The sequence below is a fragment of the Lethenteron reissneri genome, chromosome 60, assembly GCF_015708825.2.
Source record: "Lethenteron reissneri isolate LAM-NWPU_2019-01 chromosome 60, ASM1570882v1, whole genome shotgun sequence".
NCBI classification, from domain to species: Eukaryota; Metazoa; Chordata; class Hyperoartia; order Petromyzontiformes; family Petromyzontidae; genus Lethenteron; species Lethenteron reissneri.
The window spans coordinates 4,033,187-4,165,200 of record NC_083838.1 but is presented as its reverse complement, the minus strand read 5'-3'; the positions used below and the strand labels follow the sequence as shown (position 1 = coordinate 4,165,200).

At 47.7% G+C, this 132,014-nt stretch overlaps 6 protein-coding genes and 1 pseudogene across 7 annotated transcripts; 4 read left to right on the top strand and 3 right to left on the bottom strand.

The window, feature by feature from the left end:
* Nucleotides 1-2,036: 2,036 nt before the first annotated feature.
* Nucleotides 2,037-3,158, bottom strand: LOC133357849 (protein S100-A1-like; annotated as a pseudogene).
* Nucleotides 3,159-10,946: 7,788 nt separating this feature from the next.
* On the bottom strand, nt 10,947-12,083 carry LOC133358027 (protein S100-A1-like). Its single transcript, XM_061576301.1, has 2 exons — nt 11,946-12,083; nt 10,947-11,132 (listed from the first exon to the last, which is right to left on the bottom strand). The coding sequence occupies exons 1-2, from the start codon at nt 12,081-12,083 to the stop codon at nt 10,947-10,949; spliced, it is 324 nt and encodes a 107-aa protein (XP_061432285.1).
* A 4,598-nt stretch (nt 12,084-16,681) lies between these two features.
* On the top strand, nt 16,682-17,656 carry LOC133358025 (protein S100-A1-like). The gene is made up of 2 exons (XM_061576299.1): nt 16,682-16,822; nt 17,471-17,656. The coding sequence occupies exons 1-2, from the start codon at nt 16,682-16,684 to the stop codon at nt 17,654-17,656; spliced, it is 327 nt and encodes a 108-aa protein (XP_061432283.1).
* Nucleotides 17,657-21,988: 4,332 nt separating this feature from the next.
* Nucleotides 21,989-23,203, top strand: LOC133358022 (protein S100-A1-like). The gene is made up of 2 exons (XM_061576297.1): nt 21,989-22,159; nt 23,018-23,203. Exons 1-2 carry the CDS (start codon nt 22,019-22,021, stop codon nt 23,201-23,203), a joined length of 327 nt encoding a protein of 108 aa, XP_061432281.1. The 5' UTR covers nt 21,989-22,018.
* A 4,706-nt stretch (nt 23,204-27,909) lies between these two features.
* Nucleotides 27,910-78,768, bottom strand: LOC133357897 (cadherin-1-like). The gene is made up of 15 exons (XM_061576067.1): nt 78,469-78,768; nt 67,104-67,206; nt 53,011-53,222; nt 49,994-50,104; nt 47,963-48,109; nt 44,764-44,908; nt 43,311-43,474; nt 40,486-40,620; nt 38,648-38,833; nt 36,939-37,204; nt 35,668-35,813; nt 34,406-34,660; nt 31,097-31,345; nt 29,051-29,163; nt 27,910-28,448 (listed from the first exon to the last, which is right to left on the bottom strand). The coding sequence occupies exons 1-15, from the start codon at nt 78,553-78,555 to the stop codon at nt 28,374-28,376; spliced, it is 2,394 nt and encodes a 797-aa protein (XP_061432051.1). The 5' UTR covers nt 78,556-78,768; the 3' UTR covers nt 27,910-28,373.
* A 14,381-nt stretch (nt 78,769-93,149) lies between these two features.
* On the top strand, nt 93,150-102,353 carry LOC133357960 (inositol 1,4,5-trisphosphate receptor-interacting protein-like). 2 transcript variants are annotated; one of them, XM_061576181.1, is made up of 4 exons: nt 93,150-93,273; nt 94,858-94,908; nt 97,277-97,393; nt 99,892-102,353. In XM_061576181.1, exon 4 carries the CDS (start codon nt 99,907-99,909, stop codon nt 101,077-101,079), a length of 1,173 nt encoding a protein of 390 aa, XP_061432165.1. In that variant the 5' UTR covers nt 93,150-93,273; nt 94,858-94,908; nt 97,277-97,393; nt 99,892-99,906; the 3' UTR covers nt 101,080-102,353. The 2 variants fall into 2 exon arrangements, with proteins under 2 accessions (XP_061432165.1, XP_061432166.1); XM_061576182.1 differs by having other exon boundaries at nt 93,238-93,334.
* A 6,592-nt stretch (nt 102,354-108,945) lies between these two features.
* Nucleotides 108,946-123,680, top strand: LOC133357950 (glucoside xylosyltransferase 1-like). The gene is made up of 8 exons (XM_061576156.1): nt 108,946-109,495; nt 111,362-111,596; nt 113,682-113,868; nt 116,629-116,760; nt 117,434-117,685; nt 119,048-119,171; nt 121,081-121,253; nt 122,519-123,680. The coding sequence occupies exons 2-8, from the start codon at nt 111,382-111,384 to the stop codon at nt 122,678-122,680; spliced, it is 1,245 nt and encodes a 414-aa protein (XP_061432140.1). The 5' UTR covers nt 108,946-109,495; nt 111,362-111,381; the 3' UTR covers nt 122,681-123,680.
* Nucleotides 123,681-132,014: the final 8,334 nt, after the last annotated feature.

The following is a 132,014-nucleotide window of genomic DNA, read 5'->3' as shown; positions in this document are numbered from 1 at the left end:
AAGTAGAACGTGTTGTCTATAATAATTTAAAGTTGTGCATTTTGATGTGACGTCACATTTCTCAACCCCCCCCCTCGTCACACATCGTCACAAATGTCTGACCCCCCCCCCCAAGTGCGTGACGTCATTTATGGACGGCCCCAAAGCACGCGTCTCCCATTCGGCACTGGGATGCCGTCACAGGCGGCAAGACTCGTGTTGCCCCCGCGTGGCTGAGAAAAGAGCCCGGATTAATATTTAGCTTGGCAAAAGATTTTATATCACGAGTTAATAAAGCCTGCCTTTGCTAGGAAAAGTTTTCAATAAATATAATAATGAACCTGATGATGGACGCTTGTGATGCGATCGAAACGTCGTGTTTCTTTTATAAAAAAAAAATATATCTACGTGACTTTACTCAAAGAACCAGAGTATAATAATTCACCTCAAATGATTTTTTTTACAATTTTTATCTACGATCAGACACTAACTACTCAAAAATTAATTAACTTAATACTCCGAGGGAAGGCTAATATTTTTTACGTTTTATTTATGAATCAGATTTGAACAGCATAAAACGCGTTTTTTTCGTTCAAAACCTCTTGAATCTGAAATACCTCAAAAGCAATTAAAGATTGGACAATGGTTCTCCCTTCATTTTATTTGCTGTTTAACGCTCTATGAAACAAGAAAACCCCACAATATATTTTGAAGTTTCTTATGACACGCACAAACATGTTTTAGGGCACTTCACATCGAGATTTTGGGGCCTTAAAATTAAAAATCTCGAATTTTCAGATGTTTCCTAGTGTCTTAAAACTACCCATGTACCAAACTTCAACTTTCAACCATGTCTGGAAGTACCCGAGAGGTTTTTGAGACGCAGATTGTCTTTGTACGGGTTGGTTTTATAGTTCTTAAATATTATCAGTATACATTAGTTTTATTCGGAATAAAGTCTCAAACTCAATTGTATTTGCAAGTATAATTATTTAATTGAACCGTCACGAGTAAATTCTACTCATCGATGCATTTCTTGGCCCAACCGCAATTTCAACAGGGTGAGCAGCTCTCGAGATAACTTTCAAGTGTTAGAATTACCTTTAGTTCATGGTTTCCTTCAGTGTAATTGTTTGTTCCCCCAACTACGTTTAATTAGTTGTTTTTTAGGCCTTGTATTACAATTGGAAAGTCGTGTTATGTACAGTTTCAGTAGGCGTTACACATGAAACCATCACTCAATCAAAACATTTAAGTCAAGGTGAAGTTCAGTCATGTGGGATGAAAGGAATTCGGTATGAACGAAGCGGACTTAAACCCTTCCGTCACATTCCCACAATAACGGAAGACAAGGACATGCACCAACATCTCAGAGGTCATCTATAAACACATTCACGTGTCCAACCATTCCCTGAATTTCATACTTGGCATGTTCGAGGGAAACATGCAAACACCGTGCTTTCTGGGGTCTTGGGCAAAATTTCGAAAACTCTGCTAATATGCACAACTCGTTATTTTATTATTCAAATGAACGTGCAGAAACCCTGAAAAAAATAGTAAACAAAAATGTGCAACCAATCTCATTTCTACCCCCCCCTCCCATTTCAGACTCTGAACGGCCCCAAATTTGGCTGGAAACCAGCCCTCAAGACACCTTCCACAGCACACGTTGGTTGCAGTTATGCGAGTCGTGGGAACTGAGCTTTTACGATTATAGTAATGTTGAGGTTGTAAACACAGATAACCATCTTGGTCATATTTAGATACGTGCTGTTGCTATTGCGCATATCTTGTTAAAGCAATCACGTATAAAGTTGAGTGCACCCTAGCTTACGTCGAACAGATCTAGTTAATTTGATTTATCCTTCCAGTTATGAAAAACACAACTAGGTTAACGGATTCCTGATCGCCAGACTTATCCTGGTAGCCGCCCATCGTGGACATTGCTACAGACAGCACACGAGTAACCACTGCAGAACTTTTTATAACCAGAGTACCAAGTCACAAGCACGCCACGTTGATGCGATCAAATGTTTATTTCATAGTATCCGTATCATTCAAACAGCCGCGTTACTCTTGAATGCGGTCAGCGCGTGGATCCTGCCATTCCGCTCGTGGTGCGCTCGGAAGTTGGGGTGGCAGCAGAATTTTAAGGCCGCGATGGTGATCACGAACTCGAGGCGACTTCTCCATCTTTGTCATCGCCAAGGTCCCTCAGGATGCGGCTCACCACGAACCCATCCACGGGATTCTGAAATGGAATCACAACAGCAAGAATTAGACAAGCCTGGAACTGGACCGACTGCAGAACGGGTGAAATCTCTAGCAATCAAGTGAGACACGGTTTAATTACATGCTAATGCAGGCAAGTCTAGCATGTTGATTAACAAAGCCAACCACAACAATATGTACTGCAGTCTCAGAATTAAACAGGATCCATTCGAGCCTTTAAGACGACATTAATCCCTTACTGGTATTCGCCCCGGATTAGGCCCCATCAGAAACCATCTCTACAAGGCCGAAACGCCACTTGGCACAATTATGGCTAGCGCCTCAAATGCGATTTTAGAAACCAGCGAAACGTCGTACTCTACAAGTACATGTTGCCAGCTTTTCACACCAGTGTGCTAAAGCAGCAACCGATCGGCACGCTTTACATAACCACCCACACCAATTTGGCCGTGTCGAGTTTAACGGGCATTTATATACTGGTAGGAACGAAGTGAACCAGCCGACAATAGATTATATCGCCCCCTACTGCAAACACGTGGCAGGACCCTTCAAAAACCTTCAGACTCAGTGGGGCTTTCCTGGCTAAACAAGTGTAATAATACATTATGTTTATATTCTTTGGTTATTCGTTCCTACCAGCCCACCCCGCAGGGACCTGTTATTTGCGCGGTCCAATCCAGAAACCTTTATTATGCAGAACACGGACGTTAAAAAAATACAAACTAAAAAAATAAAACCGGAGACTCAAAATGGGATCATGAGCATGGGGACTGGTCCAGACGAATATCAAAAAAGCCACGTCTCACCTGGATGAGACTCTTGCCCTTATCCCCCTTCAGGAAGCTCCTGAACTTTCCCTTCTTCAGACAATCTTTGACAGCGTTGTCGTGGGCGAGCTCATGGAAGATGGACAGGAGCTTCAGGGTGGCTGCATGCAGGTCGCACATCTTGGCAGAGGAGATGCACGGTCGAGTCAGTACGCAAGAGAAATCTGCGAGGACACGACAAACAACAATACGGTCTTCAAATCATGCACACGGCACCTCACCTCTACACACCATGTTATGAATGGCAAAACGACCGAACACCACCACGTAGCACCCCCAGTTTTGTGCCAAACACAATTTCATAATTAAAGGTTTTTGGGTTAGATCGCGTTATTTATAAATGTGTCGTAACCCTCCACCACCCGACACAGCCAAACAGTAAAAAGTGCCACGTTTACAAAGGACAAAAAACAGTTCACTACTTATCCCACCGGTGTTTTGAGCGAATCAACATCATTTAAAATTTGAGTACAACAAACACAATTTGTTGGGTCTAAACCTCAGCCAGTGCTGCGCTCTGCTCTCATCGAACCCAGGTAAACCCCACGCGTCGCACAGAGAGCCCCACAGCACGAGGCGTCTTCCCCAACACAGCGGCGGCACAGAGACCTGAAAGCGACGTCTGCAACTTGAACAACGACTGCTGCTGCCCCCGTCGCAGCTTTTATGAAGCGTGTCCAGTGACGTCACCACTCACACGTGCTCGCTCTCATTGTGCGATTGAGTGATTATCTCTTTGATTGGTCCCGTTCATCCAGTTTCCCGGCTAATTTACAAGGGAAGTCTGAGCACTGCGGCAACAACATCCGCAGGCAATTCACTGGGAGGCGCGTGCCAAGCGGCCCCAGCATTGTCATCAAGCGGGCGCTTGGTGGAGCGAGTGGAGGGTTTGCACGGGGACGAACTAATTGAAATCTACATGGTCACATCGCAGCCGACACCACAACCCCCTGCTGTGATAATTGTACGTAAATGAGATGCCCGCGTTTTCACTTCAGGATTTGACTGATCTATATATTAATAAAATCGTGCATGTCTGTCTGTCTGTGTGTGGATTTCGGACCATACGCACTTTCATTGGACGGCGGTTGCCCCTGGCAACGGCTAGCGACGCCTTCGCCGGCTTTCATTGGACCTGGCAACGGCTAGCGACGCCTTCGCCAAGGGCTGCAGTTTCATTGGACGGCGGTTGCCCCTGCCAACGGCTAGCCACGCCTTCACCACTTTCATAGGCTCCGTAAATAATTAAATAATAGCCATTACACAGTATTGTTGGAGCGCTGAGGGGGGGGGAAGGCACGCCACCCGTACCCTGCCTTTGCCGGCTGGACAATTTTGGCGAGGCCGCAGGCTCTGCACGCTACTAGGCCTCGACACCCACCACGCCACTCTGAGGTAAATTCATCAAAGTTTTTCCTACTATTCACTCCACCCCACCACAATGTGTGCAATTTATATTACTTTTAAACCCAACGCGCCAACATCGATTACTTAAATGTTCACTGTACAAATAGTCATTAAGCTGGGTCAGCGTACTGCCAGTCTATCATGTAGACTGTAGCCTGCTTATTAAACTCGGTGAGCGTACTGCCACTCTATCATGTACACTCTAGCCTGCTTATGAAGCTGAGTGCGTGTACTGCCAGTCTATAATGTGGACTGTAGCCTGGTTATTATAATCGATTCTTTATATGTTCTTTGTACAAATAGTCATTAAGCTGGTTGAGCGACCCCAGTTCCATTCCAACTCACGCCCACCACCGCTGACGATTATTTGAAACGGACCTGGGCCTCCCCTAGGTCGACTCAGCCTCAAACGCGTAACTGCTGTCGTGTGTGAACATCGTCACTGGGGAGACAAAGGCGGCTGGCCATCGTGGATCCAAGTCCCGGGCGAAGCCGGGTCATGTGTATGTGTGTATGTGTTTATGTGTATGTCTGTGTGTCTCTATGTGGTGTGTGTATGTGTTTGTGTGGTATGTATGTCGGTTTTTTTGTATGTCTTTATGTGTATGTCTGCGTGTCTGTCTGTATTGTATGTGTGTATGTACGTGTGTGTATGTGTTTCTGTGTATGTATGCGTGTGTACGTATGTGTGTTATGTGTGTGTCTGTGTGTCTGCATGTATGTATGTGTGTGTGTATTGTGTATGTGTTTGTGTGGTTGTTTGTGTGTATGTATGTGTGTGTTTGTGTGTGTGTGTTTGTCTCTGTGTATGTATGTGTGTATGTGTTTGTGTGTATGTCTGTGTGTGTATATAAATCCTTGAAAGATCTGGGCAAAGTCCCATCAGTGAGCTCCTCCGGCAGGCAAGGCTGCGTTGCTGGGTCATGTAGCCGCATGCCCAGCCACCGCATGCCTAAACAGCTTTTGTTCGGCCGGATCGAGGGGGCTAGACGGGCGCGGCACGGGCTGGAGAAGAGATGGAGTGATGTGGTACAGGAGGACGTGGAGCTGAGTGGACTTGCCGATGACTGGTACCAGCGGTGTCAAGATCGGCCTCAGTGGAGGAGGCTCGTGAAGGACGCTACTGGGCAGTTGGAGGCAGTCGCCCTCCAACAACAACGGAGGGCGGAGGAGCGACGCTCACAACAACGAGCGGAGCGCCGGGTGGCTAAAGCACAGCAAGTTGGCACAGTAGGGGGCACAGGTGGTGCATCAGCCAGTCATCTCGGTCATCTCGGTCAGTCGACCCGTGGCACCTGCTGGGTCTGCCCGTGACCTCCTGCCAGCGGGCGTTCGACACTTCACGTGGCCTCAAGGTGCACTTGGCCTGGCACAAGCATCGTGGTGACGTCACCGCCACTTAGTGGCGAATGGCGGTTGTTGTTGTTGTATATATGTGGGTTTTTAATGTGTTTATGTCTATGTCTGTGTGTCTGTGTGTGTATGTGTATGTGTGTGTGTATTGTGTATGTGTATGTGGTGTGTGTATGTGTGTGTATGTGTTTGTGTGTTTACGCTCGCATTACACAAATGTGTTGCAGGTCTAAGGCGTTCCTCGCGCAGCATTGCCGCTTTATTATTGCAGTCGTTTACTGCCGTGCGCACCCTGAAAAGTCGTGTGTGTCTGCAGCAAGCGCGTGTATGTGTACCTATGGACGCGCGCGCGTGTGTTGTGTAGGGGGAACGGTAGTGTAGTGCTTAGCGTGCTGTCTGTGTCTGTGTGTGTGTCTGTGTGTGTGTCTGTGTGTGGTGTGTGGGGAGCTGTAGTGTAGTGCTTAGCGTGCTGTTGTGTCTGTCTGTGTGTGTCTGCGTGTGTCTGTGTGTGTGGCTGTGTGTGTGTCTGTGCGTGTGTGGTGTGTGAGGAGCGGTGGGTGTAGTGCTTAACGCTACGCTGCGCTACCAACCCGGCGAACCGAGTTCGATTCCCGCTCACGGCCACCACCGGTGACGATTATTTGAACCTCCCCTAGGTCGACTCAGCCTCAAACGAGTAACTGGTGTGGCGTATTAACATCGGCACTGGGGAGACAAAGGCGGCCGGGCGTGGTGGATCCAAGTCCCGGGCGAAGCCGGGTCATGTGTATGTTTGTATATGTTTGTGTATGTCTGTGTGTCTGTATGCATGTGTGTATGTATGTGTGTGTATGTGTTTGTGTGTGTGTGTGTGTATGTATGTGGGTTTTTTTGTATGTGTTTATGTGTATGTCTGCGTGTCTGTATGTATGTGTGTATGTACGTCTGTGGATGTGTATGTATGTGTGTGTCTATGTATTGTGTGTATGTGTTTCTGTGTATGTATCTGTGTGTATGTATGTGTGTTATGTGTCTGTCTGTGTGTCTGCATGTATGTGTGTGTGCATTGTCTATGTTTTTGTGTATATGTATGTGTGTGTGTATGTGTTTGTGTGTATTTGTGTGTATGTATGTGTGTGTATGTGTTTGTATGTGTTTGTGTTTGTGTGTTTACGCTCGCATTACACAAATGTGTTGCAGGTCTAAGGCGTTCCTCGCGCAGCATTGCCGCTTTCTTTTTTCAGTCGTTTACTGCCGTACGCACCCTGACAGTCGTGTGTGTCTGCAGCAAGCGCGTGTATGTGTACCTATGGACGCGCGCGCGTGTGTTGTGTAGGGGGAACGGTAGTGTAGTGCTTAGCGTGCTGTCTGTGTCTGTGTGTCTGTGTGTGTGCGTGTGTGGTGTGTGGGGAGCGGTAGTGTAGTGGTTAGCGTGCTGTCTGTGTGTCTGTGTGTGTGTGTCTGTCTGTGTGTGTCTGCGTGTGTCTGTGTGTGTGTCTATGTGTGTGTCTGTGCGTGTGTGGTGTGTGAGGAGCGGTGGGTGTAGTGGTTAACGCTACGCTGCGCTACAAACCCGGCGAACCGAGTTCCATTCCCGCTCACGGCCACCACCGGTGACGATTATTTGAACCTCCCCTAGGTCGACTCAGCCTCAAACGAGTAACTGGTGTGGCGTATTAACATCGCCACTGGGGAGGACAAAGGCGGCCGTGCGTGAGTGGTGAGGGAGGGAGAGTGGTGAGGGAGGGAGAGTGGTGAGGGAGGGAGAGTGGTGAGGGAGGGACTCAGCCGCAAACGAGTAACTGGTGTGGCGTATTAACATCGCCACTGGGGAGACAAAGGCGGCCGGCCGTGGTGGATACAAGTCCCGGGCGAAGCCGGGTAGTACAGCTAGTATAGACATATACTGGTAGGAACCTCCTGGTTACACCAGCCCACAGGAGATTATTGCGTCCGTCCGTCCGTCGTGCAGGGAGGGGGCTGGGTGGGGAGGGGAGGGTGGGGAGGGGCTGGGTGGGGAGGGGCTGGGTGGGGAGAGGAGGGTGGGGAGAGGCTGTGGGGGAGGGTGGGGAGGGGCTGGGTGGGGAGGGTGGGGAGGGTGGGGAGGGGCTGGGTGGGGAGGGTGGGGAGGGTGGGGAGGGGCTGGGTGGGGAGGTGGGGAGGGTGGGGCTGGGTGGGGCGGGTGTGGGGCTGGGTGGGGCTGGGTGGGGAGGGTGGGGCTGGGTGGGGGGTGGGCTGGGTGGAGGGTTGGGAGGGGTGGGGCTGGGTGGGGAGGATGGGGGCTGGGTGGGGAGGGTGGGCTGGGTGGGGGAGGGTGGGGCTGGGTGGGGGGGGTGGAGGGGTGGGGCTGGGTGGGGAGGGGCTGGTCACCCCGTGGTGCCCTTATAAAACTCAACGTTTAACCTACTCACGCCGGCTTGTGCCCACCCTCACAGTCAACCATATTTGCGGAATACACCACGCCGCCGTTGACCCTGGCCATTGACCGAGCAACCCAACGTTCCTACCAGCTCCCTCCGCAGGAATGTGTTTGATGACAATGCGGACTGCGTCAAAGTGCGTTCAAACGATGAGAACAACGCGCCCCTTTTAGAACTACAAACGACCATAATTGAGGGCAGCGTGATCGTGATTGGTGGAGTTAGGGGCCGTCCATAAATGACGTCACAAAAAGTCAGACCCCCCCTCAATTATGACGTCACAAAGCTCTGCCCCCCCCCCCAAATCAAAGATGCTTCAAATCGCTTTAAACTATTGTCATTGTAGTGCGTATTTAATATGGCGCTGCACTCTGATGTTGGAGGAGAAAACATTTATTAAAAAGTCTATTTAATCAAGTAGAACGTGTTGTCTATAATAATTTAAAGTTGTGCATTTTGATGTGACGTCACATTTCTCAACCCCCTCCCCCTCGTCACACATCGTCACAAATGTCTGCCCCCCCCCCCCCCCAAGTGCGTGACGTCATTTATGGACGGCCCCAAAGCACGCGTCTCCCATTCGGCACTGGGATGCCGTCACAGGCGGCAAGACTCGTGTTGCCCCCGCGTGGCTGAGAAAGAGCCCGGATTAATATTTAGCTTGGCAAAAGATTTTATATCACGAGTTAATAAAGCCTGCCTTTGCTAGGAAAAGTTTTCAATAAATATAATAATGAACCTGATGATGGACGCTTGTGATGCGATCGAAACGTCGTTTCTTTTATAAAAAAAAAATATATATATCTACGTGACTTTACTCAAAGAACCAGAGTATAATAATTCACCTCAAATGATTTTTTTTACAATTTTTATCTACGATCAGACACTAACTACTCAAAAATTAATTAACTTAATACTCCGAGGGAAAGCTAATATTTTTTTACGTTTTATTTATTAATCAGATTTGAACAGCATAAGACGCGTTTTTTTCGTTCAAAACCTCTTGAATCTGAAATACCTCAAAAGCAATTAAAGATTGGACAATGGTTCTCCCTTCATTTTATTTGCTGTTTAACGCTCTATGAAACAAACCCCACAATATTATATTTTGAAGTTTCTGTATGACACGCACAAACATGTTTTAGGGCACTTCACATCGAGATTTTGGGGCCTTAAAATGAAAAATCTCGAATTTTCAGATGTTTCCTAGTGTCTTAAAACTACCCATGTACCAAACTTCAACTTTCAACCATGTCTGGAAGTACCCGAGAGGTTTTTGAGACGCAGATTGTCTTTGTATAAGTTGGTTTTATAGTTCTTAAATATTATCAGTATACATTAGTTTTATTCGGAATAAAGTACTTGCCCCCCCCCCCCCCTCTCCAACCATTATATAAACGGAGTGGTAGCTCCTGCAATCTCTCATCTACTTGATACAGCTGTCGTGACTGTGACGGTTCCACCTGAAGACGGAAGCTTGTGTTGCCTCCGAAACGTCGTGATTTTTATTTTATTTTACTTTTATTAATTTTAATGTTTTACCTACGTGACTTTACCGAAAAAACCTAAGAATATGAATCATTGCAGTCACGAAAGCTTCAAATCTAGAATCGGAAAAAAGTCTCAAACTCAATTGTATTTGCAAGTATAATAATAATTTAATTGAACCGTCACGAGTAAATTCTACTCATTGATGCATTGCTTGGCCCAACCGCAATTTCAACAGGGTGAGCAGCTCTCGAGCGAACTTTCAAGCGTTAGAATTACCTTTAGTTTATAGTTTCCTTCAGTGTAATTTTTTCAAATACATCTAATTAGTTGAGTTTTAGGCCTTGTATTACAATTGGAAAGTCGTGTTATGTACACCGTTTCAGTAGACGTTACACATGAAACCATCGCTCAATAATCAAAACATTTAAATCAAGGTGAAGTTCAGTCCTGTGGGATGAAAGGAATTCTGTATGAACGAAGCGGACTTAAACCCTTTCGTCACATTCCCACAATAACGGAAGACAAGGACATGCACCAACATCTCAGAGGTCATCTATAAAACACATTCATACGTGTCCAACTATTCCCTGGATTTCACACTTGGCATGTTCGGGGGAAACATGCAGAACACCAGGCTTTCTGGGGTCTTGGCCGAAATTTTGAAAAGTCTGCTAATACGCACAACGCGTTCATTTATTATTATTCAAATGAATGTGCAGAAGCCCTGAAAAAACATTGTTACCAAAAAATGTGCAACAAATCTCATTTCTACCCCCCCCCCCCTCCCATTTCAGACTCGGAACGGCCCAAATTTGGCTGTATACCAGCCCTCAAGCCACCTTCCACAGCACACGCTGGTTGCAGTTGATGCGAGTCGTGGGAACTGAGCTTTTACGATTATAGTAATGTTTGGAGGCTGTAAAAACAGATAACCATCTTGGTCATATTTAGATACGCGCAATAGCAACAGCACGTATCTTGTTAAAGCAATCGCGTATAAATTTGAGTGCACCCTAGCTTACGTCGAAAAAAATCTGGTTAATTTTATTAATCCTTCCAGTTATGAAAACACAACCAGGTAAACAGATTCCTGATCGCCAGACTTATCATGGTAGCCGCCCATCGTGGATATTGCAAAAGACAGCACACGAGTAACCACTGCAGAACTTTCTATAACCAGAGTACCAAGTCACAAGCACGCCACGTTGATGCGATCAAATGTTTATTTCACAGTATCCGTATCATTCAAACAGCCGCGTTACTCCTTGAATGCGGTCAGCGCGTGGGTCCTGCCATTCCGCTCGTGGTGCGCTCGGAAGTTGGGGTGGCAGCAGAATTTCAAGGCCGCGATCGTGATCACAAACTCGTGGAAGCCGACTTGCCCATTTTTGTCATCGCCAAGGTCCCTCAGGATGCGGCTCACCACGAACCCATCAACGGGATTCTGAAATGGAATCACATAGCAAGAGTTCGACAAGCCTGGAACTGGACCGACTGCAGAACGGGTGAAATCTCTAGCCATCAAGTGAGACACGGTTTAATTACACGCCAATGCAGGCAATTCTATCATGTTGATTAACAAAGCCAACCACAACAATATGTACTGCAGTCTAAGAATTAAACAGGATCCATTCGAGCCTTGAAGACATTAATCCTCTACCTGGTACTCTCCCCGGATGAGGTCCAGGTCAGAAACCATCTCTACAAGGCCGAAACGCCACTTGGCACAATTATGGCTAGCGCCTCAAATGCGATTTTAGAAACCAGCGAAACGTCGTACTCTACAAGTACATGTTGCCAGCTCTTCACACCGGTGTGCTAAAGCAGCAACCGATCTGCACGCTTTACAAAACCACCCTCACCAATCTGGCCGTGTCGAGTTTAACGGGTATTTATACTGGTAGGAACGAAGTGAACCAGCCTACAATAGATTATATCGTCCGTCCGATGTCCGATTAGGTGTAGCAACATCGCCCCCTACTGCAAACACTTGGCAGGACCCTACAAAAACCTTTCGGCTGTGGGGCTTTCCTGGCTAAACAAGTGTAATAATAATAATACATTATGTTTATATTCTTTGGTTATTCGTTCCTACCAGCCCACCCCGCAGGGACCTGTTACTTGCGCGGTCCAATCCAGAAACCTTTATTATGCAGAACGTTAAAAAATTAAAAGCTCAAAAAACAAAACCGGAGACTCAAAATGGGATCATGAGCATGGGGACTGGTCCAGACGAATATCAAAAGCCACGTCTCACCTGGATAAGACTCTTGCCCTTATCCCCCTTCAGGAAGCTCCTGAACTTCTCCTTCAGACAATCTTTGACAGCGTTGTCGTGGGCGAGTTCATTGAAGATGGACAGGAGCTTCAGGGTGGCTGCATGGAGGTCGCTCATCTTGGCAGGAGACGCACGGTCGAGTCGGTACGCAAGAGAAATCTAAGAGGAAAAGACCGATTTCAGCCCCATGAAAAAGCACACGCCACATCATTTTACGCATCACGATGTGAATAACTAGAAAATGACCTTAAGTCTGGCAACATCACGTAGCGCAAAGCTTCGTTCGAGCCAATTTGTCTCGTCGGGCCTCACCCCCAGACACGGGCAAAAGCCACCCCCAGACACGGGCAAAAGCCACCCCAGACACGGGCAAAAGCCACCCCCAGACACGGGCAAAAGCCACCCCCAGACACGGGCAAAAGCCACCCCCAGACACGGGCAAAAGCCACCCCCAGACACGGGCAAAAGCCACCCCCAGACACGGGCAAAAGCCACCCCCAGACACGGGCAAAAGCCACCCCCAGACACGGGCAAAAGCCACCCCCAGACACGGGCAAAAGCCACCCCCAGACACGGGCCAAAGCCACCCCCAGACACGGGCAAAAGCCACCCCCAGACCACGGGCAAAAGCCACCCCCCAGACACGGGCAAAAGCCACCCCCAGACACGGGCAAAAAGCCACCCCCAGACACGGGCAAAAGCCACCCCCAGACACGGCAAAAGCCACCCCCAGACACGGGCAAAAGCCACCCCCAGACACGGGCAAAAGCCACCCCAGACACGGCAAAGCCACCCCCAGACACGGGCAAAAGCCACCCCCAGACACGGGCAAAAGCCACCCCCAGACACGGGCAAAAGCCACCCCCAGACACGGGCAAAAGCCACCCCCAGACACGGGCAAAAGCCACCCCCAGACACGGGCAAAAGCCACCCCCAGACACGGGCAAAAGCCACCCCCAGACACGGGCAAAAGCCACCCCCAGACACGGGCAAAAGCCACCCCAGACACGGGCAAAAGCCACCCCCAGACACGGGCAAAAGCCACCCCCAGACACGGGCAAAAGCCACCCCCAGACACGGGCAAAAGCCACCCCCAGACACGGGCAAAAGCCAACCCCCAGACACGGGCAAAAGCCACCCCCAGACACGGGCAAAAGCCACCCCAGACACGGGCAAAAGCCACCCCCAGACACGGGCAAAAGCCACCCCCAGACACGGGCAAAAGCCACCCCAGACACGGGCAAAAGCCACCCCCAGACACGGGCAAAGCCACCCCCAGACCGGCAAAAGCCACCCCCAGACACGGGCAAAAGCCACCCCCAGACACGGGCAAAAGCCACCCCCAGACACGGGCAAAAGCCACCCCCAGACACGGGCAAAAGCCACCCCCAGACACGGGCAAAAGCCACGCGTTGCAGCGATCCGCATTACGCAAGGAACTTCACCCAACAGCGCAGCGGTAACAAGCCCTACAGAGACCTGAACGTGACGTCTGCAGCTCTGTCAACAACGACTGCTGCCCCCGTCGCGGCTTTTATGAAGCGCAGCCAGTGACGTCACCACTCACACGTGCTCGCTCTCATTGTGCGATCGAGTGACGAGTTCATTTGATTTGGTCCCGTCTAGCCAGTTTCCCGGCTGATTTACATACAAGGGAAGTCCGTGATTCGTGAGCATAGCGGCAACAACAACATCAGTAGATACTGAACTGTGAGGCGCGTGCCTCGCGGCCCCAACATTGTCATCAGACAGATGCTTCGTGGAGGAGTTTGCACGGAGACGATTTCATTGAAATCTACATCGTCACTCGCAGCCGACACCAGAACCCCATGCTGTGATTATTGTCCGTAAATGAGATGCCCGCGTTATCACTTCAGGATTTGACTGATATTTCCCCATGTACGTGGGTCTGCCGTTGTATCATGGTTTTCTCACTGGATGTCTAATGCAGAGGCCTTCTGTTTGACCTCCTCCGTCTTGTGTTGCCTCCGAAACGTCGTGATTTTTATTAAATTTTTATTTTACTTTTATTAATTTTAATTTTTTACCTACGTGACTTTACCGAAAAAACCTAAGAATATGAATCCTTGCAGTCACGAAAGCTGCAAATCTAGAGTTCTCCTGTCGCTCCTGTGTGGCTGAGAATGAGGAGATGTCCCGGATTGCTCGTTGCTTGGCAAGAGGTTTTTTTATAACGCATTTGACTGCAAGTATTGTGGTTAATGTAAGCATGATTCCTTGCAAAAGGTGTCAGTTTTGTTGCCGGAAAAACCCTATTAGTATGTTTTGGTACTGGCAAGAGAGGTCCCATGATGTGGCTGCTCACCCCGAGCTCTCATTACTCTGGTAGTGCATTGTCTTTGAACTGTGTGCGCCTTTTGGCGTCATCTGGTCGAACACCATATGAGACTAGGCTCTAGGGAGAGCTTTCTCTGGTGTGGACCAATCAGTTTCAAAGACAATGCATACATTATCAGAGTATTGTTTTTTGTTTCCATTTGACTGCAAGTATTGTGGTTAATGTAAGCATGATTCCTTGCAAAAGGTGTCAGTTTTGTTGCCAGAAAAGAGGGGAAAAACCCTATTAGTAACATCATTGGTGTTTAATATTGTTCTTAAATATAATCGGGCTATATTATGGGCATTGTGTTTGACGCAATCCACATTGTCTTAAATTATAAGTTTTAATAATCTCAGTTCATATTCCCTGGTCTGACATGCAGAAGGTGTAAGGTAAAGATGCAGCCTTGTAACCACCTGGTCAAGCCACCGCTTGCAAAACAAATCTGATCAAATACTTGATGGTGTGTCTCGTTACAATGCTGAGTGGGCATTCATTCATCAAACTCTGCGGCTATGGCTGCAGAGTTTGGTAGTACATGTTGCTTATGTCGTTTATTGTGAAAATTCGGTCACAGTTCCTATGATCACTGTTTCATTGCTTTTATGGCTTTATTTTGGTGATTTTCGAAAAGTTTCTTGGTTTGGCCATGTCTGTTTGTTGTAGTACGGAGTTAGACTATTGGCCTTAATCTAAGTTGTCTTGTGGTTGTTGTTGTTGTTTGACTTGCATCCCACTGGGATTTTTGCACACAGTGTTGGTGTACGGTGCTTTTTCTGCTATATTTTGCTGTCTTTTCTTGGATTTTCTGTTTGCACTTAGTCACTTTAAGATGTTTTCTTGTTCATGTTTTTGTTTTTTGTTTGTTGCGGTTGCACCCGATTCAAGAGCCGAATGGCTCACAGGGCTATACCTAATACATGAACTTGAACTTGGGAGATCAAACCGAAGACCTCTGCAGCATTACACATCCAGTGAGCAAACCATGACACCACGGCAGACCCACGTGCATTCTTCGGTCTCAATCAAATTCTGAAGTGAAAACGCGGGCATCTCATTTAATTGTCATTTTAGTCACTGCAGAGGCCGTGGTCTTGGCTGCGAGTGACGACGAAGATTGATTTAAGCTGAATTCGTCCCGTGCAAACTCATCCACTCCTCTCTCCATCAAGCGCCTGCTTGATGACAATGGCGGCGCCGCGTGGCACGCGCCTCCAAGTTAATTATCTGTTGACGTTGCTGCTGCCGCTGCCGCTGTGCTCACGCATCACGAACTTTCCTGGTAAATTAACTGGGAAACTGGCTAGACGGGACCAAATCAAATAAACTCATCACGCGTTCGCGCAATGAGAGCGAGCAGGTGTGAGTGGTGACGTCACTGGACGCATCTTCATAAAAGCCGCGACGGGGGGCAGCAGCAGTCGTTGTTCAAGTTGCAGACGTCGCTTTCAGGTCTCTGCGCCGCCGCTGTGTTGGGGAAGACGCCTCGTGGTGTGGGGATCTCTGTGCGACGCGTGGGTTTTACTTGGGTCCGAAGAGAGCAGTGCGCAGCGCTGGCTGAGTGTTTAGACACAACAAATTGTGTTTGGAACGAAGCTGGGTGGTGCTACGTGATGATGTTCGGTCTTCTTCTTGGTTCTTTCGGTAAAGTCACGTAGAATGGAAATAATAAAAATAAAACCTAACAAAATAATTCTTTCGACGTTTCGGCCACAACGCAAGCAGCCGTCCTCGGGTGGAGAGCAGGTCTGTCGCGTAGAGAGTCTGAAATGTTATTTCAGACTGTCTTCTCGACATTTCAGACTCTTCTCGACAGACCTGCTCTCCACCTGAGGACGGCTGCTTGCCTTGTGGCCGAAACGTCGTGAGAATTATTTAATTAGGTTTATTTGTATTTTATTATTTCAATTCTACGTGACTTTACCGAAAGAACCAAGAAGATGAATCCCTGCAGTCGCGAAAGCTTTAAATCGAGATGTTCGGGTCATTTTTGCGGTTCGTCACATTGTGGTGTGTAGAGTGAGGTGCCGTGTGCGTGATTTGAAGACTGCGACATGGGGAACTGCCCTTGTTATTGAAACTACAGACGTCGCCTTCAGGTCTCTGCGTGCGGCTACCGCTGCCGTGTTGGGGAAGATGCTTTGTGTAGCGGGGATCTCTACAACGCGAGGGTTTTATCTGGGTTCGGCGAGAGCAGTGCGCTGGCTGAGGGTCAGGCCAGACGGGACAAATTGGTGGTTTTGTGGTTCAGCGCAGTGGTGCGTGAGGTGTCGTGTTTCATTATCTTCACGAGTGTGAAGTCCGTCTCGCTGTCTGTCGTGTCCTCACAGATTCCTCTTGCGTACCGACTCGACCGTGCATCTCCTCTGCCAAGATGAGCGACCTCCATGCAGCCACCCTGAAGCTCCTGTCCATCTTCAATGAACTCGCCCACGACAACGCTGTCAAAGATTGTCTGAAGAATGAAACGTTCAGGCGCTTCCTGAAGGGGGATAAGGGCAAGAGTCTGATCCAGGTGAGACCGTGGATTTTGATATTCGCATGGACAAGTCCCTCGGTTAATCGGCGCATCTTCGGTTTCATCTTTTTCAGCTTTTTTCGAATCTCCGTTCTGCATAAAGCTGTTTTTGATTCACTAAATGTGTATCGTTTCAATCTTACACGGCCAATTGGTAATGTTTGTGTCGTAACCAAAAACGTGCCAATTACTACAGCCCGCGTTATGGAGAGCAAACTCAAAACATTCACAAATTAGTTTTTTGCTGTCGCTTGCAATCGGCTTCATCAGGTGCTGGCCATAATTGTAAGTCTGCCTGGTTAAGGTCTGAGAGGGCTAAGCGTGGTGGCATCACTGTGAATCAGGTGGCTTAATGTAATCTAAGTTGCAATGCACCATGTTTAACGAGACTGCAGTAGCCACTTTTTATGGCTTTGCTTGGTCCGTTTAATCAACACGCAGAAGAATATGCACATGTTTATCTGAGAATATGCAATATATTGGCTGCGCACCGTTGATCAACTTTCAAATGAAATGACCTGCATTTGAAACTAAACGGTATGTGCGATTCGATTTTTGCTGTAGATTTCGCCCATGTTCTGCATCTTTTCTAGTCTGTCACTAGGTCAAATCTTTTCTCCTAACTCTTGTTGTTGTTCTACTCAGAATCCCGTGGATGGGTTCGTGGTGAGCCGCATCCTGAGGGACCTTGGCGATGACAAAGATGGGCAAGTCGACTTCCTCGAGTTCGTGATCACGATCGCGGCCTTGAAATTCTGCTGCCACCCAAACTTCCGAGCGCACCACGAGCGGAATGGCCGGACCCACGCGCTGACCGCATTCAAAGAGTAACGCGGCTGTTTGAATGATACGGATACTGTGAAATAAACATTTGATCGCATCAACGTGGCGTGCTTGTGACTTGGTACTTTGGTTAAGAAAGTACTGCAGTGGTTACTCGTGTGCTGTCTTTTGCAATGTCCACGATGGCCGGCTACCATGATAGGTCTGGCGATCAGGAATCCGTTTCCCTGGTTTTCATAACTGGAAGATTAATCAAATTAACCAAATCTATTCGACGTAGGATAGGGTGCACTATTAATTGTATAGGTGATTGCGCAGAGATCTTGTTAAAGCAATCTCCACAGCACGCATCTAAATATGACCAAGATGGTTATCTGTTTTTACAACCTCCAAACATTACTAATCGTAAAAGCTTCGTTCCCATGACTGGCATCATAACCGCAACCAACGTGTGCTCTGGAAGGTGGCTGGAGGACTGGTTTCCAGCCAAATTTGGGCCGTTCCGAGTCTGAAATGGGAGGGGTAGAAATGAGATTTGTTGCACATCTTTTTCAGGGTTTCAGCACGTTCATTTTAATAATTAAGAAAGAGTTGTGCATAGTAGCAGACTTTTCACAATTCTGCGCATGGCGCCAGAAAGCCTGGTGGTTGTGTGTTTCCCCCGAACATGCCAAGTATGAAATCCAGGGAAGTTGGACACGTGTGAATGTGTTTATAGATGACCTCAGATGATGGTGCATGTCCTTGTCTTCCGTTATTGTGGGAATGTGACGAAAGGGTTTAAGTCCGCTTCGTTCATACCGAATTCCTTTCATCCCACAAGCCTGAACTTCACCTTGATTTAAATGTTTTGATTATTGAGCGATGATTTCATGTGTAACGCCTACTGAAACGGTGTACATAACACGACGTCTCGATTGTAATGCAAGGCCTAAAATCAACTAATTAAATGTAGTTAAAAATTACAATGAAGGAAACTAACTAATGGTAATTCTAACACTGGAAAGTTCTCCCGAGGGCTGCTCTCACCCTGTTGAAATAGCGGTAGGGCCAAGGAATGCATCAAGTAGAATTTACTCGTGACGGTTCAATTGAAATAAGTACAATAGATGTGCTGTGCAAGCAATATTACATTATTGTACTTGTAAATACAATTGAGTTTGGTTAGACTCTATTCCGAATGAATCCAATGTATAGTGATACTATTTATGAAATACAAAACACCAATCTATATAAAGACCTTTATCTGTGTCTCAAACTCTAGGGTATTTCCCGACATGGTAGAAAGCTGAATCTTGGTACGTATAGGTAGCTTTGAAGACAATAGGAAACATCTGAAAATCCGAGATTTCATTTTAAGGCCCCCAAATCGCAATTGAAATGCCCTAAAACATGTTTGTGTGTGTCGTACGGAAACTTAAAAATATAATGGTGGGTTTTTTTTGTTTCGGCGCGCTAAACGGCAAATAAAATAACAGGGAGAACCATTGTCCAATCTTTGATTGTTTTGAGATTTCAGATTCAAGCGGTTTTGACCGAAAAAAATACACATTTTATGATGTTCAAATCTGATTAATGAAAAAAACGTAAACGATTTGAGCTTTCCCTCAGTATTAAGTTCATTCATTTTTGAGTAGTTACTGCCTGATCGGAGATAAAAATTCTCAAAAAATAATTTTAGGTTAATTATTATAGTCTGGTTCTTTGGGTAAAAGTCACGTAGATGGAAAACAAAATAAGAGAGACACGACGTTTCGATCGCAACACAAGCGTCCGTCATCAGGTTCATTATATTTATTGAAAACTTTTCCCTAGCGAGGGCAGGCTTTGAGCCAGTGATATAAAATCTTTTGCCAAGCTAAATATTAATCGGGGCTCTGTTCTTTTCTCAGCCACGCGGGGGCAACACGAGTCTTGCCGCCTGTGACGGCAACCCAGCGTCTAAGGGGCCGTCCATAAATGACGTCACGCACCTAGCAGCGGGGGTGGGGGGAGGGGTTGAGAAATGTGACGTCACATCAAAATGCGTAACTTTAAATAAATACAGACAACACGTTCTACTTGATTAAATATACTTTTTTCATAAATGTTTTCTCCGACAACATCAGAGTGCAGCGCAACATTAAATACGCACTACAATGACAATCGTTTAAAGCGATTTGAAGGTTGTTTTATATTTTTTTTGGGGGGGGGGGCAGAGCTTTGTGACGTCATATTTGAGGGGTGGTGTCTGACTTTTTGTGACGCCGTGTGACGAAGAGAGGGGGGGGGGGGGTCAAAATCGTCCAAAATCGCGTGACGTCATTTATGGACGGCCCTAACTCCACCAATCACGATCACGCTGCCCTCAATTATGGTCGTTCATAGTTCTAATAGGGGCACGTTGTTCTCATCGTTGAACACAGTTTGACGCAGTCCACATTATCATCAATTATCCGTTACGATAATCTCAGTTCATTTCACCTGCTCCGATACACAGGAGGTGGCAACATGTTGGTCAAGCGACTGCTGTCAAAACATCCTGGTGGTGTCCCTATACTCTTTGGTTCTTTCGGTAAAGTCACGTAGGTAGAAAAAAGATATTATACAAAATATAATAAAAAAGATTTTTCATCTACGTGACTTTACTGAAATAACCAAAGAGTATGGATTCCTGCAGTCACGATAGCTTCAAATCGAGATTGTGGTGGACCTCTTTAAAATGCTGGGTGGGCATTGGTTCATCTGACGCTCAGGGAACTCAACCCGAAGACCTCTGCATGACACATCCAGTGAGCAAACCTTGACACCACGGCAGATCCACATATATAACACATTCCTGCGGAGGGAGCTGGTAGGAACGTTGGGTTGCTCGGTCAATGGCCTGCAGGGTCAACGGCGGCGTGGTGTATTCCGCAAATATGCCCGACTGTGAGGGCGGGCACAAGCCGGCGTGAGTAGGTTAAATGTTGAGTTTTATAAGGGCACCACGGGGTGACCAGCCCCTCCCCACCCTCCCCACCCTCCCCACCCTCCCCACCCTCCCCACCCAGCCCCTCCCCACCCTCCCCACCCAGCCCCTCCCCACCCTCCCCACCCTCCCCACCCAGCCCCTCCCCACCTTCCCCTCCCCACCCAGCCCCTCCTCACCCTCCCCACCCAGCCCCACCCTCCCCTCCCGACCCAGCCCCTCCCTCGCCTCCCCACCCAGCCCCTCCCCGCACGACGGACGGACGCAACAATCTCCTGTGGGCTGGTGTAACCAGGAGGTTCCTACCAGTATATATGTACATATCAGTGAAATCCTGAAGTGAAAACGCGGGCATCTCATTTACGTACAATTATCACAGCAGGGGGTTGTGGTGTCGGCTGCGAGTGACCATGTAGATTTCAATTAATTCGTTCCCGTGCAAACTCCTCCACTCCCTCCATCAAGCGCCCGCTTGATGACAATGCTGGGGCCGCTTGGCACGCGCCTCCCAGTGAATTACCTGTGGATGTTGTTGCCGCAGTGCTCAGACTTCCCTTGTAAATTAGCCGGGAAACTGGATGAACGGGACCAATCAAAGAGATAATCACTCGATCGCACAATGAGAGCGAGCACGTGTGAGTGGTGACGTTACTGGACACGCTTCATAAAAGCCGCGACGGGGGCAGCAGCAGTCGTTGTTCAAGTTGCAGACGTCGCTTGCAGGTGTCTGTGCCGCCGCTGTGTTGGGGAAGACGCCTCGTGCTGTGGGGATCTCTGTGCGACGCGAGGGGTTTACCTGGGCTCGATGAGAGCAGAGCGCAGCGCTGGCTGAGGTTTAGACCCAACAAATTGTGTTTGTCGTACGCAAATTTTAAATTATGTTGATTTGCTCAACACCGGTGGGCTAGAGTAGTGAACTGTTTGTCCTTTGTAAACGTGGTACGTTTTAAATCCTTTATATTAAGTTCGCTTGCTTGCTTAGGACCGTGCTAATCTTTCGGTCGTTTTTTTTAACCCACTTCCCGTGATACAATCGAGCTGACATTTTTCACACCGACTCGTTGTGCGTGACAATGTTCGTGAAAAACATTTTCCAAAATTTTACCATAGGTGGCGGCCATCTCAAGCCAGAGGACGAGAGGACTCTAGCCGCCACGCATATAAAGGATTTATAGTGAAAAACTTTGTTTTTACTGGTTATACTTATTACTGTTTAGCTGTCGGGTGGTGGAGGGGTATAACACATTTATAAATAACGCGATCTAACCCAAAAACCTTTGTTATGAAAGTGTTTGGAACAAAGCTGGGGTGCCACGATGTTCCGTCGTTTTGCGATTCGTCACATTGTGGTGTGTAAAGTGAGGTGCCGTGTGCGTGATTTTGAAGACCGTCTCGTTGTTTGCCGTGTCCTCGCAGATTCCTCTTGCGTACCGACTCGACCGTGCATCTCCTCTGCCAAGATGAGCGACCTCCATGCAGCCACCCTGAAGCTCCTGTCCATCTTCACCGAGCTCGCCCACGACAACGCTGTCAAAGATTGTCTGAAGAAGGAAAAGTTCAGGAGCTTCCTGAAGGGGGATAAGGGCAAGAGTCTGATCCAGGTGAGACGCAAATCTCATTTTCACATAGACGAGTCCATCCATTTATCATCCCATTTTTATTTATTTGATCGTACCTTTCTAATCTACCCTTTCTGACATGTACGCATACAGTCCACTGCTCCAAATGAGGGTCTTTCTCACACTTTTTGGTTTACACAAATGTTGCCGTTATTGGCAGTGCGAGGTTTAACCTGGACGCATGCAAGGTGGGTTAAAAGCGTGTCGTAGAACCGTGGACTTCCTGCTCTAGTCATCTCCCTATGGCCTATAACGCCGGCTGTCCATGCGGTCGCCTGTCCCAGCTGATCCCATGCCTTGTTTCAAAGGTCGAGCACATTATCATCTCGACACATTTAGTTAACACTGCTTTTGGAGGAAAGTTGTGTCCAAGCATACTCGTGGCACATACTTATTATCTTTGCACACTACATCGATGTGTATCAAATGTTCATAGCCTCCGGTTTCGGCAGACATGTGGTGCAACTTCGGACCGTTTTCAGTAATGTTTGAGTTTCGTGCTAAATTTTCATCCCCTCCTGGCCAAATAGTGCATCTTCCACACATAAAGATAATCCTGTCCTACTCTGTAGCTTTTGGCAATTTTAAATTGTGCCAAATCCAGTCTTTTAATCTCGCGTGCACTTTTTTTTATCCGCCATTTGCCTGAAGCATGCGTGTGTGGATGGTGCGAGGTGCATTGCGATACGTTTCTATACGCTGGGCTGCTCTGCGTGTGCAACCGTTGTGATCCTCCCTAGCACCAGTTTTACTTACTAAATATTTTGCCGATGTTCTGCAGTCCGTCGCCTAGATCCAGGTGAACTCCTCGTTCCCTCTTGCTGTTGTGCTTCCATTCAGAATCCCGTGGATGGGTTCGTGGTGAGCCGCATCCTGCGGGACCTTGGCGATGACAAAGATGGTCAAGTCGACTTCCTCGAGTTCGTGATCACCATCGCGGCCTTGAAATTCTGCTGCCACCCAAACTTCCGAGCGCACCACGAGCGGAATGGCAGGACCCACGCGCTGACCGCATTCAAAGTGTAACGTGGCTGTTTGAATGATACGGATCTTCTGAAATAAATCTCGTCGTTGCATAAACGTGCCGTGTTGGACTTTGTGCTCTGTATGGAAACTACCAGTGGTTTCGCTGAGCTATGTTAGCAATGGGGTTGATTTAGTCTAACATGTAGCTCGCGTGATTTATAAGTGTCGTAACCCTCTACCACCCGACACGGCCAAACGGTAAAAAATGTGTCGCGTTTACATAAGACAAATGGTTCACTACTTTAGTCCACCGGTGTGAGTAAATCAACATAATTTACAATGTTTAAGTACGACGTTTCGCTGGTAATTACATCCAGCAGAATCGGGACAATTTGCCAGAATGGTGAGGCCCTCCCACGTGCTCACGATCGTAAATGGAGCAGCCCGGTGACGTCCTCTTTTAACTCGATCTGGTGCAGAGATTTGAGGGGTTGATCAACTCGGGTTCCACCAATGCGTAGTCCCATAGCTTTGCGGATTTATTCCAAGCAGTTGTGTTGGAGGCAGTCTCGTTAAGAAAGTGCCAGGAGCGTTTCGCCTCTTAAAATTAATCGTCTTTCAAGGCAAAATGAGAACTTGAGCCCCGGGGAGTAAGGGTTTGATACGAGCAACGGGTGAAGCCGAGGGATCTTTACAAGGTTTACAATGTATTTTGGCAAGAAAAGTCTGAAAATATACTACCAACACATTGTTCTGCGGAGGGAGCTGGTAGGAACGTTGGGTTGCTCGGTCAATGGCCAGGGTCAACGGCGGCGTGGTGTATTCCGCAAATATGGCCGACTGAGGGTGGGCACAAGCCGGCGTGAGTAGGTTAAACGTTGAGTTTTATAAGGGCAGCACGGGGTGACCAGCCCCTCCCCTTTCCACCCAGCCCCTCCCCTTTCCACCCAGCCCCTCCCCTTTCCACCCAGCCCGTCCCCTTTCCACCCAGCCCCACCCCTCCCATTTTTTGATGCACGACGGACGGACACAATAATCCCCTGTGGGCTGGTGGAACCAGGTGGTTCCTACCAGTATAAGTTGTCTCCATTGTGTGTTTATCACAGAACGGGTGAGATGACATTCAACATTTACAATCTCATCGGCAACTATCACGGAGAGGCACGCGTTCGCAGGCTCAGACTTGTTCGGCAATCTTGCTATGGGAGGGATATCCTGTCATGGACAGCAATTTGCATTATTGTAGCATGATTGTATCACAACCATAGGCAACACAACGCATGAAAATACCAGCATAATATACACGCAAAATGGTGTATTATGAGGTAGACAGAAAAAGATCGCAAGGATCCCCAGCAAGCCTGACGAGTTAAGATAACACCACTCCTTTGTTTGGCATGATGTTTAATGTTTCATTCCGTGTGCTCGGAGTTTATTAAGGATCTCAAACTCAGTTTCTGAAGAACCTAGCAGGTGGAGCGAACAACACATGACCCTATCGCCATTGTTTGCAGAGGTTCGTGGTGCAAATTCAGCAAGTTGTCTTGGTTTTTAATGTGGGTGCATTAACTATATAACAAAAAATATGATTGTCCAAATGCGCCTTATTTATTACCCGGAAATTACTCAATTTAATAACGCCTAGCATGTTTTGAACATATTGTAATTCAATCAAACACATTTTAAAACGCCAGCAAGCCATGGCATTACAGAAATCCAAACTTGATAAATAAAAAAATAAAGGCACCAGCCTCTCAGCATCGGGAAGGGACAGCAATGGAACTTGCTCGAGTTATGCTGCGTATAAATGAAAAAAACGAGATTTTGGTAGCGTTACGTGTACGTAGGCCTCGTGTCAAACTGGGATCCAGGATAACGCCCACAATTCTGATTGAATTACAGTCCCATCTATGGCCATACTTAAACCATCCATAGTATTGGTGCTTTCGGTAAAGTCACGTAGAAGGGAAATAATAAAATAATAAAAATAAAACATAATAAAATGAAATTCTCACGACGTTTCGGCCACAACGCAAGCAGCCGTCCTCAGGTGAAGAACAGGTCTGTCGGAAAGACAGCGTGGCCGAAACGTCGTGAGAATTGTATTTAATGTTTTAATTTTATTATTTCATTATTTCCCTTCTACGTGACTTTACCGAAAGAACCAAGAATATGAATCCCTGCAGTCACGAAAGCTTTAAATTGAAAAATAAAACCATCCAATTTACGCAATTGATGTGGAAAGCCCAACGACTTGATCTGTCTTCTCACAAATTAGTTTAAGAAAGTTTAAGTTGCATCCACAACTCGACAAGACGATGTGATGGTACGGAAACTGCGACTTTGATATCAGTCAGAGTATCGATTTAAAGCTTTCGTGACTGCAGGGATTCATCTTCTTGGTTATTTCGGTAAAGTCACGTAGAAGGGTAATAATAAAATAATAAAAATAAAACGTAATAAAATAATTCTCACGACGTTTCGGCCACAACGCAAGCAGCCGTCCTCAGGTGAAGACCAGGTCTGTCGGGGAGACAGCGTCTGAATGAAACACCACCAGGCTTGGCAGCGTATATTTAAGCTGGTTTGGAAGGGGGGAAGGGTGCCTTGACAAAATAATTTGCATATCAAATATGCTAAATTCCTCTTGATATGCAAATTATTTTGTCAAGGCACCCTTCCCCACTTCCAACCTAGCTTAAATATACGCTCCAAGCGTGGTGGTGTTTCATTCAGACGCTGTCTCCCCGACAGACCTGGTCACCTGAGGACGGCTGCTTGCGTTGTGGCCGAAACGTCGTGAGAATTATTTTATTATTTTTATTTTTATTATTTTATTACTTCCCTTCTACGTGACTTTACCGAAAGAACCAAGAAGATCAGTCAGAGTCTTAAGATAAATCTGTGAGTCGACATAAAAGTTCAAATGTACAGTAGGCGGTGAAGTTGCCGTTTGTAATCCCAATTGAGTAATATGCGGGTAATATTTCAGCATTTGGATGTTTGGCCAATATCGGTTACACTTCTTTTTTCCAGCTATGGGAGGAAACTGGATAAATTGGAGGAAAATCATGCTGAACAGGGGGAGAACAAATACACTCCTTGCAGAAAGATACCTGAGCTGGGAATTGAAACCACGCTAATCTTGCTGTGAGGCACAGGTGTTACCACTGCCTAACTCTACCACCATACAAGTATACAAGCCAGAGACTAGTTCAGCTTCTGATGTGAAATGTAGTGTTTGTTTCATGCATAAAGACCAATATACACTAGACATTTCCATTGCAGTCAATGGGGATGCAATCACATTGCACGGTTTGCACCCGATTCGCTTCCAACGATTGCAAGAAATCCAGGTGAAATGCTTTACCACTGAGGGCGATGCATGCGAGTGCAATATTGTCGCAAAAGATAGAAACACATGCATACGTACATACACAGAAACAAATATTCCCCTTGTAGTCTTCAACACTCTGTTGCGGAACAAGCTAAAGCTGTTAGGGAGCACCTATGATGACCAGCATACGACACGAGGGGGTGGTTTGGCTCGCACCAAACATGGCCATGTGATGTTTGCACACTACACCAGGCACCCATTCAATGGTGATTTGATCTCGTGGAGGCCCATAACCGGTTCAGATATTCATCACTGATACTTGGTCTGTGAGCAGCAATCAACCTCACTCGCCGGGGTTCATAGTGCAGTGCGTTAATCACTACACCCACCGCTCCCCACATACACACAACATGCAAACACGTACGTACGTTGACTCGTGCAGACACGCATATTGCACATGCACACAGCAACACGCGTACACGTATGGAGTGTGACTGCATGAAACCGCATCGCGACCATTTTTAAATCCTTTATATTAAGTTCGCTTGCGCGCTTACGACCGTGCAAATCTTTCGGTCGTTTTTTAACCCACTTCCCGTGATCCAATCGAGCTGACATTTTCCACACAGACTCGTTGTGCGTGACAATTAATTTTTTTGGAATTTTTTTTCTCCAAAATTGTACACTTTTTAGGACAAAAATATTATATTTAATTACCAATTGCTTAATGGTGCAATGCAATCATCTGACCCATAGGTGGCAGCCATCTCAAGCCAGAGGACGAGAGGACTCTAGCCGCCACGCATATAAAGGATTTATAGTGAAAAATTTTGTTTGTACGGATTAATTTTTTACATTGTAATAACGTTGCAATACTGTCGAAAGTAACGCAAACGATAGTGCTCGATAGGATTGCAATCCATCAGGTGCACAGAAATTGCACGGTGTATTACATTAGGTACGGAAGTTAATGACAAGATTCAAATAAGCCGCTCTTGCACACGGGACCATCTTGGTCTTACGCGTTCTCACCTGGTTCAACGGATAAACTTAAATCATGTATAACAGTGGGTAGGACATGTCACTAGATGATTGATGGTAGGTAGATGAGTGCGTAGAGGGGAGTTGAGCAATACAAGAGGGGAAGATGAAGACGGGGACGAGTTCAACGGAGGATCTTAAAAGTCGGTGAGAGCGATCGTGAAATTGATCTGGTATCGGATTGGGATATATATATACAAACACAGACATAATTTCCACCGTGATGATGGTTACAAACTGAGTAATCATTGGAAAGATGTGATTAACCATGCAAAAAAATATTTAACTACACTTATTTGGAGCATCTTATTTGACAGACAACTATTACAGGTTATTGATAGACAGCCAGGCTTGTTTTACCATGTTTAGTTTGTTTCTTTTTTCACACTTTTGTTATGTAGGCTAGGCGTAGTCACAAATCGTACCTCTCCATAACAAAGGCTCCGTCTTTTGTTATGCAGTCTATTCTTAGTCTTAAGCCTCACCTTACCATATTAATAAAAAGTGTGCCGTACTTGGCCCTTCCCCTCTTCAACCATTATATAAACGGAGTGGTAGCTCTTGTAATCTCTCATTTACTTGATACAGCTGTCGTGGCTGTGACGGTTCCACCTGAAGACGGAAGCTTGTGTTGCCTCCGAAACGCCGTGATTTTTATTTTTATTTTACTTTTATTAATTTTTATTTTTTACCTACGTGACTTTACCGAAAAAACCTAAGAATATTGGGAGACAGTCGAACGGCGGGAGCGTAGAAGCCACTTGGTTCCGTTTACGGGTGCCGATGACAGCTGTTACCCCATGGAATCTTCCACGACTTAAGGCCGATGGAGGCTTGTGCAGCACGCCGATGTCAGGGGCTGGACAGTCCACCGTGTTTGCTGAAGGTTGCATCACGGTCGAGATTATTAACCAGCGATGAGAGAGTCTGTACGTACCACAAGGCAGACGCACACGCACACGCCGGAACAAGCGCACCGTTAATTCACAACGAGCTGACGAGCCCAGTTCACCATCCTTGTGTAATAAGAGCCTATGTCAGATTCACGTGGTGATCGGCTTTGCCGGTCCCGCTTTACAGCCAATGGGGGGAGAGCCTGGGTTCATGGCCCCGGCGTGATCACGGGATGTCAGCTAGGTGATTGGTTTCGGTGGTCTTGGCCTCAGCCAATGGGAAGACAAGTCAGGGGCGTGGTCCCGGGAGTTGATGGGGGATCTGGAACATTCGGCGCAGGCTATTGAGGATTGTCTAGAGGGTACCACGTGACCCAGGCATTAAATAAGGGGAGAGAGGAGAGACACGGGGTCAGACACGGAACTAAGAGAGGGAGAGGCCACGCGCGAGTGGGGCTCCGGGTGCCACGTGGTGGTGGGTCTCTGGTGGCTGTCTGCCCGCTTCCCGTTGCCTACCAGCAACGGGGAGTGTTTGTGAACTGCAAAGGAAGTGAAATAAAAGGACCGATTCTACATGCGTGTTATTACACTTGTTATATGCAATAAGTGTGGCAGCACCGGGAGTGGGAGTCAAACCGTTGCATTCTCACCACCGCCCTCCTGGTTGTACTGGACGAGCGACTCAGCCCAGACATCGGGGACCTTCAGCGCCGGTCGCGGCTGCCGGCAGAAGCAGCAGTAGAGAACTCCTGTGAGAGACACGGCACGTTAATACTGGTAGGGACCTCCTGGTTACACCAGCCCACAGGGGATTATTGTGTCCGTCGTGCAGGGAGGGGCTGGGTGGGGAGAGGAGGGTGGGGAGACGGAAGCTTGTGTTGCCTCCGAAACGTCGTGATTTTTTTTACTTTTATTAATTTAAATGTTTTACCTACGTGACTTTACCGAAAAAAACCTAAGAATATGAATAGGGTGGGGAGGGGCTGGGTGGGGAGGGTGGGGCTGGGTGGGGAGGTAGGGGCTGGGTGGGGAGGGGAGGGTCGGGAGGGGCTGGGTGGGAAGGGTGGGGCTGGGTGGGGAGGGGAGGGTGGGGAGGGGCTGGGTGGGAAGGGTGGGGCTGGGTGCTTGGTGGGAGGGGTGGGGCTGGGTGGGGAGGGTGGGGCTGGGTGGCGGGTGGGAGGGGTGGGGCTGGGTGGGAAGGGTGGTGCTGGGTGGGGAGGGTAGGGAGGTGTTGGGTGGGGAGGGTGGGGCTGGGTGGGGAGGGGCTGGGTGGGGAGGGTGGGGCTGGGTGCTTGGTGGGAGGGGTGGGGCTGGGTGGGGAGGGGCTGGTCACCCCGTGGTGCCCTTATAAAACTCAACGTATAACCTACTCACGCCGGCTTGTGCCCGCCCTCACAGTCGGCCATATTTGCGGAATACACCACGCCGCCGTTGACCCTGGCCATTGACCGAGCAACCCGACGTTCCTACCAGCTCCCTCCGCAGGAATGTGTTGCAGCAGTTGCTCACCGGGTGGGCCTTTATGACGTTACTCAAATTCAACAAACGTGCGAACGTGTCAATTGCAACTGTCATCGTGCTGTTTGTTGCTGACCGTTTTGACGTGCGGGTCTGTGCTCAGCAACTGTGCATATCGCTCTATGGTTCTTTCGGTAAAGTGACGTCTAAAGATAAAATAATGAATTAAATAATAACATACGACGTTTTGATTGCAACACAAGCAATCATCATTATCAGGTATAAATGATTGCTTGTGTTGCAATCGAAACGTCGTATGTTATTATTTAATTTATTATTTTATCTTTAGACGTGACTTTACCGAAAGAACCATAGAGTAATTCCTGCAGTCACGAAAGCTCCAAATTCAAGATTGAACTGTGCATATCGCTTATTGTTAAATTTAAATCACAGTTCCTATGATTACTGTTGTTACATTGTTTTTATAGCTTTATTTTGGTGATTCGAAAACATATGGTTAATCTAAATTGTCTTGTCTTATGGTTGTTGTTGTTGTTGGCTTGCACCACATTGTGATTTTTGCACACAGCGTTTTAATAAAAAAAAATTGGGAATATTTGCTGGTTTATTCCAGGATGTTTTTGTTGCGCGTCGTCGCTTTAAGATGTTCTGTGTTCATATTTAGTTTGTTGCGGTTGCACCCGACTTAAGAGCCGCATGGCACACAGGGCTATACCTAATACATGAAACTTGAACTTGAATTGTGTATTTATTCTAGATTTGAAGCTTTCGTGACTGCAAGGATTCATATTCTTAGGTTTTTTTTCGGTAAAGTCACGTAGGTAAAAAATTACAATTAATAAAAGTAAAATAAAATAAAAATCACGACGTTTCGGAGGCAACACAAGCTTCCGTCTTCAGGTGGAACCGTCACAGCACGATAGCTGTATCAAGTGAGAGAAATTCCAAGAAAACAGTCCTTGTATATATACTGGTTGAGGGTGGGAGGAGCCAAGGTAGGCCCTGAATATTATTTTTGTGAGGTTCGGTGCGGCTGAAGCACGCTGCTAGGAATGAGCCTTTGTTGTGTAAACTTGGTGCGGATGATGTAAAGGTGCGTGTAAATGGGACTGAGCCTTTTGTTATGTAGAGGTGGTGCGGCTGAAATCGCTGCCAGGACTGTGTAATAATAAAAATTTCCAGCCGAACAGAATTGGCCCTCACCGAACAGCAGCAGAGTGAGGATCGGGAACACAATGGCGGCCAAGCCGTCGAATCCGAGGCCCACCGACCCAGCGGGAGTCACGCAACCCGAGCCCTTGAGTAGGCCCAAGCAGTGACAGGCACGCACGGTGATCTGTCTCGCCTCTCCGAGTCCTTCCCGGTCCCTCAGCAGCACCGAGAGCTGGTGCACCCCGGGCAGGGGGCCCTTGCCTGAGGGGGTCACGCGTGCCTGCAATCGCGCGTTCGTGGCTTGATAGAGGAAAAGGGGAACGGGTGAGATGGGGGAGGGGGGGCGTGCAATGGTGGCGGTAGAGGTATAAGTAGAAGCAATGGCAGGGGTAGCAGCAACATGGTGATACATTTTTTTAGTATCTTTGAATAAATGACTAGCACTGTAATAATATACCTTGTATGTCTATGGGGCTTACATGCCTCGCACCCATATTGCCTTCTCATTGACCCCAACATGGCCATTATGAACTCCCTGATAGAGTCATGGAGTATACCGAACCCCAAGGGTTGAATGATAACGATTTTTTAAAATATATATAGAGAGTGCCCTCCTTTACGCAAGGGCATCACAAGAGTGCTTTACATGCAATACATGACTTGCATCAAGCGAACTCTAGCCTTCCTCCGGTATTGGCTGGCCATCGAACAAAGACGGTGACCCCATTGCACGCTTTCAGATGCGCTTCTTTGGCCGTTTGGAACGCTCTCCCGTCTGATATTAGGAAGCCACTGGAGCTATGCACTTTTAAATGTAGATCGAAAACTAATTTATTTCAAACTGCTTTTAATGTTTTTGCTTGTCCCCCCCCCCCCCCCACATCTGATTATCATGGTTGGATACGTACGGTGCGAAGGAAGTTCCACATACATACATAACACCTCATATCAAACATTTGAATAGCCTACGACGTTTCGATTGCAACACAAGCAATCATCATCAGGTATAAATGAAATAGCAATAACAAATTCTAACCAGAAAAACTATATCACCAAGATATCTGTCTGCTTATATGTCTGTCTATAGTTTTTCTGGTTAGAATTTTTCGTTGCTATTTCATTTATACCTGATGATGATTGCTTGTGTTGCAATCGAAACGTCGTATGCTATTATTTAATTTATTATTTTATCTTTATACGTCACTTTACCGAAAGAACCAAGAGTAATTCCTGCACTCACGAAAGCTCCAAAATTAAAATTAAGATTTGAATAGCCACCAAGCACCGACCTGCATGCGAACATTGGTCTGCCGGTAGGGGTCAATTAGTGCTTCGTGAAATCCCAGTTGAATATTTTCAGTATCAAGATGGCAAATTTGGACTGTGACACCGGCACACGATGTTCTACTAATTTCAAATTGTCACGAGATTGTGAACATCCGCGATGAAGTGGGTGGCATGTGTTGCTCGGGTAATATGCCACAGTATTAACCACAATTACTGGCCTTTTTGAAATCGAAAACCTCTGCAATGCATGATGAATGTGCTAACAATTGGGCTGTGTCACTGCCATAATAACGATTGTTTGAAAATGTGTAATTAGATATCTTTAGGGAGCAATCACAACCGTTTGCTGCGTCAAATATGTCTTGGTGCTCTCTGACTCAGATCACGCACTCTCGAAAATATTTTTCAAATGTGAAATACTTTTGCCGATTTTGGCACGTGGCTCATCCTTTCATTACATTGGCTCTTGAGGTTTACGTGAAATGGCAGTGTGTCATGAACGAAAACAATCAATTTTATGACAATGATAAAACAGACATTTGAATTCAGCTCACTGTCAAAATGTGTCCCTAGCGAGCAATCAATCAACCAATGCATTAAACATTTTCACTCCACTCTCCAGATTAGGTCATGTACTCTGAAAATACAAACTTGCATATTTGAAAGGGGAAATTGTTTCCAGATGTTTTGTGCTACTCTAGTTTATCGAATGATAAGGAAAATTAGAAAGGTCAGCTTGTGTCTGTTTCTCCCAGTTTTATCCTGTCTGTACTATCAGCGTCAAGAGACAAATAACACAGGTCAACAAAAAAAAAACATTTTTTTCTGGCCTGGACTTTTGCAGCTGTTCTAGACTAATTTCAGGGTGCTGATTTCAAATCTGAACTCAGATTTGCTCTATCACATCTCATTTTTATGCTATCGGCATACCCCATTTTCATTGATTTTACCTGAAATTAACTCTGTCACTTCTGATTGCAAGTTGTTGCGAGTCAGTGACTGCTTTAGTGTTAAAATATGGTGCTGTATTTTTAGGATAGTGTGTTTATAATATCATTTTATGTAGATATCCACATTTTCTTGGTTCTTTCGGTAAAATCACGTAGAAGGGAAGTAATAAAATAATAAAAATAAAACATAATGAATTCAGACGCTGTCGCCTCGACAGACCTGGTTTTCACATGAGGACGGCTACTTGCGTTGTGGCCGAAACGTCGTGAGAATTATTTATTATGTTTTATTTTTATTATTTTATTACTTCCCTTCTACGTGACTTCACCGAAAGAACCAAGAAGATGAATCCCTGCAGTCACGAAATCTTTAAATCAAAAATTTAATATCCACATTTATTTAATATTTTTCTTCTGCAGTTTTGATTGAAAATGCAATATTTGATATCTTAAAAACCTGATGTGATAGACAAAAACTGATGCCAGATTTGGAATCAGCACCCCAAAGTTACCTTAAAACCGTCGGAATACCTTATGCCAGAAAAAGTGTGTTGACCAGTGTAATCTATTCGCAAATCTTTCAGAGGGTTGCTAAACTTTTGTGTTGGAAAATGGCCCGCGGAATGGGATATCACTGAGCTACCTCTAAGATCTCTTCTTAATGTTACCCTCACACAGACACAGCAGAGGGGAGCATTATCCCCACCCGCTCTGCATGTCAGAGTAACGTACAACGCATGACATCCCAGTATTTTAATTCTCAGAGCTGAAACTTTGCCACGTTTGAGTGCAGAGCCACATAAAGTGCCGTTGTAGTGGCTGGCCATGTTACGGTGATGAAGAAGTTGTCACTATAACGAATGTGATTAGTTGACTGGACTTGAAAACTCGGTTTCATCACGGGCAAGTGAAACCGAGATTTGAACCCAACATCTCAGCGGTGTCAAGCTCAAAGCTCTCACCTCTGAACAACCCGGTCATTTTACTATCCACTTATCTTTTTCCGTAATCAAATGAGATAAGCAAAACACATCAACTGACTTTCCGATAATTGATTTGTTTTGTCCCAAAACTTGTGATGGCGAAAGTCGCAAAAAGGCATCGATTCTGCCGCCACTCTCACCGTTCAGAGTCACGACCTCCCACAGCTCGTCGGTGCCGGGAGGCTTGTTGACCAATTGAAAGTAGAAGGGGGCCCCATGAGCAGGCGAGTCATCATCGGTGGCCATGAGTGGAAGACCCTCAGAAGGCCTGGCCAGGCAGAGGTGTGGCGTTGAGGCCCCTGTTGCAAACAAAGGCCCCGCCAGCTTGGGAGCATGGTCGTTGACGTCCACAATGTTCAGAACCACCGTTCCTGTGCAGGTGAAGTCCGGGCGACCTGAAGCAATCAAAGTTATCTTCGTCAGCTTTGGTCTATCCACTTTTGAAAGAAGGTGTTTCCCAAACTGTCAACAGCTCTCATGATCACGTGATGCAACGATACATTCAGCACCTGCACTGATCACGTCTCTCTCCAACTCCTTTCTGATGCGTTCCATTCCTTGGCTGTCACTCCTTTACACTATGAAACCTCCTTTACCAGTGGCAAAATATAGTGATAGGTTTTTACCCTTTCAACTGGTATGCCTTTTGGCGTCATCTGGTCCAACACCAATGGAGACTAGGCTCTAAGAAAAGCTGTCTCGGGTGTGGATCAATCGACTTCAAGGACAGTGCATATCATTATCATCATCAGAGTTGTTGCAAGTCAAACAACAACAACAACAACCACAAGACAACTTAGATTAAGGCCATCAGTCTAACTCCGTACTACAACAAACAAACATGGCTAAACCAATACACTTTTCGAAATCACCAAAATAAAGCCATGTAAGCAATGAAACAGTGATTATAGGAACTGTGACGGAATTTTTACAATAAATGTACTACCAAAACCCTGCAGTCATAGCTGGCTGCATGAGTCACTCCACAACAGCAGGAGCATCAATCGGAGTATTATAATTTTTCAATGCACCTTTAGGATCAGCACACTAAATCAAAACACAGGTCATACTTTGCAGCGATCATCCGAAGCAAAACATCTTATTTTAGGCCACTGAATAGCACTGCCAGCTAGGGGTGTACAACTCCTCTAGAGCAGTTTTGAGTCGACTAGTAGCCACAGCCACAGCTAGAAGAAAACTAGATGTGGTGTGCTGGGTGTGCATATCTTTCCCTGGCTGGAATTAAGCCCTGGGCGATATGATGTGTCGCTTTCGATGGAGGCCAATGTTGGCTTTTGGATATTTGATGACCAAAATCACCCTGATTGAGCCAGCTCGCACCAGATCTCGGCAGCTAAAGCAGAGTCGTGCTGCCTTGCGTAGCCCTGGGATGAGTGAGCACCTGCATCGATGGCAATGACGGTCACGTTGTACTTCCCATTGCGGATGTACTCGGGGTCTTCATAGTCCACGTCCCCAGCCAAGCTAAGTGCTCCTGTGCTTGGGTCAATCGCCAGCCAGCCCGCCTTGTCTGACACGATCTTGTAGCTGTGGACAACCGGTCCACTCAGAGTTAACATCAGGATGCATAGACACAGCTCTAGGTCTTGAACCCATACACTCACCCTTACCACCTGCTAACCATCCCTGATACGGCAATTATGAACCCCCATGAGAAATGGAGAAAACCAAGCCCCAAGGGTTGAATGACAATTTTATAAATTTCGATTTAAAGCTTTCGTGACTGCAGGGATTCATCTTCTTGGTTCTTTCAGTAAAGTCACGTAGAAGGGAAATAATAAAATAATAAAAATAAAACATAATAAAATACAATTCTCACGACGTCTCGGCTACAACGCAAGCAGCCGTCCTCAGGTGAAGAACAGGTCTGTCGGAAAGACAACGTCTGAATAAGCACCACCGAAAGAACCAAGAAGATAATTTTATATATATAGCTGAACCACCTTTGGGCAGGGCCATCTCAGAGCGGTTTAGACATGATAAGTGACTTACATCTCATCTCAACACAGTGGCAGCTGTTCATGCAGGGCACAAGGTGACTCAGAACCTAGCCTGCAAGCGGGCATTGGTGTTTCCAGTAGTGGGCATTGATTGTCACGTGTATTCCCATTGAGTCATTTGCCGCGTGCCATATTTGGGCCCTGACACCGGCACACCAGTGGCCAACTCGATTTGAATGACATGGGGTCGGTCTGTAACATCGGCTATAAAGCAAATGGGTGTGCGGTATCTTACGCTTGATACATACACGCCGTCACCTGTTACTGGGCATCAGTGAAACAGAGCTTCATAGCTCATCGCAGCTTCCTCCAGGATTTTTTTCAATTCTGATTATGGACTTCTCACCATCCCTGACATGGCTATTACGAGCCTCCCCCACCCCCCAGCTAGACCTCGGCAAGGTAAGGTAATTTACCGGGTAAAAGGGTAAAGGTAAAGGTGTCGACATGCCAAGGGGTAAGGGTAAAGGGTAGGGTAAAGGTAGGCTCGTTGCTTTTAACCTTTTACCTTACCTGCTAAAGGGTAAAATGTAGGGTAGAGTGATTGTATTGTGGTAAGGTAAAAAGGTAGGGTAAAAGGTGGGCTCGTTATTGTTTTTACACTTTTACCTTACCTTGCCGAGGCCTACCCCCAGCGCGACTTTATGCTCACGTGAAGTTGTGCGTTGTCCCAGTGTCGGGGTCCTGCGCGGAGAAGACCCCGAGCGGCGATCCCAGCGGCGACCCCTCGACGCACTCCACCATGCGCACCGACGGAATGAAAGCCGCGTCCTCGTTGACGTCCGTGACGCGCACGAGCACCGTGGCAGACGACGACAACGATGCGACCGCGCCGGGAAGGAGCTTCTCCTCGTTGGCCACCGTCACCACGAGAGGAACCGTCTTGTCAGCCGTTGTTATCGCTTCAAAGTTCAGTGGCTGCGGTGGTGAGAAATGCGGGCGGCGTTGAATCGAACAGCTAGGGTCAGCTCGTGCATCTCCGTGGCCTGGAACTCGTGGACCCCCAACTGTCCATGCTGTTGTGCTCCCTTGCCCTCTATCGTCTTTCCGCCAGAGGTCGCAAACGGGTTTCGATTCCTTACCCGTACCCGTACCCGGCCGCACCAGGGTCGCAAATGGGTACCCGTACCCGTACCCGGCCGGGTATGGGTACCCGTACGCTAGCCGTACCCTACCCGAAATGAGTGACAAACGGTTACTCACCGGTGACTCACGGCCTACCCGTACCCGTACCCGGCCGCACCAGGGTCGCAAACGGGTACCCGGCTACCCGTACCCAGCCGGGTACGGATAGCCGGGTATCGGGTAGGGTACGGGTATCGGATACCCGGTTGCAACCTCTGCTTTCCGCCCTTCTGCCCAACTGTTCAAGTCTCAGCTCAAGGACGTTTCTGTTTTTGATTCACTATAGTTTTTGTTGGTTGGACTGTATCGTGATCTGGCTAAAGTGATGTTGTGAAACCCTCCGCCACCGACACAGTAGCGGATCTAAACGGGGCCGTTGACCTCTCCCCCCCCCCCGCCCCCATGCTCCCTGCCCCCCTATCCCAATGATATATATTTTTATTTAACACGGAGGCTTTCGCGACCAATATTATTCATAATCAAGGTTTTTGGGTCAGATCACGTTATTTATAAATGTGTCGTAACCTTCCACCACCCGACACGACCAAATTCTTGCCCGATGAAGCTGATTGTAATTATCAGCGCAAACGTCGTACTACTCAAATAAAAAATGATGTTGATTCTCTCGTCAGCACACCGGTGGGCTAAAGAAGTGAATCATTTTGTCCTTTGAAAAACGTGACACATTTTTTACTATTTGGCCGTGTCGGGTGGTGGAGGGTTACGACACATTTATAAATAACGCGATTTGACCCAAAAACCTTGATTATTGGCCAGACTCTACATCAACCCGTAATTCAACACAGCCAAACAAATTACATTTGTCTGTTTCAGCTCACACCTGTGAGTCGAATGACAACTTTCACAACCAAATTTAGCGGCAATTAGACATGAATTTAGCTTCAAAATATTCAGGAAGTCTTTTTCTTTGCATTACTGGTGTAACCCCGATATGTATTCGATTAATAATGATCCGTTATAATGTTCATTGTAATTAAACAGCTTTTTAGGTTACGTCTCGTTTGACTCCCGAGTGGCGATGTCTACACCACCACACCAAAGTCCTCATTTGAGGCTGAGTCGACCTCGGGGAGACCCAAGACCGGTTCAGATAATCGTCACTGTGTGTTGGTACCCATGCAGCGATGATTGAACTCGGCTCGCCAGGTTGCTTTTCGTAGCGCGCTAACCGCTGCACCACCGCTCCCACTGCACACACACATTGACCACACAAACCTTGACGACGGACAATACGCCCTGGTTGGTCTTGGCATCGGTGGCAATGGCGAAGTGCCCCTCTTCGTTGCCGCTAGTGACGGTGTAGACGGCTCGCCACGCGGGCAAGCCCGGAGCGTCCGCATCTCGAATGTCCAGCAAGACCGCCTGCGTCACCAGCTCGTTCTCCCGCACCGTCCCCTCGTACTGCACAGCGAGGAGAGGCCGGGAGAGAGGGAGGGGGGTGGGGAAAGTTTGAGCCTCCTCTGTGATGGGCTCTGCTTACAATCGCCAATTTCATCCCGATTGTGCTGTCAGCATCAGTTTAACACGTAGGCTTTCGTGACCAATATTATTCATAATCAACGTTTTTGGGTTTAGATCGCGTTATTTATAAATGTGTCGTAACCCTCCACCACCCGACACGGCCAATCAGTAAAAAAGTGTCACGTTGACAATCGACAAATGAGTTGATGAGTTAATGATGACGTCACCCTGCTGCTGCTCTATATAAGAACGGGAGACAGAGCAGAGCCTCACCATTCTGGCGAATTGCCCGATGATGCTGGATGCAATTACCAGCGAACTCAAAAATTGTAAATGTTGTGGTTTCACGCTTCAACACACCGGTGGGCTAAAGCAGTGAACTATTTATCTTTTGTCAACGTGACACTTTTTTACTGATTGGCCGTGTCGGGTGGTGGAGGGTTACGACACATTCATAAATAACGCGAACTAAACCCAAAAACGTTGATTATGTCAGCATCATCATTGTCGCGAGACAAAGGACGCATTCGGATATCTCGGAGAGCAAAGCGATCCTTCCGTTTTGCAGAGCGGCCCACAGACGTGCAATATCCCTTCGAGTAACTTCTGGTTCACACACAGTGGAGGGCAGCACTTTCCCAATTGCTCGGGATGCATGGTTCAAGTTAATTTTGTTTTAACCAGGCGAGAAATCCAAAGAGGCCAGGATAGTCTAATTTGCAAGAAAGTGAGATAATGAGAGTGACGTTCATCGTTTGACAGTCAAATAAATATTATAATTGTTAAAATTATGAACAAAAAATTAAAATATTTTTTTATTTTACCAGGTAAAGCCTACTGAGCTATATAGCTCTTTTTTAGAAGCGACCATGCAACAAATGATAGTTCAACGAAGTGGCTTAACACGTGGAAATTTAAAGCAGCCAAATACTAAATGTGGAAGGGAAAACCAGAAGACCCGGAGAAAAATCCACGCAACTACCAGGAGAACATGCAAGACTCTTCATATACAACGAGCGTCAGGGTCAGGATCCCACGACCACTTGTCTATTAGGCGATGTAGTTAACATCGCGCTACCATGTTCGGCATGTTGATGATACTGATACTATTGTAGAGGAATTCCCACGGACGCACTCGGAAAAGGAGGTAAGTTAAGGGCTTTAGCCAGGGTTTATTAAAGGTTATCAATAATACACAGGGTACACAACTCCCAGGGGCTAGGGGTCCTACTCTGAGTCCGGGTCCCTGCCGGCTCGCTCCGGTCTCTCTCTCTCGTGTCGGATCGTGAACTCTGCCGACTCCACCGAGCGGAGAGAGAAGCACCTCTACGGCTACCACCGGCTTCTCCCTAGACTCCCTATTCGATCCCTCTCTCTACCCCTAGTTCCCTCTTCACCCTGCTTACTCTACCCGTTCCCACAGTGACCCCGCTAACGTCATGAGGTATCCCTTAAGTACCCCAGGAGACGTGACGTCATCGCACTGAACGGCACACCTGACGTCACGTCCCCATTTTACTCCTCTACACTATTGCTGTGGCTGCCGATGATCGCTGTGCGACACTGGGAATTGTGTGCGCGCGAGACAAGACCTTGGGGGAGGTGAACTCTGGGGGGCTGTCGTTTGTGTCCCCCACGATGATGGTCACAGTGGTCGTGTTGCTGAGCCCTATGGGGGAGCCGTTGCAGTCACTGGCGTTCACTTCCAGCAGGAACTGACTCACGGCCTGCACACACGCACACACGCACGTATCATCGTCAACATAGGCGACGGTCACTCCATTGCTAAATGAATGCTTCCACAGGCCACCATCAACTGTCTGCGTACAAACCAATGTCGTCATCCTCTTCTTGGTTCTTTCGGTAAAGTCACGTAGAAGGGAAGTAATAAAATAATACAAATAAAAAATAATAAAACAATTCTCGCGACGTTTCAGCCACAACGCAAGCAGCCGTCCTCAGGTGAAAACCAGGTCTGTCAAGGCGACAGCGTCTGAATGAAACAGCACACGTGCTTGGAGCATATATATAAGCTGGGTTGGAAGGGGGGAAAAGGGCGCCTTGACAAAAGAATATGCATATCAAGAGGAATTTAGCATATTTATGGGAAATGCAGGTATGTGATTAGTACTACTTATGCCCATGCATTATGCAGGATTAGCAGCATCAAAGGGAGGGGATATGGGATATCGTCATCCTATCTCGCATACAAAGACCGCCTTTATGACCGTGTAGTGACTCTGAATGTCACTGTGTGGTGCCGGCCTTGCGAGGCCACGGCGGATAATCTGTTGTCATTATGTGCAGCCCGGTTACTGGGTGTAGTACCAGCCCTAGCGGGGCTTGGTTGTGCGCTGGTTAGCGCAGAGGCACCACGTACGGTGTGCGGTGCGGGCTCCCGGTGAGGGAGCGAGAGAAAGTGTCAGCCAGCCAGCGTTACGTTGGGGCACGATACGCTGGTTGACCTGCCAACACGTGACCGGATGATATTGGAGGGGGGCCACCGGTGGACGGGGGCTGCTGGGTGGTCACGTGGTATAGAGGAGCTCTCGGGAGCCTTCGGGAAAGAGCTCAGGAGATCTAGAAGGTGGGCGGGGCGAGGGGCGGAGCCAGCCCCAGCCCGGGCCGATATAACGGGGGCCCCGTGAGGGGCTCGGGGTTCTTCGTGTTGCTGGTGATGATGATCCACGTCGGGTTGAAGAAGCCTCTAGCCACGCGGACCGTGTCTAGTTCTGCCGTAGCGTGGTTAGATGGGCGTTCAACACCCGAGTGTAGGTTACGTTATGTTGTGTTGAGTTGATATAAGAAATAGTGTTGCTCCCAAGACAACGTCTGTGACTCAGTTGGACTCACTACAACCGTATCAGATGGGTTGGGGCAAGTGCTGTCCGTGAGCACCTATTCAGGCGGCCGGCATGGCGTGCTAACACTTTTTCCCTCCTCCCAGACAGACTAAAAACAACCTGGATCCATCCAAGATCTAAACACTGACGTCTGATTGATTACACTGGTCAACACACTTTTTCTGGCATAAGGTATTCCAACGGGTTTTGAAGGTAGTTTTGGGGTGCCGATTGCAAATCTGGCATCAGTTTTTGTCTATCACATCAGGTTTTTGAGATATCAAATATTGCATTTTCAATAAAAACTTCAGAAGAAAAATATTAAATAAATGTGGATATCTACATAAAATGATATTATAAACACACTATCCTAAAAAATACAGCACCATATTTTAACACTAAAGCAGTCACTGACTTGCAACAACTTGCAATCGTAAGTGACAGAGTTAATTTTGGGTAAAATCAATGAAAAGGGGGTATGCCGATAGCTTAAAAATTAGTCTAAAACAGCTGCAAAAGTCCAGGCCAGAAAAAAATGTTTTTTTTTGTTGACCAGTGCTATGTGATTCCTCAGGCAGAGAGATGTTACGGAGGTCCTTGTCACCAGGGTGTTGCATGCAGTTGAGGTGGACACAGTGTTCTGGTACACACAAGGGCTCTCCCTTTCGATCCATCCTGAAAATCAAGAGGTCAATGTCAAACCTCCCAAAGAAACTCAACATTACCAAACTGGACCAAACTTGAAGAGACAATTACCCAGTTCCAGGAAGCCCTGACAGCAACACGAGGGAAGCATATTTCTGAGCATTCCTCCTTAAATATGGAGGGTGGATATTCGCAGTTCCTCAGGGACAAAGTTCAGGAGGTGTCTGTGAGGTTTACTTGCAGAGCCGTCCGTAGGGGAGGTGCGGGGCCGGGGCAAATCCCACCATATGGGCCTCCTGACACACCTTCAAACTAAAGTATTACATCTGACACCGTGAGGTTGAAGCGCCAGGGCCCAGGGTGGTCGCCCCGATTCGCTGTGCCCTATGGACGGCTTTGGGTACCTGAGATCACCGGATGCAAGTGCCCACACTGGTTTTGACCAGAATAATACCACCATTGACAGATTGCACGAGGTATACAATGGCTGCACGTGCCCACAACTCTTGCAGCGTGAGAAATGTAAAAAATGTTGGTGCGACGAAATTGTCCGCAGCTAGATTTTAAGGAACAGAAACGCTTCTAAGAGTGCCATGATTGGAATATATGGTCCATCGGTGAATGGAACAGCTTTCCTTAGGTTTAGCAGATGGGTCATATCTTGGCACAGACATCATCAAGACCCTCGATCACCGGAGGATTGTTGGCTGGAATTCAGAAGGTCTTGGAGCATTACGTTGGTGACGGTCGAGGTAGTAACAATGATGATGGTGTAGGTGGTGACGATGGTGGTGGTGGTGGAGGTGGATTCACCTCTGTCCAGCACGATCAGTGTTGTGATGGTGCTAGTATTGGTGACGACGGAGATTGTAATCACATTATGCTGGCGATGATGGTGGAAGTAGTGACGATGGTGACCGTGACCTCACCTCTCTGTCCAGTTTTATCAGGGTAGTGATGGTGCCACTGCTCCTGTCGATGGTGAACGCTTTGGGTAAGGGTGGCTTCTGGGAGATGATGGTGTACATGATGATGACGTGGTCTGTAGCTGGATCATCTCCATCTGTCGCCTCTATATTTATTACGGTCGTGCCTGAACAGAAACAAAAGAAAATTCCGTGTTTGCGTCGTAGCGAACTAAATTCATAATGTCGGTAAACAACTCTAGCCATCAATTGATCATTTATTATCACAATGTAACACCAACAATCTCTTCAATCAACCTGTAGCACACATTCCTTACACAGATAGTCCCCGAGTTACGATGGTCCGACTTACGATATTTCGATCTTACGATGCGATAGCTGTCTTTCCGACAGACCTGTTCCTCACCTGAGGATGGCTGCTTGCGTTGTGGCCGAAACGTCGTGAGAATTATATTATTTTATTATGCTTTATTTTTATTATTTTATTATTTCCCTTCTACGTGACTTTACCGAAAGAACCAAGAAGACGTTACAAATTCTTCCGGCTTTAAAAAAAATAAAAAAGGTGCATGTATACAAATAACACATCGTTATTATTATCGCTGCACTGCACAGTTGAGGCAGTGACATGGCCCAGCAGTAGGCTGTTTTCTACTTGTTGCAGAGGTTTACGATTAAGATACAGCCAGACATGCTGGTTATTACTGCGGGTGTATCAACTATATATATATTTTTTAAATCACAGTGGATCTTCAAACATCCCCTGCCATAATTTGAAACCAGTTGGCCATTTTATAACAGCATTATGGTGGTTCAAATTTGCCAATTTAAAGAAAATATATACCGCATATTGCTCAGGAGGGATTACACACAAAGCAGCAATTATCACCCCATAAAATGCTTCAAGTGAGATGTAATGCAAGTCACTTGTCATATACACCATTCTACACAACAAAGACTCATTCCTGGCAGCGATTTCAGCTGCACCACCTCTACATAACAAAAGGCTCAGTCCCATTTACACGCACCTTTATATCATCCGCACCTAGTTTACACAACAAAGGCTCATTCCTAGCAGCGTGCTTCAGCCGCACCGAGCCTCACAAAAATAATATCCAGGGCCTACCTTGGCTCCTCCCACCCTCAACCAGTATATATACAAATACTGTGTTCTTGGAATTTCTCTCACTTGATACAGCTATCGTGCTGTGACGGGTCCACCTGAAGACGGAAGCTTGTGTTGCCTCCGAAACGTCGTGAATTTTATTTTATTTTTATCTAACTTTTATTAATTTAAAATTTTTACCTACGTGACTTTACCGAAAAAACCTAACAATATGAATCCTTGCAGTCACGAAAGCTTCAAATCTAGACCGTAAAGTAGTCTAAGAAACACGAAGGAGGGCAGCTCTTATATAAAAAAAAAATTATTCTCGTTTTCGTTTAATACGCTCACCGGCTGGTTGGTTCTCCAGCACCGTTCCCGTGAAGTTTTTCTCCACGAACTGCGGAGTCTCGTCATTGACGTCGGTCACCAGCACCGTCATCGTGGCAGGATTTTCGACTTCGTGGCCCTGTTCGTCGTACGCGTGCACAAACATCTGCGGGAGCAATGAGTTCCGGCGTGAGCACCGTATTCGCTCCCACGGCTACAGACTCACGGTGGATGCTGCCACTGGGCTTGGTGGGCACGATCCCCGTGGCTACAATCATCTTTCTTCACCACCCGATGTCACCTCCTCCATACTCCACCATCCCTCCTCTCCTCTCCATCTCTGCCCTCCTCCACCCATCCTCAGCACAAGATAGCTCAGCACCAGGTCTGCCAGTAGGGGGCAATGATGACTATGTGTAATTATAACACTGGTCAACAAAAAAAAAACATTTTTTTGAGGCCTGGACTTTTGCAGCTGTTTTAGACTAATTTCAGGGCGCTGATTCCAAATCTGATCTCAGATTTGCTCTATCACATCTCATTTTTATGCTATCGGCATACCCCATTTTCATTGATTTTACCCGAAATTAACTCTGTCACTTATGATTGCAAGTTGTTGCGAGTCAGTGACTGCTTTAGTGTTAAAATATGGTGCTGTATTTTTAGGATAGTGTGTTTATAATATCATTTTATGCAGATATCCACATTCATTTAATATTTTTCTTCTGCAGTTTTTATTGAAAATGCAATATTTGATATCTCAAACACCTGATGTGATAGACAAAAACTGATGCCAGATTTGGAATCGGCACCCCAAAATTACCTGAAAACCGTTGGAATACCTTATGCCAGAAAAAGTGTGTTGACCAGTGTAATTGAATGCAGTGAACCGTCTATCACCGCGAGAGGAGATGCAGGTGTTTGATAACAATGCACAGTGATCATTTTAGCGCTGGCTGCCACACTTTGCCTGATTGCATTCGCCTTATTTTTTAATAGACCTCAGTGGACTCGATAATTGTTTTTTTACCCTTCTATCTGGTAACAAAACTGACACCTTTTTACAAGGAGTCATGTTTGCATAGACCACAATACCTGCAGTCATAATGCAAACAAAAAACACAACTCTGATAATGTGCACTGTCCTTGAAGTTGATTGGTCCACACCCGAGACAGCTTTCCTTAGAGCCTAGTCTCACATGGGTTGGACCAGATGACGCCAAAAGGCTGTCTCGGGTGTGGACCAATCAACTTCAAGGACAGTGCATACATTATCAGAGTTGTGTTTTTTGTTTGCATTATGACTGCAGGTATTGTGGTCTATGCAAACATGACTCCTTGTAAAAAGGTGTCAGTTTTGTTGCCAGATAAAAGGGTAAAAAAACTAATTGTCAGTGGACTCGTTTATACCAAAATGTCAGCCTACCGCAGACGCAATCTCACGGGCGGGATTACTGCGAGACTGACAACAACATGGGCAGCCAAGGGGGGGGGGGGGGGGGGCCGAATCATTGCAGATAATTTTCGATTTAAAGCTTTCGTGACTGCAGGGATTCATCTTCTTGGTTCTTTCGGTAAAGTCACGTAGAATGGAAATAATAAAATAATACAAATAAAACATAATAAAATAATTCTCACGACGTTTCGGCCACAACGCAAGCAGACGTCCTCAGGTGATGAACAGGTCTGTCGGAAAGACAGCGTCTGAATGAACACCACCACGGAAAGACAGCGTCTGAATGAACACCACCAAGCTTGGTGGTGTTCATTCAGACGCTGTCTTTCCGACAGACCTGTTCTTCACCTAAGGACGGCTGTTTTTCGTTGTGGCCGAAACGTCGTGAGAATTATTTTATCATGTTTAATTTGTATTATTGTATTATTTCCCTTCTACGTGACTTTACCGAAAGAACCAAGAAGACATCGCAGACAATTTAAAATGGAACAACATTCTGCGCGCACCTTCCCGCTGTCTTGCCTCACGGCAGATGGGGAGCGTACGTTAACAGGAAGTTCCTGTTTTTTGATGCTAATGTTGGTCACGTGACCAGGAAGGGACGATGTTAGATTTCCACTGTACCACGCGGGCTTCAGCCATTACTCAGATAAGTCAAGATGGCGGCACGCATCGCATCTCAGTGAGACCACAGCCGCACTTATCCATTGTGGGAGCTTAAGAAGCAATATCTGTAAGTTGTTTATATTCCTCTAATATTGGAAATGCTGTTGTAATGTTGGAATGACCGTTATAGCAATGTAAATGCCTTTATGGTGCCGTTAAGTTGTTGTAGTAAATACGAGGCCTAGTTAGTAACGAAGCCTGTGACTTTCCTTATTGTGGATGTTACTTGTGATTTAGTAGGTCGAGTCAGACTTGTGCCTATGTTGCGATCCTGAGAGTAAAGATGACGAAGTATCTCATCCACAGTTTAGTGTTAAGTGTAATGCTGTACATTTGGGGTGCAGTGGGATGAATACACTGTGCCTGTATGCAACGCATCAGCTTGTGCCTTTGTCTAGTTGTTCAGGGGTAATGTGGGGGCCTGGTCCTTCCAGGATCTATTGTTATCTGAGACAATGTTCTGATGCTGTGGTGTTCATTGTGTGGGTGTTTCCGAATTATAACAGATGCTGTATCTGTGTTTTCTCACCAGTTTTACCTGTTACAATCAATAAATGACGATCGGAGTTGGACGGTCATCCTGGCTTCGAGGGTTTATTGAACACATGGTTGTCTACTCGACTAGCGGTGCAACGCAGCGCACAGCGAGGCCGAGATACCCGCTGTCGGTAGTCTGGCACGTTGTACGCTCGCGAATACTGGAGTCCAGCAGGTCGCGAATAAGGAACTCGTATACGCTTAGTAACTCGCGAATATGCGAAACTCGCGAATCTAGAGCTCGCACACCGTGAGGGTTTGCTGTAATTTGCAGCGTATTTTCTTCTTTTTCTTCGAATTCGACGCTGGCATTTAATGCCCCACTCATTTCCGATGGCATTGCGGGAACGCTTAGTGTTCAATCTTGAGTGAAGTGGACTGCGTGTAGCATTTCACGGTTAATACAAACCGAGGTATTAACTGGGACTTCCTTACGGAGTCAAACCGCAATCCTCTACAACAAGCAGGCATTGGGGCCTTCCTGCCGCCCCGCTGCTTGACAGCTCTAATGCCGAGGGAGCGACAATACTTTTTGAAGGCCCGTGATTTCACGCATCGTACTTGGTAAACTTTCAGCGTCTCGCGATCCACAGCTTCCTTCACGTATATCCGTCCATGGTCGTCCAGGTAGAACAGCCCCACGGGATCCTCATCCGCGCCGGGGCCCGTGAGCTTGTACATGTGAGCCTTCATTTTGTCCGATGTGTACTGCGGACACGCGCGCGTGTACGCAAATAAATAGCCAGTGGCGGTCCACTACGGTTGCTACCTCTGATGTGTATATATATATAGTGATTTTAAAAATGGAGATATCAGGCAAAGAAGAATGTCTCGTCTTCTTGGTTCTTTCGGTAAAGTCACGTAGAATGGAAATTATAAAATAATAAAAATAATTATTAAAACATAATAAAATAATTATTATAAAGTAATTATTTAATTATGTTTTATTTTTATTATTTTATTGTTTCCATTCTACGTGACTTTACCGAAAGAACCACTAATTCCATATCTGCATTTCTCATAAACAATTATTAAAACATAATAAAATAATTTAAACATAATAAAATAACTATTTTTCTATGTTTTATTCTTATTATTTTATTGTTTCCATTCTACGTGACTTTACCGAAAGAACCAAGAAGATGAATCCCTGCAGTCACGAAAGCTTTAAATCGAAAGAATATCTCGCATGATGATGAGAGGGGAGGACAGCATGCGTGTGCATTGTCTCGAACGAGTGGAGAATTATTTTTACTATGTGGGACCTTTAACATTCCTGGGAAGACTGAAAAAAATCCCAGACACATCCCAGGACATGGGTTGGACCAGATGACGCAAAAAGGCGCACAACTCAAAGACATCTGGTCCAACCCATGTGAGACTAGGCTCTAAGGAAAGCTGTCTCGGGTGTGAACCAATCAACTTCAAGGACAGTGCATACATTATCAGAGTTATGTTTTTTGTTTGCATTATGACTGCAGGTATTGTGGTCTATGCAAACATGACTCCTCGTAATAAAAAAAGGTGTCAGTTTTGTTGCCAGATAGAAGGGTAAAAAAACAATTATCATATTTTTTACTGGAAAATGAGGTTCCAATGGTGAAGGTCTGACTTCGTTTGTAATAAGGTCGGCACTGATAGGTTTGTTTATGCTGGAGGAATCCGATGACCTGTAAAGTGCCAGATGTCCAGTAGGGGCAGGCTAGAAGGTTACAACAACAAATAATACAAAATACACAATAGGAGCGCAAAGCATTGAAAAGGTAAGCAAATCGCAAAAAATACAAAACACTAAATTGTTATATTATTGGTTCTTTCGGTAAAGTCACGTAGAAGGGAAATAATAAAAATATAAAACAATCATATTTTATTATTTCCCTTCTACGTGACTTTATCGAAAGAACCAAGAATATGAATTCCTGCAGTCACGAAAGCTTTAAATCAAAACGAAATTGTTACTTTTTATTTTACCAGGTAAAACCCACTGAGCAATTCGCTTATTTTTCAGAAGCGACCTGGCCACAAAGCATAGCTCAGCGAGGTGGAAAGTAAATATAAATAATCTCAACGCATGTCTCTACATGCGGAAAGGAAAAACAAAACCAGAGGACCCGTAGAAAAAAAGCCCACAACGCCACGGGGAGAGAGACACGCAAACTCCAAATATACAAGAGGCCTCAGGGTTGGGGTCGAACCCCCGACCATCCTGCACACCAGGCGAGGGAGATAACATCTCTCCACCTTCGTGGCTCACAATTTGGGACCACGATTAGGCAGCGGCTCAGCTATCGAGTACACGGGCGGCGCAATCGGTACCGGCCCGGAGCGGCCTAGGCGCCAGAGGTCGCAACCGGGTACCCGATACCCGTACCCTACCCGATACACGGCTACCCGTACCCAGCCGGGTACGGGTACCCGTTTGCGACCCTGGTGCGGCCGGGTACGGGTAAGGAATCAAAACCCGTTTGCGACCTCTGCTAGGCGCAGATCTCCGAATAGTGGCAGGGGAATTGGACATGGGGACCCAGTTTCGTTCCTTCCTCGCATCAGGGCCTGTACCCACCGCGCTAGGCCGCTGTGTGCGTGCGTTACCATGGTGACGAAGGCCGGGTAGGGGCCGGGATCGTTCTCGTTGACGTAAGGTTTTGGAACTGTCCACTCTCGACGAACGCGGCTCGGGCACCGAGACGACACCGCACCATCCTGAGGACAAATGTGGGGAGCGAGGAAGGACAAACACAGAGAGAGACGGACGCACGGATGGATGGAAAGATGGAAAAGCAGGCAAAGTGAATGGTAAAAAAGTGATAGAAAGTGTTACGGATCGGTAGAGAGAGAGACGGGCAGACAGAGAGGCATAACGACAGTCAGACGTAGTGCTAGATGTGACATATAGGAAGGTAGAGTGATGGGTGGACGGGTAGAGTGACAGAGATAGTGACTGGCAGACGCAGTTATAGCCAGTGAAGAAGACATGAACAGACGCAAAGATGGCCATAGAGATAGCGTGGCAGGCAGACGGGTCGCCAGGCTAACAAATGCACAGATGCGAAGACAGGAAGGGAGAGTGGCAGTAACAAACGTAAGGCAGGCAGACAAAGCTGCTAGATAATTTAGACAGCATCTAAGTCAGGTACTCAGTGAGTGAACAAGGTGACCTCAAATACTCCTTCAATGTCTTGTAATAATAAAAAAATTATCAGGAAAGGTAGCTCCGCAGGAATGTGGAATTTCCATCACTGGCCCTGGGGGGCTGTGCATGGGAGATGACCCCCCCCCCCCACCAAATTCCTGTTCATTTGAGCGAGGAAATTACTTGGACTTTTTTCTTTTTAGATTCAAGATAGCAAACTAACCTGCTTCCCTTCTTCCCTTAAAACCACCTCTTCTCCCCTTGCCCATCCTGTTTCTGCTACTCCCCGCCCCCCAGCTATGACCAGACCCCACCCCAAACCCCATCATTACCCCAACCCCCTAGCACGACCCCAACCCCCTATCACGACCCCAACCCCTATCACTACTCCAAACCCTATCACTACCCCTATCACTACCCCAACTCCCTATCACTACCCCTATCACTACACATATCAGTACCCTAAACCCTAATTCACCACTCTCACCTGTTCTCCTGTCACCATAATTACACCACCACTTTTAATAACAACAACCCCAGTTTTCATTATCTCAATGAGTATCGTTTTGTGCACGATTTTTATCATTGTGTAGGGGTAATCGTCACTCACCACTCTGTGGGCTGGTAGCTTCCCCTTATCGTCAATGGGGAGCGGAAGCGCTATCACGCCAGGGCTAATGTCCATGGCCCAAGAAGGGGCCAACGACAAACCACAGCAGTCATGTTATGTTTTTTTTTTGCATTATGACTGCAGGTATTGTGGTCTATGCAAACATGACTCCTCGTAAAAAAAGTGTCAGTTTTGTTGCCAGATAAAAGGGTAAAAAACGAATTATCATATTTTTTACTGGCAAATGAGGTACCAATGGTGTAAATGCTTACTCCGAGCTCTCATACTCTGATGGTGCATTGTATTTGAGTTGTGCGCCTTTTGGCGTCATCTGGTCCAACCCATGTGATACTAGGCTCTAAGGAAAGCTGTCTCGGGTGTGGACCAATCAACTTCAAGGACAGTGCATACATAATCAGAGTTGTGTTTTTTGTTAGCATTATGACTGCAGGTATTGTGGTCTATGCAAACATGACTCCTCGTAAAAAAGGTGTCAGTTTTGTTGCCAGATAAAAGGGTAAAAAGTAATTATCAGGGGATGTTACCTTCCAGAAAGTTCTAGAATGGAGGCGTGGCTAGGGCGGAGCAAGCCACGAGCCAGTATATAAGCCGGACCTCTCCAGAGGTCTGGCTCAGTCATCTGCAAGCTGAACAACGAAGACCTGGTCTGAAGGATAGGACCCTGGACCCCAATCTCTTCTAAGGGCCGGAGCTCAGTGTGGCCAGTGGTCAGGACCCATGGACCGGGTACGGTCGGGTCAGATAGTCTCCCCTAGGGCCCCAGCCAGAGGACGAAGGGTAACGGGGTACCCAGTGATAGGGCACGTATAGTCCGGAGGCCATACCTCCCGAGGTATCTGGTAAGGGGACCGATATACCCTTTGTGTTAGGGACTTGCAAGAAAGACAATAAATATTGTGTTGCCTCATCAGAAGTTTATTTGTCAATTTATACCCACTACATCTGGGGTCAGAAGTGGCCAAAAATGGAAACAAGACGAACAAACCGCGTAAGAAGCCCAGAGTGTAGAGACAGTTCGGGTGTGGAGACAGTGCGGGTGCAAGGACAGTGCGTGGACTGGTCACAAAGGGGAACCATCAGGGAGAAAGTTCGAGAAAGGGGGCGTGGCCGGGAGCGGAGTGAGACCACGCCGGGGATAAAAGGGGGTGACCAGCGAGGCACGGGGCTGCCATGGGATCGGGGTCATCTGTCTTCACGCCGTCGCTGTCTTCGCATTGTCGCTGTCGTTGCTGTCTTACGTCGTCGCTACTTGCGTGCCAACCCTGGCCCAAGTTACCTGTGTGTCATCCCTTACCAAGTTATCTTCGTGAAGCGCCCTAATTAAGAAATGAAGCAACCCTCTACAATTCCAGTTGTCAGAATCATCATTACAATTGTAAAGCGCCTTCAAATAAGGCGTTTTTCAGTATAAAAATATATACAACTTAACAATTTTTTTTTATTTTACCAGGTAAGGCCCACTGAGCTATATAGTTCTTTTTCAGAAGCGACCTGTCTACAAATGATAAATCAACGAAGTGGCTTATCACGTGGAAATGTATAGCAGCCAAACACTCTAAACACGTGATGTTGATTCTAAATGTAAAGGGCAAAACTGGAGGACCCGTAAAAAAATCCACGTGTCCACAGGGAGAGAGAGAGACACACGCAAACTCCAAATATACAGCAGCAGGCGTCAGGGTTGGAATCGAGCCCATGACTTCCCGTATACCAGGCGAGGTAGTTAACACCTCCGAGCCACCGTGGCGCTGTCCCATGAGATCAAGGGATGAGGAATTACCTCGAGGCGGTTGACAACAAACATCGCCGGGGGGGGGGGGGGGGGGTTGGGTGCGAGAGACGTACCTGAGCGTGGCACCGCACAAGAACCCGTGCTGCACTCCTCCACGTTTTGCCACCGTGAATGCCGCGCGCCCTCACGGCCACGTGAAGTTCCGACCCCGCGGCCAGGGTCAGAGGTCGCGACGTCATGAGCACCCCGCGAGAGGTCACGTGCAGAGAGCGCGGCCTCACTGCGAACGTCGGCGCCGGCATGCCGCCGCACGATCGGAACGGGACTGCAGGCCGAAGAGAGACGGAGAGAGAGGGTCCACAGTTGGGCTCGTGGGTCAGGTCACGCGAAGATGTGGCCAAAGTTCGTTCATGAGGCCCCCCATCACCCGACCTAGCTGAGCGAGTGAATTGTTCACGGGCAGGAGCGTTCAACACGCCAATTATGGTTTCGGTTCGCTCGTGAGTTTAAGAACAATTTTCAAAATCTAATTTGGCGATTAGCCACGAACCGGCTCGCTTCAAACTGTGCAAAGCATCTTCAGGAGCATCCAGGAAGATTCTTACATAGGGGAGATGATATCACGCGAACAACCAATCACATTTAAAACTAGCGTTCAACTATTATATATTTCATTCTACCTGGACATGCCAGTGGGACGATGTCACTCGGCTAGTCTGGGAACTCCTGCGAATTCCCTAGGAAGAGATAGAGTCTGTGTATAGTAGTGTATAGTGTAGTGGTGCTGGAGTCAGTCGCCAAAGAGAGGTCTGAACGCCATACTCAACATGCTGCCGCCGCAACCCTCAGGTCTGGAATTTTAGGCAAATTAGGGTTACAAAACACTGATTTTGTTTGTGTGCAGTTCACCGATGACTCTGGCTTAGGTCCATACACTTGAGAACCCGTTTTAATCTTGGTACCGCAGTTACCTGGATGTAAACCTCAGTGGTTCAGGAGTCAAGAGCGCTGAGCTGGTACCACTGAGGTCCTGGGTTAGAGTCCAAGTTTCAGTTACCGCCTGTGATTACACTTTTTCGTGTGTTAGTTTGTTGTCCTTTCCCCTGCACCTCCGATTAGCATGGCTGGCTACGTACGGCGCGTAAGAAGTTCAACATACATAGACTCACACGGAGACCCAAAGACTCACCACACAGAGACCCATAGACTCACACAAAGACCCATAGACTCACCACACAGATACCCATAGACTCACACAGAGACCCATAGACTCACCACACAGAGACCCATAGACTCACATAGAGACCCATAGACTCACACAGAGACCCATAGACTCACACAGAGACCCATAGACTCACACAGAGACCCATAGGCTCACACAGAGACCCATAGACTCACGCAGAGACCCATAGACTCACACAGAGACCCATAGACTCACCACACAGAGACCCATAGACTCACACAGAGACTCATAGACTCACACAGAGACCCATAGACTTACAAAGAGACCCATAGACTCACACAGAGACCCATATATTTGGGTAGCGAGTAACCGGCTATGGCTCGGTCGCAGTGACTTGCATAGAGACCATATATTTGCATAGAGACACAGTGACTGCATAACCTAAGTTGTGGTAAGACGGGGGCTTTGCCAGTGTAATGGATTAATGTCTCGGCAGATCACCAATGACATAAAAAACGACCACGCAATATGTATTTTTTTTATCCAGACTAAATTCCAGCGGTGACGTTTGACCTATGCCAAACACTCTGTGCATAGAAGGTGAGCCCACAGTGTGGGGACAACCATAGGTCTCTGCTGAGAGTCACTTCAGAAATAGTCCCGTGATCCTCTTCCATCGAATCCCACGTGGCAGGATTATTGAGTCATATAGCTATCGAGATTCATCACGAAGAAGTCCATTCGCATCCTTCGCCTATATTTGTCCCGCCGCGTGAAACATCTCAAGTATTTTTTGACGCGTCCAATCAGTCACACGGGCCTTCTACAAGTGCATCATTTCAGCAAGATTTGTTCGACACCAAAGCAAACTGGACTGGTTTTGACATTCCGCGCATCATTCATAGAGCCAGGCTTGCTTGAAACAATGCTGGTGAATTGCCAGGTGACTAAATCCAAGGGGTAAGACGTGAATGCTCGTTCAACATTAAACTATGTTAAGGTTGGAAATAATAAAATAATAAAAATAAAACATAATAAAATTATTCTCACGACGTTTCGGCCACAACGGCACACGAGGGGGTGGGTGGCCAGCACCACGCCCGGCCATCTTTGTCTCCCCAGTGGCGATGTTTATGCACCGCACCAGCTACTCATTTTAGGCTGAGTCGACCTAGGGGATATTCGTCACTGGTGTTGGCCGTGAGCGGGAATCGAACTCGTGTCGCCGGATTCGTAGCGCAGGGCGCTAACCACTACACACCAATCCCAATACCCGCCATTCGCAACTAAGTGACGGTGACGTCACCACAGCCAGGTGCACCTTGAGGCCACGTTACACAACCACTCCTCACACTCACATTGCATATTCACCCATAGGCCCTGCACACGTAGGAAGGCCAATAATATGCGAGAACGCTGCCGGGCAATGTGGGCACGAGTGAGCACGTCGTGAACGCGGCACGGTGCACAACACCGCGTTCCAAATACTAATGAGATGAGGTCTTTTAGAAATTCTCGGAAGTTCTTGCGATCGAGAGAGCCCGACTTTTTTGCCGATGAAGATGATGAATGTTTGCGTGTGTCGAACCACAACGCCGGCTGCAGTTGTGTACGCCCAGGAGGCTCTGTGTGTGTGTGTGGCTGATGGAATGTGTAAAATTATTTTTTTGATCTTTGGAAAGACAACAGTAATAATGTTCAAGGAGGCGTATTGACCGATGGTTCAATTTGTCACATTTCCCGCGATGATGATCATTGTCCGTGATGGATTACATCTTGGCTCACGTTGTAAAGACGTTACCCCGGATGAATGACGGTATACTGTCGAAGTGCCGTATACTGGAATTCATCAATAATGCCATTAACACTGGTCCACAGCCAAAATGCTTCCGAAATAAATGTCGTACAACATTACTAATTCTGGGTCACTGAGAATTTATATTATGCTTGAAATTGTTGATTGGCTCCAGTTTTCAAGATATGCTACTGGGTCAGTATATAGTTAGACTGATGGCCTTAATCTGAGTTGTCTTGTGGTTGTTGTTGGTTGTTTTACTTGCATTCCACTGGGATTTTTGCACACAGTGTTGGTGTACGGTGTTTTTTCTGCAATATTTTGATGTCTTTTCTTGGTTTTTCTTTTTGCACTCAGTCACATATTCACTTTAAGATGTTTTTTGTTCGTGTTTTTGTTTGTTGCGGTTGCACCCGATTCAAGAGCCGAATGACTCACAGGGCGATACCTAATAAATGAACTTGAACTTGAACTATACGACCCTTGACTTGGGAATGGCAGAGGATAAGTGAGTTATAAAGGTGTAGTGCGTTGTACGGAGGCACACGCTGGAGTTGGAGGCTACACGTTAATTTCAACACCCCAACAGGGCTAACTACACAAGCGTGCACGGCTTCAACATCTCAGTGACATATTCTTAGGTTTTTTCGGTAAAGTCACGTAGGTAAAACATTTTAATTAATAAAAGTAAAATAAAATAAAAATTACGACGTTTCGGAAGCAACACAAACTTCCGTCTTCAGGTGGAACAGTCACAGCACGATAGCTGCATCTGAAGACGGAAGGTTTCGTTGCTTCCGAAACGTCGTGATTTTTATTTTATTTCTTATTTTACTTTTATTAATTTTAATTTTTTACCTACGTGACTTTACCGAAAAAACCTAAGAATTTGAATCCTTGTAGTCACGAAAGCTTCAAATCTAGAATCTCAGTGACAATTACACAGTTAACCACGTGAGCAGCCGATTAACTCCATGAACGGGTCAGTCAGCGTACATGCTGCCTGACCCACGATGCCGAGCGAAGAACGAAGACCCGGAAACGACGACGAGACGCGGCACCCCAGGATGATTTCACAGACGAGCCTCGAACACACTCCGGACTGCCCCTTTATGCTCCTGAGCGTGGCCTTGCTCCCCCTTCGAGACCTTTACGGAAGGATCTCGACGGAGCGTCACGTGTCCCTCAAGCCTCGCTTGCCCCCCTCACTACCCTGTCCTGGTCACGTGCCCTCTCGGGTTCACCCAGACTACCATGTCCTGACTTGCCCTCTCTGAGGCCGCCGCCAGGACTATGCCCCCCAGGGCCCGCTCGCATGGCGTACTCACTCTGGCCCCAGACGCACAGTAGAACTCTTATTTCGGTGCCTGGCGCTACCACCATGGTGACACCCTTAACGTCACTACGAAGGGAAGGGAGCTCAATTTAAAGCAGAAATTACTCAAATACATCTTTGACTGGATCTATGAATAAATCTATCACCGGGTTTGGACAGTACAGTGTTACCCTGGATATCCAACTTAATTCGTTCCAGAAAGCCATTCGAACACCGATTTGTTCGAACACCGATTTGTTCGAACACCGAATTAATTTTCCCCATAAGAATTAATGTAAATGACATTAATTGGTTCCAGACACAAGAAATCTCTCATTAGAAAGCATTTCTACACGAAGTTTACAGGAATCACATGCATAAAATCATACAAAAGAAACAAGAAACACAATAAATAAATGGAATAAATTGATAAATATATGGAATAAATGAAATAAATGAAAATTTGAACTTCACTTTACCTGTAGTAAGGAGAGCTGATGGATTGAGTGGAAGGTGGTGAGAAGGAGGAGGTGGTAAAACCTTTGTCTGGGCAAACGTCATGCACGCTGGCCATACGCGTCTCAGCCATACAGCTTCTTTCAAGTCGTGATTGCCCGTTCGACCTCCGAATTTCGATTGGTTCGGGAAATATCGTTCGAGCACCGAATTGTTCGAGTTCTGATGCGGTATATCTCCGAGGTTCTACTGTACTTGCTTTTTGAGCAAAACAATGAATGATGCAATCTGAACCTGAGATTGCATCATACATGATATTATTCCTAGAAGGCATTGGTAATGCAATCATAACTAGGCTTACATCTCTCTGCTGAAAAAAATGCCCTATATAAGTTCTAGAAATTATACAGTGCCGTGCTCTCTTATTTGTCAGTGTTTGATTTTGTAACGGAACACATTTCTGTTTAGCCAAAGTGAGCAGAGATGCCTCGTACTTGTGTGAACAAAGCTGATAACTTCTGCTATGTTTGTGGTGAAGTGAATTTTGCATCACAAAAGCGCATCACTGTGGTTAAGAAAGCCTATCACCTTAATATTGGCTGTGGTTGAACAGGAAAAGGAAATTCATGCCTTTTGCAGTGCCAATGATTTGGAGAGAGCCAACAGATCATATCAGCAATTGTCACCACTGCATGGTGCCTCCAGTTGGGAAAGGTGTGTCAAAGAAAACATCATGGACTGTGCATTATCCAAACATTCCATCAGCTATTCGCCCAGTACCCCACAGAGAAGGACTGCCGGTTCCTGATGCACCAGAATCATTCTCACTTGAGTCAGATGAGGAAGAAGATGAAACTTTTGGTCCTGAACCATCAAGTTCACATGACCCAGATTTTCTCCCATCCTCCTCCTCTGAACCACACCTCATAACGCAAGGTGAACTGAGAGACCTTGGTCAGAGATTTGGAACTACCCAAGAGTAAGGCAGAGCTGTTGGGTTCCAGAATTCAGCAGTGGAATATCCTGGCAGGTGATGTTAGGGTTTCCATGTTCCATGACCATCAAAAAGATCTTGTCCCACTCTCTTTCATGGAAGGTGATCTTGTAGCCTGCAACAACATCGATGGTGGTATAGCAGCCCTCAACATCGTTACTGATCCAGATGAGTGGAGACTGTTCATTGATTCATCGAAGATGAGTCTTAAATCTGTTTTGCTTCATAATGGCAATGTATTTCCATAAATTCCAGTAGGTCATGCAGTCCATATGAAGGAAACCTATGACATCATGAAACAACTTTTGAGGTGCATAAACTATGACCAACATCAGTTGCAGCTTTGTGGCGATTTGAAGGTTGTTGCTCTTTTTCATGCTTGGTTTGCAGACTGCATACACAAAGTACTGATGTTTTCTCTGCGAATGGGATAGTCGTGCGAGAGATTCCCACTACATCAAGATAGATTGGCCAATCTGACAGTGATTGGAGCCTGGGAAGAAAAGTGTTCAGCATCCACCACTTTTTTAATCAAGGAAGATGTTGTTACCACCCTTACGCATCAAGCTGGGTCTGATGAAGAACTTTGTCAAAGCCATGGACAAAACACAAGCAGCTTTTAAGTACCTCCGTGGAAAATTTCCAAGGTTAAGTGAAGCTAAGATAAAGGAAGGTGTCTTTGTTGGTCCTCAGATTCGTGAACTTCTTCGAGATGATGCATTTGACAGTGCACTGCGTGGCAAGGAAAAAAAGACGGCATGGAAAGCCTTCCAGCTCGAGGCAACACATTTTCTTGGAAACAACAAGGCAGACAACTACAGGGAGTTGGTGGAAAACCTCCTCAAGGCATACACAAGCCTTGGTTGCAACATGTCACTAAAGATAACAAATTTGCACTCTCATCTCGATTTTTTTTCCCACAAAACTGCGGAGCATTGAGTGACAAGCATGGGGAGCGATGTCAACGGGACATTGCGACAACGGAGAAACGCTCTCAGGGCAAATGGAGCCCCATCAATGCTTGCAGACTATTGCTGAACAGTGACAAGAGACGCTCCATTTAATGAATTCAAGAGACAAGCCAAGAAACGCCGAGTAGACAGTGAATAAGGACTAAACTATGTACTTATATATATATACATAATAGTGTTTGGCGTTTTGCTTCATAATACATTTTATTTATATAACCCTTTTGCTGATTTTGTAAGTGTTGCATAAACAGCACAGGTGACATGCTATCATGTAAGGGCAACCATGAACACATTAAAAGACCTAGGTTTACAATTTATAAGTAAAACTCTATCTACACAATATACAAAGACGTAAAATGTCAAAACTTTAATATCTTAGGAACAGTAGCCAATCAGTTGTTTTAATTGTCATATTTGAATTCAGCACATCAAACTCCACATTTCATCTCTGAAGCAGACGACGTCTAAAAAACTTTATATCTCTTATTTGCCCAGGAAAAGTGTCAGTGGGTCTCAAATTTCTACTGGACATCTATAAAACTGCTGGACATCTGCGAACAAGAGCTTTGTAATTCATCGAATTCCTCCTGTATCAATACATATTCTGATTTTCAGCATGTGATAACTCAGACTGTCGTGACAGCCAAAACTCAACACATTTGTTAATAGGCCCACGGCCATACATGGGAACTAAACTATATAATAAGTGATTATTCAAGCAATACGCCTTGTTTTCATCTCAGAAAGATGCGTGATGCTTGATTAATGTTTAGAGTTCTGGTTATCTGTGATTGTGCATCACTGGCAACACAGGATCACATGTGTTTATTTTTGTACTGTGACCGCAATGGGTAGATAAATCACCGACTACCCCAACGAGCTAGAATCAATTCAACAGAAGGCTCAAGGGTAGTTTCTTTAATTTGAATTAGCTACAAACAATGACCCGTGTCCATTCCGTGGTGGCACGGCCATGTAGTTGCCCATTCGCCGCTTGGTGCAGAGGTGCGTGGTTCGAATCCAACAGGCCACCCTGGTTATTACTGCAGTGTGTGCTGTGTTAACGATACAATTGCTTATTAATAATATATATTTTTTTTGGTCAGATCACGTAACTAAAAATGGGACTGTCTTGATAGTAGATGTGAAACATCCTCTCCGATGTCATTCGCCCCCCCCCTATCTCGCATACCACTTGCAGACCAGCGCTAAATCACTTGTGCAGCACAGGGACCAGCTGTCAATGGGGGGATTTTCTCCTGTTCAAATGCGTTCACGTGAGATGTAGGTTGCTTATCGCGTGCGACGGCGCTCGGAGACGCCTCGGGTTAATGGGGGATGGGGGGGGCGGGCTCTATCGAACACGAAGTCGGGTATCGATCGCCCCGGTAGATTTTCTGTCCGTACCATGTGTGTTGTTGAGCATGATGTCACGTGGTTTTGCTCCACATACTGGGAGCTTCTTTCAGGCACTGAAGCCCACTCCAGGACCAGTTGGTGGCCCATGACTTCGCTGACAAAGCTTTGTCTGTCGCCATTCGCTCCACATACTGGGAGCTTCTTTCAGGCACTGAAGCCCACTCCAGGACCAGTTGGTGGCCCATGACTTCGCTGACGAAGCTTTGGCTGTAGCTTTGTGATAGACGATGACCACCGGTCATCATCAAATCCCGTGACATGTCCCGGCCAAGCCCACTGGCTTCTTTTTTCAAAGTCAAAATCCTGCGTCTACTTTGATCCAGTTTATTTTTCAATAGTTCTGATCCGTATGGAATAGCAGGTGGCATATCCTGGTTCAACTTGGACCGCCTCACAAATGCCTCAACTTTTTTTAGGAGGGTCCTGCTAAGTGTTTACGGGAGGGGGAAGGCAAGGTACATATGTGGAGTAATTTGCAGGTACATTTGTAATCATTGGAATATTTTGGTCAAAACCAGTTGTGTTGTTGTAGTAATAGGTTTTTACCCTTTCAACTGGTACAAAAACTGACACCTTTATACAAGGTATCATGTTTGCAATAACCACAACACAAGCAGTCAAAATGCAAACAAAAAGAAACAACTCTGATAATGATAATGATATGCACTGTCCTTGAAGTTGATTGGTCCACACCCGAGACAGCTTTTCTTAGAGCCTAGTCTCCATTGGTGTTGGACCAGATGACGCCAAAAGGCATTTTGACTGCTTGTGTTGTGGTTATTGCAAACATGATGCCTTGTATAAAGGTGTCAGTTTTTGTACCAGTTGAAAGGGTAAAACCCTATTACTATATTTTGCCACTGGTAAAGGAGATGTCTCATAGTGCAGTTGTGTTGTTGTTGTTGTTGTTGTTTATAGCCTATGGGAGGAAACCCCATGCAGAACAGACGAGAGAGAGAGACAACACACAAACTCCACACGCAATACGGTGCCCGAGTCGGTTAATAGAACATAGGGCCCCATGCCGTGATACACGAGTGTTTAGACCACCCCGGCCGTCGAAGAAGGACCAAGTCACGCGTCTCGTGGTGTCGATCATAATCACAGCATCAGAGTTTGTGGCGAGATTAATGAATGTTGCTGCTCGTGTTGTCTCACCTGTGTGACTGATGCAGTCCTTGAAAGATGATGCCATAGAAGGCTGCTTGCTCTGAACACTGGATTTTTTTGTCTAATGAAGTGATAAAAGGTAGATTTAAAAAAATCGTGTTTTTTTTTGTATATATATCTTTTTTTTGGAAGCCAATCGTTTCTGAACTGACACTATATCAACTCGCTACACTTGAGAGTCTGGTTTTAACGTGGGTCGCGGTGTAAAGCAATGGATGTCAACCCAGACCGTCAGCGTTTGCCAGCGCAGTGTGTGCTGACGTGGCGTTTAGCCGTGTGAACCACAACCGAATGTGGACCTCACATGACGGTCGTAGTTACCATTTTATTTATCCGGCCAGGCGGCTCAGAAGTACAGCGAATGGCTAGCAAGTGGAAGTATGCAAGTTCTAGTCCTGGTTGTGAGGGGGGGGGGGGTGCGGGGGTGCATTAGCTCATCATTTCTCCATGGTCGTTAAAACGAGTACCACCTTCTTTGTGGGGAATCCCAAAAGTGATTGTCCTATGGGAGAAAAAAACGTGCCCCCGCCATAGGAATGTGGAATTTCCACCACTGGCTCTGCAGGGCTGTAAAGAAGAGATGAACACCATTCACTTCAATGGGTTATTGAGTGAGAGAGTAGGTATGTGAGTGAATGAGTGGGTGAGCGAGTGAGTTGATGTAACCTTTAGGGTAGAGGGTGGTGGTGGTTGAACAGTGAGTCTGGCAGACCGAGGCCTCAATAAGGAATCAATGAGTGCAGTTCACTGGAACAGTCACCGTAGTAGTAGCAATACAAGTGTGATATCAAGACAACACTGCACAGATGGATGTAGTAATCCTGCAGTCTCCTTGCCAAGCCATAGTCCGATGTGTTCTTTTTGGTTAGTTTCACAAATCTGTGCGAACCACCACGCCCGCCCACGTCGGAAATTATTTGTTGGCAGCCTTACACACGCGTCTCACCGCAGAAAATTACTTCTTTGAGTTTTTGAGGTGAACAGTCACGTGCTGCGAGCAGCTGTAATTTGCACGCTTGATTGTGATCACACGCGCTGCCGGAGGCTATGCACTCGGCGGGTTTTTTTTTGGTTTAATATTTTTCGTTATTGTAATAACAATTAATGATGTAATAATAAATTAAGTTCACGTGAATGCGGTGTTCTTGGAAGAAGCTGTGACCCAGCCACTTCTTCGGAGATGAGGGCACCAAAGTGTTTTTTTGAAGGCCGAAACGCCGTGCGAGGCTACAAGAGTTGGCGTCTGCATTTCTGTACCAATCATAGAGTGTTCGGAACCTTCGAGCCAACCGAGCAGCGTTTTGTGTAACAAGCCATCGCTAAAATCACAACCAAAATCTACAAGACATCCTCTTTGGAGACCGCTCGAAAGAAGAAAAATGCGTGGCTTACCAAGGTGTTCTAAAAACCTATTGGTCACTAGGCTGAGCCCGGCGGCTATAAGAGGGAATTCACCACACTGGTTCCGTCATGGGTTCGTGAAGAGGTCAAGGCAGATCCAGGGCCGGTTCAAAGTGCACGCATCACCCAGCACCCGATTGTTAGCCACAATCGAATTCAATTCCCACAGGGTTCACAGCTAGGCGTGCCGACCACAGCTACAGCGTGTTTAATTAAAAACGTTGTTGCGTGTTGCTTATATTGTAATTTATTTGGGCATTACGTTCCCACCTTCCCTGAGGTACGATGACGCTTTTGTTTGAATATCCCTCCCAGCCAAGAAGGCACTCCTCGTGTTTTTCACCCCATAAATGACATCATGCCCCGAATCTGGTATTCGACTATGATCCCATCGTTTCGATCGGGCGCTCTTTGCTCGTGACGTGTGATTAATCCAGCGGAGTTTGTTTAACCAACTTGACTTTGCCGATGGGATCCGGAAGGTCGAAACCGGTTCCAGAGTTGGCTTGCTTAAAAACTAACATCGATAATACTGGTCTGAAAAGCCTGATATTTTACAAAAAATACGTGTGTGTTTATGGGAGGAGACTAGTTACCAACTGCCCGGGTTTGACCTAAACAGTTCCGGTATCAGCAGTTGCGTTCGGGTGACAGGAATGATTTTTACCAAGATCTGGGGGCTTGGGTTGAACTTTATTACTGTAAAAAAAACTGCACAGGTCTAGACTGATTGGGAAATATTGCTGTGGTTTGGTTTGTGGAAAAGGTGAAAAAACCTACTCCTCACTCAGTCACCCACTCATTCACGGACTCTTTACATTAAAATGCCACTTAGTAACTCACTGACTCACTCACTCACTCAACCTCCCACGCACCCTATGGGTTCCACCTGTCCAGAGTTTCATTCACCTGGACAATTTCCGAATGGGAATCCAACATTCGGGGTAAATGTATCATAAGGCGAACAGTGGTCACCTTTTGGCGTTATCTGCTCTGGCACTCGTGAGACTAGGCCAGGGGTCGGCAACCAAAATAACAAGAAGAGCCATTTCTTTCCAATTCGGTACAAAATTCTGTATTTAAAGAGCCGCAATGCATCTGAGTACATACGTACATATCGTCATGAAGCAGCCCGTAAAGAGCCGCATGCGGCTCTGGAGCCATAGGTTGCCGACCCCTGGACTAGGCCATAAAGATGGCTGCTGTCTCTAGTGTCGGCTAATCGGTTTCAAAGACAATGCATGAATTATCAGAGTATGTTTGCATGCTAACCACAAGTACGCGTGGTTATTGCAGACTTGAATCCTTGCCACAGCTATCTATTTAGTGTTTAAACATCTGAACACCTCCTGTTTTTTTGCCAGAAAGTGTAAAACCTATTCGAATTTTTCATACTATGATACTGGCAAAAACGGTCCCATGATATAGGAGTGGGTATGTTTGGTCTGTCGATAAGTGGCAGTCCTAGTCTGGAGACAGAATGGAGTTCGACTTATGTTTGATTTTTCCCTACAACAGTGGTTCTCGGAGTGTGGGCCACGGCACCACCGGTGTTCAAGTTCAAGTTCATTTATTAGGTAGAGTCATGTGAGAAATTCGGCTCTTGAATCGGGTGCAACCGTTACAAACAGAAAAAAAAACATGAACAAAAAAACATCTTAAAGTGACTATGTGCAAACAGAAAATCCAAGAAAAGACAGAAACATATTGCAGAAAAAGCACCGTACACCAACACTGTGTGCAAAAATCCCAGTGGGATGCAAGTCAAACAACAACAACCACCACAAGACAACTTAGATTAAGGCCATCAGTCTAACTCTGTACTACAACAAACAAACATGGCTAAGCCAATACACTTTTCGAAATCACCAAAATAAAGCCATGAAAGCAATGAAAAAGCAATCATAGGAACTGGTCTCCGATGGTCCTCTAGGTCAGCGGTCCCACACCGCTCTCACTTTCCTGCTGCTGTGCAGCCTGGTTCCTAACAGGCCACGGACCGGCATCGGTCCGCGGCCCAGGGGTTGGTCCCACTAGTGGCCGTGATGCAGGGTTGATTTGGAAAAATGATGACAACGTTTATTATCTTCTTGGTTCTTTCGGTAAAGTCACGTAGAATGGAAATAATAAAATAATAAAAATAAAACATAATAAAAAGACTGTCTACTCGACAGACCTGCTCTCCACCTGAGGACGGCTGCTTGCGTTGTGGCCGAAACGTCGTGAGAATTATTTTATTATGTTTTATTTTTATTATTTTATTATTTCCCTTCTACGTGACTTTACCGAAGGAACCAAGAAGATGAATCCCTGCAGTCACGAAAGCTTTAAATCTAACGTTTATTATACCTTTTGTTTGAGCTGTGAATTACTATTTTTCTCACGATATGAAAAAAAATGAAGTTAGCTAACCAGCCTAACCCTAAAAACGTAATGCTGCGTCAAAAAAAAACGAATGCTACGGTAATATAAAAGTGTTGCATGGCTACTGATATTTAGAGAGATAAGTGAATGTGTTTTGTCACCAGGGGCGGGGGTTTGGGTGAGGGGTGGGGGGAGTTGTGTGGTCCGCAGAATGTTTGCATTCCCTGAGCGGTCCACAGGACCTAAAAGTTTGAGAAACACCGCCTCTATTATCACCCACGGGGTTCGACTTACGGGTGGGGACCCATTGTGCATTGATTAGTATCCATTATCCATTGCTTTAGATTCAGGGTAAGGAACCATAACACTGGTCAACAAAAAAAAAAACATGTTTTTCTGGCCTGGACTTTTGCAGCTGTTCTCGACTAATTTCAGGGTGCTGATTCCATATCTGATCTCAGATTTGCTCTATCACATCTCATTTTTATGCTATCGGCATACCCCATTTTCATTGATTTTACCCGAAATTAACTCTGTCACTTATGATTGCAAGTTGTTGCGAGTCAGTGACTGCTTTAGTGTTACAATATGGTGCTGTGTTTTTAGGATAATGTGTTTATAATATCATTTTATGTAGATATCCACATTTATTTAATATTTTCTTCTGCAATTTTTTTTATTGCAAGTGCAATATTTGATATCTCAAAAACCTGATGTGATAGACAGAAACTGGTGCCAGATTTGGAATCAGCACCCCAAATTTACCTTAAAACCGTTGGAATACCTTATGCCAGAAAAAGTGTGTTGACCAGTGTTATCCATGGGTTATCCATTTTGCATGGGTTATTATCCATTATATATGGGTTTAGACTCACGGGTGAGGAGGCATTATCTATTATCCATCGGTTATCCATTATCTATGAGTTATTATCCATTATCCATCAGTTATCCATTATCTATGGGTTATGCACCATGTGTTCTTCATTATCCAAAGGTTATAGACTCACGGGTGAGGAGGCATTATCTATTATCCATCGGTTATCCATTATCTATGAGTTATTATCCATTATCCATCAGTTACCCATTATCTATGGGTTATCCACATGTGTTCTTCATTATCCAAAGGTTATAGACTCACGGGTGAGGATAACGTGGCCTGACGGAACACTCTTCGGGATGTCCGCACAGACGTGGCTCACGGCGAATCCCGGCCGGCAGCCGCCATCACGTGACGAGGCCTGCTGAGTGACGTCAGCAGAGGTTGTGGATTAGAGAAATGGACAGTGTACGGCAAAACAGAATTTACTCTTTACGTAACTTGTATCGTAATAGAGGGGTTTTTCCCCCTTTTAATGGCAACAAAACTGACACTTTTTACAAGGAATCATGTGTGCATTAACCACAATACTTGTGGTCAAAATGCAAACAAAAAACACACTCTGATAATATATGCATTGTCCTTGACACTGATTGGTCCACACCAGAGACGGCTTTCTTTTGAGCCTCGTCTCAGTTGGTGCTAGACCAGAAGACGCCAGAAGGCGTACAGCTCAAAGACAATGCACTATCAAAGTAATGAGGGCTCGAGGTGAACATCTACATCATTAGACCTCCTTTGCCAGTACCACAATATAATCATAGGGTTTTTCCCCTTTCTTTCTGGCAACAAAATTCTAACAAAAAACACACTGATAATATATGCATTGTCCTTGAAGCGTTTAACGTGCCAGCTGTTATTGTTTTTGGCTTACTTGCCGGTGAGTTACTTGGAGAACAATTATCACCACCTAATTCGGTGGTGAGATACGCGACGTTGAACTTGAAGTCGGCAATACGTGTTGACAAATAGCGATTGTGCGTAAGTGGCACAAGGGAATCCGTTGCAGCTATGAAGCAAAAGCCAGCAGTCAATCATCACCATGTTTCAGAGAACAGCCCAGGATGAGTATGTTGTCACGGAACGAAATCTGCAGTCACCTTCAGCTCTCACCCACTTTTTGGTTACACCTTTTTTTTAAATCCTTTATATTAAGTTCACTTGCTTGCTTGCTTAGGACCGTGCAAATCTTTCGGTCGTTTTTTTAACCCACTTCCCGTGATCCAATCGAGCTGACATTTTGCACACAGCCTCGTTGTGCGTGACAATTAATGTTCGTGAAATTTTTTCCCAAAATTTTACACTTTTTAGGACAAAAATATTATATTTATTTACCAATTGCTTAATGCTGCCATGCAATCATCTGACCCATAGGTGGCAGCCATCTCAAGCCAGAGGATGAGAGGACTCTAGCCGCCACGCATATAAAGGATTTATAGTGAAAAACTTTGTTTTTACGGGTTATACTTGTTCAATATGTGCCCTGCGGACGGTGTTCATCACACAGGCTATCAAACAAAATATCAACTGGTTACACTGGAGAACACGTATGAAAAAAATCCACATCTTAGTCTACGCCGACTCTATTTGGCCTGTGGGGTTTCTAAGTAATTGTTAAGCGGGCTGAGACTATCAAATTATTACACTTGAGAAACCAGTTTAATCATCTTCTTGGTTCTTTCGGTAAAGTCACGTAGAAGGGAAGTAATAAAATAATAAAAATAAAACATAATAAAATAATTCTCACGACGTTTCGGCCACAACGCAAGCAGCCGAACGTCGTGAGAATTATTGTATTATGTTTTATTTTTATTATTTTATTATTTCCCTTCTACGTGACTTTACCGAAGGAACCAAGAAGATGAATCCCTGCAGTCACGAAAGCTTTAAATCGAAAAATCTGTTTAATCATAATTCAATCTCCGTAGTCTATTGGTCTCTATAATTCTAGATTTGAAGTTTTCGTGACTGTAAAAAATAAAATAAAAAAATAAATCACGACGTTTCGGGCGCACACCTAAGCGGTTGTGCTTTCGCTAAGTTGTCTCCACCTGAAGAAGGACGCTTGTGTTGCGCCCGAAACGTCGTGATATAATTTATTTTATTTTAAATGTTTGCCTATGTGACTTTACCGAAAAAACCAAAGAGTATTGGTCTCTATGTAAGACTATGGGTCTGTCTCTACGTGAGTGTGAGTCTCTATGTGAGTCGATGGGTCTCGATGTGAGTCTGTGGGCACTCTATACGAGTCTATGGGTCTCTGTGCGAGTCTGTGGGTGTCTCTATGAGTCTATGGGTCTCTGTGCGAGTCTGTTGGTCTCTATGTGAGCATAGAGTTTCAATGTAAGGTGACTTGGCTGAAAACATCGGTTAATCACGAAACCCTGATTCGAACCCAGGCTCTTAGTGGTGCCGGCTAAGCACTCTAAACTCTGAGCCACTCAGCACACAATTTGAACATGTAGCCAAATAGGGTGGAGTATAATTTATTTCGTACATTTAAAGAAACAATATGTAATAAATCTGACGTCTCATTAACATGGTAGTGTGCTGGAGGGTTTAATTAGACTCACATAAATTTGAGCCGTGTTTTTTTTTCTTTCTTTTAATTTGGAAAGACGAGGTAATCTCCGCTCTTAGTCCTTGACATTTATCAAAGCCTTTGATCGTCTCTGGCATCACGCGCTCATGTGCTGGGGGCCTCCGTCAATCTGCCAGCCTGGATTTCCAACTTTCCAACTGATAGGTCAGTATGCAGAGCAAAACCCTTGCTAATTCGGCACATAGGGGGCTCTGGCCTTGCCGGATTATCTGCCATGACCTCCTGCCCCGATACATTTGCTTTCCAAATTTGTTTTCCAAACTCATCGCACACTATAAGCATTGACACACACACTGCATCAATTCTATCCTAAACTGTGGATTTGTCTCGCAGACTAAGGGGGCGTCCATAAATGACGTCACGAGATTTTGGACGATTTTTGACCCCCCTTCGTTACACGGCGTCACAAAAAGTCAGACCCCCCCCCTAAAATATGACGTCACAAAGCTCTGCCCCCCCCCCCCGCCAAACCATATTTCCATTTTGAAAATAAAACATGCTTCAAATCGCTTTAAACTATTGTCATCGTAGTGCGTATTTAATGTGGCGCTGCACTCTGATGTTGTAGGAGTGTTGTTATAACAATTAGTGTTGTTATAACAATTCTATATTTATTTAAAGTTGCGCATTTTTATGTGACGTCTCATTTCTCACCCCCCCCCCCCTCGTCACACATCGTCACAAATGTCTGACAACCCCCCTCCCTAGATGCGTGACGTCATTTATGGACGGTCCCTAAAGGATTTATACTTCGGTATCTTCCTATTACTTCTTGATGTATAGGTTTAGACGACATTTCTTTGATGATTGGCTTTGCGCGGAGTGCACAAGCAAGGTCAAGTCGACAGCGACGGGTCTGAACACGCTGGCCACGTGGGTCGACATTGTTTTGGTCGTGGTGAGGGGCATAACTCCACGTGCTGTGCCGAAATTGGACAACTTGCTATGCCAATTCGGCTCATGGTGAACTAACAATACACCGTATCTTCTTGGTTCTTTCGGTAAAGTCACGTAGAATGGAAATAATAAAATGATAAAAATTAAACATGATAAAATACAATTCTCATGACGTTTCGGCCACAACGCAAGCAGCCGTCCTCAGGTGAAGAACAGGTCTGTCGATAAGACAGAGTCAATAAGACAGAGTCTGATCGACAGACCTGTTCTTCATACGGCCCGTAGTTTCGGTCTTATAATGTGTTATTTATGGCTCGCTAGCTCTGTCAGAATAAATACATCATAAAACTCATGGAAATTGAAGGTAGTCTATACAGTTTGTTCAATGTTATCTGACTGAATGAAAGGCAGAATTGCGTTTTTAGAGTTGTTCACGTCTGCCTGAGTAGCGTATATTTGGTTACATTGTCATTTGAAAAAGAAAGGTAATTGCGACATTGAAATTGTTTCATAACAGTGTGTATTTCCACGTAACTTTTGTGGTTAAAACAATGTCAAAAGGAACTATTGGCCCCCGGGCATCTTCACTTTATCAAATGTGGCCCTCTTTGCAAAAAGTTTGGACACCCCTGGTTTAATGTGTAGGGCGAAGTTTGTTCCAACGATGGGGGTTGTCGAGAAGAGAGAGTCTTTTTGACTTTCAAAACATCTTTTATTGCCGCCAGCAGCAAAAAGCACTGGAGGCGATTTCAATGTGAAACACACAAAGTCACCAGCAAACAAATGAAAATAAACGCTACAAATCGACGCGCTGTGGCGCTGAAAGCACCGCGCACAATACAAAACAAAAGTCACGTGGTTGTGGTGTCATCGCGCACGCCACGGAGAAGAAAGAGAGAGAAAGAGAGACAGAGCGACAGCGTGGACTGAGCAATATGAGACGGAGGAACGAAGAGAGGCCGCAACGATTGAGAACGTGGAGGGCGAGAATGCGACGCCGAGAAATGAAAACAAGCGATGGGGCAAAACCACGAAGGGATTTGTAAAAAAATTTTTGGGGGGTTAGGCCGTAGAATAATCTGGCTAGAATGCGCGTTGTGAAACCCCTCCACCACCCGACACAGCCCAACAAACGGCAGTTGTCACCTGGGTGGTGTGCACGCCGAATCGACCGCGTGACAATTAATGGGGGTGAGGGTAGCGATCATCGCGACCGAATTGTGTAACAAATTTTGCGTATCGCTTGCCACTGAGCCAAGCATCGGGCGAGAGACCAGGCATTCAGAATGACCGACACAAAAAAAAACCCTCAAAGAAACCCGCCGTGTATGGCAAAAAACTCAACATGACGAAGCGAACCATAATAGGGTTTTTTTTTATTTGGGTTCGAACCTGTAAATATAAATGTGTCGTGAAACCCGCCACCACCTGACACAGCCAACTAGTAAGGGTTGTGTCACGTCAATCAAACGTGGCTATTCAATCCTAGCTCAGTACACCGGTGTGTTGGAGAGTAAACCCATGACATCGACATTTCGAGTACGACGTTTCACCGGCAATTTACAACAGGCATCATCAGGTGACAGCCAGAGTTGTGGAAAAATGCGATGTCGTAACCTGTGAGTCAAACATGTTTTTTGTTCATGTTTTTGTTTTTTGTTTGTTGCGGTTGCACCCGATTCAAGAGCTGAATGGCTCACAGGGCTATACCTAATAAATAAACTTGAACTTGAAACATGTGCAACAACTAAAAAAAATCCTCTACGCGTTACACAAGGCAAACAATGCCTTTTATTGCTGCATGAAATCCTCGCCGTGACTCAAAGACTATTCTTGCGTGCAGGAGAGAGCAGTGCAGCAACAAAAAAACAATCATCCACCGCACTTCCACGTTACCCTTCACCAAACCCTTTATGACCAGCGTGGCGAAGTATTGAGAAATTTACCCCCGACAAACCGCACGGCGTGAAGTGGCCATCACCCAGTGGTAGGGGTAGTGACTGTGTGGGTAGGGTCAGGGTGAGTGGTAGGGGTAGTGACTGAGTGGGTAGGGTCAGGGTGAGTGGTAGGGGTAGTGACTGAGTGGGTAGGGTCAGGGTGAGTGGTAGGGGTAGTGGCTGAGTGGGTAGGGTCAGGGTGAGTGGTAGGGGTAGTGGCTGAGTGGGTAGGGTCAGGGTGAGTGGTAGGGGTAGTGACTGAGTGGGTAGGGTCAGGGTGAGTGGTAGGGGTAGTGACTGTGTGGGTAGGGTCAGGGTGAGTGGTAGGGGTAGTGACTGAGTGGGTAGGGTCAGGGTGAGTGGTAGGGGTAGTGACTGAGTGGGTAGGGTCAGGGTGAGTGGTAGGGGTAGTGGCTGAGTGGGTAGGGTCAGGGTGAGTGGTAGGGGTAGTGGCTGAGTGGGTAGGGTCAGGGTGAGTGGTAGGGGTAGTGACTGAGTGGGTAGGGTCAGGGTGAGTGGTAGGGGTAGTGACTGTGTGGGTAGGGTCAGGGTGAGTGGTAGGGGTAGTGACTGAGTGGGTAGGGTCAGGGTGAGTGGTAGGGGTAGTGACTGTGTGGGTAGGGTCAGGGTGAGTGGTAGGGGTAGTGACTGTGTGGGTAGGGTCAGGGTGAGTGGTAGGGGTAGTGACTGAGTGGGTAGGGTCAGGGTGAGTGGTAGGGGTAGTGACTGTGTGGGTAGGGTCAGGGTGAGTGGTAGGGGTAGTGACTGAGTGGGTAGGGTCAGGGTGAGTGGTAGGGGTAGTGACTGTGTGGGTAGGGTCAGGGTGAGTGGTAGGGGTAGTGACTGAGTGGGTAGGGTCAGGGTGAGTGGTAGGGGTAGTGACTGTGTGGGTAGGGTCAGGGTGAGTGGTAGGGGTAGTGACTGTGTGGGTAGGGTCAGGGTGAGTGGTAGGGGTAGTGACTGAGTGGGTAGGGTCAGGGTGAGTGGTAGGGGTAGTGACTGTGTGGGTAGGGTCAGGGTGAGTGGTAGGGGTAGTGACTGAGTGGGTAGGGTCAGGGTGAGTGGTAGGGGTAGTGACTGTGTGGGTAGGGTCAGGGTGAGTGGTAGGGGTAGTGGCTGAGTGGGTAGCGTCAGGGTGAGTGGTAGGGGTAGTGACTGAGTGGGTAGGGTCAGGGTGAGTGGTAGGGGTAGTGGCTGAGTGGGTAGGGTCAGGGTGAGTGGTAGGGGTAGTGACTGAGTGGGTAGGGTCAGGGTGAGTGGTAGGGGTAGTGACTGTGTGGGTAGGGTCAGGGTGAGTGGTAGGGGTAGTGACTGAGTGGGTAGGGTCAGGGTGAGTGGTAGGGGTAGTGACTGAGTGGGTAGGGTCAGGGTGAGTGGTAGGGGTAGTGGCTGAGTGGGTAGGGTCAGGGTGAGTGGTAGGGGTAGTGACTGAGTGGGTAGGGTCAGGGTGAGTGGTAGGGGTAGTGACTGAGTGGGTAGGGTCAGGGTGAGTGGTAGGGGTAGTGACTGAGTGGGTAGGGTCAGGGTGAGTGGTAGGGGTAGTGACTGAGTGGGTAGGGTCAGGGTGAGTGGTAGGGGTAGTGACTGAGTGGGTAGGGTCAGGGTGAGTGGTAGGGGTAGTGGCTGAGTGGGTAGGGTCAGGGTGAGTGGTAGGGGTAGTGACTGAGTGGGTAGGGTCAGGGTGAGTGGTAGGGGTAGTGGCTGAGTGGGTAGGGTCAGGGTGAGTGGTAGGGGTAGTGGCTGAGTGGGTAGGGTCAGGGTGAGTGGTAGGGGTAGTGACTGTGTGGGTAGGGTCAGGGTGAGTGGTAGGGGTAGTGGCTGAGTGGGTAGGGTCAGGGTGAGTGGTAGGGGTAGTGGCTGAGTGGGTAGGGTCAGGGTGAGTGGTAGGGGTAGTGACTGAGTGGGTAGGGTCAGGTGAGTGGTAGGGGTAGTGGCTGAGTGGGTAGGGTCAGGGTGAGTGGTAGGGGTAGTGGCTGAGTGGGTAGGGTCAGGGTGAGTGGTAGGGGTAGTGGCTGAGTGGGTAGGGTCAGGGTGAGTGGTAGGGGTAGTGGCTGAGTGGGTAGGGTCAGGGTGAGTGGTAGGGGTAGTGGCTGAGTGGGTAGGGTCAGGGTGAGTGGTAGGGGTAGTGACTGAGTGGGTAGGGTCAGGGTGAGTGGTAGGGGTAGTGACTGAGTGGGTAGGGTCAGGGTGAGTGGTAGGGGTAGTGACTGTGTGGGTAGGGTCAGGGTGAGTGGTAGGGGTAGTGACTGAGTGGGTAGGGTCAGGGTGAGTGGTAGGGGTAGTGACTGAGTGGGTAGGGTCAGGGTGAGTGGTAGGGGTAGTAATTGTGTGGGTAGGGTCAGGGTGAGTGGTAGGGGTAGTGACTGAGTGGGTAGGGTCAGGGTGAGTGGTAGGGGTAGTGGCTGAGTGGGTAGGGTCAGGGTGAGTGGTAGGGGTAGTGGCTGAGTGGGTAGGGTCAGGGTGAGTGGTAGGGGTAGTGACTGTGTGGGTAGGGTCAGGGTGAGTGGTAGGGGTAGTGACTGTGTGGGTAGGGTCAGGGTGAGTGGTAGGGGTAGTGACTGAGTGGGTAGGGTCAGGGTGAGTGGTAGGGGTAGTGGCTGAGTGGGTAGGGTCAGGGTGAGTGGTAGGGGTAGTGGCTGAGTGGGTAGGGTCAGGGTGAGTGGTAGGGGTAGTGACTGTGTGGGTAGGGTCAGGGTGAGTGGTAGGGGTAGTGACTGTGTGGGTAGGGTCAGGGTGAGTGGTAGGGGTAGTGACTGAGTGGGTAGGGTCAGGGTGAGTGGTAGGGGTAGTGACTGTGTGGGTAGGGTCAGGGTGAGTCGTAGGGGTAGTGACTGAGTGGGTAGGGTCAGGGTGAGTGGTAGGGGTAGTGACTGTGTGGGTAGGGTCAGGGTGAGTGGTAGGGGTAGTGACTGTGTGGGTAGGGTCAGGGTGAGTGGTAGGGGTAGTGACTGAGTGGGTAGGGTCAGGGTGAGTGGTAGGGGTAGTGACTGAGTGGGTAGGGTCAGGGTGAGTGGTAGGGGTAGTGGCTGAGTGGGTAGGGTCAGGGTGAGTGGTAGGGGTAGTGACTGAGTGGGTAGGGTCAGGGTGAGTGGTAGGGGTAGTGGCTGAGTGGGTAGGGTCAGGGTGAGTGGTAGGGGTAGTGGCTGAGTGGGTAGGGTCAGGGTGAGTGGTAGGGGTAGTGACTGAGTGGTAGGGTCAGGGTGAGTGGTAGGGGTAGTGACTGTGTGGGTAGGTCAGGGTAGACTGTGTGGGTAGGGTCAGGGTGAGTGGTAGGGGTAGTGACTGAGTGGGTAGGGTCAGGGTGAGTGGTAGGGGTAGTGACTGAGTGGGTAGGGTCAGGGTGAGTGGTAGGGGTAGTGACTGAGTGGGTAGGGTCAGGGTGAGTGGTAGGGGTAGTGACTGAGTGGGTAGGGTCAGGGTGAGTGGTAGGGGTAATGACTGAGTGGGTAGGGTCAGGGTGAGTGGTAGGGGTAGTGACTGAGTGGGTAGGGTCAGGGTGAGTGGTAGGGGTAGTGACTGTGTGGGTAGGGTCAGAGTGAGTGGTAGGGGTAGTGACTGTGTGGGTAGGGTCAGGGTGAGTGGTAGGGGTAGTGACTGTGTGGGTAGGGTCAGGGTGAGTGGTAGGGGTAGTGACTGTTTGGGTAGGGTCAGGGTGAGTGGTAGGGGTAGTGACTGTGTGGGTAGGGTCAGGGTGAGTGGTAGGGGTAGTGACTGAGTGGGTAGGGTCAGGGTGAGTGGTAGGGGTAGTGACTGTGTGGGTAGGGTCAGGGTGAGTGGTAGGGGTAGTGACTGTGTGGGTAGGGTCAGGGTGAGTGGTAGGGGTAGTGATTGTGTGGGTAGGGTCAGGGTGAGTGGTAGGGGTAGTGACTGTGTGGGTAGGGTCAGGGTGAGTGGTAGGGGTAGTGACTGTGTGGGTAGGGTCAGGGTGAGTGGTAGGGGTTGTGACTGAGTGGGTAGGGTCAGGGTGAGTGGTAGGGGTAGTGACTGAGTGGGTAGGGTCAGGGTGAGTGGTAGGGGTAGTGACTGAGTGGGTAGGGTCAGGGTGAGTGGTAGGGGTAGTGACTGAGTGGGTAGGGTCAGGGTGAGTGGTAGGGGTAGTGACTGTGTGGGTAGGGTCAGGGTGAGTGGTAGGGGTAGTGACTGTGTGGGTAGGGTCAGGGTGAGTGGTAGGGGTAGTGGCTGAGTGGGTAGCGTCAGGGTGAGTGGTAGGGGTAGTGACTGTGTGGGTAGGGTCAGGGTGAGTGGTAGGGGTAGTGGCTGAGTGGGTAGGGTCAGGGTGAATGGTAGGGGTAGTGACTGTGTGGGTAGGGTCAGGGTGAGTGGTAGGGGTAGTGACTGTGTGGGTAGGGTCAGGGTGAGTGGTAGGGGTAGTGCCTGAGTGTGTAGGGTCAAGGTGAGTGGTAGGGGTAGTGACTGTGTGGGTAGGGTCAGGATGGACAGGTAGTCTTTGTACACGGACGCAGCGGAGGAGCTGGCCAAAGCAAAAGACCAGGTTTCCAAGCAGCGCAAGCAGCCGATGAGTCACGGGGAAAGAGGAGTGCTTAAAACGTCAGCTCAAATCCTCATCCTGTCGAACACCAGCCAGACTACATTAACGATTCATAAAATCTCACTAAACATGTCTGATTTGAAGCTTTCGTGACTGCAGGGATTCATCTTCTTGGTTCTTTCGGTAAAGTCACGTAGAAGGGAAATAATAGAATAATAAAAATAAAACATAATAAAATAATTCTCACGACGTTTCGGCCACAACGCAAGCAGCCGTCCTCAGGTGAAAAACAGGTCTGTCTTCCCGAGAATTATTTTATTATGGAAAAACAGCGTCTTTCCGACAGACCTGTTCTTCACCTGAGGACGGCTGCTTGCGTTGTGGCCGAAACGTCGTAGGAATTATTTTATTATGTTTTATTTGTATTACTTTATTATTTCCCTTCTACGTGACTTTACCGAAAGAACCAAGAAGATAAACATGCCTGCTTTTCTGTCTCATGTCCACATCTCTCTCGCATCGCTCTATCTCCGTCTCCTTTCCACGTCTATCTCGTCTCGCATCACATCGCCATATTTTGTTAACACGTTGCTCATCTTCCTCTGTCTCGTTCCCAGATCGCTCCTGTCGTCTCGCGAGGAAGAGGAGGAGATGGGGGCGCGTGGAAGGTCACTGGGCATTTAAGAAATGCCCCCATCGTTTTAATTTGCCGCACGAGAGGTCGAGCACCTCGAGAAAAAAGCAAATAGAAAGATCCCCCGTATGGCCTCGCTCTTCCAGACTGACTAGTTCATCTCAATTTAAAGCTTTCGTGACTGCAGGGATTCATCTTCTTGGTTCTTTCGGTAAAGTCACGTAGAAGGGAAATAATAAAATAATGCAAATAAAACATAATAAAATGCAATTGCGTTGTGGCCGAAACTTTGTGAGAATTGTATTTCATTATGTTTTATTTTTTTAAATGTTTTTATTTCCCTTCTACGTGACTTTACCTAAAGAACCAAGAAGAGAGTTAATCTCATCCATACGATGTTCAACCACCACAATAAAGGTTACAGCAACACACTCACTCGCTCTCAGACTGTTGGGATGACTCCTGTTAGCGAGCAGCACCTATGAAGGCCGGCAAGACACAAGTGTGGTTTAGGTGGCCAGCACCACGACCGACCGCCCTTTTGTCTCCCTCGTGGCGATGTTTATACATCGGTACTCATTTGTAGGCTGAGTCGACCTAGGGGAGGCCCAGGACCGCTTCGAATATTCGCCACTGTTATTGGTCGTGAGCGGCGGGGTGGCCGGGATTCATAGCGCAGCGCGCTTAACACTGCGCGATTAAACGCACAAAGACAAAGATCACCCTTATAGCCTTTACAGACTGTTGGGGCAAGTGGTGTTAGCGAGCAGCACCTATGAAGGCCGGCACGGCACACGAGGGGGTGGGTGGCCAGCACCACATCCCCAGCGGCGATGTTTACACACCGCACCAGCTACTCATGTGTAGGCTGAGTCGACCTAGGGGGAGGCCCAGGACCGGGTTCAAATAATCGTCACCGGTGTCGGCCGTGAGCGTGTATCGAACGCCTGGTCCGCCGGGTTTGCAGCGCAGCGCTAACCGCCCCACCACCGCTCCCCCCCCACACGCACGCGCACGCACGCACGCGCACACGCGCGCGACCCGGAGAAAGCCGTGCACGCGCTCACCTGGGCAAACGGAGTCGAGGATGCGGCAATGACGATAGCGGCGCTCGCCACGCACAGCGTAACTATCGCTCTCCCGGCAGGAGTCATGGTCGTCGGATACAATCCCAGCCACTCCCGCCGCAGCAGCAGCAGCAGCAGCAGAAGCAGCAGCAGCTGGCAGACCAAGAAGAAGCCTCGAGCGAGCAAGCTGTGGCTCCTGAGATGTCGATTAATGTGGATGGCGCCAGGGGCGGGCGATCGAACGAGAGAGAGAGAGAAAGAGTTCGATCGCCGTGAGGCAATGCAGAGGTGCGGTGGGGTTCTTCTAAGTTTTAAAGCTTTGAGGCAGAGACGGGTTGTCCCACCTACCCACGCAGCCAACGATCTCTTCCCCCCCCCCCCCACACACACCCCTTCCTTCATTCTCTCGCGAGCACCCAGGGATAGGAGGTTCTATTATTGGGTTTTTTCGGTAAAGTCACGTAGGTAAAACAATAAAATAAAAAAAAAATTATTTTACTTTTATTAATTTTAATTTAAAAATTTTACCTACGTGACTTTACCGAAAAAACCCAAGAATATGAATCCTTGCAGTCACGAAAGCTTCAAATCTAGATAGGAACTTTTTTTTTACGATCAGAGGAAACAAGAAGATGCTCGGTGTAGTCGGCACTTTGCTTCGTTCATAATTTCGTAATTTTTTTCAATGCTTTGCTTTATGTGCCCCCCCCCCCTTTCTTTTTTAATGAAATATTTCACGAAAGATTATCTCTCTTCTCTTTCTCCCCATCCCTCCCCTCCATCCCTCTTTTTGTTTTACTTTGAAGTGTTTTATTTCCATACTTAAAGGTTCAGAAGGTGGCAGCCAAGGCATGGGAACGCATCCACCGGGAAAGATGGGGAGATGAAATCAGTTCGGGCGCGTGAGCTGGGTGGGAATTTTGTTGTTGTTACCACATCGCAAAAATTGTACGAAGAGACGATGACCGAGGCTTGGGGGAAGGTCTTCATCCAACCTCTTTCTTTTCTTTTTACGATCAGTGGAAACAAGAAGATGCACGGTGTAGTCGGCACTTTGCTTCGTTCATCATTTCGTAATTTTTTTTAAAATAACTTTGCTTTATGTAAACCCCCACCTCTCGCTATCTCTCTCGCTCACCCTCTCGCTCACTCTCTCGCTCACTCTCTCGCTCGCTCTCTCGCTCACTCTCTCGGTCACTCTCTCGCTCACTCTCTCGCTCACTCTCTCGCTCACCCTCTCGCTCACTCTCTCGCTCACCCTCTCGCTCACTCTCTCGCTCACTCTCTCGGTCACTCTCTCGCTCTCTCGCTCACTCTCTCTGTCACTCTCTCGCTCACTCTCTCGCTCACTCTCTCGGTCACTCTCTCGCTCACTCTCTCGCTCACCCTCTCGCTCACCCTCTCGCTCACTCTCTTGGTCACTCTCTCGGTCACTCTCTCGGTCACTCTCTCGGTCACTCTCTTGGTCACTCTCTCGGTCACTCTCTCGGTCGCTCTCTCGGTCGCTCTCTTGGTCACTCTCTCGGTCGCTCTCTCGGTCGCTCTCTTGGTCACTCTCTTGGTCACTCTCTCGGTCACTCTCTCGGTCACTCTCTCGGTCACTCTCTCGCTCACTCTCTCGCTCACTCTCTCGCTCTCTCTCTCGCTCACTCTCTCGCTCACCCTCTCGCTCACTCTCTCGTTCACTCTCTCGGTCACTCTCTCGGTCTCTCGCTCACTCTCTCGCTCCCTCTCTCGCTCACCCTCTCGCTCACTCTCTCGGTCACTCTCTCGGTCGCTCTCTCGCTCTCTCGCTCACTCTCTCGGTCACTCTCTCGCTCACTCTCTCGCTCACTCTCTCGGTCACTCTCTCGCTCACTCTCTCGCTCACCCTCTCGCTCACCCTCTCGCTCACTCTCTCGGTCACTCTCTCGCTCACTCTCTCGGTCTGCACGCAGCCCTTCTCGCAATCCAACGGCCTCCGACGGGTAGCTCATATCAGCACGCAGAGCTCCCCGTCATCTGCCACCGAGCACACGGCCTCCTCCATCGCCCACTGCTCCTTGAAGGTCGGCACGGCGTGGGTCAGCCGCGCATGGCGGAATTCCAGCCACACCCTGGCTCCGACCAGAGCGCGGAAGATGCCCAGGCTGCTGGCCGGACGTTTCCCCTCCAGGGCCACCTTCCTCGCCATGTGCATGGCGAGCTTGGCGTAGCCGACGAGCACGTTGACCAGCCCCTGAAGATGTTGGGGTCCGTCGCCCCTTGGGTATCCAAAGATGAGGACCGTCGGGGAGAAGTGGAGGCTGAACTTTAGGAGGATGTTTTTGAGGACCTTGAACAACAAGTCCAGGCTCTTGCACTCCACGTATCGGTGTTGTGCGCGGTGCTTTTAGCGCCACGGCGCGTGGATTTGTAGCGTTTATTTTATTTTGTTTGCTGGTGACTTCGTGTGTTTCATTTTTGAAATCGCCTCCAGTGCTGTTGCATGCTGGCGACAATAAAAGTTGTTTAAAAGTCAAAAGACTCCTCCTTCTCTCTTCCCCTCTCTCTTCTCTCTCCCCTCCCTCTCCTCCCTCTCTCTCTCCCCTCCCTCTCATCTCCCCTCCTCCATCTCTATCAGAGCCGTACACACATGCTGCGTGGATGAGCCGCTGGCGATGGGGGCAGGATTGTTCGTGAACATTAGCGAAGGGTCATGGTGAGTTTTTTTAATTATTTAGTCGTTGAGCACAGGGCCCAAAGGGTCGAAACGTGATGCGGCCAGCCACAAACAGCACCGTCAAGAGTTGTAATAGATGAAGATGCACATGTTTCTCGAATTGAGCGAGGGTTATTACGACGGCCTGGCGATGCTGGGAGGGAATTCCAAAGCGGACCAGTGCGAGGGAAGACGCCAAAATAGCAGTGTAGTGACCTGCAGTGTGGTGAGTGGGTGGGTGAGTGAGTGGGTAGGTAAGTGAGTGAGTGGGTGGGTGAGTGGATGAGTGGGTGGGTGAGTGAGTGAGTGGGTGAGTGGGTGAGTGAGTGGGTGGGTGAGTGGGTGGGTGGGTGGGTGAGTGGATGAGTGGGTGGGTGGGTGAGTGAGTGGGTGGGTAAGTGAGTGAGTGGGTGGGTGAGTGGATGAGTGGGTGGGGTGGGTGAGTGAGTGGGTGGGTAAGTGAGTGGGTGAGTGGGTGAGTGAGTGAGTGGATGAGTGAGTGGGTGGGTAAGTGAGTGAGTGAGTGGGTGAGTGAGTGAGTGGGTGGGTAAGTGAGTGAGTGGGTGGGTGAGTGAGTAAGTGGGTGAGTGAGTGGGTGGGTGGTTGAGTAGGTAACGATGTGTGACGAGGTGGGAGGGTTTGAGAAATGTGACGTCGCATCAAAATGCGCAACTTTAAATAAATATAGACAACACGTTCTACTTAATTAATTCGACTTTTTAATAAATGTTTTCTCCTACAACATCAGAGTGCAGCGCCGCATTAAATACGCACTACAATCACAACAGTTTAAAGCGATTTGAAGCATTTTTTATTTATTTGGGGGGGGGGGGGCAGAGCTTTATGACGTCATATTTGAGAGGGGGGGGGTCTGACTTTTTGTGACGTCGTGTGACGAAGGGGGGGGGGGGGGTCAAAAATCGTCCAAAATCGCGTGACGTCATTTATCGACGGCCCCTTGTAGCTATCGGGAGACGCACAGAGCTCCTCCCTCCCTCCTGCAGAGGTCCTTCCGCCAGCAGTAGCACGAGTGCGCAATTGCAGCGCTGCGCCCGTACCTTTGAAGCGAATCAGGTAAAGCACAAACTCGCAATCGATAATTGTTTTTTTACCCTTCTATCTGGCAACAAAACTGACACCTTTTTTACAAGGAGCCATGTTTGCATAGACCACAATACCTGCAGTCGTAATGCAAACAAAAAAACTAAACTCTGATAATAATATGCACTGTCCTTGAAGTTGATTAGTCCACACCCGAGACAGCTTTTCTTAGAGCCTCGTCTCACATGTGTTGGGCCAGATGACGCCAAAAGGGGTAACTTCAAGGACAGTGCACATACATTATCAGAGTTATGTTTTTTGTTTGCATTACGACTGCAGATATTGTGGTCTATGCAAACATGACTCCTTGTATTAAAGGTGTCAGTTTTGTTGCCAGAGAGAAGTGTAAAAAAACAATTATCATATTTTTTACTGGCAAATGAGGTTCCAATGGTGAAACTCGCAATCAATATCAAGTTGCCTCCCGCGATCTGCACGGCGTGGAGAGACCTTCATGAGCTTGTAAATTGTTACATCGCCCTTTGCTACGGTATTTCATGGGCCATGCAGCAAAACTCGTGTAGCAGTAACAATGGTTTTTTGGGGAGAATTAAATAAAACGCACAGTAAATTAATTTGTATACATACTCTTAGTTTTCGATTTAAAGCTTTCGTGACTGCAGGGATTCATCTTATTGGTTCTTTCGGAAAAGTCACGTAGAATGGAAATAATAAAATAATGAAAATTAAACATTATAAAATAAAATAATATAAAAATATTAAACAATAAAAATCACGACGTTTCGGGGGCATTTTGTGATATTTTTATTATTTTTATTAAATTTTATTTCATTTTTTTACCTACGTGACTTCACCGACAAAACTAAGAGCGTGGATCCTTGCAGTCACGAAAGCTTCAAATCTAGAACTAATTTTAATACCTCGCCGAAAGGGATTGGGAGGGGTTTTTATTCTTTTGTTTGTTGCGTTATTATATTTATTCTTTGCGGCAAAGAACAGAATGCACTATTTGTGATTCATAGCCGCTGGCTGTGGCAGGGTGGAGTGGTTTGTGCTCCAGGGCGGCTTTCAAAAAGGAGAAGACAACTTTGTCCCAGTTGTTGACTCAGTTTTAATTTCACGACTCAGGAGTGGGCTCAGGTCGGGGGGTCGTTAACTTGGTGTGGTTTTTTTTGTTTTGGCCATGTTTGTTTGTTGTAGTACAGAGTTAGACTGATGGCCTTAATCTAAGTTGTCTTGTGGTTGTTGTTGTTGTTTGACTTGCACCCCACTGGGATATTTGCACACAGCGTTGGTGTACGGTGATTTTTCTGCAATATTTTGCTGTCCTTTCTTGGATTTTCTGTTTGCACTTAGTCACTTTAAGATGTTTTCTTGTTCATGTTTTTGTTTTTAAATCCTTTATATGAAGTTCACTTGCTTGCTTGCTTGCGCGCTTACGACCGTGCAAATCTTTCGGTCGTTTTTTAACCCACTTCCCGTGATCCAATCGAGCTGACATTTTCCACGCAGACTCGTTGTGCGTGACAATTAATGTTCGTGAAATTTTTTTTCTCCAAAATTTGACACTTTTTAGGATTTTTTTTAAATATTTAATTACCAATTGCTTAATGGTGGCAGGCAATCATCTGACCCATAGGTGGCAGCCATCTCAAGCCAGAGGACGAGAGGACTCTAGCCGCCACGCATATAAAGGATTTATAGTGAAAAACTTTGTTTTTACGGGTTATACTTGTTTCATCATCTTGATACCGGCAAAAAAAAAAAAGTTCCCCAAAGCAAACAACGCGATGACTCTTGTTACAAAAAAACTGGCACAGACTCAATGACTGCTGCCTGCCGGTCAACGGGTAAATCCGGATCGTCCGGTCGGAAGACGCCGGGTGAGATACTGCGGCGGTCGTGTCGCTGAACAGGAGTAGCAGCAGCAGCTGTAGGAGCTGCTGCAGCAGCTGTAGCAGCAGTAGCTGTGGTTGCTGTAGCTGTAGCAGCAGCAGCAGTAGGAGCAGCAGCTGTAGGAGTTGTAGCATCAGCGGCTGTAGCAGCTGCAGCAGCAGCAGCAGCTGTAGCAGCAGTAGCTGTGGTTGCTGTAGCAGTAGCTGTAGCAGCAGCAGCAGTAGGAGCAGCAGCTGCAGGAGTTGTAGCATCAGCGGCTGTGGGAGCTGCTGCAGCAGCTGTAGCAGCAGTAGCTGTGGTTGCTGTAGCTGTAGCAGCAGCAGCAGTAGGAGCAGCAGCTGTAGGAGTTGTAGCATCAGCGGCTGTAGCAGCTGCAGCAGCAGCAGCTGTAGCAGCAGTAGCTGTGGTTGCTGTAGCAGTAGCTGTAGCAGCAGCAGCAGTAGGAGCAGCAGCTGCAGGAGTTGGAGCATCAACGGCTGTGGGAGCTGCAGCAGCAGCTGTAGCAGCAGTAGCTGTGGTTGCTGTAGCTGTAGCAGCAGCAGCTGTAGGAGCTGTAGCAGCAGCTGCAGCAGCAGTAGCTGTGGTTGCTGTAGCAGTAGCAGCAGCAGCAGTAGGAGCAGCAGCTGCAGGAGTTGGAGCATCAGCGGCTGTGGGAGCTGCAGCAGCAGCAGCTGTAGCAGCAGTAGATGTGGTTGCTGTAGCTGTAGCAGCAGCAGTAGTAGCAGCAGCTGTAGGAGTTGTTGCAGCAGTAGCAGCAGCTATAGGAGCTGTAACAGCATCTGTATCAACAGTAGGTGTGGTTGCTGTAGCAGCAGCAGTAGCATCAGTGGCTGTAGCAGCAGTAGCAGCAGCTGCAGGAGTTGTAGCAGCAGCGGCTGTCGGGGCTGTAGCAGCAGTAGCAGCAGCAGGAGCTGTAGCAGCAGCAGGAGCTGTAGCAGGGCAGCAGGAGCTGTAGCAGCAGCAGGAGCTGTAGCAGCAGCAGGAGCTGTAGCAGCAGGAGCTGTAGCAGCAGCAGGAGCTGTAGCAGCAGCAGGAGCTGTAGCAGCAGCAGGAGCTGTAGCAGCAGCAGGAGCTGTAGCAGCAGCAGGAGCTGTAGCAGCAGCAGGAGCTGTAGCAGCAGCAGGAGCTGTAGCAGCAGCAGGAGCTGTAGCAGCAGCAGGAGCTGTAGAAGCAGCAGGAGCTGTAGCAGCAGCAGGAGCTGTAGCAGCGGGAAACTGACCAAACGAGACTATCCCTGTAACAAACTCAAACAAGGTCTCGTGACTCTGCTGATGAGACGCTGGATATCAAAACCAGCTTAGAACTTTGCTTATTTTGAACCAATGCCGCTGAAATTAGACAGCCCCAGAAGACGGAAAGGCTGATGGAATGTGTAAAACATGTTTTTGCGTGGACATAGTTGGTTGGCTTTGCGAGAGTTTGAAACTCATAATTAATGGGTTCCCTGCAGCCACTTGTGTTTGAAACTTGCTCATCCACCTCCAAACCTCCCCCCAACCTCCCCCCAACCTCCCCCCAACCACCCCACACCCACCCCCCTCCCCCAACCTCCCCCAACCACTTCCCCCCAACCACCAAACACTGCTGGTTCTGGTTCTAGTTCTTACCTTGGCCAGATGCACTTTTAAAATCCCTCCCATCCTTTCTTTCACCCGAGCACAGGCCCAAAGGTCAACGCAACATTTAAATTTTAACAAACTTCTATCAATTACAACTCTGATAGTGATGTCGATTGTTAGCCTCCCGGCATTTGTTTGACCTTTGGGCCTGTGCTTAGGAACCGCGTTTATACAAACAAATACAAAGTAAAATACTTATCAATAACACTGGTCAACAAAAACAATTTCTGGCCTGGACTTTTGCAGCTGTTTTAGACTAATTTCAGGGTGCTGATTCCAAATCTGATCTCAGATTTGCTCTATCACATCTCATTTTTATGCTATCGGCATACCCCATTTTCATTGATTTTACCCGAAATTAACTCTGTCACTTATAATTGCAGGTTGTTGCGAGTCAGTGACTGCTTTATTGTTAAAATATGGTGCTGTATTTTTAGGATAGTGTGTTTATAATATCATTTATGTAGATATCCACATTTATTTAATATTTTTCTTCTGTAGTTTTTATTGAAAATGCAGTATTTGATATCTCAAAAACCTGATGTGATAGACAAAAACTGCCAGATTTGGAATCAGCACCCCAAAATTACCTTAAAAGTGTTGGAATACCTTATGCCAGAAAAAGTGTGTTGACCAGTGTAATTCAACAACAATGGCCTGTGTTCATTCAGGAAAGCCTCACAGAGTATCAAGACGTTTCACAAGGGGCCTGTCACATTGGGATATTTGGCCAATTTTTGTTTTATTAATGAGGTTTGGCTACGCGTTGGGCACAGTACCCCGGACAAGTTTCATGTATTTGGTATATCCCTGTGAGCCCTGTGAGCCCTGTGGCTCTTGAGTCGGGCGCAACCGCAACAAACAAAATATGAACAGAGAAACATCTTAAAGCGACGACGCGTAACAGAAACATCCTGGATAGACCAGAAAATCTTCCAGAACAAAAACAAACTTTATTAATAGGTTTTTACTCTTTCAACTGGTACAAAAAACTGACACCTTTATACAAGGTATCATGTTTGCAATAACCACAACACAAGCAGTCAAAATGCAAACAAAAAGAAACAACTCTGATGATGATAATGATATGCACTGTCCTTGAAGTTGATTGGTCCACACCCGAGACAGCTTTTCTTAGAGCCTAGTCTCCATTGGTGTACCAGTTGAAAGGGTAAAAACCTATTACTATATTTTGCCGCTGGTAAAGGAGGTCTCATAGTGTTACAAGTATAACCCGTAAAAACAAAGTTTTTCACTATAAATCCTTTATATGCGTGGCGGCTAGAGTCATCTCGTCATCTGCCTTGAGATGGCTGCCACCTATGGATTGCATGGCATCATTAAGCAATAGGTAATTAAATATAATATTTTTGTCCTAAAAAGTGTCCAATTTTGGAAAAATGTTTTAACGAACATTAAATGTCACGCACAACGAGTCTGTGTGCAAAATGTCAGCTCGCAAAACATTTTTTACACATTCCATCAGCCTTTCCGTCTTTTGGGGCTGTCTAATTTCAGCGGCATTGGTTCAAAATAAGCAAAGTTCTAAGCTGGTTTTGATATCCAGCGTCTCATCAGCAGAGTCACGATAACTTGTTTGAGTTTGTTACAGGGATAGTCTCGTTTGGTCAGTTTCCCGCTGCTGTTGCTGCTGCTGCTCAAGCTGCTGTTGCTGCTGCTACAGCTCCTACTGCTGCTACAGCTGCTGCTGCTACAACTCCTACAGCTGCTGCTACAGCAACCACAGCTCCTACACCTGCTGCTGCTGCTGCTATAACTGCTGCTACAGCTCCTACAGCTGATGCTGCTGCTGCTACAACTCCTACAGCTGCTGCTACTACTGCTGCTGCTACAGCTACTGTTACAGCAACCACAGCTACTGCTGCTGCTACAGCTCCTACAGCTGCTGCTACTACTGCTGCTGCTACAGCTACAGCAACCACAGCTACTGCTGCTACAGCTGCTGCTGCTGCAGCTCCTACAGCCGCTGATGCTACAACTCCTACAGCTGCTGCTCCTACTGCTGCTGCTGCTGCTGCTACATCAACCACAGCTACTGCTGCTACAACTACAGCAACCACAGCTACTGTTGCTACAGCTACAGCAACCACAGCTACTGCTGCTACAGCTGCTGCTGCAGCTCCCACAGCCGCTGATGCTGCAACTCCTACAGCTACTGCTGCTACAGCTGCTGCTACAGCTGCTGCTACAGCTACTGCTACAGAAACCACAGCTACTGCTGCTACAGCTGCTGCTACAGCTCCTACAGCTGCTGATGCTACAGCTGCTGCTACAGCTACAGCAACCACAGCTACTGCTGCTACAGCTGCTGCTACAGATCATACAGCTGCTGCTGCTACAGCTGCTGCTACAGATCATACAGCTGCTGCTGCTACAGCTGCTGCTACAGCTCCTACTGCTGCTGATGCTACAGCTGCTGCTACAGCTCCTACAGCTGCTGATGCTACAGCTGCTGCTACAGCTCCTACAGCTGCTGCTGCTACAGCTGCTGCTACAGCTCCTACTGCTGCTGATGCTACAGCTGCTGCTACAGCTACAGCAACCACAGCTACTGCTACTACAGCTGCTGCTACAGCTCCTACAGCTGCTGCTGCTACAGCTGCTGCTACAGCTACAGCAACCACAGCTACTGCTGCTACAGCTGCTGCTACAGATCATACAGCTGCTGCTGCTACAGCTGCTGCTACAGATCATACAGCTGCTGCTGCTACAGCTGCTGCTACAGCTCCTACAGCTGCTGATGCTACAGCTGCTGCTACAGCTACAGCAACCACAGCTACTGCTGCTACAGCTGCTGCTACAGATCATACAGCTGCTGCTGCTACAGCTGCTGCTACAGCTACAGCAACCACAGCTACTGCTGCTACAGCTGCTGCTACAGATCATACAGCTGCTGCTGCTACAGCTGCTGCTACAGCTCCTACAGCAACCACAGCTACTGCTGCTACAGCTGCTGCTACAGCTCCTACAGCTGCTGCTACAGCTACAGCAACCACAGCTGCTGCTGCTACAGCTGCTGCTACAGATCCTACAGCTGCTGCTGCTACAGCTGCTGCTACAGCTCCTACAGCTGCTGCTGCTACAGCTGCTGCTACAGCTCCTACAGCTGCTGCTGCTACAGCTGCTGCTACAGCTCCTACAGCTGCTGCTGCTACAGCTGCTGCTACAGCTCCTACTGCTGCTGATGCTACAGCTGCTGCTACAGCTCCTACAGCTGCTGCTGCTACAGCTGCTGCTACAGCTCCTACTGCTGCTGATGCTACAGCTGCTGCTACAGCTCCTACTGCTGCTGATGCTACAGCTGCTGCTGCAGATCATACAGCTGCTGCTGCTACTCCTGTTCAGCGACACGACCGCCGCAGTATCTCACCCGGCGTCTTCCGACCGGACGATCCGGATTTACCCGTTGACCGGCAGGCAGCAGTCATTGAGTCTGTGCCAGTTTTTTTGTAACAAGAGTCATCGCGTTGTTTGCTTTGGGGAACTTTTTTTTTTTGCCGGTATCAAGATGATGAAACAAGTATAACCCGTAAAAACAAAGTTTTTCACTATAAATCCTTTATATGCGTGGCGGCTAGAGTCCTCTCGTCCTCTGGCTTGAGATGGCTGCCACCTATGGGTCAGATGATTGCATTGCACCATTAAGCAATTGGTAATTAAATATAATATTTTTTCCTAAAAAGTGTAACATTTTGAAAACAAACTTTCACGAACATTAATTGTCACGCACAACGAGTCTGTGTGCAAAATATCAGCTCGATTGGATCACGGGAAGTGGGTTAAAAAACGACCGAAAGATTTGCACGGTCCTAAGCAAGCAAGCAAGCACGCACGCAAGCAAGCAAGCGAACTTAATATAAAGGATTTAACAATAGTAATCGTAGGAACTTTGATTCAAATTTAACAAACCCCGCTGTGCGTTGCAGGATGAAAGCACTCGGAGATGCACGCAAATGTGGAGTCGTCTCCACTGCTGCCTTTCCATTTCCTCGCCACATCACAGCGAGGCCGGGTTTAGGAGTTTCACAAATGTGCGTGACCCGCGCTAATGCTCGCCTCAACAGCGCCGTCTCCTTGCAGTGGAACCAGTTCTACTGCAGTTCAAACACATTCCTGCGGAGGGAGCTGGTAGGAACATTGGGTTGCTTGGTCAATGGCCAGGGTCAACGGCGGCGTGGTGTATTCCGCAAATATGGCCGGCTGTGAAGGCGGGCACAAGCCGGCGTGAGTAGGTTAAACGTTGAGTTTTATAAGGGCACCACGGGGTGACCAGCCCCTCCCCACCCAGCCCCACCCCTCTCACCCCCCCACCCAGCCCCTCCCCACCCAGCCCCACCCCTCTAACCCCCTCCCTCCCCACCCAGCCCCTCCCTGCACGACGGACACAATAATCCCCCGTGGGCTGGTGTAACCAGGAGGTTCCTACCAGTATCATCATCATCATTATTCATACAATGTCGCCACCTCGTGCCAATTGCCAGTACATCCCTCGGATTCGCCGAGCCACAATTCGGTGGCCCTGCTCATGGATTCGCGATTCGCTCACACTGGATAACGGTGGCTGCAAACACGAGACGCAATGGGAAACAATGTAACCGAGACAACAACAACAACAACAACGAATCGGTTATTTAATCGCAATCGAATCGTGCAGAGAATCAGATCATGGGAACCCCACGAGTGGCGGGCAGGAACCGCGCAGATTTATTAATGAGCCCCAAGCCTCCCCTGGGATTTGCGGCCACGGTACAATCATCTTCTTCTTAGACATAATATAAAATAAAACGACACAGTTTGAGAAACTCCTGTCTTTCTTACACGTGACTAGGGTACTCTTATGAGCTGCACATTCTTGTTTTGGGTGCAGCCGCAATTGCGTTTGCATATACCAGTTTGCCATGTGATTTTGAAATGCTTGCCACAATAACTGCTGATGCCTCACCCATGTTGCAGGCAATTTTCTATTTTTAAACATATGCTGGACTCAACTTCAAACCGGTTTTTTTTTTCTTCTACAGTGAGGTAAAAACGTATTTGAACCCCTGATGATTCTGTACGTTTGCCCACTGACAAAGAAAGGATCAGTCTATCATTTTAATGGTAGGTTAATTTGAACAGTGAGAGACAGAATAGCAACAACAAAATCCAGAAAAACGCATGTCAAAAATGTTATAAATTGATTTGCATTTTAATGAGGGAATTAAGTATTTGACCCCCTCTCAATCAGAAAGATTTCTGTTTCCCAGGTGTCTTTTATACAGGTAACGGGCTGAGATTAGGAACACACTCTTAAAGGGAGTGCTCCTAATCTCAGATTGTTACCTGTATAAAAGACACCTGTTCACAGAAGCAATCAATCAATCAGATTCCAAACTCTCCACCATGACCAAGACCAAAGAGCTCTCCAAGGATGTCAGGGACAAGATTGTAGACCTACACAAGGCTGGAATGGTCTACAAGACCATCGCCAAGCAGCTTGGTGAGAAGGTGACAACAGTTGGTGCGATTATTCGCAAATGGAAGAAACACAAAGAACTGTCAATCTCCCTCGGCCTGGGGCTCAATGCAAGATCTCACCTCGTGGAGTTGCAATGATCATGAGAACGGTGAGGAATCAGCCCAGAACTACACGGGAGGATATTGTCAATGATCTCAAGGCAGCTGGGACCATAGTCATCAAGAAAACAGTTGGTAACACACTACGCTGTGAAGGACTGAAATCCTGCAGGGCCCACAAGGCCCCCCTGCTCAAGAAAGCACATATACATGCCCGTCTGAAGTTTGCCAATGAACATCTGAATGATTCAGAGGACAACTGGGTGAAAGTGTTGTGGTCAGATGAGACCAAAATGGAGCTCTTTGGCATAAACTCAACTCGCCGTGTTTGGAGGAGGAGGAATGCTGCCTATGACCCCAAGAACACCATCCCCACCGTCAAACATGGAGGTGGAAACATTATGCTTTGGGGGTGTTTTTCTGCTAAGGGGACGGACAACTTCACCGCATCAAAGGGACGATGGACGGGGCCATGTACCATCAAATATTGAGTGGGAACCTCCTTCTCTCAGCCAGGGCATTGAAAATGGGTCGTGGATGGGTATTCCAGCATGACAATGACCCTAAACACACGGCCAAGGCAACAAAGGAGTGGCTCAAGAAGAAGCACATTAAGGTCCTGGAGTGGCCTAGCCAGTCTCCAGACCTTAATCCCATAGAACATATGTGGAGGGAGCTGAAGGTTCGAGTTGCCAAACGTCAGCCTCGAAAGCTTAATGACTTGGAGAAGATCTGCAAAGAGGAGTGGGACAAAATCCCTCCTAAGATGTGTGCAAACCTGGTGGCAAACTACAAGAAACGTCTGACCTCTGTGATTGCCAACAAGGGGTTTGCCACCAAGTACTAAGTCATGTTTTGCAGAGGGGTCAAATACTTATTTCCCTCATTAAAATGCAAATAAATTTATAACATTTTTGACATGCGTTTTCTGGATTTTGTTGTTGTTATTCTGTCTCTCACTGTTCAAATAAACCTACCATTACAATTATAGACTGATCCTTTTTTTGTCAGTGGGCAAACGTACAAAATTAGCAGATCAAATATTTTTTCCCTCACTGTACTGCAATGCAATACTATGCAGCATTAACCGTCAATCGAGATAAAAATTTATAATTAATTAAATAAATTTGATTTTCCTCCATCCACGCCTGACCCCCCCCCCCCCAGGTGCGTGACGTCATTTATGGACGGCCCCTAACCTTAATAAAAGTTGAAGGCGGTACAGTACTATAGTAATAGAGCAAGTGCAGAATCACCCAACCGGAATTGATAGCTTGAAAGTATTTAGCGCGGGCACCCTGGAAAGTGCGGGGCCAGTAGCATATGTAGCTAAATTTCGATTTAAAGCTTTCGTGACTGCAGGGATTCATCTTCTTGGTTCTTTCGGTAAAGTCACGTAGAAGGCAAATAATAAAATAATAGTAATAAACATTATAAAATAATTCTCACAATTATTTTACGTGACTTTACCGAAAGAACCAACAAGATGAATCCCTGCAGTAACGAAAGCTTTAAAAATAATAAAATAATAAAAATAAACTTCATAAAATAATTATCACAATTATTTTATCATGTTTTATTTGTATTATTGTATTATTTCCCTTCCACGTGACTTTACCGAAAGAACCAAGCAGACACATGTAGCTACTTTTGCTACTACGCCACTGCTTCATGTACAACCTGAACACACACAGAGGGCAACGTGGAAATACGACACAAGGGGGGTGAGGTGGGGGGGGGGAGAATGGTAGCGACGAATCGCTTGTCGGATCGCTCTTTGCAATTTGGGAGCGTCGCTTTGCGCCCACGGCCACGTCACGTTTCGTGACACGGCTGACTGCCTCTCTCTGACCGCCTTTCCGAGAAACTACGTTGCCCCCCTTCGGGTGACGCGAATATAAATAAAGCCGGTAACAGCGCTGCTCCGCGTTCAGCCTCGCCCAGCTGAACCAGAGGGCATCGTTGATGCTGGTGAGTGATCCACGATGCATTTGGAATCCATCGTGTGCGAGATGTTAACCACCTTGCGCAGGTACGCAGGCGGTTCGCGGTTTCTATCACAACCACTGCCAATAAACTGCAACTTGAATCACTACCTATGAGATCTTCACTCAAAACTGCTCTAGAGGAGTTGTTGTACACCCCTAGCTGCCAGTGCAATTTAGTGGCCTAAAATACAATGTTTCGCTCCGGATAATCGCTGCAAAGTATGATCTGTGTTTTGATTTAGTGTGCTGATCTTAAAGGTGCATTGAAAAATGTTGATAATCCGACTGATGCTCCTGCTGCTGTTGTGGAGTGACTCATGCAGCCAGCTATGGCTGCAGGGTTTTTGTAGTACATGTTGTTTATGTCGTTTATTGTGAAAATTCCGTCACAGTTCCTATGATCACTGTTTCATTGCTTTTATGGCTTCATTTTGGTGATTTTTTAAAAGTTTTTCGGTTTGGCCATGTAGTACAGAGTTAGACTGATGGCCATAATCTAAGTTGTCTTGTGGTTGTTGTTGGAAATAATATTTGGCATAAATACGCATACAAATAAGACAAATATAAGCATCCTGTTTTTTTAAAAGTTACCGCATTCACTGCACCCCGCTTCAATCTCGCAGACTTGGGGGTGATGTATTTCCGTGCAGTGATTTTGATTAAGTTGTATGTACGTGGTGCTTAACGTCGTGTATGTAATATTGGACACTGGAATCAAGCGGAGCGACTTTGTTTTTTGTCACGCTCCAAGACTGGGTTACAGATTGGTAACAAATTCCCATTTTCTGTTCACGTGACAGCCCTTACTAATTGGCTGTAGTGGGTTTCACGACGCGTTTATATATATACGCAATCTATCTTAATTTTGGAGCTTTCGTGACTGCAGGATTTATTCTTTGGTTCTTTCGGTTAAGTCACGTCTAAAGATAAAATAATAAATTGAATAATAGCATATTACGACGTTTCGATTGCAACACAAGCAATCATCATCAGGCATGAAAGAAATAGCAACAAAAATCTAACTAGAAAACTATAGACTGACACACAAGCAGACAGACATCACAAGGACACACAGAGAGAGGACACATATCAGCACAAAGAGAGAGGCCGTTTCTACAAACGACCTCTCTCTTTGTGCCGATATGTGTCTGTCTGCTTGTATGTCTGTCTATAGTTTTCTAGTTAGATTTTTGTTGCTATTTCTTTCATGCCTGATGATGATTGCTTGTGTTGCAATCGAAACGTCGTAATACGCAATATAACCCATAAACCTCTACTATTGTAGATATTGGTCGCTAAGGCCTACGTGTCGTTCTCGTCTCCACGGCGTGCCACGTATAACCCATCCGATGTCGCGATGGTGGCTGGTGGCAGTTCCTGAAGAAGAAAAAGAAAGAGGAAGTGAGCTCAAAGACGTTTTGGTCACTAACGATTCACAGTGATTGTGCGCGTCGTTGTGTGGAATGTAAGTAAACACCTAACCCTCATTTTACAGGGAAGAGTATGCAGATTGGTGATTTAAATATACATTGCCGCCCACCCCCTTCCCCGATATGTGATATTGCAGATAACAGGAAGATATTTATTCCAAGTTCCTGTGTGTGGATACACGCCACCGGTATGTTATACGACTTCTCACACATCTCAATTTACACCATTGGAACCTCATTTGCCAGTTGCAAAATATAATAATTGTTTTTTTGCCATTTTATCTGGCAACAAAACTGACACCTTTTTTTACAAGGAGTTATGTTTGCATTAACCACAATACCTGCAGTCAGAATGCTTACCCCGAGCTCTCATACTCTGATAGTGCATTGTCCTTGAGTTGTGCGCGTTTTGGCGTCATCTGGTGAGACTAGGCTCTAAAGAAAGCTGTCTCGGGTGTGGACCAATCAATTTCAAGGACAGTGCATACATTATCAGAGTTGTGTTTTTTGTTTGCATTCTGACTGCAGGTATTGTGGTTAATGCAAACATGACTCCTTGTAAAAAAAAGGTGTCAATTTTGTTGCCAGATAAAATGGTAAAAAAACAATTATCACATCTCAATTTGTGTGTGTGTGTGTGCTTCCTGTATTGCGAAATAAAAAGCATCTTAGGGAACGTTGCAAAATCATCTTTGCTGCCAACATTGCAGATGGCTCGTCGTTTGTACCGTACAGTATTTCTATTCATGGACGCAGCAGTAGCAGCCAGCGAGTAAACGTCCGGGTTTGATGAACATTGACCCGTCGATCAAAGGTCCAGGAGCCGGTAATCCATCTCGGTGGAATGTCAACAGGGGCGGCGTTTCGAGACTCTCTACTGCGAGCAACTTTGGGGACCACTTTGCGAACCGTTCAATCGGCGCCGCCACCACCAAACCCCAAGGGCAGATCTCGGCTGAGGTTTTGGGTAAACTGGGAAACATTTTGCACTCGGTTGACACACAAATCAACAAGGGGCACCAGGAGTCAAACGAGGGTGAGAACCACTGCTCGAGAGGGTAAGTCGACCCGTGGCACCTGCTGGGCAGTGGCGGCTCCTGCAAAATCTCTCAGGGGGGGGCAAATGTCTGGATGATTGATAAGGATAAGGTCCACCCATGCAATGGATAAATTAACAGCGTAAGCATGTAAAGGCAACTTCACTTCTTTAATATTAATGAAAAATAAAGTGACTCTTGCAATACATCTCCTTGTTTGTTTCTATACTCACTATTAAAACAAACCACTCAAGTTTCTTTTATTAAAGATTCCACTAGGTGGCGACAAATTATATTGTTGGATGAAACGTGCTTACGTATGATGACGTAAGCACGTATGATGACGTAAGCACGTTAGGGCGAGCCCTCCCGGAAGCCATAGAGAATGCATTGCAGCGCCCCCGTTCGAAAAAAAAAAACTTTGAATGTAAGTCTATGGGAAGACTCTGGGCGATTCTCAGCCGGAGTGAAATCGCCCAAAAAGAGGCGGTACTCCACAGAACGTAGCATGACGCTGATTGGACTATATCCAGAGGCTGACAGTGACGGCTAGCGTGACTCTGTGGTTTAATGACATTGGTGGTGCGTCGCCCAATCGCCCTAATGAAGAAACCGCCCCTGGGTGTACCCACATTTTAGCCCACCACATGATGTGCTGTACTCATACTACGAGGTGGGCAACTGCGTGCAATTTGGTTTCAATTGCCGCACCGGGAGATGGAATCGGATCGGTGTGGTAACCGTGAACACCGCTTTTGGCAGCTCCCTTCGTTTCTCAGTTAAAAATGTTTTAAAAAAGAAACTGTCGTTCATAATCAAGTATTTTTGTGGGGTTAGATTGCGTAAATCTAAACCCACCTCCAACCGACAAAGGCAATCGGTAATCTTCTTGGTTCTTTTGGTAATGTCACGTAGAAGGGAAATAATAAAATAATACCAATATAAAACAATACAAATTCTCACGACGTCTTGATTGCAACAAAAGCAATCATCATCAGGTGTGAAATCCACAGCAAGAAATTTTTCAAATTAATAAAATAATAAAAATATAAAAAAATACAAATTCTCACGACAATCATCATAAGGTGTGAAATCTTGCTGTGGATTTCACACCTGATGATGATTGCTTTTGTTGCAGTCGAAACGTCGTGAGACATTTTTTTGTTTTACATTTTTATTATTTCATTATTTCCCTTCTACGTGACTTTACCGAAAAAAACAAGAATATGAATCCCTGCAATCACGAAAGCTTTAAATCAAAGCTTACAATTTGCCCATCGTGGTACAAAGGGGCAGAGCCATTTGTTTTCTTCCCACCGTTTTAGGATAGCGAGGGGCGATGCGAATGGTTGTGAGTGGCGCTTCGCCGTTTTCTCTCCGTCACGATTATAAACTCATTTTATTGTTGCCACGTCTTACAACTAGTAAGGTGGCGAATGAGGAAACAGACTCACCATGTGACGATGACCTTATCTAACCCTCGCCTACTATCATTTTTTTGTATCGTCTGTTGTTGTAGCGTTCGTACCTGAAAAAAAATCCACGCGACCACGGAGAGAAAGACATCGCAAACTCCAAACACACAGCGGACTTCAGGGACGAGATCGAACCCACGACCTACTGCATACCAGGCGAGGTAGTTACCACCAAAAACATAAAATAAGACGGTGAATTTGATGACTGCCTCGACACTTTGCCCAGTGACAGTGGTGGATTTCTCCCTGTGCCTGGCAACTTTCCAATGCAGTCTCGGGACAAATACGTTAAAGAACACCTTAAGTAAAGGGTCAGATTCAAGAATAGAAACATGCACACGTGGTGAGCAAAGGTGCTCGGCATCTGCACATGTGAAATGAGTGGCTCCGACACGGTAGAAATTCAAGTTGTTTATTAAATTCCTGGCTAAAGTCTTCTTGGTTCTTTCGGTAAAGTCACGTAGAAGGGAAGTAACAAAATAATAAAAATAAAATATAATAAAATACAATTCTCACGAAGTTTCGGCCACAACGCAAGCAGCCGCCCTCACCTGAGGACCGAGCAACCCAACGTTCCTACCTGAGGACGGACACAAAAATCCCCTGTGGGCTGGTGTAACCAGGAGGTTCCTACCAGTTTAATCTCTACTCGAGATAAGCCGTAGCTGTATAACCCATGTGCGCCCCGCAATATTACAGGAGACGGCGCTCACATCACACATGTGTTTACCTTTGTTGCACTTTGCACTGCTATCGTGTTTTTGTACTGTTTGTTGCGGTAACGTCCTTATCCGCCCCCGACTGGACATCTGTGAGAAAAAAAAGCTTTATATCTCATCTGATTGCTCCAGGAAAATAAATATTATGACACTGTCTCCACCCACCACGAACCTTACACAAACCCCAAGCATTACCCCCCCTCCCCCCACTAGCACTGTCTCACACAAATAAACGTTTTAGCTTTTGAGCCCAGAGTTGCCAAGTCTCGTTGTAAAACACAAGCCACGTGGCCAGAGGGAAAGGTAAAACTCCAGTATACGGGAGGAGCGCTTCGACCACGAACCCTTTCTGTTTTCTAGAAACGAAAGAAAACAGCGATAAAAATTCATGTTCTTGGTTCTTTCGGTAAAGTCACGTAGAAGGGAAATAACAAAATAATAAAAATAAAACATAATAAAATACAATTCTCACGACGTTTTGGCCACAACGCAGGCAGCCGTCCTCAGGTGCTGCTTGCGTTCTGGCCGAAACGTCGTGAGAATTATTTTATTATGTTAAATTTGTATTATTTTATTATTTTCCTTCTACGTGACTTTACCGAAAGAACCAAGAACACGAATCCCTGCAGTCACGAAAGCTTTAAATCGAAATTTGAAGCGATCAAATTATTGCAGCGGGCAGCAACAGCAAAATGTAATGTTGTAAATGCGGCCAGCAGGCCTAATGCTGATGTCATCGACATTGGCATTTAGGTCCGAGCTAGTGATTTCATTTCAATCAAGTGCAGAGCCAAATGTAATGTGATGAGCATTTTGCATAGTGATTGGTGACTGGGCCCAGATCATCACTTCACAACACTTAAGAAGCCCACTTGTAAGCACACGTAAAAAAAAAAACTCGCATTCATCAATAGCAGTGTCATAAATATTTATTAGGTAATGTTTCAAGAAATGGCCCTTCTTTGAATGGCAATTGCCCAAAATGTGGCTTATTAAATACATTAATTTTAGAGTAATTTTGTTTCTTGCTGTGGTTGTCCCACCTGATGACGGAAGCTTGTGTTGCTTCCGAAACGTCGTTATTTAATTTAGTTCTTATTAAAAAAAATATTTTTTTTAATCTTTTTTATTTTTTCACCTACGTGACTTTACCAAAAAAACCAAAACGTATGGATCCTTGCAGCCACGAAAACTTCAAATCTAGAATATGAAAAACATGTTAAGGCAGTGTTATTGTTGTTTTTCTGCTAATTATGCTGGTGCGCCACTGCCAACACACCATCACAAAATAATGTATATCACGGAATTGAGGGTCTTTGCATTGCACTCTGACCTTGGGGCACCCCCTGGCGACCAGAGCAATGTTGAATTTGGCCTGCAGTTAAGGTGCAGATGGCATTGCAAAAATGATGAGGATTTTTTTGCCTGTGAAGTATTAAGGATACATTCCATTATTGATCAGAGGCAGATTTTGCATGTTCAGCAGTACAGAATCAGAATATGTATTTGTCCTGGAGGAATCCGATGAGCTATTAAGCTCTTTTCACAGATTTCCAGTAGAGGCAGGTCAGAACGTTGCAAGGCTCTGTCACATCTGTCATGGGGTCTGCCCCGTCCTTAATTAAATATAACAACCACTTTTGTCTTTCCAACAACAAATGCAATCTAAAAAAACGAAAATGCGACGGTGGTGTGTAATGCTCAACATTATGTCATTATATACTATATATAATAATACTTATTCTTGGTTCTTTCGGTATAGTCACGTAGAAGGGAAATAATAAAATAATATAAATATAAAACAATAAAAAATATGAATCCCTGCAGTCACGAAAGCTTTAAATCAAAATAATAATGCTTGATAGGAATCACACAAGTCAATACATTTGAGGTCAACTTTTAACGGTTAACAGTAATTAACAAAAAAAATTGTGTTGCAGTGAACTACTCCGACAATGGCGTCTGGCACCGATCATCTGGACGAACTTAATAGATTCTACAAAAAGAAAGTTGAATTCCCACCTAAACAGCTCGAAGGCCACATCAACACTGCTAATCGAGAGGTGAGGAAACTCCTGCAAGAGATGAGAAAACTTCAACAGCCAGGCTTGGAACCCGTCATTGCAGATGAATTCATTCCCACCGGCAGCTCTTACGAAGGACTCAAAGTTCGGGGAGATATGGAGCTGGATTTTATGATTCCTCTCTTTCACCCTGAATTCAACTTTGTCCCGATCTCACATGCCAGTGTACCAGGTGGCTATCGCCAATTAAAAGTCGAGCGACACAAACAATTGCAAAGGCCCGAGAAAGTATCAACACCACCAAGTCAATTTGAAAATAAATTCACCGAAGGCGGATACCTGATCCCATCAAAGGTATATCATTGGTTTCAGTCATTAGTAGACCAAGCAATGAACAACATACGAGATCTGGTTAGATTTGATGTGAAGTTTACAGGCTACCAACCAGCCCGTACGCTCGTCATAACTCTCAGCCCTGGCAATGAAATCTGCGTGGACCTGGTTCTTGCGGTCTACATTGGGGATGGTCTCTACGTGGTGGCCAAGCCTTTGAAGATTGTCCCAGAACAGCTTCTCTGGAGGCTGTCGTTCTCGGTCTTCGAGAAAGACATCCTGAATCAGCTTCCGAGCTCTTCCTGCCACCTGAAGACCCTGAAGATCCTCAAGTACCTGCGGGAGCACGACACTCGGCTGGAGGAGACGTCGCAGTTCGCGAGTGGAATCTGCTCGTACCACCTGAAGACGGCCTTCCTCCACCTGCTCACGCACACGAACCCAACCCAGTGGGAAGACACCGCAACGAACCTGAATGCCCGCCTTGACGAGCTCATGGATCTCCTGATTCAGAGCATGGGGAAAGGGGAGCTCAACCACTTCTTCCTGGGAAATAAATCGAGCCTGGCAAAGAAGGTGGGTGCGCGGAGCATGAAGAGTGAGGGTGTTTTCAATCTCTTTGACCCGAAATTTATTAATGAAACCACCCTCAATCAGGCCAAGGGGAGACTCGTCATCATTAAACACTCTCTGCCTGCCATACTCAAAGAACATTCATCCATTTGTGTAGCTAAACCAAGGCCCACTGATCAATGTAGTTCTTTTTCATAAGTGGCCTGGCCACAAATGATAACTCAACGACGTGGTTCATCATGTGCAAATTTATAGCAGCCAAATACTCTAAACGTATGTTGATTCTAAAAACCACGCGACCACAGGGAGAACATGTGTAGTGGTGACTTAACTCGGAGACGCTAAGAGTTGGAGGCCCTTCTTTTATTTAACCAAGCACCCTCGGCACAATACACAGCCTACGCTGGTAGACACTCTTCTGTCGCTCGCTTATACACAACTGTACGTGGGTTGCGACGATCTTCAACAACACAACGGGGCTCCCACTACAAACGACAGCCCCGAGCTCTCGCTAAGGGCCCCCTTTTATGCTCCCGGCATGGCCTCGCTCCGCCCCGGCCACGTCCCCTCTCTAGAACCTACTAACAGGTTCATTGGCTTCCCCCACGTGCCCCTTCTGTAATATTTACCCCAAATATCCCCTCTGGTGTGTCACGTGGCCTGCTGACGTCAGGGCTGCTGTAAGCCGCAGATCCCCTTCCCCGCCAGCAGCCAGCGCTATGCTGTTACAATACTTATTCTATGCCACTACACATGTCAACTTCCAAATATACGATCTCCTGTATACCAGGCGAGGGAGTATGTTGGCGAGTGGATTTACTCTCCAACGTACGGGTCGGCTGAAGTAGTAACTAATTTGGTCTTGTTTACGGGACAGATCCGAATTATGAAAAATTATTTAAAATATATAGATTTGATATGATTACACGTGAAAAATAATATCTTCTAAACGACCGCCTGCATTGCGTTGCCAAATCCGTGCTCTTTCACCAGCATTTTCCGTCACTCTCCTCAAAACTTGTGGCGAAGTCGGAGATCGACCCGGTTCGAGGTCTGCCAACAACGCTTTGTGTCCGCCGTTGTTTCTGATTCCCAAAATCGGGACATCAACGCCTGAAAACGGTGCGGAGTTGGGAGCCGTTCCGCTCTTCGAATATCTATGATAGTCTCTCCGTGTTGAAATAATTGAAGAAAAAGAATCTGAAAATAAATTTCAACTGTTATTGCACGCTGCTGAGGTGTATAACCGATGCCTCATAAACTCCCAGGCTTCTACTTTATTTCTGCAAAAAAAAATAGTTTAACACAAAATACCGCTTTTTCAAAGCAGGAAGTTGCTTATGGACAACCCTATAGAAATGCCACGAAGATTTGGTTAAATAAATCCGTGATAATAAGAATGTTTAACATTGGGTTCGCAACTGATTTTGGGATTTGGTGATTGCTTACAGAAATAAAAACGTTATTCCAAATCGATTGCCTCTGCTATTTATTAAATCAACGTGTTGTAACACTTAGTCACGGTTTCAACCCCAACAATAGTTGGGGTTGAAACCGTGACTAAGTGACGCATTAATAGTTGAAGTGCATGGCACTCTTAACTTACATTTCTAATGACAGTGGAGTCTACACGCGGTGTGAGTGGACTAGTGGCCACGGGTGGTAATGACAGGGGAGTCAGTTGTGAGAGCGAAGGGACTGGTGGCCACGGGAGGTAATGACAGGGGTATCAGTTGTGAGTGCGAAGGGACTGGTGGCCACGGGAGGTAATGACAGGGGAGTCAGTTGTGAGAGCGAAGGGACTGGTGGCTACGGGAGGTAATAACAGGGGTATCAGTTGTGAGTGCGAAGGGACTGGTGGCCACGGGAGGTAATGACAGGGGAGTCAGTTGTGAGAACGAAGGGACTGGTGGCCACAGGAGGTAATGACAGGGGAGTCAGTCGTGAGTGCGAAGGGACTGGTGGCCACGGGAGGTAATGACAGGGGTATCAGTTGTGAGTGCGAAGGGACTGGTGGCTACGGGTGGTAATGACAGGGGAGTCAGTTGTGAGAGGGAAAGGACTAGTGGCCACGGGAGGTAATGACAGGGGAGTCAGCTGTGAGTGTGAAGCGACTGGTGGCCACGGGAGGTAATGACAGGGGAGTCAGTTGTGAGAACGAAGGGACTGGTGGCTACGGGAGGTAATGAGAGGGGAGCCAGTTGTGACTGCGAAGGGACTGGTGGCCACGGGAGGTAATGACAGGGGTATCAGTTGTGAGTGCGAAGGGACTGGTGGCCACGGGAGGTAATAACAGGGGAGTCAGTTGTTAGTGCGAAGGGACTGGTGGCCACGGGAAGTAATGAGAGGGGTATCAATTGTGAGTGAGAAGGTACTGGTGGCTACGGGAGGTAATGGCAGGGGTATCAGTTGTGAGTGCGAAGGGACTGGTGGCCACGGGAGGTAATGACAGGGGAGTCAGTTGTGAGAACGAAGGGACTGGTGGCCACAGGAAGTAATGACAGGGGAGTCAGTCGTGAGTGCGAAGGGACTGGTGGCCACGGGAGGTAATGACAGGGGTATCAGTTGTGAGTGCGAAGGGACTGGTGGCTACGGGTGGTAATGACAGGGGAGTCAGTTGTGAGAGGGAAAGGACTAGTGGCCACAGGAGGTAATGACAGGGGAGTCAGCTGTGAGTGTGAAGCGACTGGTGGCCACGGGAGGTAATGACAGGGGAGTCAGTTGTGAGAACGAAGGGACTAGTGGCTACGGGAGGTAATGAGAGGGGAGCCAGTTGTGACTGCGAAGGGACTGGTGGCCACGGGAGGTAATGACAGGGGTATCAGTTGTGAGTGCGAAGGGACTGGTGGCCACGGGAGGTAATAACAGGGGAGTCAGTTGTTAGTGCGAAGGGACTGGTGGCCACGGGAAGTAATGAGAGGGGTATCAATTGTGAGTGAGAAGGTACTGGTGGCTACGGGAGGTAATGACAGGGGAGTCAGTTTTGAGAGCGAAGGGACTGGTGGCTACAGGAGGTAATGACAGGGGAGTCAGCTGTGAGTGCGAAGGGACTGGTGGCCACGAGAGATAATGACAGGGGAGTCAGGTGTGAGTGCGAAGGGACTGGTGGCTACGGGAGGTAATGACAGGGGAGTCAGTTTTGAGAGCGAAGGGACTGGTGGCTACAGGAGGTAATGACAGGGGAGTCAGCTGTGAGTGCGAAGGGACTGGTGGCCACGAGAGATAATGACAGGGGAGTCAGTTGTGAGTGCGAAGGGACTGGTGGCTACGGGAGGTAATGACAGGGGAGTCAGTTGTGAGTGCGAAGGGACTGGTGGCCACGAGAGATAATGACAGGGGAGTCAGTTGTGAATGTGAAGGGACTGGTGGCTACGGGAGGTAATGACAGGGGAGTCAGCTGTGAGTGTGAAGGGACTGGTGGCCATGGGAGGTAATGACAGGGGTATCAGCTGTGAGTGTGAAGGGACTGGTGGCCACGGGAGGTGATGACAGGGGTATCAGTGGTGAGTGTGAAGGGACTGGTGGCTACGGGAATGATCGATAAGGGAGCGTGGTCAGGTGACGGAAGAGGACGGTGGAGTCTGCCGGTGGAGCGAGCGTCCAGAGTCAGTGAGAAGGTTCGGGAAGGGGGGTTGTGGCCTCGTGTCGGTATATAAAAGGGAGATGCGCGGGAGACTTGGGGCTGTTGCAGTGGGGGTCTCCGCCTGATGTCAAGTGAACGCGTCTTCAATAAACAGCCATCTCAAGAGAAGTTTGTCAAGTCTTTACACATTTGAAGATTTAAAAAAATAGATGTTTATGCAGCCTCGTATACACGCTAAAGTGTAATTTAGCACTGAACAAAAGATATGTGCCAAGGTCGGTCTTGGATATCATCTCTGGAGGACATCCCAATGAGACACAGACTAGATTTCCTGTAAAATGAGTTTGAAAGCGTGAACGCATTGCTGTGTCCGCCTGTGCATGTGTAATGTGAGGATATATCCGGCTCACTGACATATCACAACTCGTCATGATGATTGGCTCTGCCGGTCCTGGTCTATAGCCAATGGGGGGAAGCCTAGGGGCGTGGCCCTGACGTAATGGAAAGGTGACAGCTGCAAGTAGATGATTGGTTCTGCTGGCTTTAGCCACAGCCAATGGGGAGACGAGTCAGGGGCGTGGTCCTGACGTCATGGTGACAGCTGTTTGTAGATGATTGGTTCTGCTGGCTTTGGCCACAGCCAATGGGGAGACGAGTCAGGGGCGTGGTCCTGACGTCATGGTGACAGCTGTTTGTAGATGATTGGTTCTGCTGGCTTTGGCCACAGCCAATGGGGAGACGAGTCAGGGGCGTGGTTCCGGGAACTTACGAGGGAGCCTGGAATATTCCATAGAGGCTAACCAGGATTGGTGGAAACGTACCATGTGACCCGGGTATTAAATAGGGGTGGAGACGAACGACACGTGGTCAGAACCGGAACGAACGCAGGAAGGGGGCCACGCGGGAGCGGGGCTCCGGGTTGCCACGTGGCAGTGCGTCTCTCTATCTGTCCCTCTCACGCTGCCTGTCAGCAGCGTGAAGGAAAGCTGTAATGCAAGTTGAATAAAAGACCGGATTCCAGAAGTCGCCTCAACGACCTTGATTACACATGTGTTTTATGATGCAAAGTGAATTCAAGGTTCGCGCGCTAAGTTGCGTTGCCATTAGAGACGTTACACTCGACACAAAACCCGGAGCGAAAGACAAAGAGAAAAGCAGCGCGACAAAGGATTCAACAAAAGCTTCACCGCCCACCCTCGTCACCGGATAAGAAGTTGCGTGCGACTGCGTCCCACGACGTCACGCGTCACGCACCACGAGGAGACAATATTCCGTCAATAATTAGATGTTCAGGCACCAAGTTGACACTTTTTTTTTGCACGACATCAAGTTTGCACTAACCACACGTGATTTCTTTAGGGGACGTCCATAAATGACGTCGCACGCGATTTTGGACGATGTTTGACCCCCCTCCCCCCCCTAGTCACACGGCGTCACAAAAAGTCAGACCCCCCCCAACCTCAAATATGACGTCACAAAGCTCTGCCCCCCCCCCCCCAAAAAAAAATAACATGCTTTAAATCGCTTTAAATTATTGTCATTGTAGTGCGTATTTAATGTGTCGCTGCACTCTGATGTTGTAGGAGAAAAGATTTATTAAAAAGTCTATTTAATTAAGTAGAACGTGTTGTCTATATTTATTTAAAGTTGCGCATTTTGAGGTGACGTCACAACCCCAATCCTCGTCAAACATCGTCACAAATGTCTGACTCCCCCCCCCCAGGTGCGTGACATCATTTATGGACGGCCCCTAACCTTAAACACCCAGTCGTTCATAAAATTGAAGGCGGTACAGTACTATAGTAATAGAGCAAGTGCAGAATCACCGAACCGGAACCCCCCCCCCCCTTCGTCACACATCGTCACAAATGTCTGACCCCCCCCCCCCCCAGGTGTGTGACGTCATTTATGGACGGCCCCTTAGAACTACTTGTTTTGTCCTCCACAACATCTGAGTAGCAGTGTGTGGTGATTGTGAAACGGCAAAACTTGATTTCAAAGTTTCGATGTAAAGCTTTCGTGACTGCAGGGATTCATCTTCTTGGTTCTTTCGGTAAAGTCATCACGTAGAAGGGAAATAATACAATAATGAAAATAAAACATAATAAAATAAATAAAGGCAATTATTTTATTATGTTTTATTATTTTATTATTTTTAGAGTCACGTAGAAGGGAAATAATAAATTAATACATTTTTCACATAATAAAATACAATTCTCACGACGTTTCGGCTACAATGCAAGCAGCCGTCCTCAGGTGAAGAATGAAACACCACCAAGCTTGGAGCGTATATTTAAGCTGGGTTGGAGGGGGGGAAGAAGAGCGCCTTGACAAAATAATTTGCATATCAAGAGGAATTTAGCATCTTTATGGGAAATACTTTGTGGTGGTTCTGCGTGTTCTTCAGAAAGGCACACCTGCCAACCCACACGGTTTACCGCGTATTCTTGTACATGCAAATTGAGTTTTCAGGTCCACACGGCGTAACAGCCGTTTCAAATATTTTTTTACTCCCCCTCCCCACCCAGCCCCTCCCCACCCAGCCCCTCCCCACCTTCCCCACCCAGCCCCTCCCTCCCCACCTAGCCCCTCCCCACCCTCCCCACCCAGCCCCTCCCTTCCCACCCAGCCCCTCCCCACCCAGCCCCTCCCTCCCCACCCTCCCCTCCCCACCCAGCCCCTCCCCACCCTCCCCTCCCACCCTCCCCTCCCCACCCAGCCCCTCCCTCCCCACCCAGCCCCTCCCTCCCCTCCCCTCCCACCCTCCCCTCCCCACCCAGCCCCTCCCCACCCTCCCCACCCAGCCCCTCCCTCCCCACCCTCCCCCACCCTCCCCTCCCCACCTCCCCACCCAGCCGCTCCCCACCCTCCCCTCCCCACCCAGCCCCTCCCTCCCCACCCTCCCCTCCCCACCCAGCCCCTCCCTCCCCACCCTCCCCACCCTCCCCTCCCCACCCTCCCCACCCAGCCCCTCCCTCCCCACCCATCCCCTCCCCACCCAGCCCTCCCTCCCTCCTCCCCTCCCACCCCCTCCCTCCACCCAGCCCCTCCCCACCCTCCCCACCCAGCCCCTCCCCTCCCCACCCAGCCCCTCCCCTCCCCACCCAGCCCCTCCCCTCCCCACCCAGCCCTCCCTGCACGACGGACGGACACAATAATCCCCTGTGGGCTGGTGTAACCAGGAGGTTCCTACGAGTATAAAACTCGCACCTGGGCTTGCCTGTGTCTATCAGCAGTGCACGTTTTTAACGTGGTGGGTAACAGCAGCAGGAGTTAGATAGAAACCGTGAACCTCCTGCATACCTGGCGAGGTGGTTAACATCTCGCACACGATGAATTTCAAATACATCCCCGTTGCCCGTGACCTGTGTTTTAATTTAGTGTGCTGATCTTAAAGGTGCATTGAAAAATTATAATATTCAGACTGATGCTCCTGCTGTGCTGTTGTGGAGTGACTCATGCAGCCAGCTATGGCTGCAGGGTTTTTGGTGGTACATGTTGTTTATGTCGTTTATTGTGAAAATTCCGTAACAGTTCCTATGATCACTGCTGTTTCATTGCTTTCATGGCTTTATTTTGGTGATTTCGAAAAGTTTATTGGTTTGGCCATGTTTGTTTGTTGTAGTAACAGAGTTAGACTGATGGCCTTAATCTAAGTTGTCTTGTGGTTGTTGTTGTTGTTTGACTTGCAACCCACTGGGATTTTTGCACATTTTTGTGTACGGTGATTTTTCTGCAATATTTTGCTGTCTGTTCTTGGATTTTCTGTTTGCACTTAGTCACATATTCACTTTAAGATGTTTTTTGTTCATGTTTTAGTTTTTTGTTTGTTGCGTTTGCACCCGATTCAAGAGCCCAATGGCTCACAGGGCTATACCTAATACATGAACTTGATCATGGAATTTAAATCGTAATCGTTTTTTGTATTTAATTAAAGGTATGTACTGCAAACTGCTGTTGGAGACATCATTTTTCGTGCGAATTGGTTATTGTGAAAAGTTGTATTTTTGCCCTTAAAGATTTGAATTGCTATCATTCATTGGTCCGTTAACTTTATTTAATATATTTTTAGTTTAAATTGTGATATCGTAATGTCAGTATCCTAAAGTATTTGATTCACATTCAGCAACCACAAAATATTCGGAACCTTCAGTTAATGTTTTCTTTTGTTTCTGTACGTAGTTTTTTTTTTTATGATCAGCTCAGTCTTTAGTATTTGCCCAACAATAAGCCGTTCTTAAAACACAATAGAAAGGCTGGAATCTAAATCGAATCTGTTAAATCATGTAAAGGGAATCGATTATGGAATCGACTTTATTCTTTTAATGGGAATCGCCCATCCGCGTAAGTAAACGCGCCACCCGGAATCGCTTTAAGCGATTAACAACAAACGGAGTCGATTCCGATTTGTACCGCTTCGCGGACGGCGAGAGAATCGAAGGGCGGGAATCGGAAGCTCTAACTGGTGACGGAATCGATTAGCTCAGGCGAAAGCTGTGATTTGGCGGCGTGGTCAGATACACAGAGAGACAGAGACACAGAGACACGGAGACACAGGGACACGGGACAGAGACACAGGGACACGGAGACACAGGGACACGGAGACACAGGGACAGAGACACGGGGACAGAAACACAGAGACACAGGGACACGGAGACACAGGGACACGGAGACACAGGGACAGAGACACAGAGACACGGGGACAGAAACACAGAGAGACAGAGACACGGGGACACAGGGACACGGGGACAGAGACACAGGGACACGGAGACACATAGACACACAGACACAGGGACAGAGACACAGAGACACGGGGACAGAAACACAGAGAGACAGAGACACGGGGACACAGGGACACAGGGACAGAGACACAGGGACACGGAGACACATAGACACACAGACACAGGGACAGAGACACAGAGACACGGGGACAGAAACACAGAGAGACAGAGACACGGGGACAGAGACAAGAGGACACGGAGACAAGAGGACACGGGGCTCCAAACGAGAGACTCCACGGACTGAATGGTGGTAAGTCTCTAGTCACTGTCTCACTGTACACTGTCTCACTGTACACGGTCTCACGGTCTCACTGTCCCACTGTCCCACTGTCTCACTGTACACTGTCTCACTGTCCCACTGTCTCACTGTCTCACTGTACACTGTCCCACTGTCCCACTGTCTCTCTGTCTCTCTGTCCCACTGTCTCACTGTCTCACTGTCTCACTGTCCCATTGTCCCACTGTCTCACTGTACACTGTCTCACTGTACACTGTCTCACTGTCTCACTGTACACTGTCTCACTGTCTCACTGTCCCACTGTCTCACTGTCTCACTGTACACTGTCTCACTGTACACTGTCTCACTGTCTCACTGTACACTGTCTCACTGTCTCACTGTCTCACTGTACACTGTCCCACTGTCTCTCTGTCTCTCTGTCTCTCTGTCCCACTGTCTCACTGTCTCACTGTCCCACTGTCCCACTGTCTCACTGTCTCACTGTCTCACTGTCCCACTGTCCCACTGTCCCACTGTCCCACTGTCTCACTGTCCCACTGTCCCACTGTCCCACTGTCTCACTGTCTCACTGTCCCACTGTCCCACTGTCCCACTGTCCCACTGTCTCACTGTCTCACTGTCTCACTGTCTCACTGTCCCACTGTCCCACTGTCCCACTGTCCCACTGTCCCACTGTCCCACTGTCTCACTGTCTCACTGTCTCACTGTCCCACTGTCTCACTGTCCCACTGTCTCACTGTCTCACTGTCTCACTGTACACTGTCTCACTGTACACTGTCTCCCTGTCTCCCTGTCCCACTGTCTCACTGTCTCACTGTCCCACTGTCCCACTGTCCCACTGTCTGACTGTCCCACTATCCCACTGTCTCACTGTCCCACTGTCCCACTGTCTCACTGTCCCACTGTCCCACTGTCTCACTGTCCCACTGTCCCACTGTCTCTCTGTCTCTCTGTCTCACTGTCCCACTGTCCCACTGTCTCACTGTCTCACTGTCCCACTGTCCCACTATCTCACTGTTTCACTGTCTCACTGTCCCACTGTCCCACTGTCTCACTGTACCACTGTCTCACTGTCCCACTGTCTCACTGTCTCACTGTACACTGTCTCACTGTCTCACTGTACACTGTCTCACTGTCTCCCTGTACACTGTCTCACTGTCTCCCTGTCCCACTGTCTCACTGTCCACTGTCTCACTGTCTCACTGTACACTGTCTCACTGTCTCACTGTACACTGTCTCACTGTCTCCCTGTCCCACTGTCTCACTGTCTCACTGTCCCATTGTCCCACTGTCCCACTGTCCCACTGTCCCACTGTCTCACTGTCCCACTGTCCCACTGTCCCACTGTCTCACTGTCTCACTGTCTCACTGTCCCACTGTCTCTCTGTCCCACTGTCCCACTGTCCCACTGTCTCACTGTCTCACTGTCCCACTATCCCACTGTCTCACTGTCTCACTGTCCCACTGTCCCACTATCTCACTGTACACTGTCCCACTGTCTCACTGCCCCACTGTCTCACTGTACCACTGTCTCACTGTCCCACTGTCTCAGTCTCACTGCCCCACTGTCTCACTGTCCCACTGTCTCTCTGTCCCACTGTCTCACTATCTCACTGTACACTGTCCCACTGTCTCACTGCCCTACTGTCTCACTGTCCCACTGTCCCACTGTACCACTGTCTCACTGTCCCACTATCCCACTGTCCCACTGTCTCACTGTCTCACTGTCCCACTGTCTCACTATCTCACTGTACACTGTCCCACTGTCTCACTGCCCTACTGTCTCACTGTCCCACTGTCCCACTGTACCACTGTCTCACTGTCTCACTATCCCACTGTCCCACTATCTCACTGTACACTGTCTCACTGTCTCCACAGACGCCGCTGGCTGTGTGAGGATGAAGTTGCCGCTGCGCGTGGCCCTGGCGGGCTGCGTCCTGGCGCTGTGCGGGGCGCTCTACGCCCTGGGCTGGAGCTCTACTCTCCTCTTCGAGTTCAAGGGAGGAGGAGGTGGTGGAGGAGATGGAGGAGGAGGTGGAGGAGGGGCCCATGTGCTTAGCCGCGACCTTCACCTGCACGGTGCCGGGGCTCAGCCGCCTGTCTTGGGCGTCAGGTACCAGACGACGTCCGTGCGAGGTGGCGGCCATTTTTTTTTTGTTACTGCTGCTGCTACTACTGCACGCGTTCTATTAGATCACTGTTGTTTTTTTTCGATGTAAAGCTTTCGTGACTGCAGGGATTCATCTTCTTGGTTCTTTCGGTAAAGTCACGTAGAATGGAAATAATAAAATTAAAAAATTTTAACGTATATTTTATTATGTTTTATTTTATTTTATTATTTGCAACCATATATTTTATTATGTTTTATTTTATTTATTCCATTCTACGTGACTTTACCGAAAGAACCAAGAAGACAGTCTGTTGCTGTTGTTGTTGTCGTTGTTGTTGTCGTATCCTCAAATCTTGTAACTCAATTTGAACCCACTTCCCAATGTGGTATCAACTGCAAACTTGGTATACTTATGTCTTACTGATGACAATACTATATTCTATCATTAAAAAATTAAACAATCTTTTTTTACACGTTATGTTTCGGCTTGGGTCTAATTGTCCACGCTCAACTGACGTTGGCTGTAATTGGCCACGGCCCCTTACGTTATGGCAAGCTTCGGGGCCACTTCCTGGAGTCGTGGAGTTCTGCCATTACTCGTACGGTACATTTCATTAAAGCGTGTTTTTTTTTACTTGTGTTTGCGGTCACTGGCAACCTCGCTGAGACCCGTAAACTCCCGTCAATGCCAACGACTTTCTGCAATGGTCTTCTCGTCCATAGTTAAGCCATTCATGTGATAGGTACCGCACTCTGGAATTGCTATCTTCACGTTGCCAAACTATCGTTGTCCCTCAATGACTTCAAGCATAGACTACGGTCAGCCTGAGGAGCCAAACTACAAAGTAGTCACCTCCACGTCGCCTAACGCTCACACACTCACACACAAAAACAAACATTGAGTGGGGAGGATGGGGAGAGGCTGGGTGGGGAGGGTGGGAGGGGCTGGGTGGGGAGGGGCTGAGTGGGAGGGGCTGGGTGGGGAGGGGCTGGGTGGGAGGGTGGGGAGGGGCTGGGTGGGGAGGGTGCGGCTGGGGAGGGTGGGAGGGGTGGGGCTAGGTGGGGAGGGGCTGGTCACCCCGTGGTGCCCTTATAAAACTCAACGTTTAACCTACTCACGCCGGCTTGTGCCCGTCCTCACAGTCGGCCATATTTGCGGAATACACCACGCCGCCGTTGACCCTGCAGGCCATTGACCGAGCAACCCAACGTTCCTACCAGCTCCCTCCGCAGGAATGTGTTTTACATGTAAAACGGTTTAAACGTTTTTTTAATTTAATTTAACGTAGACATTCGACACGCGCTCATACATGCACGCGCGTTGCGCACGCCGGACTTATTTCACGCCGTACGTAGCCAACCGCGCACAGCCGGATGGACCCTTAAATACTCTTAGGTTTTTTTGGTAAAGTCACGTAAGTTAAACAATTTTTAAAATAAAAAATTATGAAAGTAACATAAAAATCACGACGTTTCGGAGGCAACACAAGCTTCCGTCTTCAGGTGGAACCGTCACAGCACGCTCGCTGTATCAAGTAAAGAGAAATTACAAGAGACCCAGCCTTGTATATATACTGGTTGGGGGGGGAGGAGTCAGGGTAGGCCCCTGGATAGAAGTTTTTTATTATGATAAGTTTGTTGCGGCTGAAGCTGATGCTAGCCTACATAATAAAGGACTGAGCCTTTGTTATGTAGACCGGCTGAGAGGGGGAGGTGCCAGAGTTGTTAAGGTGCGGTTAAATTTCGATTTAAAGCTTTCGTGACTGCAGGGATTCATCTTGGTTCTTTCGGTAAAGTCACGTAGAAGGGAAATAATAAAATAATAAAAATAAAACATAATAAAATAATTCTCACGACGTTTCGGCTGCTTGCGTTGTGGCCGAAACGTCGTGAGAATTATTTTATTATGTTTTATTTTATTTTATTATTTCCCTTCTACGTGACTTCACCGAAAGAACCAAGAAGAAGTGTGCGGTAACTTTTTATTTTACCTACGTGACTTTACCCGAAAAAACCCTAAGAGTATGAATCCTTGCAGTCACGAAAGCTTCAAATCTGGAACCTCAAATGTCGCCCGCCGTTTCGCAGCGAGCGCCTGCGGCAGCAGCGGCGGCGGCGGCGCGCGTCCGAGACGATGCACGTGGCAGTGGTGGCGTGCGGCCAGCGGGTCAACGAGACGCTGGTCATGGCCAAGTCGGCCGTGCTCTTCAGCCGCAAGCACCTGCACTTCCACATCTTCGCCGAGCGCCAACTCCACCGCAGTTTCGCTGAAAGCGTACGTTGCACGATGCCCCCCCACCACCACCACCACCACGCCCGTTGATCCGGCTCCTGCCCCGGCAGTCTGGCTACGGCTCTGCGGGGTGACGAGACGTTGAACTGCCTCGCCTGGTATAGTAGAACCTCTGGTCACGACCATAATTTGTTCCATAACTTTGGTCGTAACCCGATTTGGTCGTGGTCAGAAGCGTTCGTGACCAGAGATTCTACTGTATACGGTTTGAGGTCGTGCGGTTTGATCCCCACCCCAGAAGTCGCAAACGGGTTTTGATTCCTTACCCTACCCGTACCCGGCCGCACCAGGGTCGTAAATGGGTACCCGTACCCAGCCGGGTACAGGTAGCCGTATCCTACCCGTACCCGTACCCTACCCGAAATGAGTGACAAACGGTTACTCACCAGTGACTCACGGCCTACCCGTACCCGGCCGCACCAGGGTCGCAAACGGGTACCCGTACCCGGCCGGGTACGGGTAGCCGGGTATCGGGTAGGGTACGGGTATCGGGTACCCGATTGCGACCTCTGCCCCACCCTAACCCCTGCTGTATATTTGGAGTTTGCGTGTTCTCCCCGCGGTCGCGTGGATTCTTCTACCCGTCGTCCGGATTTTCCCTCCACATTTAGAAACGTGCATTGAGGTTATTGAGATTAGTTTGGTCCTATAGATGTCCAAATGATGGGCCGCTTTGTGGCTGATATCCATCTCCGCGTGATGATCCCCCTATCATATGAGGCCAGGTCGCTTCTAAAAAACGAGCGAATAGCCCCCCAAATTCCTTTGTCAAGGCGCTCTTCCCCCCCTAACCCAGCTTAAATATACGCTGCCAAGCTTGGCGGTGTTCATTCAGACGCTGTTTTTCCGACAGACCTGTTCTTCACCTGCTTGTGTTGTGGCCGAAACGTCGTGAGAATTTTATTATTTTATTACGTTTTATTTTCATTATTTTATCATCTCCCTTCTACGTGACTTTACCGGAATAACCAAGAAGATAGCCCCGTAGGCTTTACCTGGGAAAATAAAAAATTAACCCGTAAAAACTAAGTTTTTCACTATAAATCCTTTATATGCGTGTTCAATGGGCCACAACCCAGCCCACATTGGTCTTTGAAACGGGCGGCTAGAGTCCTCTCGTCCTCTGGCTTGAGATGGCTGCCACCTATGGGTCAGATGATTGCCTGCCACCATTAAGCAATTGGTAATTAAATATAATTTTTTTTTACCTAAAAAGTGTAAAATTGTGGAAAAAACATTTTCACGAAAATAAATTGTCACGCACAACGAGTCTGCGTGGAAAATGTCAGCTCGATTTGATCACGGGAAGTGGGTTAAAAAACGACCGAAAGATTTGCACGGTCGTAAGCGCGCAAGCAAGTGAACTTAATATAAATGATTTAAAAATGGCTTCGTTTTTATCAAATAAAAAGTGTTTATTTTACAGTAGAGGTCTCTGCGCAGCGACTTAGTGACGGACATTATCAGCTCGGGGGAGGTACGGCAATCGGTCGTGCGGGCCCCCCAATATTGTGATTTGTCTCGCACGGTCGCACACACGCTCTTACTTATCGAGGTTCCGTCCTCACAAATTGCAGCCGCGACAGCAACGTAGTAAGGTGGTTGTCAAGGGGGCCCCTACTCGTAGCTTTGGTCACCAGGGAAGGGCCAAGACACAACCCCTACCCCCCCCCCCACGCTCACCATTGGAACCTCATTTGCCAGTAAAAAATATGATAATTGTTTTTTTACCCTTCTATCGGGCAACAAAACTGATGCCTTTTTTTACAAGGAGTCATGTTTGCATAGACCACAATACCTGCAGTCGTAATGCAAACAAAAAACAGAACTCTGATAATGTATGCACTGTCCTTGAAGTTGATTGGTCCACACCCGAGACAGCTTTCCTTAGAGCCTAGTCTCACATGGTGTTGGACCAGATGACGCCAAAAGGCGCACAACTCAAAGACAATGCACCATCAGAGTATGAGAGCTCGGGGTGAAGCATTTACACCATTGGAACCTCCTTTTGCCAGTAAAAAATATGATAATTGGTTCTTTACCCTTCTATCTGGCAACAAAACTGACACCTTTTTTTTTTTACAAGGAGTCATGTTTGCATAGACCACAATACCTGCAGTCATAATACAAACAAAAAACACAACTCTGATAATGTATGCACTGTCCTTGAAGTTGATTGGTCCACACCCGAGACAGCTTTCCTTAGAGCCTAGTCTCACATGGTGTTGGACCAGATGACGCCAAAAGGCGCACAACTCAAAGACAATGCACCATCAGAGTATGAGAGCTCGGGGTGAAGCATTTACACCATTGGAACCTCCTTTTGCCAGTAAAAAATATGATAATTGGTTTTTTACCCTTCTATCTGACAACAAAACTGACACCTTTTTTTTTTTACAAGGAGTCATGTGTGCATAGACCACAATACCTGCAGTCATAATACAAACAAAAAACACAACTCTGATAATGTATGCACTGTCCTTGAAGTTGATTGGTCCACACCCGAGACAGCTTTCCTTAGAGCCTCGTCTCACATGGTGTTGGACCAGATGACGCCAAAAGGCGCACAACTCAAAGACAATGCACCATCAGAGTAGGCGAGCTCGGGGTGAAGCATTTACACCATTGGAACCTCATATATGAAAAAATATGATAAAAAATACGACGTTAAGCAACTTGATCTTCGTCTTGATCTGGTCGCAGGGAGTGAGGAAACGGCTCGTCGCTCGTGTCTCCCCCCAGCTCGACTCGTGGCCGGACGAGTACCGGAGGAAGTACAACTTCTCCGTGTACCCTATCACGTTTCCCAAGGAGTACGCTGAAGAGTGGCGACAGCTGTTCAAGCCCTGCGCCTCCCAGCGCCTCTTTCTGCCAGTGAGAGACCACCTTGTCCGCACTCGCAACATTTAGCGTGCTGATCTTAAAGGTGCATTGAAAAATGTTGACACTCCGACTGATGCTCCTGCTGCTGTTGTGGAGTGACTCATGCAGCCAGCTATGGCTGCAGGGTTTTTGGTAGTACATGTTGTTTATGTCGTTTATTGTGAAAGTTCGGTCACAGTTCCTATGATCATTGTTTCACTGCTTGCATGGCTTTATTTTGGTGATTTTTGAAAAGTTTACTGGTTTGGCCATGTTTGTTTGTTGTAGTACAGAGTTAGACTGATGGCCTTAATCTAAGTTGTCTTGTGGTTGTTGTTGTTTGACTTGCATCCCACTGGGATATTTGCACAGGGTTGGTATACGGTGCTTTTTCTGGAATATTTTGCCGTCTTTTCTTGGATTTTCTGTTTGCACTCAGTCACATATTCACTTTAAGATGTTTTCTTGTTCATGTTTTAGTTGTTTTGTTTGTTGCCGTTGCACCCGATTCAAGAGCCCAATGGCTCACAGGGCTATACCTAATACTAATTTATTAATTTTAAGTTCATTTTTTACCTACGTGACTTTACCGAAAGAACTAAGAGTATGAATCTTTGCAGTCACGAAAGCTTCAAATCTAGAACTATACCTAATACATGAAACTTGAACCACTTGCCCGGCTCAGACTCTGCTGGCCGACGTGGACTCTCTCCTCTACGTGGACACGGACATCCTGTTCCTGCGTGCCGTGGACGATCTGTGGGCCATGCTGCCGGAGTTCACCGCGGCGCAGGCGGCCGCCGTCGCTCCAGAGCACGAGGAGCCGCGCGTCGGCTGGTACAGCCGCTTCGCCCGGCACCCCTACTACGGCGCCACGGGCATCAACTCCGGCGTCATGCTGTTCAACCTGACGCGCGTGCGGGCCGCCACGTACAAGGTGCGCCGTGTTGACTGCCTCGCCTGGTACACGGGGGTTTGTAGAAGGTGCACGGTGTTGACTGCCTCGCCTGGTGTACGGGGGTTTGTAGAAGGTGCACGGTGTTGACTGCCTCGCCTGGTGTACGGGGGTTTGTAGAAGGTGCACGGTGTTGACTGCCTCGCCTGGTGCACGGGGGTTTGTAGAAGGTGCGCCGTGTTGACTACCTCGCCTGGTGCACGGGGGTTTGTAGAAGGTGCGCCGTGTTGACTGCCTCGCCTGGTGCACAGGGGTTTGTAGAAGGTGCGCCGTGTTGACTGCCTCGCCTGGTGCACAGGGGTTTGTAGAAGGTGCACGGTGTTGACTGCCTCGCCTGGTGCACGGGGGTTTGTAGAAGGTGCGCCGTGTTGACTGCCTCGCCTGGTGCACGGGAGGTCGTACAAGGTGCACGGTGTTGACTGCCTCGCCTGGTGCACGGGGGGTCATACAAGGTGCACGGTGTTGACTACCTCGCCTGGTGCACGGGGGGTCGTACAAGGTGCATGGTGTTGACTGCCTCGCCTGGTACACGGGAGGTCGTACAAGGTGCACGGTGTTGACTACCTCGCCTGGTATACGGGAGATCATGGGTTCGTACAAGGTGCATGGTGTTGACTGCCTCGCCTGGTGCACGGGGGGTCGTACAAGGTGCATGGTGTTGACTGCCTCGCCTGGTGCACGGGAGGTCGTGGGGTCATAGAAGGTGCATGGTGTTGACTGCCTCACCTGGTATACGGGAGATCGTGGGTTCGTATAAGGTGCACCGTGTTGACTGCCTCGCCTGGTGCACGGGGGTTTGTAGAAGGTGCACGGTGTTGACTGCCTCGCCTGGTATACGGGAGGTCGTGGGTTTGTAGAAGGTGCATGGTGTTGACTGCCTCACCTGGTATACGGGAGATCGTGGGTTCGTATAAGGTGCACCGTGTTGACTGCCTTGCCTGGTGCACGGGGGTTTGTAGAAGGTGCACGGTGTTGACTGCCTCGCCTGGTATACGGGAGGTCGTGGGTTTGTACAAGGTGCACGGTGTTGACTGCCTCACCTGGTATACGGGGGGTCGTACAAGGGGCACGGTGTTGACTACCTCGCCTGGTAAACGGCACGACAGCGCTCGCAGTACCATAGCGCGCAAGGCACTGTGTGTGCACGCATGTTGAACTTCTTTTGCACCGTACGTAGCCAACCGTGCATGTCGGAGGTGCTCGTGTTGCCGTGCGCGCCGCTGCTGTTTGAATTTGCCGCTGCTGCTGATTTGTGGTTTCCGCAGCCTTGCTGCTGATTTGTCTAAAGCTAAAGCCAAGCGGGGGGTGGGGGGTGTGCGCCGTCCGTGTTTTCTGTCGACGCAGAACGACATGAGCCCCGTGGAGCTGCAATGGGATGAGATGCTCCTGCCGCTGTACAAGAAGTACAAACTGAACATCACCTGGGGAGACCAGGACCTCCTGAACATCATCTTCCACCACAACCCCGGTGAACAGCTGCTCAGAGCTTCTCGGAGGGCGTCGAGAGGGAGACACGGTTTCAGTATTGCCTCGTTATTCACGAACTTGGCCATATCTATGCTCTTGGTTCTTTCGGTAAAGTCACGTAGGTAAAAAATGAAATTAATAAAAATAAAACACTTGATGCAGCAAATCTGTCTGTGACGGTCACACCTGATGACGGAGACTTGTGTTGCCTCCGAAACGTCGTGATTTTATTGTTTTATTTTTATTAATTTTAATTTCATTTTTTACCTACGTGACTTTACCGAAAGAACTAAGAGTATGAATCCTTGCAGTCACGAAAGCTTCAAATCTAGAATTGGCCATATCTGCTGCATCTATAGAGAGAGCGAGAAAGAGAGTGATGGTATTAAAGCAACGAGAGAGAATGTGATGCGATTAAGTGATGAGATCACTGTCATCATCATCATTGTTGTCAGAATCACCGTTACTGCATCCTTCGACTGTACAGCATCATGATTTAACGTAAATTCATTTACAAACGGTTATTTAATACTTTCATATTTATAGATGTTTTACTTTAGGTTTATTATTACCAATTAAAAAACGTTTGCGTTGTGATAATATACGCTGCCAAGCTTGGTGGTGTTCATTCAGACGCTGTCTTTCCGACAGACCTGTTCTTCACCTGAGGACGGCTGCTTGTGTTGTGGCCGAAACGTCGTGAGAACTTTATAACGTTTGATTAATATTTTATTATTTCCCTTCTACGTGACTTTACCGAAAGAACCAAGAAGATGAATCCCTGCAGTCACGAAAGCTTTAAATCGAAATTTGTCATGTATTTATTTAGGTTATTAATTTCGTAGGCCAATATTATCTGCGAATTTTATTTTACGTACCTCTAGCGGATATTGGGGGAATGCTCCACTCATTTACCCAGGAAAGCCTCGCTGGGACTGGGGAACTTGTTTCAAAAGGCTCCCGCGATCTTTGTCTTAATCATTTTACTTTTTTAAATCCTTTATATTAAGTTCGCTTGCTTGCTTAGGACCGTGCAAATCTTTCGGTCGTTTTTTAACCCACTTCCCGTGATCCAATCGAGCTGACATTTTCCACACAGACTCGTTGTGCGTGACAATTAATGTTCGTGAAAATTTTTTCCCAAAATTTTACACTTTTTAGGACAACAATATTATATTTAATTACCAATTGCTTAATGGTGCAATGCAATCATCTGACCCATAGGTGGCAGCCATCTCAAGCCAGAGGACGAGAGGACTCTAGCCGCCACGCATATAAAGGATTTAGAGTGAAAAACTTTGTTTTTACGGGTTATACTTGTTCTTTCTTCTGTCGTTGCTTTTATCAATTTCGTTGACCCGTGGCCACTTTTTTTACGCGAACGAGACTCTCCCTTGTCTCTGATTTATTCCTTTAGTGCATTTTCAACATGAGCCCGGCACGGAGCACAAACCGCGCAGCAGAGAGGAGTGACAGAAACTTGTGTGGACGAATGTCCCGAACTCTCCGCTTGCCTGGGTTCAGAGGAGGGAGCAGGGGATTGGTCCCACAGCTCCCTCTCTCTCCTCGTGTTTCTCACCGTCGCTCACACCCCTGGCGAAGCGAAACTTTTACTTTTTTTAACGTTTGGCGCTACCGCAGAAATTCTCCACGTGTTTCCGTGCGAGTCGAACTACCGGCCGGACCACTGCATGTGTATAGTAGGTTCTTGTTCGCCTTCCCGTAACACCCCTACACATGTACGGCAGCAGCTGACGAATGTCCCGAACTCTCCGCTTGCCTGGGTTCAGAGGAGGGAGCAGGGGATTTGGCTCACAGCTCCCCCCCTCTCTCTGCGTGTCTCTCGCCGTCGCTCACACCCCTGGTGAAGCGAAACTTGAACTTTTTTTTACGTTTTGGCGCTACCGCAGAAATGCTCCGCGTGTTTCCGTGCGAGTGGAACTACCGGCCGGACCACTGCATGTACGGCAGCAGCTGCAAGGGCGCCGACACGCACGGGGTCTACGTCCTCCACGGTAACCGCGGAGTCTACCACGACGACAAGCAGCCGGCCTTCCGTGCCGTCTACGACGCCATCCACGACGTACGGGACTCGCCAGTTCGCGTTTTGGAAGCGACGTCGCGAGCGCGTTCCGTTTGTCGTTTCGATTTTTTTTTGCGGCCGTGAATTTCTCGCGCCTCGGGTAGGTTATGGCGGCGTACACCGGACGTCAAGCGGGATTGGGTGTTTGGCTGCTGATATAAATGTACACGTGGTGATGATGGTGATGGTGATGATGAGCCACTTCATTGTTTTAGCTCATTAGACTTTACCTGATAAGATAAAAAAATATTTTTATTTTTTTTTAAGTGATTTGTTTACATTTCCTCAATTTTGCACTCTTGTTGTGATAAAAGCTCATCGAATTACTCCAGGATAAATAAATAAATATTCAGGTTCTGACGCAATGGAAACGCAGCCTAATAAACAAGCAGGGAATGTGCCGCAATCACATCTCCACCCCTCTGAGCTAAGGAGGCATTGGAGAAGCTTGGGCTTTAATTATTAAACTAAACTACTTTTTATTTTATCAGCTAAGGCCCACTGAGATATTTAGCTCTTTTTACTGACATTGCACAGGAATTGCTTACCGGTTCCCGACTTTCGGAAGCAATAACCGATTCTGAAAATGGTTTACCGGTTACCGTTTGACAACCATAGTTTTCAATTGAACATCGGGACAGGGTGTCATTCGAGATCTGAGTCGGCTGGGTGACGTTCTATCAAATTTTAATGCTGCCCAGATAGGACATTTCTTAACTCGATGTGAAATTGGTTGTCGTTATTTCTAAACTATTTTTTATACCATTGGAACCTCATTTGCAAGTAAAAAATATGATAATTGTTTTTTTACCCTTCTATCTGGCAACAAAACTGACACCTTTTTACAAGGAGTCATGTTTGCATAGACCACTATACCTGCAGTCATAAGGCAAACAAAAAACATAACTCTGATAATGTATGCACTGTCCTTGAAGTTGATTGGTCCATACCCGAGACAGCTTTTCTTAGAGCCTAATCTCCATTGGTGTTGGACCAGATGACGCCAAAAGGCGCACAACTCAAAGACAGTGCACTATCAGAGTATTGAGAGCTCGGGGTAAGCATTTACACTATGAGACCTCCTTTACCAGTGGCAAAATATAGTAATAGTTTTTACCCTTTCAACTGGTACAAAAACTGACACCTTTATACAAGGCATCATGTTTGCAATAACCACAACACAAGCAGTCAAAACGCAAGCAAAAAATCATCATCGTGCGATTTTGTTTATTTGTTGTTGTTGTTGTGCCCCTGCCCGTTCACAGTTCCCGTTTGACGAGAACCTCTTCCAGTCTCTGCTCTATCCCCTGGAGCGCCAGCTGCTCGCCACTGTGCACACTCACTGCGGACGCTCCTCACACCTCTTCACGCGCCAGCTGCAGCGCACCATGCGGGCCGTGTACGACAAGATGGGGCTGGCCTCCTAGGCGGCGCCGGCAGGGACACCGTGCCGCGTTCTGTGTAGGCTCCGTGCGTGCGTGCGCGTGTTGGGCGGCTGTGTGTGCGTGCGTGTGTGTGCTGTTGTGTGGGGAGTGGTAGTGTAGCGGTTAGCGCGCTGTGCTATGAACCTGGCAACCCGGGTTCGATTCCCGCTCACGGCGAACACCGCTGACGATTATTTGAACCGGTCCTGGGCCTCCCCTAGGTCGACTCAGCCTTAAATGAGTACCTGGTGCGGTGTGTAAACATCGCCACTGGGGAGACCAAGGCGGTCGGGCGTGGTGCTGGCCACCCACCCCCTAGTGTACCGTTCCGGCCTTCATAGGTGCTCGCTAACAGCACTTACCCCTACAGTCTGTTAAGGCTACTCGGGGGATCTTTGTTATATTTGTGCTGTTGTGTGTGCTGTTGTGTGTGCTGTTGTTGGTAGTGTAGCGGTTAGCGCTATGCCGCGCTACGAACCCGGCCACCCGAGTTCGATTCCCGCTCACGGCGAACACCGCTGACGATTATTTGAACCGGTCCTGGGCCTCCCCTAGGTCGACTCAGCCTTAAATGAGTACCTGGTGCGGTGTGTAAACATCGCCACTGGGGAGACCAAGGCGGTCGGGCGTGGTGCTGGCCACCCACCCCCTAGTGTACCGTTCCGGCCTTCATAGGTGCTCGCTAACAGCACTTACCCCTACAGTCTGTTAAGGCTACTCGGGGGATCTTTGTTATATTTGTGCTGTTGTGTGTGCTGTTGTGTGTGCTGTTGTTGGTAGTGTAGCGGTTAGCGCTATGCCGCGCTACGAACCCGGCCACCCGAGTTCGATTCCCGCTCACGGCGAACACCGCTGACGATTATTTGAACCGGTCCTGGGCCTCCCCTAGGTCGACTCAGCCTTAAATGAGTACCTGGTGCGGTGTGTAAACATCGCCACTGGGGAGACCAAGGCGGTCGGGCGTGGTGCTGGCCACCCACCCCCTAGTGTACCGTTCCGGCCTTCATAGGTGCTCGCTAACAGCACTTACCCCTACAGTCTGTTAAGGCTACTCGGGGGATCTTTGTTATATTTGTGCTGTTGTGTGTGCTGTTGTTGGTAGTGTAGCGGTTAGCGCTATGCCGCGCTACGAACCCGGCCACCCGAGTTCGATTCCCGCTCACGGCGAACACCGCTGACGATTATTTGAACCGGTCCTGGGCCTCCCCTAGGTCGACTCAGCCTTAAATGAGTACCTGGTGCGGTGTGTAAACATCACTAGCACTGGGAAGACAAAGGCGGTTGGGCGTGGTGCTGGCCACCCACCCCGCCGTGTACCGTTCCAGCCTTCATAGGTGCTTGCTAACAGAACTTGCCCCAACAGTCTGTTAAGGCTATACAGGGGATATTTGTTTGTGTACCGTACTGTTTTGTGCACTGTGTTGTGTGTACTGTGCTGCGTGTCCAGGGCTGTGTCTGTGCAGTATGCGTGGGGCCGTGTGTTGATGTGTGTGTGTGTTGGGCTGTCTAGCACGCAGAGAAGAGTGCACTTTTCAGTTTTCGTCCCAGTTACATTTTAATTTTTTTAATCTGCGCCATCGGAACTTCGTCGCGTGGAAGAGACACGCGGCCGTTCGGTACCCTCGGACCGGGTCGGGGTAACGGCAGCCCCTGGAAGATGACGTCCCCGGCGACGCGTCGCGTTGAGTCGAGTCGTCCGAGGTGGCCTCCACGCGAGCCGGAGCCAGCGGAATCGCGGGTCGAGACGGCGTCTCCGTTCGCAAGAGAAGAAGAAACACATCGTGGGGGCAGGGGGGGGGGGGGGTGTGGGGTGGTTGAGATCGCCAACAGGAGACATCGTGGACCAGAGGTCGAAAACGGGGTTTGATTCCTTACCCGTACCCGGCCGCACCAGGGTCGCAAATGGGTACCCGTACCGGGGTACTCTTTCCCTACCCGTACCCTACCCGAAATGAGTGACAAACGGTTACTCGCCAGTGACTCACGGCCTACCCGTACCCGTACCCGGCCGCACCAGGGTCGCAAACAGGTACCCGTACCCGTATCCTACCCGAAATGAGTGACAAACGGCTACTCGCCAGTGACTCACGGCCTACCCGTACCCGGCCGCACCAGGGTCGCAAACGGCTACCCGTACCCGTACCTGGCCGGGTACGGGTAGCCGGGTACCGGGTAGGGTACGGGTATCGGGTACCCGGTTGCGACCTCTGTCGTGGACTACGTTTACAAAACATTTTTTGCCTGTTTCCCAGCCGCTGCACGGAGATGCATCCGTCTGCTTTTTAAATGCCCGCCGGGTTCAAATAAGGCGGCGAAGACGCCCACCTCCGCATGTTTGTTGTGCCTCGCGTATGTGAAGGTGGGCGACTTGTCGTCTTATTTATTCCGTCACTTATATTCTCAGCAGCTACGCTCGTGAATAGTTTGCGTTGTGCGTTGTGTGTCGTCTCATGTGCAGAGCTCGGAACCATGTCTAACAGAGAGGGGTGGTTCTTGGCTAGAGACATTGCCTGGCATTTCATCAGCATCGGCTCAAGCGCAAGCCTTGCTGATGAGACATTGAATGTCGAAATTCCAGCCCAGAGCTTTGCTTGTGTTGAACCAATGCTGCTCAAATTATGCCCTCCCAGAAGGCCGTGCGGCTGATAGAATGTGTAAAATACTTTTAGAATATTTTTTTACGTGGAGGGACAGATATATATATTTGTAATATAAATGGGCACATGTAATAAGTTCATCGAAATGTGTGTCACGTGAAAATATCCCACGTTGCCTTCATAGCATATCGAGTGAGTTGCTGTTGCGGATGCCACCTGCCTGGGTTTATTCCCTGCCAAGTCAGTAAGTTGGTGACCTGTGTTTGGGTGGCAGCAAATGATTTGTACGGAGATCTGGTACCAGTATTGTGCTGAACTTTATGACGGGCAACTGCACGGTTTTCACAGACCAAGGCTGTCTACCGTGAAACGCCACGGTGGCTAGATGTTTACTCCCTCGCCTAGTATGCAGGAGGTCGTGGGTTCGATCCCGACCCTGGTGCCTGCTGCTGTATATTTGGAGTTTGCGTATTCCCTCTCCCTGTGGTCGTGTAGATTTTTTTCTCTCCGGACGCCTCCGGTTTTAACCTCCAGATTTAGAAACATGCGTTTAAGAGTATCTGGCGGCTATAAATGTCCACGCGATAATCCGTCACCTCGTTCGGCTATGAGTTGTGATGATAGCTAGATCACTCAGTGGGCCTTACCTGGTCAAAACACATTCCTGCTGCGGAGGGAGCTGGTAGGAACGTCGGGTTGCTCGGTCAATGGCCTGCAGGGTCAACGGCGGCGTGGTGTATTCCGCAAATATGGCCGACTGTGAGGGCGGGCACAAGCCGGCGTGAGTAGGTTAAACGTTGAGTTTTATAAGGGCACCACGGGGTGACCAGCCCCTCCCCACCCAGCCCCACCCCCCACCCAGCCCCACCCCCCACCCAGCCCCTCCCCACCCTCCCCACCCAGCCTCTCCCCACCTTCCCCACCCAGCCTCTCCCCACCCAGCCTCTCCCCACCCTCCCCTCCCCACCCAGCCCCTCCCCACCCCACCCAGCCCCTCCCCACCCAGCCCCCCCCCACCCAGCCCCCCCCCCACCCAGCCCCACCCCCCACCCAGCCCCTCCCCACCCTCCCCACCCAGCCTCTTCCCACCCTCCCCTCCCCACCCAGCCCCTCCCCACCCCACCCAGCCCCTCCCCACCCAGCCTCTCCCCACCCTCCCCTCCCCACCTAGCCTCACCCTCCCCTCCCCACCTAGCCTCACCCTCCCCACCCAGCCCATCCTCACCCTTCCCTCCCCACCCAGCCCCACCCTCCCCACCCAGCCCCTCCCTGCACGACGGACGGACACAATAATCCCCTGTGGGCTGGTGTCACCATTAGGTTCCTACCAGTAAAATAGCTACATAGCTCAGTGGGCCTTACCTGGTCAAATAAATAGTTGTGTAAGTATGTTTGGCGATGGTCTGTGCATCGCAGCAGCCATTGGCATTTGCGTGTGATCACGCGGTGGCTCGGTGTGCCACACACTGCTCCAGGGACTCTTCTACTTACGAACATTTGACTTACGAACTTCCAGAGATACGAACAAACTTGTCCCCGTATGTCCAGTTGCCTCTGCTGCACAATAGATGGCGGTGGTGGCATCTACATCTGCGGACAGAACATGAAGAATCGAGTGGCACCTACAGGAGATTATAGAACTTTTAAAGCCATTCCTCGTGTTTATTGTAAACGCCGTACAACGTGTTTGTAATCGACAGGAGTGAAGTTGGACTTACGAACATATCGACGTACGAACTTACCTCTAGAATTTCGAGTTAAAGCTTTCGTGACTGCAGGGATTCATCTTCTTGATTCTTTCGGTAAAGTCACGCAGAAGGGAAATAATAAAATAAAACTAAAACAATAAAATCATTCTCACAAATTATTTTGATTATGTTTTATTTTTATTAATAAAATAATTCTCAAATTATTTTATTGTTTTATTTTTATTAATAAAATAAATCTCACAAATTATTTTATTAATAAAATACTCACAAATTCTTTTATTATGTTTTATTTTTATTAATAAAATAATTCTCACAAATTATTTTATTATGTTTTATTTTTATTAATAAAATAATTCTCACAAATTATTTTATTATGTTTTATTTTTATTATTTTATTACTTCCCTTCTGCGTGACTTTACCGAAAGAACCAAGAAGATTACCTCTGGAACCTAACCAGTTCGTAAGTAAAGGAGTCCCCTGTATAGGTCCAATGCATTTCTGTTCTGATGGTCGAGTGCCTTACGTTGATGTTCAGGCCGTTACAGTGTTATCGTTACGCAAGGTATGACTGCCCTCTCTTGAGAGAGCTCAATTTGGGATTCGGCCACTCCCGGATCAACCCTCGTTCGACGCCGCAGCCTGATCATCGTCGGCTGCAAACAAGAGACACACACCATTGGAACCTCATTTGCCAGTAAAAAATATGATAATTGTTTTTTTACCCTTTTATCTAGCAACAAAACTGACACCTTTTTTTACAAGGAGTCATGTTTGCATAGACCACAATACCTGCAGCCATAATGCAAACAAAAAACATAACTGATAATATATGCACTGTCCTTGAAGTTGATTGGTCCACACCCGAGACAGCTTTCCTTAGAGCCTAGTCTCACATGCGCCTTTTGGCGTCATCTGGTCCAACCCATGCAAGTTGTTGCGAGTCAGTAAAAAAGGTGTCAGTTTTGTTGCCAGATAAAAGGGTAAAAAAACAATTATCATATTTTTTACTGGCAAATGAGGTTCCAATGGTGAAGATTGTATTGATTTTTTGCAGCCATGGGTCATAAAACCGATGTTTTTTGTTGTAAATTGCTACGTAAAGTAGTAACCTTGACATTCCAAAACGTACGTGGCCTTTGATCAGCTCTTTGCTGTGTCGTCTTTTAAATTGCCTTGCAAATGCCATCGTCCTCAAGTTGGCCAAAACATCCCAATATAGGACCACAGATCTTGGGCAACTTGTGCGTTCAAAACGCCGCGGTGTGTTTATTTTTTTCCTGTCCGCAAATTCGCATGCATTACGCTTTATCAAAAAAATAAAACATTACAGTGTTATTACAATACGCAAGACCGGCTCGGCTTGGAGTTCGTCCGTGTTCGACGCTGCGCGCAGCCGTTGTGGAGGCAGCGGCGATGGTTTGGTTGATCGGCACGACTGTTGGCCAGAGGTCACAAACGGGTTTTGATCCCGTACCCGTACCCGGCCGCACCAGGGTCGCAAACGGGTATCGGGTACCTGATTGCGACCTCTGGGATGAAGCCATGTTGCAGGCGCGGGTGGGTTGATTCTAGGAACTTGAATTGTGAGAAGAGACAAGACGTTGGGAAATGAGTGACAAACAGTTACTCACCAGTGACTCACGGTGTACCCGTACCCGGCCGCACCAGGGTCGCAAACGGTGTACCCGTACCCGGAGATGCGAACAAACCTGCCTGTTGATACCGAGAGTCGCAAGCTGAAGCGCCGCGCAATAGATGGCGGTGGTAGCATGAAGAACCAGTGGCATCTACATCTAAAAAACATGGAGAACCAGTGGCATCTACATTTGCAGAACATGAAGAACCAATGGCATCTGCATCTACAAAACATGAAGAACCAGTGGCATCTGCAGAAAGTGAAGAACCAGTGGCATCTATATTTGCAGAACATGAAGAACCAGTGGCATCTACATCTACAAAACATGAAGAACCAGTGGCATCTGCAGAACGTGAAGAACCAGCGGCATCTACATCTGCAGAACGTGAAAAACCAGTGGCATCTACATCTGCAGAACATGAAGAACCAGTGGCATCTACAGCTGCAGAACATGAAGAACCAGTGGCATCTACATCTACAGAACGTGAAGAACCAGTGGCATCTACATCTGCAGAACGTGAAGAACCAGTGACATCTACATCTCCAGAACATGTATACACGCCATGCACCGTGTTTGGAATCGACAGGAGTAAAGTTGGACTTGCGAACAAATTGACTTACGAACAGACCTCTGGAACCTAACTCGTTAGTAAGTAGAGTAGTCCCTGTCTACGTTTACACGCCTCCCGCATGTTGTGGATTAGCGTGGTGAGATGCAGTTTAAATGAAGCGAGCTCACGCATTTTGTATGTAATACTAGCTGTACTACCCGGCTTCGCCCGGGACTTGTATCCACGACGGCCGGCCGCCTTTGTCTCCCCAGTGGCGATGTTAATACGCCACACCAGTTACTCGTTTTGCGGCTGAGTCCCTCCCTCACCACTCTCCCTCCCTCACCACTCTCCCTCCCTCACCACTCTCCCTCCCTCACCACTCTCCCTCCCTCACCACTCACGCACGGCCGCCTTTGTCTCCCCAGTGGCGATGTTAATACGCCACACCAGTTACTCGTTTGAGGCTGAGTCGACCTAGGGGAGGTTCAAATAATCGTCACCGGTGGTGGCCGTGAGCGGGAATGGAACTCGGTTCGCCGGGTTTGTAGCGCAGCGTAGCGTTAACCACTACACCCACCGCTCCTCACACACCACACACGCACAGACACACACACAGACACACACAGACAGACACAGACAGACACACACAGACAGACACAGACAGACACACACACACACAGACACACAGACAGCACGCTAAGCACTACACTACCGCTCCCCACACACACCACACACAGACACACACAGACACACACAGACACACACAGACAGCACGCTAAGCACTACACTACCGTTCCCCCTACACAACACACGCGCGCGCGTCCATAGGTACACATACACGCGCTTGCTGCAGACACACACGACTTTCAGGGTGCGCACGGCAGTAAACGACTGCAATAATAAAGCGGCAATGCTGCGCGAGGAACGCCTTAGACCTGCAACATATTTGTGTAATGCGAGCGTAAACACACAAACACATACAAACACATACACACAAATACATACACACACATACATACACACAGACATACACATACACACAAACACACACATACATACACACAAACACATACACAATACACACAGACATACATGCAGACACACAGAGACACACATACATACACACACATACATACACACATACATAGAGACACACAGACATACACATAAACACATACACACATACACATGACCCGGCTTCGCCTGGGACTTGGATCCACGATGGCCGGCCGCCTTTGTCTCCCCAGTGACGATGTTCACACACGACAACAGTTACGCGTTTGAGGCTGAGTCGACCTAGGGGAGGCCCAGGTCCGTTTCAAATAATCGTCAGCGGTGGTGGCCGTGAGTTGGAATGGAACTGGGGTCGCTCAACCAGCTTAATGACTATTTGTACAAAGAACATATAAAGAATCGATTATAATAACCAGGCTACAGTCCACATTATAGACTGCCAGTACACGCACTCAGCTTCATAAGCAGGCTAGAGTGTACATGATAGAGTGGCAGTACGCTCACCGAGTTTAATAAGCAGGCTACAGTCTACATGATAGACTGGCAGTACGCTGACCCAGCTTAATGACTATTTGTACAGTGAACATTTAAGTAATCGATTGTTGGCGCGTTGGGTTTAAAAGTAATATTAATTGCACACATTGCGGTGGGGGTGGAGTGAAGAGTAGGAAAAACTTTGATGAATTTACCTCAGAGTGGCGTGGTGGGTGTCGAGGCCTAGTAGCGTGCAGAGCCTGCGGCCTTGTCAAAATTGTCCAGGCGGCAGAGGCAGGGTACGGGTGGCGTGCCTTCCCCCCCCCCCCTCAGCGCTCCAACAATACTGTGTAATGGCTATTATTTAATTACTTACGGAGCCTATGAAAGTGGCGAAGGCGTGGCTAGCCGTTGGCAGGGGCAACTGCCGTCCAATGAAACTGCAGCCCTTGGCGAAGGCGTCGCTAGCCGTTGCCAGGGGCAACCGCCGTCCAATGAAACTGCAGCCCTTGGCGAAGGCGTGGCTGGCCGTTGGCAGGGGCAACCGCCGTCCAATGAAACTGCAGCCCTTGGCGAAGGCGTCGCTAGCCGTTGCCAGGTCCAATGAAAGCGGCGAAGGCGTTGCTAGCCGTTGCCAGGGGCAACCGCCGTCCAATGAAAGTGCGTATGGTCCGAAATCCACACACAGACAGACATTCACGATTTTATATATATAGATAAACAACTTTGACAAATATACAACCTTTTGTAAACGTACACCGCATGTCTGGAGGTTGATTAACGTTCAAATATTTGTTTTAGATTCCTCGCGTGACGTTTGGTTTTGTTAAAACTTCAAAATTAGTTGTAACTTTATATTTTGTTTGCATTTTGGTGACGTAAAATCACTCGCAAATTACCAGATCGTTTTTTCCCCCCCTTCACATTTTCGAAATCAGTGATCACTAAAGCACGTGGGACTCTTCATGCGGGCATTGGTGGCAGAAACAGAATACTTCTTGAACTCGTGACGCCGATTCTCAATGTGTGATGGGGGAAAAAAACGGAGGACCCGGAGACAAATCCACGTGACCACGTGGAGAGACAGAGAACACGCAAACTCCAAATGTACAAAAGGCGTCAAGGTCGGGATTGAACCCATGACCTCCCGTATACCAGGCGAGGCGGTTAACATCTCGCCACCGTGTTGCCAATCACCACACTGGCCTTAAAGAGAACAGACATAATGAGTGACGTTTCGGACAATGACCCTTCTTCAGAGTTCGCGAATGGAGAGGCCAGTAGAGAGACGGAGTGGGCGATGCGTGTCGGTGACTGAACCTGTTTACACCATGGGGCCTGGATGCTGAGAA

Coding starts and splice junctions, on each gene's coding strand:
- LOC133358027 (XM_061576301.1), bottom strand. CDS start 12,083: ATGAGCGACCTCCATGCAGCCACCCTGAAGCTCCTGTCCATCTTCAAT. Junction 11,133..11,945: donor AGGGCAAGAGTCTTATCCAG/GTGAGACGTGGC, acceptor ATTCCATTTCAG/AATCCCGTTGATGGGTTCGT.
- LOC133358025 (XM_061576299.1), top strand. CDS start 16,682: ATGAGCGACCTCCATGCAGCCACCCTGAAGCTCCTGTCCATCTTCAAT. Junction 16,823..17,470: donor AGGGCAAGAGTCTGATCCAG/GTGAGACCGTGG, acceptor TGTTCTACTCAG/AATCCCGTGGATGGGTTCGT.
- LOC133358022 (XM_061576297.1), top strand. CDS start 22,019: ATGAGCGACCTCCATGCAGCCACCCTGAAGCTCCTGTCCATCTTCACC. Junction 22,160..23,017: donor AGGGCAAGAGTCTGATCCAG/GTGAGACGCAAA, acceptor GCTTCCATTCAG/AATCCCGTGGATGGGTTCGT.
- LOC133357897 (XM_061576067.1), bottom strand. CDS start 78,555: ATGACTCCTGCCGGGAGAGCGATAGTTACGCTGTGCGTGGCGAGCGCC. Junction 48,110..49,993: donor ACCCGGCCTTCGTCACCATG/GTAACGCACGCA, acceptor GCGTGTCCGCAG/TACACATCGGACAAAATGAA. Junction 34,661..35,667: donor CGTCATTGCCATCGATGCAG/GTGCTCACTCAT, acceptor TGATTGCTTCAG/GTCGCCCGGACTTCACCTGC.
- LOC133357960 (XM_061576181.1), top strand. CDS start 99,907: ATGGCGTCTGGCACCGATCATCTGGACGAACTTAATAGATTCTACAAA.
- LOC133357950 (XM_061576156.1), top strand. CDS start 111,382: ATGAAGTTGCCGCTGCGCGTGGCCCTGGCGGGCTGCGTCCTGGCGCTG. Junction 111,597..113,681: donor CCGCCTGTCTTGGGCGTCAG/GTACCAGACGAC, acceptor GCCGTTTCGCAG/CGAGCGCCTGCGGCAGCAGC. Junction 117,686..119,047: donor TGCGGGCCGCCACGTACAAG/GTGCGCCGTGTT, acceptor CTGTCGACGCAG/AACGACATGAGCCCCGTGGA.